The sequence below is a fragment of the Dipodomys spectabilis genome, unplaced genomic scaffold, assembly GCF_019054845.1.
Source record: "Dipodomys spectabilis isolate Male_0828 unplaced genomic scaffold, ASM1905484v1 ptg000318l, whole genome shotgun sequence".
Lineage (NCBI taxonomy): Eukaryota > Metazoa > Chordata > Mammalia > Rodentia > Heteromyidae > Dipodomys > Dipodomys spectabilis.
The window spans coordinates 1,544,504-1,672,582 of NW_024870995.1; the positions used below are offsets into that span (position 1 = coordinate 1,544,504).

Here is a 128,079-nt window from a genome sequence, read left to right on the forward strand (position 1 = left end):
CCCTGAGTTCAAGCCCCAAGACCAGCACAGATACATACATACATGCGTACATACACACATACAGAGATATTTTTTAAAGGCTCCGGGTGTAGGAGCTCACATCTGAAATCTTAGCTAATGAGAGGCTGAGAGCCGAGGGATCACAGTTCTAGGCTAGTCTGGGGGGGGGGGGGGAATTCACCAGACCCGCTCTCTGGGAGCTGATGCCTCACACCTGTAATCAGGAGGCTGCCAGCCTAGGAAGGAAAAGCTGTGAGACCCTCACCTCCAATGAACCACCAGAAAACTGGACTGTGGCTCAAAGTGGTAGAGTGCTAGGATTGAGCACAAAAGCTCAGGGACAGTGCCCAGGCCCTGAGTTCAAGACTCACAACTGACTCCCCCCAAAAAAGACCCCCCCCATTTCAACCAATAAAAACTGGGCATGGTGCTTCACACCCATCATTAAGGAAACATAAATAAAGGCATTAAGGAGACATAAATAAAATCATAGCCCAAGTTGGCCTGGGCAAAAAGGATTGAAAGTGTGGCTTAAAGCAGCAGAGTTCCAGCCTAGCAGAAGCAAAGCTCTGAGTTCCAGTACCACCAAAAAGCTAACAAATACATAAAATAATAACAATAACGGAGTTTTTTTTTCCAAACATGAGGTGTAATTCACGTAACACAAAACTAACCACTTTATGGGGGAAAGAAAACAAGGGAGCAGGTAACACTGCTCGAAAAGAAATGTACACTCATTACCTTACTTGTGTAACAGTAACCCCTCTGTACAATGAAAGTAAAATAAAAATATAAAAAATATATTGGGCTGGGAACATGGCTGAGTGGTAGAGTGCTTGCCTAGCATGCATGAAGCCCTGGGTTTGATTCCTCAGCACCACATACACAGAAAAAGCCGGAAGTGGTGCTGTGGCTCAAGTGGTAGAGTGCTAGCCTTGAGCTGAAGAGCTGAGGGACAGCGCCCAGGCCCTGAGCTCAAGCCCCAGGACTGGCAGTATATATATACATATGCACACACATATATTAACAATTGTAAAGTGGTATATTTGGTACATTCTCAAGATCAGGCACCCATGACCTCTATCTAGAACATTTTTATCATCCCTAAATCATTCCTATCTACGCTGTCCCCATCAGCAACCACTTGGTGAGTGGTGACACATGCTCACACTTGGCAACCCAACCCCCACCCAAGATAAAGAACATTAAAAGAAAAAGATTCCTACAGAACCACACACATCCTGGGGTGGTGGGCGTTGGGCAAGCTCAGACTGTCTTAAAGGGCGGCAGGTATGGACTGGGTCCAGCCTGAGAGCCGTGGGCTCCTCTCCCCTCCCTCTCTGCTCCCTCCTGCCTGGGAGGCTCCTGCCCAGAGCTGAAAGTCAGCGTCCTGCTCCGGCTGTGCACCTCGGGCAGCCGGGCAGCTGAGGTTTGCCATCCTCTGGGCTCAACGTGTCTCTGCTGCTGAGATGTCTGGGGTCAGTGGGCGGCTGGGCATCCGCTGGCCATGCCTAGACCAAAGACTGTCCAATGCCAGCAGGTCTGGACCCACAGAGCCCCTTTTTCCCCACTGAGCACTTAAAAATACTTTATGCTGACATTCAAAAATTGTGACATGTCACATTTAAAGAAGCAAATGTTGCTGGGTGCCGGTGGCTCACGCCTGTCATCCTAGCTACCCAGGAGGCTGGTTTGAAGTCCAATGAATGAGTCACCAAAAGCTGGGAGTGGAGCTGTGGCTCAAGTGGTAGCCTTGAGCAAAAAAGCTTAGCGATAACACTCAGGCCCTGAGTTCAACCCCTGCCCCCCCCCCCCAAAATAGACAAGCAAAACACCTGGTGTGGTGGTGCAGCACTGCAGCCCAGCCTGAGGAGGCAAGCCCAGAGGAGTGTGAGTTCCTGGTTAGAGATACTCTGCTGGCCTCAAACCAATACCACCACCACCAGCCACAAAAATCAAAGGCTAAGCCACGCGAGGCTGCACCACCGCAGCAACCTGGGGGTGAGCAGAGTGCCCAGCCGCGGCCAGGGAGGGCCTGGCTGTGTGCTGTCTCCTCCAACCCTCTCCAGCTCTCTGAACTCCCAGGATGTGTGAGATGCCCAGACTCACTCATTTGTCTCCAGGGTGAAATCCTACCTTGTGACTCATGTCTGAATCCCCTCCAGAAAGACGGGTAGTAGTTGGTAAAATGTCAGTAATTAAAATATTTTTTACCACACACACACACACACACACACACACACGATAATAAATGTGAATTAGAATGGGAAAAAGAAAAAAGAAAGCAACCTGAAGTAAAGGCCCTCCCCTCTCCTCTCCCCTCCCCTCCCCTCCCCTCCCCTCCCCTCCCTGCCCTCCTCTCTTCAGCCTCCTGGAGGAGACAGCATGGCAGGTAGTGTGTGTGGAAAGGCCAGAGGCTAGAACCATCTCTTTTCTTTCTTCTTGCTGGTGCTGGACCGGCAGGACTGGGATTGCAGATGGACAGACGTGCACTGTGACCCTCCCCTATTCGTGACAGGAATGACCAATCAATGACAGCACTCTTGTGGCTTGATTGATTGCTGTGATTGATTGTGATCGCACCTCTGGCCTCCACCCAGGATGTCTGCTGCAACGTCTCCCTAGGGAACTGTGATAACCGAAAATGTCTCCCCCTTCCGGTACCCCCATCCTGTCCCACCGCAAGCAGAGGGAGACTCTGGCTCCAAGCACCTCGAGGGTTAAGGGCGGAAGGATGGCACTGGGTGCGTCACCGAGGAGGAGCAGGGAGCAGCTTCACTCCCCCCCCCCCCCCCCGCCCCCTGCCCTGGCCCCCGGTGCGGCTCAGCGAGCTTTGTCCTGGCCAGGGAAGAACAGCATGTTCGGGCAGCACTCATCTCCAGGCGCACAGGCGCCAATCCAGGAGTAGACAGAGAGGTCCAGGGGCTCCTGCCACGATGGATGAGCAGCGTGGGGGCACAGAGCTGGGCCTGGGCTGTGGCAGCCCTGTCCTGAGCCCTCTCCACTCCTGATGCCCCTCGAGACACGGACACAAGTGTCCATCCTCAGCAGGCCTGAGAAAGGGTTTGCCTGGAGCTGTGGTGAGGCTGGACTCTGCTCCACCCAGGAAAGCCCAGGCAGCTGCCAGGCTGCGCACACACCACCAAGCTGAGGGGCAGCAGGATGTCACGTGCCACTCACAGGTGGAAAAACAAGACCACCTGAACCACTCCCCCACTCCCCGCCCACAGGTGCTAACAGTTTACCTCATTGTGATGGTATCTCAGCATCCTGAGCCTCACCAGAATCCGGGTGACCCTCCCTGCGGAAAGCTGCACCCCTTTGTGCTGCAGTGCAGCTCCCTCAGCATCTTAGTCCTTACTTTGGATTCTTTCTGAGACAGTGACAAGCTGGAAGTCCTGGGCAGGACTCTCTGTCTGGTCTCTCATTCTACCCCCCCACCCCAGCAGCAGTGGCCGCATAACACACAGCCCCCAGGACAGAACGGGGTGAGAAACCCAAGCAACCCCATTTTTATTTAACATTCCATCTCAGTTCTGCGACTTGACTCGTGGCCCACTTTAGCCCCAATCCTAGGACTTTATGACAGAAAGCCATGCACAATTCTTGGAGCCATAGATGGCGTTTGCTTAAGGCAGGTGTTAGCCCCCAAGTGGTGTTGCCCCCCAGCCACCTAGGACTAAGAGTTTTTGACCAACCGGTTCTTCAGAGCCCAGGGTGAGACATGCCATGCATTCTGTTGGTCCAGGTGTGACTCATAACCGTTTTTGGTCAAGCTATGGACCAAGGACATTTTTCTGTAAAGGTCAACCAATCATATTTGCCCAGCTTAGCTTGCTTTAAATGTTAACCAATCATGTAAGTTCTTATGTAGAAACTGTGCTGATTCTGTGCTCGGAGCCTCTTAGCATCACCGGTTGCCGAGTGCGCGGAGGACCAAGCTCGAGCTTGCAATAAATAAACGACACTTTGCTGTTTGCATTGACCGTGGTCTCTGGTGGTCTATGAGGGGGCATCCGAAAACGGGTACTTCAGGGGGAGCAGGCAATGGGGAGCTCCCATCCTGGGCCTGGCGACTGGGAAATCATCAAGGCCTGGACAAGGGGTGCTGAGAAAGAGTCCCTTGGGGCTGGTCACTGGCGTCGTCCCAACTACTCAGGAGGCTGAGATCTGAGGATCGCGGTTCAAAGCCAGCCTGGGCAGGAAAGTCCATGAGATTCTTCTCCAATGAACCACCAGAAAACTGGAAGTGGTACTGGGGTTCAACATGGTAGAGCGCTAGCCATGAGCTGAAGAGCTCAGGGACAGCGCCCAGGCCCAGAGTTCAAGCCCCACTGAAGGACTGACCCCTGCCTTATTCCTCCAGGTCAAGCAGAGCACCGGGCACCTGCTCATCTGCTGCCGCCCCCCCCCCCCACCTCAGCTGCAGGAAGTCCCAATCACCTCAGGCATGGCCTTCGGCATTCCACTGCGGGCCTGGCCAAGGACACGGCCCTGGGCTCCCAGGAGAATGACCCCGGCCCCCATCCAGCCCCACGGGAAGGCCTGCCACTTGCTGGCAGTAAGCAGTCTCAGCCTGCTGTCCGGTCTATTTTCTTTTCTGTTCTCTTCCTCCATTTTCCTAACACCCACAACCGACCAAAAAAAGAGAAGAGTCAGAGCAGGACCACACAGCCCAGGGCCAAGCACAGGGAGGTTTGGGGACATCTGTGGCTCTGTGGGGGAGGGGCTAGGAAAGTGAGTCAAAGGAAGCCCTATTCAAATAAAGAAAGAGCAGAATGCAAACTCGGACGGTCGAAGGGGGACAAGGTGACGGGGAGTCAGGAGACAGAGGCGAGGCACACTGGTGGCAAGGGTTCCAGGTGGGGTGGGGTGGGAGGCAGCTGCAGAGCAAACGGCCTTGTGGGATTGCTCACGGTGGTAATGGCCTGAACAGGTGGTTACAGCCGGACTGGAGGAACTCAGGCGTGGGCCGGATGGGGGCTGGAGGGGGGGGGAGTAGCTTTCACACTTAAGAGTAGTGCTCCAGGCTAGACCATTTTAGGAAGGCAGGGCGGGTGGTGGGCCAAGTCTGGAGAGCAACATGGAGTTAGAAGAGCTGCGCAGATTTCATCACTGGGGACAAGCGGCTAGGCCGGGCTCTCCGATGCCCCCCATCCTCCCTCCGGGGGTCTGGTCCCTGTGGGCAGGGGAGGGGCCTGGCGGGCTGGGGCGGGGCTGGAAGGGGGACAGCGGGCCCAGGACGCTGAGGGAAGCCCTGAGAGTGGTCAGTGCCCAAGATGGCACCATGAGCCACAGAGGCTGCCCACCCCCCTCCAGGGCCTGGAATGTTCTGTCAGACACCAACGGGGCTTCCTGGGCGCCTGGCCTGGCCCCGTCCAAGTCCAGCTCCCACACAGGCCGTGTCCTCCGGAGACCCCTTCTGCGGGTGCCCGTAACCACGTGTGCCCTACCAGGACCTGTTTCAGTCTCCACCAGACCACCGGTGATTGGCGGCTAACTCATCGGCCTGAAGCTTATTGGCTCAGGAAGGCCACTCGAAGGAGGGCGGGGCTGCGCGGGCTGGCTCCGGCTCTCGCACGCCTTCCCGTGAACATCGAGCTCTCCGTCATCATCCAGGTCTTCACCTGCCCAGGGCCAGCAGGGCTGGAATGGAGCACATTCCAGCCAAAGCTCAGCCAAGGCTGGCAGCCAGGGCTGCTGCTGGTCACCGGAGGTGAGGCGCCCCCCCCCCCCCTGCCCCCCAGCGTCCACACAAAGTCTCAGGTCCGTGAGATGCACTCAGGAAAAGCAGTTCACAAAAAGGGGTCTCACATTTTAGCCAAAATTTATTTATTTCAGTATCACAGGGTAAAAGTAGGAGAAATGCCGTGAAAGGGGAGCAGAAGCAGGAAATGGAAGTTAAAGACTGAAATGGCCCTTCTTACCTGTGGATTTCGCACGTGTGGCTGGGGCAGGTCCCCAGCGACTGCGAATCCTCAGGCGGCGGTGTGGGGGAGGGGAGCCTCCACACAGGTGAGCCTCAGGACTTCCTTTTGTCAGGCAATTCCTTCCTTTCTTTCTTCCTTTCTTTCTCTGCCAGTTCTAGGGCTTTTCCAGGTTTTTAACATTTGAAAGGAGATGGCATTTTAGACACCCCCTGCAGCGTCCAATCTGGTCCTTTAGCCTTAAAAATGAGGTAAACCCAGGGAGCATATCTGCTTTTTCACTTGACTTCCTGGTTTTAACTACTGAGCCGCGCCCTCCGGCCCTTTGTGGAGAGGGCCAGGGTTTTTATGATTTCCTGGCCTGGTGCTCTGTCTGTTCGGCTTCTGCGCTCAGAGTCCCTGCCGGGTTCCCAGAGTGGACCCTTTACTTTCCTACCCCAGGACCTCCTGGAGGGGTGCTGGAGGGTGCTGGGTGAACCCCAGAATGTGCTCCTCAGTTAGTGGACAGAGCCTAAGGTTAGGACTCTGTCCCGGATATGACAAAACACCTTGAAGAACAGGCTGAGAGCAAGGCGAGATTCCTCAGCTCGGTGGAATTGCACCTCCAGGGTGAGGAGGGCCGCTGGGGGCCAACCATCTGGACAGGTCTGGACACTGCAGAAGCAGGAGGCCTGGGATAAAGACCAACAAGGAAGTGAGGGCCACACTTCCTGGCCTTTCCCGAAGGGCTCGGCCTCCAGGCAGAGGGGTGCAGGTGTCTCAGCCTGCACCAGTGCGCTGGAGCCAGCTTTAGCCTGGGTATGGCCATTGCCATTGGAGACTCCGCACGGAGTCTCTTGGCTCCAGGGCCTGCCTGGTCGGGGCTTGGATTCCTGCCCTAACTGCGGGTCCTCCAACCCTACCTGAACGCCCCCAACGCCCCATTCCAAGGGTCATGGGGGAGGCCTGGGGTTTCCTCTAGGCCAGGGAGACTGTTGGGAACATGGAGGAGAATGGAAAATGACTAGGCCAGACTCGATCTTCCCCAGGCGAGGACTGTTGCTTGAACAGCTAGAGGTACAGACCTTCCCGCAGGTTTGGAGGTTGTGCGAGGGTCTTGATTTGGGGGTGGGCTTAACAAGGAAACAGATGATAAAAAAAAAAAATGAGCCATGGTCTGTTGGGATGAGGGGCGGGGTCCTCGGCCAGGCCCAGAGTGGAATGCCCCACCGGGGGTGGGGGCTGTGGCTCCTGGAGGCCCAGGTTGGCGTGCCTGCCTGCGGACCAGCACGGGAGCACAAGGCAGGACTCAGGCCTTCAGAGACCCCGCCGCTGGGCAGGAGATGGCCGCACGGTGGCCAGGACCCCGCCACAAGCAAGCAGCCTGGCAGAATGGCAAAGGGAGGCCAGGGAGTGTCCCCAGGGCCCGTGTGGCCGATGGGATGGGAGCCAGGCCTTTCGGGGGCACACGGGGGGAGGGGGACTGTTTGCTCAGCGACAGAAACCGTCCCACTGGGCAGCTCGGGTTGTGAGCAGAGTTCTCAGGATCCCTCCCCACACCGTGCCCTCCACAAAGCGAACTCCTGCAGGAGAGGCCGCCTGCGGCTCCTCTCCGTCAGTTTGTCATAACATTGGGACACCTGGAAAGCATCTGCTTTTTTTTGCCCCACGATTGCTGACCATCCTTTCTGATGATGGGTCCAGGCAGCTGCAGAGCCCCCCTCCTGCGCGGGGCCCAGGTGCATGGAGGGGGAAGCCGCCCGTGGCCCTGCGCCCCCCCACCGCCCCCGCCCCGCCCCAGCCCAGCCTCGGCCTCTGAATGCTGAGTGCCCCGCGTCCCAGCCCTGCAGCCAGCTGATGCAAGCCCCTCAGGGACAGCCCATCCCTGGGTGTCCTAGGAAGGGAAATAGTCAGCACTCCTGAAGACTGAGACCCACCGATTCAGTCTAAGGCCTGCCTTCCCTGCGGGCCTGCTCAGCCACAGCTTCCAGCCACCTGTGTCCCTGTCCTTGGTTACAAAGACCACATCTTCATGTCTAGAAACACACAGCCACGGGGCTGGGAAGGTGGCTCAGTGGTACAGCGCTTGCCTTGTGTGCATGAGGCCCTAGGCTCAATTCCTCAGCACCACATTGACAGAAAAAGCCAGAAGTGGCGCTGTGGCTCAAGTGATAGAGCGCTAGCCTTGAGCTGAAGAGCTGAGGGACAGCGCCCAGGCCCAGAGTTCAGGCCCCACGACCGACCAAACCAAACCAAACCGCACAGCTATGCCTCTCTCACAGTTCTCAGGTCAGACAGCTGTGGCGTGGGAGTCCCGGCCCCGCCTGCAGCTCTGGAGCCTGCTCCCTGCGCCCTCTCCTCTCCCACCTGGAGACGGCTTTGTGATCGTTCTGCGAAGATCTTTCACAGCACACAGCCCCTTCGGCCCCGTTAGTCAGGGTGTGCCGCCATGCATTGCTACCTTCCATCCAGAGTCCTTGCATGTGCACACGCATGCTCTTGTCTAGGAATTGGACCCAGGGCCTGAGTGCTGTCCCTTAGCTTTTTCTATTCAAGGCTGACACTATCACTTGAGCCGCAGCTCCACTTCTGGCTTTTTGCTAATTGGAGTCTCATGGACTTTCCCACCGGGTCTGGCTTTGAACCTGGATCCTCCTCAGCCTCCTGAGTAGCCAGGATGGCAGGCATGAGCCGCAACGCCCTGCTCCTGCTCACGTCTTTGCTCTCCGGTTTCCCACGCAGCAGTCTGGAGTCCAGGACAGCAGAGGCCGGGAGCGAGAGCAGGGTCAGCACGCGGAGGGCACACAGCAGGTTATGGGAGATGAGCGAGTGTCTGCAGAGCTGGCCGGCCCCGCCAGCCCCGTGCCTTTCTTGGCACGACTCTCCCGAGTCGTTGCTGAGCAGCTGCTCCAACACACAAAGCGCCCTTGGCCTGGCCGGGAGAGAGAGCGGCTGTGTGCGGCCCGGGCCTGGGCTCTCAGGAGGAGGACTGACACAGCGATGAACTTCCTCACCACCGGGATGCGTGCAGGGCTCGGGTGTGGCCGTCTCCGGCCTGGTTTGGAGCTTTGGTGGAGCTCACCTCTGCCAAATCTCAGCATGGCCTGGCCATGGGTACAGAGAAGGGCACCCCCTGGCCCTGTCCATGGACGACTGAGCTCCGTCGCCACGGTGGATGAGTGACACTATGTGCTGGGGGAGAGGGGCATCAGTGCGCCAGCTGGGAGGGTGGTCACACTCAGAGACAGACGCCAGAGACGCCAGAGACCAAGCCACGCCGGTCTGCAGCGAGCAGCACGGCTCAGGAGAGCCCGTAACTACAGCAAAGCACAGCTATCTAGGAAGAATTCACGCATGGTTTATTTTGCTCAAGGCTGAAAAGATACATCCACCGGCCAAGTAGGTGGAATGTCAGCGCAAATAAGTCTCAGGTCTAATAAGATAGAAAACACAATGTGATGGGCTGGGAAGGTGGCTCAGTGGTAGAGCGCTTGCCTTGCATGCATGAGGCCCTGGGTTCAATTCCTCGGTATCTCATAAGCAGAAAAAGCCAGAAGTGGCGCTGTGGCTCAAGTGGTAGAGCACTAGCCTTGAGCTGAAGAGCTGAGGGACAGCGCCCAGGCCCAGAGTTCAGGTCCCATGACCGACCAAAAAAAAAAGAAAGAAAAAAAGAAAAGAAAACGCGATGGGAGCTTATTTTAACTTGCTTCTCAGGGGAGAGGGGAGAAATTCACCAGAGACCACTGAGACTCCAAAGAGTGGACTGTCGCAGAGCAAGGACCGCGGGCTCCCACGCGATGAGTGTGGACCGACCGCAGGAGCCACACTGCTCAGGTGCAGGGGTACACTTGCAGCAAGCCCATGAACTGGGCACCCGAGAACCAGCTCACAACTTGCGTGCATGGAACAGCGCTGTAACTGGGCCTGGCCAGCTCCCGGCACACCTTGTCTCCCTTTTCGGCTCGGCTTGCTAAATCCTAGAGGATTTCAAGAGGTTTAACAATCTGCAGGGACCCAGGAGGGGCTGGGATTCCTTCCAGGGGATTAAAGACTCTAACCTGACGGGACAAGTCAGAGGAGCTGTCTCCCTCTCTTGGACTTACCTATTCTCTGTTTCAGAAGGTCACCGAAGATGGCAGGCAGGGGGCAAGGATCCTTACAGGAAGGCGGGCCTGCAGCCTCTCACCAGACCCCTTCCAGCAAGGCCTGACCACGGTAAAAGAGCCATTGATCATTTCTCTCCCTCCCTCCCTCTTCCTTCCCCCTGCCATCTCTGCCTGTCCCTAAGCCTCTTTTGCTCAAGGCTAGCACTCTACCACTTGAGCCACAGTGCCGCTTCCAAGTTTTTCTGTGTATGTGGTACTGAGGACTCGAGCCCAGGGCTTTATGGGTGCTAGGCCAGCTCTCTACCACTGAGTCACATTCCCAGCCCTGGATCATTTCTTTGAAGATGAAAAGATACCAGTTCTTTGACTTTGTCTTTGAACTTCCTGGTGATGGGCAGAGCCCTGCCAAAGGCCTGGGGGTGGGGACGGCCCTGGAGGAACCATCTCCCATGGGGAAGGGGAAAGGCAGGGCTACGGCGGGGTGGGGTGAAGGGGTGTGGGGGGTGGGGGACAAAGAGCGGCCGAGTGTGTGCAGGAGGTGACCAGATGTGTCAAGACTGCCCACAGCTAATTTCCAACGACCATGGGCCCTGAAATGGGAGGGAGGTTGCTGGACCACATCCTATTTACACTGGTATAAAATGTAGGAATGTAGTGATTTCTAGTGAACCATGTCTTTTGGGACTGAAGGAATGTTTGCGGGTCTCCCCGGAAGTCACATGTCCAACTTCTTGCCCACAGGTGACCTTGCACATATCTTCTCCTGCTCCTTTATTATTTTTTTTGGGGGGTGATGGTCCTGGGCTTGAACTTGTGACTTTGAGCTCTTGCTTAGCTTTTTCCCTCAAGGCTAGCACTCTACCACTTGAGCCACAGTATCACCCAGGATTAGAAAGACAGATTATAGCAAAACTGTGGATACTTTAAAGAAAAAGTGTCCAATCCAATGGCACCAGCATGCAGGGCACAGCATGAGAAGTTCTGCAGACTTCCTGGCTGTAACACTTCCCACTGCAGGAAACTGGAATGGCATGTTTAAGATGCCCAGGGAAAGAATATTGAGCCCCAGACTTCACACCAGCAGGACTGAGCCTCAGATATGACGACACAGAGAGAATCTCACCACTGTGCAAGAACTCATTGTTCCCACAGCTCCTTCTGAGGAGCCTACTGAAGCAGGCTTTCAACCACCAAGAGGAGGAAGGAAGCTTCCATCCCTACCGGACCACCAGTGAGCTTTCAGCGCAGAGTTTGAAACTCCCAGTAGAAACAAAGCTGGGTATAGTGGCATGTTCCTGTCAGCCCTACAAGATTGTAGTCCAAGCTGTCCAGGACATAAATACAAGACTCTTTCTCAAAAGTAACTTAAGTCTTGAATGAAAACAGAACTATGAGACCTGTGGAAATCATTTAAAGGGAAGAGGGGGATGATAGATCCAGATACATTGTTTCCATGTGTGGAAATGTCGAAAGAAACCTATCTTGTACAACTAATGTCTGGTAAGAAAATAAAAATGGCTCAAGTGGTAGAGCACCCCAGTTCAAACCTTAGTATTTTTTTTTTAAGGAGACAGCAAGGATGTAAAAACAACACATGTCCACGTTGAGCCTGAGAGCAGAGGCCATCAAAGCGGAGGGTGGTGAGCACCGGTGACCAGGGTTTGTATCTGGAGCTGAGGGGCTCCAGTGGCCTGTGAAGGCCGCATCTGAGCTGGGTGTTTGTGGACGTGGTGATGGGGTTGGTGGTTACCGGAGCGGTCACTGTAGAGTTATTCACTAAGCTGCACATTTGTTTGTGTGGTTTCCTCAATCTAAGTTTTACTTTTATGATAAAGAGGTCATGCAATAGAGTGGGTATGGTGGCTCATACTTGTAATCCCAGCTACTTAGGAGGGAAAGATTCAGGGGATGATGGTTCAAGTCCAGTTAACAGGACCCCATCTCAACAAGCAAAACGGCACCGTAAATGTGAGATTCCCAACCTGAAAAGTAACTAAAGCCAAAAAGACATAGGGATGCGTTTGAATGATGAGCACCTGTGGGAAAAGCACAGGGCTCTGAGTTCAAACCCAGAGCTGTCCAAAAGAGTTAGTGGTGGGCTACGCTCACACGTGGAGGTCGTACACCCCCACTCCTGCGAACTGGCTGTTTGAAGAAATCTGTGAAGAGACGACAAAGTTATGACCATCCGGCAGGCAGCATGCAAGCTGATTGGATGGCAGTGGATTCAGGAGGGAGGCCTGAGCGGGGCCGGCGTGGTCAGTGAGCCCTGGGAGGGGGCCGGAACTTGGCTCCTAAGGAACCGGGACCCCTCCAGCACCGCGGGGCTGGCGTGAGCCGAGCCAGCCACAGGGGCTTGTTTTATTTAGTATGTTTCTTTTTCAGTAGACTCTATTGTGGAGTGGTTTATGTTCACAGCAAGACTGGAGAGCACCGAGGATTCCCGCGTGCCCTGGCGCCCCCCTCCGCGTGGGGACCCACGACCGTGGGCCGCGCCGCTCTCCTGGGACGCGCTCATCCCCGCGTGGTTGGCGTGAACCGTGCGGCTGCGGGGTGGACGGACGTCCATACAAATTAGAGCGGGGTGGAGGCTTGGCTGTGGGAACAAGGACACGAGATGAGTCCCGTGGGGAGAGGCCGAGGGCTGGGGCTGGCATGGGCGCAGGGACGCTAAGCACAGGTGAGCACCTGTCCTGGGCTGCGCTGGACGGGCTCCTGCGGCCTGCGTGCAGGGAAACATCCTGAGACCCGACCCAGGGCTTAAGCACGTCGCGGCTCCGGGGAGGCTTGTGTCCTGGCAGCTCCACGGCCTGGCGCCTGCAGCCGGCGGCCCAGCCTCTTTGTGCTTCATTCCTGATTTTGCAAAGTGCCGCCAGGGTGTTCTGCAGCCCCAGCACGTCCAGGAGGAAGAATGCAGGGAGAGTGATGACTGGCTAGAGTCTGGCCAGTGGGGACATCGGAGGACAGAGCGTCCCCCGGCACTGCAGGGGCTCCTGGGAGGCCTCTCCTGGCGCAGCAGGTGGAGCCTTCCCACCAGGACGCTGAGGGGGCTGCGGAGCCCCGGCCAGCCAGCAGTGCAGCGGTGAGGTCTCCTGCCCAGGAGCCCCTGGTCCAGAACGAGGGGATCTGGGAGGCTGGATATACGCGGGGGCCCAGCTGGACTTCTTCCTCGTACCCGGTGTTAGTCAACTTTCCAAATGATCCACAGCTGTTCCCCAAGCCTAAATTATTCCAATGGACGAGGGAAGGAAGGAAGGAAGGAGGGAGACAGAGAGAGGGAGGGAGGGAGGGAGAGAGGGAGAAAGGAGACAGGGAAAGAGAGAGATAGACGGAGAGATGAGAACAAACAATGGAAATGAGCCATAAGCAATAGCTGCAGGAGCCGGGTGTGTGGGGAGGGGAGAGGCGCCGTGGGCAGGCGGCGGGGACAGTAAAGCCGGATTAGAAGCTCTGTGGAGGCCACAGGAAGTGCCGAGGTCAGCCTACCCCTGCTCTTTCATGCGCTTCCATGACGAAGATGATCGTGGGCAAGATTAGGGTGACGGGCTTGCCAGCAGCCAGACTGGGCCCTGAGCCCCCGGTGACGGCTGGGCTTGCCTGCTGACTTCACCCTCTGTTCTCAGGATGACAAGCACACAGCCTGTGTGGGTCTCCGGAGACTCTGAGGGGCCCAGCCTCGATCACTCCTCTCCTCCAGCCCTGACGTGTCCCTGGATGGCACAAGCCTGGCAGATGCCACGGGGGCTCTAGACATCCCACGAGCCTGCTGCTGGGCTGGGTCGGGTGGGAGGAGAGGGTCCCCGGTGGCCTGTGCCCAGTGTGTCCTGAGGGGCGCAGTGAGCACCCCCGTGAGCGAGTGCGAGGGACACTGCCCCCCCCTTTATAACCACGCTACATTTAGCCACACCAAAGTCCCTCTTTTAAAACACGGAACATGCCAAGTGCGGGGGCTCACACGCCTATAATCCCAGCTACTTGGAAGCTGAGGATTCGAGGGTGGCAGTTCAAGGTCAGCCTGGGTGTGAAGCTCACCAGACCCCTTTGGAACCCTGTGCTGAACACAGTGATGCATGCCTGTCCTCCTGAGCTGGGAGGGCTTGGGGCCGGGCCAGCCCTTCTCATGGAGGGAAGCTGGACGCCATGGCACCTGTGGTCTCGGCCATGGAGGGAAGCTCAGAGTGGGCACATGAGGCTCAGGTGAGTTCCTGGGCGGAAAGCCAGACCCTAGCTCAAAAACAACCAGCTAAGCCAGGCGCTGGAGCTCACACCTGTAATCCTAGCTACTCAGAAGGTTGAGATCTGAGAATCTCAGTTCAAAGCCAGCCCAGGGAAGGAAAGTCATGAGACTATTATCTCCAATAGACCACTCAGAAAAAGCTGGAAGTGGTGCTGTGGCTCGAGTGGTAGAGCGCTAGCCTTAGGCAGGACTCTGCCCCCCTCCCCCCAAATCTACTTTCTGGAGTTCTTTCCCACACTGACTTCTTGTCAAGCCTGCAGATAAGACCAACTAGGGCAGTTGGGCTGGTACTGAGACCAGCCTCTGTCATCTGAAATAAGACAGGATGCTAGGAGCCTTCACTGGCTTTGTCCCCGCTGCCCGCCCTCTGCTGTCCCTGCCCCTCCCCCCGCCCCCCAGGGCCGGGACCTGCATCCTTCCGGCATCCCCTCCTCGTGTGGCTGATGCAATGTTGGTACCGTGTGTCCTCAAAGATGCTGGGTGGCTTCTGTGTGGCCAGGCCGACCCCTGGTGTCTGACATGTGCATTGCACAGGTTGGGCCTTTCTAGCTGAGTTGCATCAGCCAAGGAGAACCTAAGGAAACGCGCCGCCAGGCTCACATGCCCCTGTTCTAATTTCTAGGTGGGGTTACATCAGCCAAGAGGTGCTTGAGGAAACGTGTCGCAGGCTCACCGCTGCCCTGGGGCCACGGGGTGTAGGGCGGGAGTGGTGAGAGGTCAGAAACCTATTGCCTGGTGTGTGGGGTCTGGGTCCTGCCTGACCCCGGGGTCTGGAGCTCAGACCAGGATGCACTGACTCCTCAGGCTCCAGCCTGTCTCAATCTGTCCCCCGCCCCGTCTCGCTCTCTGCCAGTCCTGGGACTTGAACTCAGGGCATGGGCGCTGTCCCTGAGCTTCTTTTTGCCCAATGCTAGCATTCTACCACTTGAGCCACCGGCTTTTTCTGTGTATGTGGTACTGAGGATTGAGCCCAGGGCTCCGTGCATGCGAGGCGAGCGCTCTACCACTGTTTCCAGCTCCATCGGTCTTCATTCTCAATCCAGGAAAAGGTTCTCTCTGTGCTGGGGCCCAAAAGGCCCAGCCAGCCAGCAGTGATGCCAAGAGAATACAAACTGCACCTTTGTCCCTGGAAAAATGTTGTCACCAAGAAAGGCATACAGAGCCCATCACCTGCTACGGGCGTTGCATTCCAGAAGACAGGCGAGGGTCCGCAGAGCAGCCTGAGACAGTCCTCCCTTGCCATGGCACGGTCGCTTATTGCTGCTTCGCAGATTTTCACCCATCTCGGGACCTCTGGAACGTCACTCCCGCGACAGGTGAGGGATCACTATTTATTATTTTTCAATGAAGCCGCAGTAAGTGAACCGCACTCTAGCGAGGGACGAAACTTTTCTGGAGTAGCTGGCAGGGCCACGCGCCCCAGGCCTGGCCTTCTGCTCATGACCAGGGCTGAGAGAATGGTTTGGTAAGATTCCTCCCAGGGGCCCCCTGGAAACTAAGAGCAGGAGAAGAGCCGGCCTGCATCCATCTCCCATCCATCCCCTTCGCTCTGCGCTCTTCCCGCCCATGCTCCCCTCGGACCCCAGAGACAACAGGACTATCGGGTAAACGTTTTCAGGATAAGGGACACCCCCTGTACGGTAAACATCTTCAGGATAAAGGACACCCCCCCATACACACACACAACAGCCACAACAATGTCTCCACAATCCCTGGTGGAAACAAAGCCGAGATACCCACACTCTCCACCCTCCTCTGCCTCCCTTTCTGTAAAGCCTGCAAGTCTCCTGAGCGCGAAGATGGACTGGGGGCCACATATGAATCACCCCGCCTTCGTGCAGGCACTAGGGCTTCCGCTCAGACCCTGCGCGCTTACTTTTCACTCAAAGCTGGCACTCTGCACCTGAGCCCACCTCCACGTCTGGCTTTTTTCTTTCTGAGATCTGAGGATCTTGATTTGAAACCGACCTGAGTGGACAAATCCAAGAGACTTTGCAATTAACCAGAAAAAAAATCTAAATGGAAGTGTGGCTCAAGTGGCAAAGCACCAGCTCTGGGTGAAAAGGCAAAGGAACAGCACCTAGGCCCTGACTTCCAGCCCCAATACTGGCCTGTGCACAATGCACCCCACCTGCCGGCCGCCCGCTTTGAAAATACATGGCCACAGAACCTCCTAATTCTCCAGCAGAGCTACCCTTCCAAGGCACCTGGAGGGGCCAGGTGTTGCCCTTTGTGTAACTGGGTTCTGAAACTTCCATGCCGGGCGGGAAGCTGACCACATCCTCCTATTTCTGGCAGGACAGGTGAAATCCAGCAGCCCATGGCCCCCCCCCCCCCCCCCGCAGGTGCATGCTGGGAGACCAGCCCGCTTCTATACCAGGAAGCAGAACTGGAGTGTGGTAGCCATGTGTGGCTTGTATCTCAAAGACCCTCCAGAGATGGATTCCTGTCTGACCTCAGGTGAAACCTCTGGGCTGGGAGGCGGCTCAGCAGTGGAGCGCTTGCCCGGCATGTCTGAAGCCTGGGCCGATTCCTCAGCACCACATACATAGAAAAAGCCGGGAGTGATGCTGTGGCCCGAGTAGTAGAGTGCTATCCTGGAGCAGGAGAAGCTCAGGGACAGCGCCCAGGCCGAGTTCAAGCCCCAGGACTGGCCACACAACAAAAACCCAAAACAAAACAGGTGCATCCACTAACAGCACTTCCTTCCTTCCATGACAGTGGGCTGAGGGGCATGTTGACAGGCCCCATGCTGGAGTCTCTTCACCCAGGACAAAATCTCACTGTATTTGTTAAATGTCTATAAACTATGAACGGACAGTGAATGCACTGCCTTTTTTTTTTTTGGTTGGTTGCGGGGCCTGAACTCTGGGCCTGGGCGCTGTCCCTCAGCTCTTCAGCTCAAGGCTAGTGCTTACCACTTGAGCCACAGTTCCACTTCTGGCTTTTTTCTTTTTGCTTATGTGGTGCTGAGGAATCGAACCCAGGGCCTCCTGCATGCGAGGCGAGCGCTCTACCACTGAGCCACCTCCCCAGCCCTGCACTGCCTTTCTAAAGCACTCATAGAGCAGCAGGCAGAGTCAGGCATGAGGAAGGTGTGTAAGGCAGCCAGATCTTGCATTCGGGAGTGTACACCAGGTGTGGACCATATACAGACGGGACTACGAGTCAGACACTCCTGACCTCACACCCCGGGTGAGAGCCAAGGCTGTCTTGGGCCCCTCGGAGGCACAGAGCTGGACTGCGGCTGGAGGGTGGAGGCTGGCTGCCTCATGAGTTAGCGGAAGCTGCGTCTTTGCCATGAAGGCGTTGCCTGCACGGGGCCTGGCAGTCCCTGCGAGCCTGCGGTTCCCATCTCCGACTTCCCCACTCAGAACGGGGTTTGCAGCTGCACCAGCACTGCCCTCTCCGCGGACCTCCGCGGAAGGAGCCGGTGGAGTGGATCCGTAGGTCTCTACTCACAGCTCCTACCAAACACTACCGCCCGATCCACCTGTGGTAACCCGTCCACGAAAACCACTGGCCAGCGTGCGCCCTCTACCAGGTGAGGACGCTTCACCCTAACAGGTGAGGTAAAGCTGAGAAGTTCCACAGAGCTCAGGACTTCAAAACAGATCTAAGCCAGGACCTAGCTGTGCTTCCAGGGCTCAGCTACTGGTGCCCCGGGGGAGGTGAGCAAGGCCTGTGCGCCAGGGTACGGAGCACGCCACACAGGAGGAGCTGGTGCTCGAGGTCCTCCATGACTGGGAAGTTCTGAGCACTAGACCTGCGCGCTGCCCCCCTTACCTCCCCCCCCCCCCCCGCCCCACAGGGCACCCGAGCATCTGACGGCGGAGGGAGGAGCAGGCAGAGTCAGGCTGGTCCACTATTTGTAGGAAAGTTTTCTTACGCATGGCGGGGGGGGGGGGGGGGATTCATGCAAGTCAAACTGTTTCCCTGGCTGGGCACTGGGGGCCCACATGTATTCCATGTGAAACATGTTAGCCAGCAACAAAACAAGCAAAGACCACACAGGAAACCACAGACCCATACTGATTCTGCTGGACAATACATACAAAATTCCTTCCTTCCCTCCCTCCTTCCTTCTTTGGCTGGGGGTATACCTCAAATGGTAGAATGCCTGCTGAGTAAGCACAAGGCCAGTAACGCCCAAAACAGAACAAAATATCTTTCCTTCCTTTCCCCTTCCTTTCCCTTCTGCTCCTTCCCTTTTCTTTTCTTCCCTTCCCTTTTTTTCCTTCCTTCTCCTTCTCTCTCAGGGTCTTGTCTGGTGTCCAGGCTGGCCTTGCCTGAGTCTTTTGCATAGCTGGGATCATCACAGAGGGAGACAACTTTAGCAAAGCAGATCTGACAGTGCACAAAGGGACAGTGGACCGTAACCAAGTAAGGTGAAGCCTGTTTCATACACACACACACACACACACACACACACACACACACACACACACACACGGAAAAAGAATCACTGCCTCATTAATAGATTTAAAAAGCATAGGATCACATGAACTGATACGGGAAAAGCACCTGACAGGGAACCCCACCCGCCCCCAGGGACGGAAGTGAGCTTTCCCACAGGTAACTGGTGGCGGGGACCGACCCCCAGAGACATCACGCTAAGGGCAAAAGCCCAGGTGAGCTTGGGCATGGTGGAGCCTCACAGATGCCACGGATCAAAGCGCCGCTCCCAGGTTAGCTCATGGTGGGCAGGCTGCCTGGGGTCACAGGGCCTCCTGGTCAGAAAGCCAGGACCAAAGCCCTGGGGGATGGCCACCGCCGATCCCCCCGAGCTCCCGTGGTGTGGGTTGGGGCAGCCCTGTGTGCTGTGGTGGTGGGGCGGAGGCTCTGACCCATGGCGGCCAGCAGCCAGGGGTGCTCTCCAGCCCTCGTGGCCAGCCATGGAGACTCAAGTCTCCGTCTCCTTGTACTTCAGGCTCGCACTCCAGCACTTGAGCTACAGCACCGCGTTCAGCCTTTTCTATGATTAATCGGCAATAAGAATCTCACCAACTCTCTTGTCCAGGCTGGTTTTGATCCGCTATCCTCAGATCTCAGCCTTCCGAGTAGCTAGGATTGCAGGTGTGAGCCACCGGTGCTCGGCGGCATCTCCCAAGTGTGTCTTTTGCTTTTGAGAGTTTTTGACTTTATTATTCCTTCACTTGATTGCCCCAAGATGTCTGCCGGGGTTGGCTTGCGTATTTTGAGTGTCCACATGACGCCTTGCCGGTACCCCTCCGGCAGGGCTCACTTCCTGTCATCCAAAGTCAGCACACTTTTCTCCATTTAGTCTGATGATTTTTTTCTTCTGAACTTCAACTTGAAGGCAGCAGAGGGCGTCTGACTACACCAAAGATAGCTTAAAATGTACAAAATGTCCAGAAATGCGACCTGCACTAAAATAAGAAGCCGTACTCCATCTTTTTACTATTTCAGGTCTTAGATGTTCTAGCCCAGGTCTCTCTTGATAACGAGCATTTCCACCTCACACACATCACTGCAACACGGATAATTCAAGGGCTTTCCAATTCAGCTTCAAGATCCTTCAGATACTAAAAATAAGAAACACTGCCCACTCCAGAGCTGTCTTGTTGAAGAACAAGGATGAGCCTCCACTTCTACAGCTCTCCAGAGGGAGCCTGCCTTGTGCTGCAGATCCATGGGCTGACTGAAGGCCATCTGGAGTCCAGTGCTCGGCCTCAGAGCAACCCAGTTTTCTCTGATAAGTAGAAAAGGATTAGGCATGTTCTTGAACAGCCCTGAGACCTTTGTACTTCCTCTTAGATGATATTGTCTGGGGACTTAGCCAGGTTTTTCTGGTGAACTTTACAGTTCCTTTCTGATCAACTTCTAACTTGTTCTCCTCCTCCTCTTCCTCCTCCTCCTCTTCCTCCTCCTCCTCTACTTCCTCCTCCTCCCCTACTTCCTCCTCCTCTTCCTCCTCCCCCCCCCCCCCCCCCCGTACTTCTTCTTCTTCCTCCTCCTCCTCCTCCTCTTCTCTCATACTCTACAAGCAGCACTGGAGAGAATAGAAACCTCCAGTTCTGTTTTTCTTTTCATTGTTTCTCCCTACTTAAAGTTTCTTCGCAAAGAACTAGGTTTATAAGCACAGCACCGGTGGCTCACGCCTGTCATCCCAGCTACTCAGGAGGCTGAGATCTGAGGATTGAGGTTCAAAGCCAGCCCGGGCAGGAACGTCTGTGAGACTCTGATATCCAATTAACCCAGGAAACCGGAAGTGGTGCTGCGGCTCAGAGCTGAGGGACAGCGCCCAGGCCCAGAGTTCAGGCCCCACGAGCGGCTCACATCGGTGGGCCCGCAGGCGGAGCGGCCCGGGCGTCTGGGTGGGACGCCGCCCCCCAGCGTGGGGGCTGCGGTCGCGGCGCAGCAGCCAGCAGTGGGGTCCGGGCTCTGGGGAGGGTGGGGAGCGCTGGGGGCGAGCACGGCCCGAGCTGGGCCCTCGGCAGCGCGTGCGCCTGCGCCTGCGCACCGGCCTCCTCCAAGGCTGCTTCCTGGCAGCGGCCCCGTCACCTCGATTACCGGAGAGGAGGCCAGACCCAGAGCACCGTCGCCCGCGGCCGGGAGCTGGGTGGCGACATCAGCGACGTCACCGGCCGGCCTGCCCTGGAGGAAGGTGACGTCACCGGCCGGCCTGCCGTGAAGGAGGGCGACGTCACCGGCCCGTTCTGCCGGCGGAGACACTCAGGTCCGCGGTGCGAGCGCTGTCCGGCCCCCCGCGTTGGGAAGCGGCGGGGTCCGCGCCGTGGCCGGAGGGGAGCGGCAGGGAGCGGCAGGGAACCAGGCCACCGCGCGCAGCCGCTCGGCGACCCGCTCAGGGGCGGGGCGGGGCCCTCGGGGGCGGGGCCCTCGGGGGCGGGGCCCTCGGGGGCGGGGCCCTCGGGGGCGGGGCCCTCGGGGGCGGGGCCCTCGGGGGCGGGGCCCTCGGGGGGGCGGGGCCCTCGGGGGGGCGGGGCCCTCGGGGGGGCGGGGCCCTCGGGGGGGCGGGGCCCTCGGGGGCGGGGGCCTCGGGGGCGGGGCCCTCGGGGGCGGGGCCCTCGGGGGCGGGGCCCTCGGGGGCGGGGCCCTCGGGGGCGGGGCCCTCGGGGGCGGGGCCCTCGGGGGCGGGGCCCTCGGGGGCGGGGCCCTCGGGGGCGGGGCCCTCGGGGGCGGGGCCCTCGGGGGCGGGGGCGGGCGCGTGTAGCCCGCGCCGGAAGTCGCGGGGGGAAGTGACGCATTCCGCTCGGCCGGGCGTCGAGCCGCGCTCCCTCTGTGGCCCCGCAGCCGTGCGCGCCCGGCGCCATGGGCAAAAAGGGCAAGAAGGAGAAGAAGGGCCGCGGCGCCGAGAAGACGGCCGCCAAGATGGAGAAGAAGGCGTCCAGGCGCTCGCGGAAGGAGGAGGTGAGGCGCCGGGCCGCGGCCCCCGTCGTGTTGTCACGTGCCGGCCCGGGGCTTGAACTCAGGACCTGGGCGCTGCCCCTGAGCCTCTCGGGCTCACCGCAGCGCCACGTCGGGCCTTTTCGGAGCAGTTTGTGTTCACGGACTGTCCTGCTGGGCTGGCTTCGAACCGCGATCCTCAGATCTCGGCCTCCTGAGTAGCTGGGATTACCGGCGCCCGGCTTACTACTACTACTACTACTATTACTACTGCTGCTGCTGCTATTTTGTTTTTGTTTTTTCGGCGGGGGGGGGGGTGGGTTGGTTGGTCGTGGGGCCTGAACTCTGGGCCTGGGCGCTGTCCCCAGGTCTATAGGTCAAGGCGAGCGCTCTACCCCTGAGCCACCTTCCCAGCCCTACTACTACTATTTTGCGTCAGCCCTGGAGCTTGAACCTAGGGCCAAGACGCTGTCCCTTTTTTTTTTTCTCCAGACTAACTGTACCATGTGACCCACAGCTCCACTTTTGGCTTTTTGCTTTTTAATTGGAGATGAGAGTCTCATGAACTTACCTGTCCTAACTGGCTTCCAATCTCAATCCTCAGATCTCAGCATCCTGAGTAGAGGATTACAGGTGTGAGCCACTAGCTCCTGGTTGAATACCTTTTTTAATGAGTCACACTCTATGTATTCAAACCTAGCCAGAGTGTTAGGATTCGTGAGCAGATTCCTGTGCAGTGAGACTTGCAGGGGAGGAAAGCTGGCCTGTTGCAGTTTTAGAATGAGTCTCACTTGCAGCTGCTTGTGTGCTCCTAGGAAGACCTGGAAGCTCTCATAGCCCATTTCCAGACGCTGGATGCCAAGAAGACCCAGGTCACTGAGACCCCCTGCCCCCCACCGTCTCCACGGTAAGCCAGCAGACCCCTTGTCTCTCCTAGTTTCTGTTCCATTTGTTTCTATAAGTTGCAAAGCTGTGTGACATCAGGGCTATGCCTCCTGAATGACCATTTTCCTCACCTGAGTGCAGGAAGAGGTCTGGAGGTGAGGTCTAGGTATAAGATTTCTTCATTCCTGGGGACATTTGCAGGCCCCAAGCTAAGTGTCTCATAAATGTGCTCTCCAAGAACCATTGGAGTCACAATAGATATGAAAATAAGGAATTGTCTCAGCAATGCAAAATTTACTTCTGCAAAAGGGTGTGACTCCATCAGCCAAGCAAGCACACAGAACAGGCAGGCTGTGTCCCTGTTTATCTCTAACACAGCTAGCCCTGCCCCTCTGAGCTCAGGTTTACAGTCTGCTCGAGATTGGCAGATTTGAATAGGGTAAAATGTATATCCAGAAAGTAACTTTGGAATAAGATTTAACAGTACAAGCTGGGCACTGGTGGCTCACGCCTGTAACCCTACCTACCCAGGAGGCTAAGATCTGAGGATTATGGTTGGTTGAAGGCCACCCTGAGCAGAAAAGTCCCCATGAGACTCATCTCCAATTAACTACTCAAAAGCTAGAAGTATGGCTGTGGCTCAAAGTGATAAAGTGCTAGCCTTGAGCAGAAGAGCTCAGTGACAGTGCCCAGGCCCTAAGTTCAAGCTCCACAACTGGAAAAAAAAAAAAAAGAAAAAAAAAAAGATTGACAGTACATAAGTAATTTAAAAATGTACTTGTATCCTCTATTTCTGATGTTTGTCTTCTGAGGTGTGTCTTAATTCCATCTTGGAAAAAATAGTTAAGACAAAACTTTACTTTTCAAAACTACTTGCTTATCCCAGAGTAGTTCCTCTTTTGCTTTCAGGCCAAAGAGAGAACTTTCTAGCAACCCATTATGATGGAAAAGACAGTTTTTCTCACACCTGGGATTATGAACTGCTGGAGGCTGCAGTGTGGTTCTTGGGCCTCTTTCACAGAGGTGTGGGAGGGCCTCATCTCCTGTGGAAGCTACACTGGTACAGGGAGTCTGGCATGTAACTGTGCACTTATCTGCTGCTTGTGTCTTTCAGGTTAAACGCCTCCCTCTCCGTCCATCCAGAGAAAGATGAATTAATCCTTTTCGGAGGTGAATATTTCAATGGCCAAAAAGTAAAGTATATATATTTTCTCTTTTTCTTTTTTTCTGGGCCTCATTCAAAGCAAGAGTTATTTTAAAGTTGTCATAGGACTGCACGCCGCTCCTTCTGCTCCCCCTATGTAGCCCACCTTTCAAGCATCAGGCTATGGGTGTTGATGATCCTTGCAGGACCCTCAGATACTGAGCGGCCCTGCAGCCACTGTTCAGCAAGGGCCTCATCTGAGTGCCGGAACTCAGCTCTCCTCCTTGGTCATTGCTGCTGATGGTTGACCTGTGGTCTGCCCACTGCCTTGGTTGCCGTGCCTTGATTCCTCATGGCATTCATGATTCACGTTTACAGTTATCTTGCTTTGTTCTGTGGTGCTGGAGATCCATCCCAGGGCCTTGCACACGCTAGGGGATGGGTGTTCTGCCACTGAGGGTGCACCCCAGTCCTCAAGGTAATGTTGAATAAAGAAAATACTGACAATTGTGAAGTCAATTTTTACTTTTGAGCAGGCCAAAAAGCTCTTGTTTTGAAATTGCATGTGGCAGTCAATTAAAAAGGGTTGATTTAGGGGCTGGGAAGGTGGCTCAGTGGTAGAGTGCTTGCCTTGCATGCACGAGGCCCTGAGTTCTATTCCTTAAGAACCACATAAGCAGAAAAAGCCAGAAGTGGTGCTGTGGCTCAAGTGGTAGAGTGCTTGCCTTGAGCTGAAGAGCTGAGTGACAGTGCCCAGGCCCAGAGTTCAGGCCCCACAATTGACAATTAAAAAAAAAAAAAAAAGGTTGGTCTAGCTGGGCACCGGTGGCTCACGCCTATAATCCTCAGAAGGCAGGAAAGTCTGTGAGACTCTGATCTCCAATTAAGATTACTGAAATATCCTGAAGTAGAGCTGTGGCTCCAGTGGTAGATTGCTAGCCTTGAGCAAAAGTAGCTCAGGAACAGCTTCCAGGTCCAGAGTTCAAACCTCAGGATCAACAACAACAATAAAAAGCAAAGAAAAAAGAAAAAAAGAGACTTAAAATCAAAAGAGCAGGGGCTGGGAAGGTGGCTCAATGGTAGAGCGCTTGCCTTGCATGCCTGAGGCCCTGGGTTCGATTCCTCAGCACTACATACGCAAAAAGAAAAAAGCCGGAAGTGGCGCTGTGGCTCAAGTGGTAGAGTGCTAGCCCTGAGTTGAGGAGCTGAGGGACAGCCCAGGCCCAGAGTTCAGGCCCCACGACCGGACTCAACAAAAAGAAAAAAAAATCAAAAGAGCAGTGAAATCACTGCTTATTCCTGACTTGTTGAGATGGAATCTTAACTTTTTGCTGAGGTGGGCCTCACACGTCATCCTTCTAATTTCCAACTAGCTGGGGTTACAGGTATGAGGCACTGTGCTTGGCCTTGACTTAAAGTGGTGTGATTCCTGGGGAATTCTGATAGCTGGGCACAGTCTCATCAATGTTGTTACTTGTCTGCATATCTTTCATGACATTGATGTTCCTCTTTCTTCTTGCAGACTTTTGTATACAACGATCTCTATGTCTACAATACCAGAAAAAACACTTGGACCAGTGTTGACATCCCTGGTCCACCTCCGCGGCGCTGTGCTCACCAGGTGATGGCAGTACGGCCCTCACCCGCTCCCTGAGTCACAGAGGCTGGCCTAGGGCTGGCGTTGGCTCTGCTTTGCTAAGTGTCTTTGGTTGTGTTTCTCATCTGCTGTCTGGGAGGAGGATACGACATACTCTGTGGAAGTACCTCTGGTCTCTAATGTGTCACAGCGTCTCAGCAGAATGCTGCTTTCCACTCCACTTGAGAGAGGGGACTCCCAGGGTGTGGCATGTTCAGGAAAGGGGCAAATGGTGGAAGGAAAGGAATTATTCTAGAAGAAAGTTAGCCGAGCTAGCTGGTTTCTGCTGACAGGAAGAGCGTCGTCAAGCTCTGTGCCTCTCAGGTGCTCCCTGAGCTCCATAAGATGAGGGCCTGTCCCCTCCTACCACCATAGTCCTGAGCCCAGAACAGCTGGTTCCTCATCCTGGGAGGAAAATCCTTGAGACTCTTATCTCCAGTTAGCCACCAAAAGCCAGAAAAGGAGGTGTGGTTCAAGTGGTAGAGCACCAGTCTTGACGAAGAACGTGTAGGCCTTGAGTTCAAGCCCCAGTACCTTTCCTTCCACTGGCTGTGGTGGGCCCTCAGGTCAGTGAGGATGGTGCTGGTCACCCAGGGCCCTGTGCTGCTATGTGGTTGACGTGTCCTTTCCTTCCACAGGCTGTGGTGGTGCCTCAGGGCGGTGGGCAGCTGTGGGTCTTTGGAGGGGAATTTGCATCTCCTGATGGGGAACAGTTCTACCACTACAGGGATCTCTGGGTCCTGCATTTGGCCACCAGGACTTGGGAGCAAGTCAGGTAAGATGCTTGTGCTCCTGTGCTGTGTTCTGAGTTGAGTCAGGAGCAGGGTGGGAAGGCCTGGCTGTACTCTTTGAGAGTTGCTTCGTGGGCCGCTGGAGGGCTTCACTGGGAAGCCTGGTCAGCAGGCACTGACCGTGTGATGTCGGGGGTACCTGGTCAGCGAGTGCTGGCCGCATGGAGTGGGGGGGTGGCAAGGAGGAGCTGGGCCACGGTGCTTTGCGCAGGATGACCTCGGGTGTCCCGGGGCAGCTCAAGCCTGCTGGGAATGGAGCTGCTCCCATGCTGTGCTCCTCGGTGTCGGTTGTTGGAGAGGTGGTGGGGCTGCTCAGAAGGAGGGAGCTTGTTAAAAACAACTTTTAAAATTAGCATGCATTGGTTGCACGGGGAGTTTCCTGTGACATTTCTATACGTTATATGGTGTTTTCCCCAAACTCATCCTGCCACTCTTTACCCCTTCTAAACACTTTCAGTAGACTTCATTGTTCTCCTTTCTTTTTTTTTTTCTTTTCTTTTTTTGTCGGTCATGGGGCCTGGGTGCTGTCCCACAGCTCTTCAGCTCAAGGCTAGCGCTCTACCACTTGAGCCACAGTACCACTTCTGGCCTTTTCTGTGTATGTGTTGCTGAGGAATCGAACCCAGGGCCTTATGCATGCGAGGCAAGCATTCTACCTCTGAGCCATCTTCCCAGCCCCATTGTTCTCTTTTCTTCCCTCTCCCCTCCGTCCCTCCCTCCCTTCCTTTCTTCCTTCCTCCTGGTCCTAGGGCTTGAACTCAGCCTGGGCACTGTCCCTGAGCTGCTTTTGCTCAAGGCAAGCATTCTACCACTTGAGCCATAACACCATATCCAGCTTTTTTGAGTATTTATTGGAGGTAAGAGTCTCGTGGAGTTTCTTGCCTGGGCTGGCTTTGAACCACGATCCTCAAATCTCAGCCTCCTGAGTAGCTGGGATGACAGGCGTGAGCCACTGGCCCCGCTCATTGTTCTGTATTCTGTGCAGTAAACTACTTCAACCATCTTCATCCTATCCTCCGCTCACGCTCACCCTCATCTCCCGCTCTACCAACAGGAGGCTTGCAGCTCCTGGTGCTGATGTGGCTGCTGCTGCTGCCTGCCTCAGTGTCCCCAAGTGAGCAAGCTGAAGCTGCATACCGGTCCTCTGCTGGGAGGCGGCTCGTAGATTCCTATGCAAGTGACTTGGGAGAGAAGCTGGCAGGTCCATGCACTGGAAGTAGTGCAGTGGCTGCCCTCCTGAGTGAACAGGAACAGGCCTGACTTCTTGATAGACCTGTGGCCGGGCAGCCTTTAGGATCCATGCGTTCATTTTGGTCTTACTGGTACTTAAAAACAGACGTTCAGGGCTGGGCGCTTGCCTTGCATGCCTGAGGCCCTGGGTTCGATTCCTCAGCACCACATAAGCAAAAAGAAAAAAGCTGGAAGTGGCGCTGTGGCTTAAGTGGTAGAGCGCTAGCCTTGAGCTGACGAGCTGAAGGACAGTGCCCAGGCCAAGAGTTCAGGCCCCACGACCGGACCCAAAAAACAAAACAAAAAAAAAAACCAGACATTCAGAACCATCCAGGGTTTGTCTAGAAGGGTGGGTGGCCCTGTGTGTTCCAGAGTGGTTCTCAGGCTTTCAGGGTAGCACCCAAGGCTGCTGCTTCTGGGCCCCTCTCTCCATGGATCTAAAGGAAAGACACATCAGCCTCTCTGAAGACCGTTTGATGTTTTGCCATCTTTAGACAGGATTGCTCTGCTGTGTGTGCGATCAGGTTGGTGAGAAGTTTATGGAGCACTGAGAGGCTCAAGTTCTTTGTAGAAGGGAATTTATTTATTTTGTTGTCGTGATGTGGCCCTGCTGTGTGCATTCACTTCTTAGTATCTGTCACTATGGGTGGGTTTGTGTCAAAGGCACTGAGGTTGATAAGGCAAGCGGCCCCCTTGTCCTCGGTACACTGCTGTTTTGTGGGGAGCCTGCTGCACTGCTGCTCATCCCCTGGTTGTTTGCAGCCCAGGTGGCGTGCACGCCCCATGCTGGTGCTCTGTGCTGGGGTTTCTCTACGTGGCCCATGCATGCTGGGCCGGGCTGCAGAAATGGCCTTCGTGAGGTGACTCGGGCAGAAAGATCCAGGCCTGCCACATGGCCTGTGAGCAGCACGCCTGAGAATAGACAGGTGGGAGTCTCGGCTGGTCGCTGAGAGTGATCTCCTGCACAGGCCAGGGTCCCCACTGGCAGAAGGGGCCACATTTAGCCATCAGCATTCAGCACCCCACTGTGCTTGGCAGGACCGAGACAAAGGGACCACGTCTGCGGGATTTGCCGCCTTGACGATCGTTGGACTCCACTCCTCAGATCTCAGTCTGAGCAGCCAGGGCTACAGGCATGGGCCCCAGTGCCCAGCCAAAAGTGCTTTTCTTAAAAGTGAGTTTTAATGAAGTACCAAGAAAAGCACCTGGTCCTGTGCAGCCCAGTAAGTTTTTCAGAGTGAGCACCCAGTGAGCAAGGCCCCCAGGGGCCCTGCCCACCCTCACACAGATTTAGTGCTTGGCTTTGAACATACTGAACGGATTCTTTTTTGGTCAGTTGTGGGTCCTGAACTCTGGGCCTGGGCGCTGTCCCTCAGCTCTTCAGCTCAAGGCTAGCACTCTACCACTTGAGCCACAGCGTCACTTCCAGCTTTTTCTGCTTATGTGGTGCTGAGGAATTGAACCCAGGGCCTCATGCATGTAAGGCAAGCACTCTACCACTGAGCCACCTTCCCATCCCCATCTTTTTCTTTCTTTTTTGCCCTTCCTTCCTTCCTTCCTTCATGTCAGCCCTGGGGCTTGAACTTTGGGCACTGCAGCTTAGTTTTTTTGCTCAGGTTTGACACTCTACCACTTGAATCATAGCTCCACTTTTTTTTGGTCAGTTGAAAGGGTTGAACTCGGCCTGGGCGCTGTCCCTCTGCTCTTCCGCTCAAGGTGAGCACTCTACCTCTTGAGCCACAGCCACTTTCAGTTTTCTGGTGGTTAATTGGAGATCAGAGTCTCACAGACTCTTCTGCCTGGCCTGGCTTTGAACTGCAATCCTTAGAGCTCAGCCTCCTGAGTAGCTAGGATGACAGACGTGAGCCACTGGTGCCCGGCACCACTTCACTTCTGATTGCTGCAGTTCTTTTTTTTTTTTTTTTTTTTTGGTCAGTCATGGGGCTTGAACTCTGGGCTTGGGTGCTGTCCCTGCACTCTTCAGCTCAAGGCGAACTCGCTACCGCTTGAGCCACAGCACCACTTCCAGTTTTCTGGTGGTTTATTGGGGAGAAGTGTCTCACGGACTTTCCTGCCCAGGCTGGCTTTGAACTGTGATCCTCAGATCTCAGACTCCTGAGTAGCTAGGATTACAGGCGTGAAACACCGGCGCCCAGCTAGAGCTGCAGTTCTTACACATGGTGCTGGTGTGCACGTGTCCATGTCTTGAACTTGGTGAGTCTGTCTCAGGCAGAGGGAGGCTGTAGTTCTGTGCCTTTGGGCTTTGGTGTGCTGGTGAGCATCTCCAGTGCCAATGCAGATGGACCTCTGGTGGAGAGAGCTCCATTGCTTGCACGGACTTGGAGAGGGGTTGGGACTGCACTGGTGCCCTCTGAAGGGAAACCTGTGTGTTCACCTACCTGACTGCGTTCGGGGAGGGGGCATTGTCATTCTGAGGACGAGCCCCTGGATGGCCTGCTTTGTCAGCCTTGACCCTCAGCCCTGCAGGGCATGCTCCTCTTCCCGGCCATGCCTCGGGCTGCCTGGCTCGGTAGGGCTACTACCGCATACAGTGTTGTGAGGTGTAAACGTTAAAGTGACTCAGGACGCACTGTGGCTGTGTACTCCGCTCTGCATCCTCAGCCTGTGGCGCTATTGGACACATAGATGTTTGCTGTGACTGTCAGGTGGTGGCCCAGTAGAGGGGGCCCAGTGACGTCAGGTGGCACTGTGCTTGTGGGAAGGCTATTCTGTACACAGCCCAAAGGAGCTGAAAACTTGGGTACCCACAGCATTATATGTGTATTTGTGTGTGTGTGTGCACGCGTGCGTGCACGTGCGTGTGCTCGCTGTATATAGACTTCTGACTGAGTGGACCATGCCAGTTTTTTTTAAGACTCCATGGGACTGATGACAATTGAAAAGCCTGTTGGGGATGCAGATCTAAACGCGCTTATTTCTTGTGGCTTTAATTTTCGTCAGGGGATGTACCTTTTTATAGAAGTGTTTCCCACTTTAGTTACAAAGCACCGCGGCCCTGGCTGTTGTCATGGCTCATTGTTTGAGCCCTGGTGCCTGACCCACCTGCAGATGATGCAGCGGGGTTCCGCGGAGGTGTGGGCCCGGGCGCCACAGCCCGCCAGCTGCTGTCATGACCCGCCCCGTGAAATGCCTGGGGTGCCCTGTGTCTGCTTGATAGTGGCTCTGCTGTGAAGTGCCCTGCTTTGCTTGTTGGAGGAGAGCCTCTTCCCCAGGCTGCTCTAAAGCAGGGCTGGGCCTGGGAAGTCGTGAGTATGTGACGGGACAGACATGGCCACCTCTTGCTGGCTCTTGTGGGCTGCCCGCCCGTGACGGCGTGCGCCAGACGGACACTGGTGCCTCGTGACAGGGACGTAGCACCCCAGGCGCAGAGGGGGTGGGCCTCTGGCCCAGGGTGACACTGCCCTCCTGTCCCAGTGCTTGTGTGTATTGTATGCGGCTTGTCACAGTGTGAGGCTGATCACCCACTCACCTGAGGCGTGAAGCCCGCTTGCCAGGAGGGCTCCCCCCCCCCCCCCCCCATGCAGCACGCATAGCCATGGCCCATGTGGCAGGCAGTTCCTGTTGAGCCTGCCGCCAGGACACAGCATGCAGTGCCAGGACCCTCTCTCCAGGCACTGTCAACGCCTGCTGCTCTGATCATGAGTATCGGCAGCAGGATGTTTGGGAACAGTGTGAACCTAGGGGTGAAAGCAAGGACATTTGTTAAATGCATAGCACGCAAAACCATCTTTGTGTACTAAACCTCATTTCCTTTATGGGAGGTGTGTGAACACAGGATGGAGGAGGAAGAACTCAAGACCAGCTGCTCTCGATGGTGGAATCAGAGGGCTGAGTAAAGTGCAGTATTGCAGCAAGCGTGTATGTGCATGGGTGTATATGTGCGTGTGTGTGCGTATGCTGGAACACATGGGTGTTGGAGCGGAACCTCTAGTATTGGCTGCTGGCTGGCTTTCTGCAACAGTGTGGAGGTTGTTTTGAATGAATTTGAAGGGAACAGTTGAGCATTTGAGACGAGTGGGCTGGTTCTTTTTTTGTTGTTGTTGGTCGTGGGCCTTGAACTCTGGGCCTGGGCGCTGTCCCTGCGCTCTTCAGCTCAAGGCGAGGCTCTACCATTTGAGCTACAGCGCCACTTCCGGTTTTCTGGTGGTTTATTGGAGATGAGTTTCATGGAGTTTCCTGCTCGGGCTGGCTTTGAAGCAAGATCATTAGATCTCGGCCTCCTGAGTAGCTAGGATGACAGGCGTGAGCCACCAGTGCCCGGCAAGTGGGCTGGTTCTGAGATGAGGGAAGGTGCTGGTGGGCACCCTGGTGGTGTGTGTGAGTGACTCGGTGGCTTGTTGGTAAGGGGTGGCTATAGGGACTGGCTGGCCCATTGTGCCTTGGACTTGAAAGTTCTTTTTTTTGTTTGTTTGTTTGTTTGTTTTTGGGTCCGGTCGTGGGGCCTGAACTCTGGGCCTGGGCGCTGTCCCTCAGCTCTTCAGCTCAAGGCTAGCGCTCTACCACTTGAGCCACAGCGCCATTTCCGGCTTTTTTCTTTTTGCTTATGTGGTGCTGAGGAATCGAACCCAGGGCCTCAGGCATGCAAGGCAAGCGCTCTACCACTGAGCCATCTTCCCAGCCCCATGGACTTGAAAGTTCTAAGTGTCGATGCGTTTGGGAGGGTACTTGCCATTTGTGGCACTTTGCATAAAACCCTGCACATGGCTGTGGGGGAAAGCTGCATGGCATGCACAGAGTCCATGAACTCTGCACTGTAAGTGGGTACCACATCACGTGAGATCCCATTTGGACCCACCCTTTGCCGCCTGAAGTGGGTGAGATTCTTGTGGAGCAGGTAAGGGCTCCATCCCTGCGGAAGCTGGCCATCCCCAAGGGGTGCTGGCTCAGCTGGGGTCAGCCTCTGGGGCCAGCAGCCTGCGTCCCTCAGGCCCTGGGTGCAGACCCCTAGCCCTGCCTCAGCCCAGCTCAGCTGTGCTGTCCCCACGCTGGGTGACGGCGCCTCTCTCGGGCCTGTCCTCCTCATCCTGCCCTGTCCTACCCGCTCCACTCATTCCCTCTCCCTGATGGTGTTCACCGGAGAAAACTTGGGAAACACGGAAGAGAGACGATAATAGAACCACTCAAAAGCCACGGGAATCTTATGTAATACTGTGTTTTGTAACCTGCCATTTTACTTACTATTTTCTGAGCGGTTTTTCCATGACATTAAGTATCTTAATTTAGTTGTTAAAAATCTTTGCTTTGCAATTCTTCGATGACTGGAAAGTTGGTTATATTTAGGTTCCTTTTTATTTTTCGGTCAGTCATGGGGCTTGAATTCGGGGGCTGAGTGCTGTCCTTGAGCTCTTCTGCTCAAGGCTCTACCACTTTAAGCCACAGCTCTACTTCTGGTTTGCTGGTGGTTAATTGAGGATAAGTCTCACAGGTTTTCCTGCCCAGGCTGTGGGAACCGCCTTCCTCAGATCTCAGCCTCCTGAGTGACTAGGATTATAGGCGTGCCACAAGTGCCTGGCTTAGGTCCCCCCACTTTTTTTTTTGTCGGTTGTGGGGCCTGGGCGCTGTCCCTCAGCTCTTCAGTTCAAGGCTAGTGCTCTACTACTTGAGCCACAGTGACACTTCTGGCTTTTTCTGCTTATATGGTACTGAGGAATTGAACCCAAGGCCTCATGCATGCAAGGCAAGCACTCTACCACTGAGCCACCTTCCCAGCCCTCCTATTATTTTTATGGTTTTAAATGTATCTTTTTTTTCCCCATGCTGTTTTTTTGGTTTTGTTTTGTTTTTTAAATTATCGTTTATTTTTAATCTCCCCATTGTTTGTGTCTGTGCGTGACCTTGGCACTGTCCCCCAGCATTTTGGCTCAAGGGTAGTGCTCTGCCAGTTGAACCACAGCTCCACTTCCAACTTTTTGGTAGTTCAGTGGAGATAAGAGTCTCACAGACTTTCCTGCCCGGGCTGGCTTTGAACTGTGATCCTCAGATCTCAGCCTTCTGAGTAGCTAGGATTACAGGCGTGAGCCACCAGCACCTGGCTCTTGACTGGTTTCATATCTACTTTGTTGGAATGAAGGAATATTGTAACTTTTTTCCTTCTTCTGCACTTTAGATCTACAGGAGGCCCTTCCGGTAGGAGTGGCCATCGGATGGTGGCCTGGAAGAGACAGCTAGTTCTTTTTGGTGGCTTCCATGAGAGTACAAGGTTGGTACCAGAGCAAAAATTGTTTTTTCTGACATATTTGGGGTGGACTTTCTATAGCTAAACTCTTCTGAATTCACCTGGAAATTCTGTGTTCAGGGCAGAGAGTAAGAGCAGCACAACCTTTCTCAGTGGCTGTGAACTTAGAGCTTTCGTAAAGTTTCACCGTGATTTTAACTATTATTTAGGAAGTATTTTGGACACAGAGAGGTAATAACACTGTGTTAAATCAGTTTGACTCTTTTTTGGGAAGAGGGGTCCTGTCCTGGGCTTGAACTCAGGGCCTGGGCACTGTTCCTGAGCCTCTTTGTGCTTAAGGCTAGTGCTCTACCATTTGAGCCACAGTGCTACTTCAGCTTTTTCTGAATAGTTATTGGAGATAAGAATCTTCATGGACTTTCTGCCAGGGCTGGCTTTGGACCGTAATCCTCAGATCTCAACCTCTTGAGTAGCAGTGTACAGGTGTGAGTCATCGTCGCCTGGCCAGTTTAACTTTTTTTTTTTTTTTTTGCCAGTCCTGGGGCTTCACCTCAAGGTTGGGCACTGTCCCTGAGCTTCTTTTGTTCAAGGCTAGCTTTACCACTAGAGTCACAGTGCCACTTCCAGCCTTTATTTGTTTATGTGATGCTGAGGAATCGAACCTAGGGCTTCATGTATGCTAGGCAAGCACTCTACCACTGAGCCACCTTCTCAGCCTTAGTTTGATTTTTTTTTTTTTTTTTTTTTTTGGTCATGGAGCTTGACCTCTGGTCCTGGGCACTGTCCCTCAGCTTTTCAGCTCAAAGCAAGTGTTCTACTGCTTGAGCCACAGCCCCACTCCTGGTTTTCTGGTGGTTAATTGGAGATAAGAGTCTCAGGTACTTTCTTGCCTGGGCTGGCTTTGAACCGCAAACCTCAGATCTCAGCCTCCTGAGTAGCTAGGATTATAGGGTTAAGCCACTGGCACCCGGCCAAATTTTTGAACTTCCTTGGGAGTAGCTGCTGTTTACCTTAATGAAAAATACACTCTCTTTGCTGGAAGTCTGCATTGTGGGGTCTAGGTGGCAGCCATTGGCTCATGTGTGTCCCTTCCTACACTCTCTCAGTGTAGGAAGGGCAGATGGCACTGTGCACAGCTGTTCCTGCTTCAAATCCTTACTGAGGAGGTAGGGTCTGCAGAGCAGAGGCTGCAGCTGCTCTGCAGGCTTGGAGAATGGTGGGCTCTTCAGTGTTGGTCTACAGCTGGGTCTTTTGTCTGCAGAGCTGGGCTTGTGCTTACCGTCTCCCGTTCCTTTTCTGCATCCCAGTCTGTGCTGAGTCCCCGGGCCCGTGCGTCCACAGGTGCTGAGCAGGGCGGGCCGGAGGGCCTGTGTGGCTTCGCTTGGTGCCTCCTGACCGCAAGGAGGTTTTGTGGGGTGCTCTGCCCCCTCGTTCACGCATGACAGTCAGTCACAGTGTTTCCACAGTCTGGCTCACTGTGATCGTAAAGTTACACACAGAGTAGCCCAATGTAATAATTAATTAATTGTGATTTTGCCAGTGAGTAAGTGGCTGTGCTTCTGTGTGCTAGGATTATTTTTAGTTTTCAAACCAGTGTTTGCAGTCTTTCATTTAAATTTAGCCTCTTAATTAAGATGAGAACCTCATAGTGCAGAACATGTTAACTCAGGTGCACTAGTTTAACACCCTGGCCTTTCCCCAACATCCTCTTGTGGCGTGTGTCCCTTTCCTGATGTCCTGTCGGCGGAGGTGTGTCCCTTTCCTGATGTCCTCTCAGGGAGGCACGTGTCCCTTTGCAGGGACTACATCTACTACAACGACGTGTACACCTTCAGCCTGGACTCGTTCACCTGGAGCAAGCTGTCCCCGTCAGGACCCGGGCCCACGCCCAGGTCAGGCTGCCTGATGACCATCACTCCCCAGGGCAGCATAGCCATCTACGGGGGCTACTCAAAGCAGGTGAGACCTCATGTGTAGGAACAGTTGAGACTTCTGTCCCGGCGGGGGAGTTGGCCGGGGATGCTGGCCTCCAGCGAGAGGACACGCGAGTGTAATGGAGTGACACGTGGGCAGAGGTAGTTTGGGCCTGTTGCTCCTGTGTTTGGCCCCTCTCCTCTTGAGCAGGGTGAGCTGTCTTGTGGTGGTGTCCATCATAGGATGTGCTGTTGCTTGCTACCTTTTCTCCTGCTCATGGGCTTTTTCCTTTCTGTAAGAAGGCTGCCGACCGAGGGGTGGGAGACAGAAGCTTGGGTGGCTGGACCCCCTCCCCTCCCCCCCCCCCCCCCCCCCCCGGCTGCCTGCAGTCCCCACAGCGGCTCTATGGAGAGCACGCTCCCGTTCCAGTGGGCCTGGCCAGGGCTGATGGGTTTTTTAATGGGCCTGTGGTCATTCGGGTGGGTCTGCAGCAGGTCAGAGCCGCTGGGACAGAGCTCGACACAGAGCTGAGCTTGTTTCAGAAGCAGCCCTGTTACAGAACAGAGGGCAGCCATAACGAGGGGCAGTCTTACGCACGCGTCTCCTTTCCCCGTTCCAGAGAGTCAAGAAGGACGTGGACAGAGGCACCCAGCACTCAGACATGTTTCTGCTAAAGTCTGAGGGAGGAGAAGGTAGGGTGCTGGCGTGGCTGGGCTGGGAGCCGTGGGTGGGAAAAGCCGAGGAAAAGCTGTGGGTGTCCTGGGAGTGGGAGCCAGTGGTGAGTGCCTGGGTCCTGCCCGGCAGCTGCTCCGCTCTACCCGAGCGGGCCCAGCCCAAGCAAGTGCCTGACCTGACTCGCCCCGCACCCAGCCAGAGCCAAGCCAGAGCCTGAGCCACTCCGCCGCTCCTGCGTGCCCCAGCGCACTGTGACGCGTTGCTCATCAGTGTGGTCTCCTCCCCCTGGACTGGGGACTGCGTGTCTGGGCAGAGGCATTGTGCGCATGTCTGTGGTCTCCCTCCCCCTGGACTGGGGACTGCTGCTTTGCCACCATTTGTTGACGAGGGTGTGAGTGGTACTGGGGTGTCGCGGGTGTGAATCCTGACCTGGGAAGCAAGGGAGGGTGGCGCAGGGCGCGGGGCAGAGCCCCGGGGAGCCAGGACATGTGGAAGGAGGCGGTGCACGGCAGCTCTGGCTCTGCTCTAGAGCCCTCCGAGCTCCCACCACGCACTGTTGGGCCGCGGCACTGCGCGCTGGCGGCTGTGAGGACATTGGCTGCTCTGGCAGAGATGGGCTCGTGTCCAGTCCCCCAGTTCACTCCCCAGGAAACCGGACCTGGGCTGGCCTGCGTTGTGCTCAGCTCCTCTGCCCGGGGCCGTCCTGTCAGGAGCCATGCCCTGGCGGTGCTCACACGCAGCCGAAGCCAGACTTGTTCTTTGTTCTGTGCCCTCGTGACCGGCGCGGGGCCCAGCCTGGCCCTCATGGGCACAGGGCCCTCCTCCCTACCCACTGGGATGTTTGCCATTCTTTTTAATTTTTTTTGGTCCTGTCTTGGGGCCTGAACTCTGGGCCTGGGCGCTTCCCTCAGCTCTTCCGCTCAAGGCGAGCACTCTGTGAGCCACAGCGCCACTTCTGGCTTTTTTTTGTTTGTTTGTTTGCCATTCTTTTCTAAGGTCTATTGAGGGGAGATGCTGCTGCCACTGCCTCCTCCTTCCCTACCGCCCCCTCCTCTTCCCCTCCCCCTCCTCCTCCTCCTCCTCTTCCTCCTCCTCTTGTAGTGAGAAGACACTCCCCACACCGGGCCACATAATGAGTGCTGTCACACGAATCACTAAGAAAGAATGGGAAATGGCCCTTGGAAGGAGAGGTGGGGTCTGCTGTGCAGCAGATCAGGGTGGCCTGCACAGGTGTCGTTCTGGCGTGGACTTCAGCTCCTGTGGAAGGCAGGCCCTGTTTTGGCCCCTGGGCTGCTGGTGGGAAGCAAGCCAGGCAGAGGGGAATGCAGCCCGTGTGAGGTTGTACCAGTGCCACCTAGTGTCCCTTGAGAGGTTGTGCCTACACCTGCTAGTGTGGGCACCACGATCCCCCTGGCTGGTCTCCTTGGCCTTGCTGTTGTGGCCTGCCTGGCCCCGGAAACAAGGGCGTCTGGGACCGTGAACAGTCCCAGTGCTGCAGCTAGGTGTAACCTAGGCAGAGGAGGAAGCGGGGCGTGGCGGGGCCTGGCCTGGTGGGCTCAGTGCAGCTTGATGTTGCGCTTTCTGTTGAGGGCAGAGCAGGCGCTTGGTGGTTTCTGTTTCTTACCACCATGCGTCCAGAGGGCCCCGGCACTCAGCGAGGCCTTGGCTGGCGTTCGCGTCGTCTCGAGTCTCACCCTTGCTCTCGTTCTCCACTGACAGGCAAATGGGTATGGACCCGGATTAACCCCTCAGGGGTCAAACCCACCCCAAGGTCTGGCTTCTCAGTGGCTGTAGCCCCAAATCAGCAGACGCTGCTCTTTGGGGGCGTCTGTGATGAGGAAGAAGAAGAAAGCCTGGACGGCATGTTCTTCAATGATCTGTACTTCTTTGATGCCACCAGGAACCGCTGGTTTGCGGGGCAGCTGAAGGTACCCGAGGGGCTGTGCCACAGACAGGGCTGGCAGGGTGGGGCTTTGGCAAGGCCGCTCACAGAGGTGCCTGCGCGCGCTGCTGCTTCCCTGGTGAGGTGCTGGGCCCATGCGGTGCCGGGCCAGTCCTGCCCCTGGGAGGACCTGGGCTGGTCCATAGCAGGTGCTGGGTGGCCCCAGAGTTGGATCCAGGAGTACACAGGCCACTCTGACAAGGCCGTGCCTCTGCTCCGCGGTAGGTTGGAGTCTTTGAGCTCATCTCTGGCTTTCTGTCATCCCCTTCGCTGTCCTCATCTTCCCGGCGGCCTGGCACAGGTGGAGGAGCAGGCTGGCCCGGGAGGGACGCCTCGGCCGCCTAGGGTTTACACAGGTGCACAATGTGAGCTAATGCGGTCTTCAGCACAAGGTGTCACCTCTGAGGGGTATTTGGGAGAAATCAGCCACATGTGGCTCCCGTGGCCGCACAGCTGCTGTGAAGGGCTGAGCTGCGCAGGGCCACACAGGCGTCTCTGCTGTGGCTTCTCGGCGTGTGGGGTGGGTGGTGCCACAGTTCTGTACTGCTCTGTAAGATGGGGCAGGTTCCATGAAGGGGTGTGCGCCATGATATGCGCGGAGGTCAGGAACAAGGCGGGCTTGGTGTCTGGAGCACGGAGTGGATGGAATATAACAAGGCAGCCACCATGCGGAGAGTATCCTGTAAGGAGGAGGCAGGCCAGGAAGGGGCGGCTGACTGTCCTGCAGGAGGCCCGGCAGATGGCGTGCAGCCCGTGTGGACAGGGTGGCCTGGCGGCCTGCCTGGCGTTCTTGAAGCCATTGGCTGCCAGCCCTGTCTCTCAGCGCTTGGGCGGATTTTTCAAGACAGGCCTCGGGCTCAAGGAGCTGTGGTGCTGCGGTGCTGTGTGCCAGCCCGGCCTTGTCCTGGCTAGCTGCCCGCAGCCCTGCCTGCGTGGATGCAGGGTGAGCTCCAGAGCAGCACTGAAGGAGGTCATGCGGGTGCGCGCGCATCTGTCCGGAGCCCATGGTCTGGCTCCTGTCCCCACAGCCCTGCGAGTTAGGGCAGCGCGGGCCTCCGCCCGCAGTGCAGCTTCCCCATGCTCGCCTCCTGTGAATAGGGCCCCAAGGCAGAGAAGAAGAAACGCAGGCGGGGTAAAGCAGAGGAGTGCGGAGCTGGCAGTGAGCAAGAGCCTGGGCCCGCTGGGGCCCCAGAGCCCGTAGAGGTGGTGAAAGAGGTGGTGGCCGAGGACGGGACCGTGGTGACCATCAAACAGGTGCTCACGTCCTCGGGCCTGGGTGCACGGCCTCCACCCGAGGCTGAGGCTGAGGACGGCGCCTCCGAGCCCGGCTGCCCCTCCGTGGAGCCGTGTCCACGCTCCAGTGCCATGCTGGCCGTCCGGCACGGGCTGCTCTACGTCTACGGCGGCATGTTTGAAGCCGGTGACCGCCAGGTGACCCTCAGCGACCTCCACTGCCTTGACCTCCACAAGATGGATGCATGGAAGACCTTGGTGGATATGGACCCAGGTGAGTGGTCCCCGGGGTGGTGCCCTCCCTGTCCCCAGCCATTGGGGCCGCAGGCAGGCAGCCAGGCAGGTCGGCAGGCAGGCAGGCTGGCTCTCACAGACCTGGGCTCAGGACCTGGGGTGGAGGGTGGCCGGCGCTGCATTCGCAACGCGGAGGCCGTCTGTGGCACCTGCGCCTTCCCATCGTTCCTGTGTCCTCCTTGCTGCTTGAGTCCCGTGCCTCCACTTTGCCTCTTTGACCACCTTTCTAAGGCCTTAGACTAACATGGGAACAGAAGCCGCCACCCCCAGGCACAGATCCGTTATCTCCAGGACCGGCGGCGGGGGAGTGGCCGGGGTGGCATCGCCAGGACTGCCTGCGCGGCAGAGCGGCTGTCCGCCTGGGGTTGGATCTGTCCGGGAGGCTCGGGGACACTGGGGGATGCTGGGCTGAGGCAGAGCTGAGAGCCCTGACACGCGGCTCCCCAGGCTGAAGCCCTGTTCATTTTGCACGGGCAGAAACGCAGGAGTGGCTGGAGGAGAGCGACTCGGAGGAGGACAGCAGCTCCAGCGAGGGCGCGGCCGCGGGGGACGAGGACAGCGGGGAGGACGAGGCAGGTGAGCTCCGCCCGTGTGACCCCGTCCCGCAGGTGTGCTCTTGAGGTGGTGTGGACAAGACGCAGGTGCAGCACTGCTGTGCCCGGAGGCGCTCAGCGCTGTCCTGGGCAGCTGCCCTGACTCAGCCTGCCCCTCTCTTGTTCCCCTTCTCCTGGACGAGAAGACTGACACTCGCTGCCTGCGCTTGGGGACAGTAGGTGGAGCGCGCCTGGCCTAGCGGGACTGGCTGGTTCTCGCCAGGGCCACGCAGGCCTGGTGCACACAGGAAGGCGCTGGAGTAGGCCCGAGACTGAAGGCCACCTGAACGGCAGGAAGTTGAGTTCCACGGGTCTCATGGGTGGCAGGTGTACCCCGGTCTCCCCTGTGGCGGGCATCTTCCCGCAGCCTGAGTGTGTCACGAGGCTGGTGAGCCAGGCCGTGTGGGTGGAGACAGGACGCTGGAGACCCTGGATGCACCCGTGGCTTCAATAAACAGCACCCCAACCCCCTGTGGGGGCTCTCCTTCTACAAGACTTGTGTTCTGATGACGGCATAATCAGATGGGGCGCTCTGTGCCTGACGGTACCAGAGGCAGCCACAGTTCGCACACATGCGGGGCTCTTGGGCATCTTTTAAAGAGCATCTATGCAGCCAGGTGCTGTATCCGTACCTCTCACCTTGGCTGCTCTGGAGGCTGACCCGAGGTCAAAAAAAGCCAGCTTGTGCTGAAAAGTTCAGGAGACGCCACCCAGTACTAACCTACAAAAAGCCAGGCTGGAGGCGTGGTCCCCGTCACCAGCCACAAGCAGGTGTAGGGCCCTGAGTTCAAGCTCTGGAGCACAGAGCCATCTTTCTGCTGGCGGGCTTTGCTGTGTAAAGTCCGGGTGCTCGAGTACCTGCCTGTTCTGTCACAGCTCAGGAGGCAGCATGCCCGTCCTCACTTGTAAAATGACAGGAAGGAAGCCAGGAGACCGGAGCCCCTCCCTCCATGTCACCTGCAATGGCCCTTGGCCCTTGACCAAGGGTCTCAGCTCCTGGTGTCCGAATACACCTGTCTACTCCAAGATGAACAGCAGACCGTCGGTTCTGCCTGTGGTGTCCGAATACACCTGTCTACTCCAAGATGAACAGCAGACCGTCGGTTCTGCCTGTGGTGTCTGAATACACCTGTCTACTCCAAGATGAACAGCAGACCGTCGGTTCTGCCTGTGGTGTCTGAATACACCTGTCTACTCCAAGATGAACAGCAGACCGTCGGTTCTGCCTGTTGCCAGCTGGTTGTCTTTTTGTCAGTATTGGGGCTTGAGCTCAGGGCTGCACAGTCTTGCTCTGCTTTTTCCCTCACGGGTGGTGCCACGTGTCCACTTCCAGATGCTTTTGTTTTCTTCCACCTCTCCTAGTTAATTGGAAATAGTCTCTCAGATGTGTCTGTCCCTGGCTTCAAACTGCAGATCTTAGCTCTCAGCCTCCTGACTGGCCAGAAGCATAGCGTTGGCCCATAGACTATTTTATTTGTATGGCCTGGGTGGAGGTAGAGCTTTGGAGTCACACTTTTGTTTTAAATACCGTAAACCACGAGAATATAGGATTTGTGGTTTTCTGCAGGGTAACGTCATCCCAGAGTTAACAAAAAGATGGGTGTCGCTGGCAGAGCGGGACTCAGGCCCAGAACTCCCGTGGCGAGGAGGCCGTGCCACACTGCACCGCACCGCACCGCACCGCACGGGCCTCGCTCCCCTAGCTGCCCCGTCTCAGTGCTGGGTCAGCCTAAGGAAACCCAGGTCCCCCATGCAGAAGTGCGGGGCCCGCCAGGCTACACCGCAGCCGCTGTCCACACAGCGGGAAGCTCTGTCCTCAGTATGGGGACCAGGCTGTTCACAGAACCCTCATGGACTTCAAAGCTGCCCAGGAACAAGACTCAGGCTGGGGTGCAGCTCAGCAGTGGAGAGCACACCTGGCCCACATGAGTCCCCCCCCCCCCCCCGCCCGCCATGACAGCAAACAACCTGCAGGTGCATCCTGGAGCTGCCTCCCTGTCCGTCCCAGTCAGAGCCACCATGTGCCTGCTATACTAGACCGGTGCTGGGGGAGGCCCTGGGCTGTGCCCACACAGGCTGGAGTAGGCCCTCAGCATGGCCAGTGGCAGCTGTGGTTGATCACCTCTGTGCGTGTGCACAGTATATGGAGACCAAAGGTTCCAGTTCAGGCCTAGCGGATTTTTGTGGTCTGCTGGGTGCAGGTCATTTGGGGCCTTTTTCCAACGTGCTGGACTGAGCTGGTTGGAGAATCCAGCTGGTTCTAGGCAGGAGACCCTCTTCCCTCTCCTCTTCCTTTCCCTCCTCCCCTCCTCCTCTCCTTGGCTCTGCACCGTTGCCCTCCGGATGCAGATCCCTGTCCCACGCAAGCCTGGAGGTAGCCCGTGAATGCCGCTGTCCATCGGGAAATGCACAGGCCTGTGGCTGTCCCACTGGGGACTGTGTGGTGCGCCGAGTGGCAGAGACAGATCCTGTCTTCATCCTGAACTTCTGAGGCAGAAGGCAAGAAACGCTGGAAGAACACCTGTGCAGAGTGAAGGGCGCGCTGCATCGGGCAGAGCAAGCTGCTCTCAGCCGCCGTCTCACAGAGCGTTTTGTTGTGTGGTGGAGTAGAGCACGCGAGCGTGCCTTGAAGAGTTGGAGCAGACACGCTGTCCTGGACGGACCTGTGGCTGCAGAGCAGCCCAGACACCCACACTGCTAGAGCCTGGGACCCGCGGGGCCAGACGGAGCAGTGCACCCAGAGGACCCATTCTGGGGTAACTTAGAGTGGTAGGAAGTTGCTGAACGTCAATCAAACCCGGACTCGAGAAGGGCGAGCCCCAGAACGCCCCCCCCCCCCCCCAGATGGCCACAGTGCTCCAGGCTTGGGACCTGAGCGCGGCAGGCTCCCAGCGCCCTTCAGGCTTCATGTGCCTCGAGCGGCAGGCGTGGATCAGTCCACACTGCACCGGTTTGCAGATGCACAGAAACACGTGGCGTTAGAGCTGAGGCGTCTAGGGCCTAGTGTGTGTGGGCAAGCCTACTCCACCACCCGTGTCCACGCCACGCCCTGCGCAGGGAACAAGCGGGCAAGTGTCCCGCGCCCGTCACTGGCTTCACCTCCAGATTCCTGTGTGCTATGGATGCCAAAACTTCAAACCCAGAAGCACAGGTAAGAATTGTCCAGGTGCCTTAAACGATCGAAGCATGTGCTGCACACTACCTAACCTTCAGAAGGCACAAGGGAGCCAGCAGCCCAGGCACCAGCTCCTGCCTGGGGGCGGGACACACAGGTTCCACAGACGGCAGGCACTGGGGAAGTCACTCGGTTCCTCTGCTCTGCATTTCCGGTCTAGAGAGCCCAGGACGTGGTTGGGATCAGAGTGGTGCTCATCAGGCTGCTCTGGGTGCCAGTTGAGGCGTGTCACAGCGCCCTGCATGCTGGAGGAGGGCTCGGCTCGGCAGGTAGGAAGGCGTGAGCCGGCCGCAGGGGTGGGCTGCCTCTTGTTTTGTGTTTTTTCCAGTCCTGGGGTTTGAACTCAGGGCCTGGGCACTGTCCCTGAGCTTCTTTTGCTCAAGGCTAGCACTCTACCACTTGAGCCAGGGTGCCACTTCTGGGTTTTTCTGTGTATGTGGTACTGAGGAATCAAACCAGGCATGCTAGGCGAGCACTCTACCACTAAGCCACATTCCTAGCCCAAGGGATGCCTCATTCCTAATGGTGCTTTGTGGAAGCCAGCTGAAGGGTGGCCTTGTAGTGTCGGGCCCCAATGCTCTGCACCTGGGGACCTGACTGTGGGGGGCAGCCCTGCCGTGACTTGGTTTCAGGGTCACCCATGAGAGCCACCTGGGCATGAAGCATACGGATCCTCAGCAGCACGTGCATTTGCACAGAGTTGCAAGTGATGTGCCACATAATTGTGCCATGCCATTCCCACACTGCCCAGCAAATCTGTCGCTGCAGAGTTGCAATTAGGAAATATACTGCAGCATGAATGATTCTCAGAGCTGCAAGGAGCAGGAATCTTTATTTGGTTCACTTCAGGTCTGCAGCAACGACTCGATAAAAAGAATGGAAGAGTAAGATGTACAAAAGACAGACGTCGTCCCCTCAGAAACAGCCCTCGGGAATGCAGTGCCACCTGCTGCGCTTCCCCCACCCCCGGCATGCCCCCAAACCAGCCCAGAGAACAGGCAGAGTATGGATAATGGAAAACAATAAACCGAGTGTAACTGGAACATGCTCTCATCTTCCGTTTATTTCTGGTTAAAAATATAGCAATCCAGTGCAGTGTAGTAAAGAAATCTGCTTGAAAGGTAGCAGAGAAACAGCTAAACAGAAGCAAAGCAAGGCAGAGTCTGTAAGACAGGCTGCACCCAAGAAGACTGACGGGAGGTCACACAAAGGCCCCCGGGCTGACCTCGGGCCAGGCCCCTGGTGGGGCGTCCCGCGAGGCCCTGGGCTGACCCTGGCCAGGCCCAGGCGCCGCAGCAGGGAGAGCTGACCCAGCAGTTCTGGCGTCCCTTGTTCTTTTGTTGGACGGGGAACAGCCCTGTAGAGAAGGCGGAGACATGAGGAACCTGTGTTTGTTGACGGACACAAGTTACGCTGCACATCCAGGAGAGGGGGATATGCAGCCACTTCCAGGGAACCAAGCCACTGGGTTCCGACGTGTGTCCGGGACCAGAGCGCTTGGGGGAAGCACTGAGGCGTCCGGAGGGCTGTGCATATCTGTCAGGGGAGGCTGAGGCAGGCACAGTGCAAAGATGTGAGACCCCATGGAGGCCAGTAACAGTGACAGGTGACGTCCATGGGGCGTCACTGCCAGGGACACGGAAGCCTGAATATACATCCTGCGTACTAAGTGCAAACGCCACATGCTCAGAGCCCAGGCGTGCTTCGCACTGTCCGTGGCCCACGGGCCCGGAGGGGGCACAGCCCCTGGGCCTCGGTGCTCAGGCGGGCTGGGTCGGCCCCTGGATCTGGCGGGAGGATGGCTGACAGGTAAACAATGAGTGGAGCAGAGGGCAGGACTGGAGGCCGCCTCCAGGGAGAGCTGGGACTGGGCGGGTGGGGGCCCGGGGGGAGGGTCGCCTCTGTGTGTGGGGAAGAGAAGTGCTCCTCTTCTCCCCCAAGCTGGCAGCACAGACCCGAAGCAGGAGAAGGCTCCCCGCTGGGCCAGGACACGCTCCTGGTGCCACAGCGGTCTCCACCGCCCGGGGGAAGCAGGGCGTGGGCTCCCTGCCCAGCTCCGGGGTGCCCCCGTGGACAGCTCCGGGCAGCTCCGCCACCACCGCCGCCCACACCCCGCCGGGCAGGCCAGGGCCAGGACCATTTCTTCTCTTCTGCTGCTTGTTTGCGGGGACCCCTTCTCTCCACATCCAGCTGAGGGTCGGTGTGCTGGCCGCCTTCGCCATGCCACACAGCACAGTGCTAGACAAGCAAAGGATTTTGGCTAAAATCCAAAAAACATTACCCAGAAAAAAAGGCAAACTGTGAGTAATACCCAATCGTGTTCTTCTGTGGAAAGACTTGGAAGTGGTGGGGCTTCTGAGCACGCTTCTTCCCCTTTTGTTGTTTTGCTTTCCAAGTCCCCATTTATACACTGTTACCATGGAGACACTCATCAGATGAAAAAGTTAATAAACAAAATGGCGACTCCGATGTTGAGCAGGATCACCATGACGACGAGAATGGGAGCTGAGCCCTGCAACAGACAGGAGAGGTGAGGCTGGTGCCCAAACCCCCGGCCTGTGCCTCCACAGACGCGAGCCGCCCAAACCCCCGGCCCATGCCCCCGCAGACGCCAGCCGCCCAAACCCCCGGCCCGTGCACCCCGCAGACGCCAGCCGCCCAAACCCCCGGCCCGTGCCCCCGCAGACGCCAGCCGCCCAAACCCCCGGCCCGTGCCCCGCAGACACGAGCCGCCCCGCGGGCACCAGGGCCTGGAGGAGGGCTGCTGTGGCTGGCACCCGCAAGCAGGGTGGGAGGGGCCTGCGGCCTCACCATCCGCCGCACTGGCGTCCCGGCACCCTGGGGAAGAGGCCGGGTCCCTAGACACCATAGCTCCTGGCAGAGTGCGGAGACTGGCATCTCAGACTTCCCACCTGGCGCCAGCGGAGGCGGGGCCAGCGTGCTCCCGTGTCCAGCACGGTCCTCCTGGCCCTCTAAACTCACACTGGCCCTGTGGCTTTCTGCTGGCTTCAACCACATTAGACCCTTCCCAGAGCCTTAAGCACCAGACCCCACGCCCGCGGGGATGGGCAGAGGAGAGGATGGCTGAGGCTCCATCCCATGATAGCGCAGCTGCTGGAGGCCGGTGTCGCTGAGCACGGCTCCTGTGCAGCCCCTGCCCCTGCCCTGCGGGTCCCCCCCACACACACACACAAGGCACTGACCAGGCCAGGTTCCTCTCCAGGCCTACCTCACTCACATCAGGAGAGGAGGGAGTTACACAGGCCTGTGCCCAGGCCAGCCACAGGGCTACACCCCGGGAAGAAGCTTCCGGGGTCCCTGACTGCTGTCGAGCTGCCAGGCCATGCTGACCGTGGAGTGGCTGCATGCCCGCCCTGCCTCAACCTGTCAGGGTCAGACTTGAGACATGACAGTCCGGGAAGTCCCACAAAGGGCCTCGGTCTGCTCCCCATCACAAGAGCCAAGTCCTCCCATCGCAAAAGGCTCGCTATGGCAGGCTGAGCAGAAGGACCATGGCCCGGAGGCCCTAGGCGCGGCCTTTAGGAAATGGGATGCGTGCACGCAGGAGCCTGCGCATGCATGCTCAGTGTGACGCTCACGGAGGGACGCATGGCGGCCCGAAAGAACACACCGGTCCAAAACGGACGCGTGAGGAGAAGCCCACAGCTACACACGGGCTACGATGCAGCGGATGCGTGAGGAGAAGCCCACGGCTACACACGGGCTACGATGCAGCGGATGCGTGAGGAGAAGCCCACGGCTACACACGGGCTACGATGCAGCGGGTGCGTGAGGAGAAGCCCACGGCTACACACGGGCTACGATGCAGCGGACGCGTGAGGAGAAGCCCACGGCTACACACGGGCTACGATGCAGCGGGTGCGTGAGGAGAAGCCCACGGCTACACACGGGCTACGATGCAGCGGATGCGTGAGGAGAAGCCCACGTCTACACACGGGCTACGATGCAGCGGTAAAAAGAATAAAGCTCTGGTTCATTCTACAACACATGAACCGGGAATCCTGATGCCACAGTGAGAGGTGCCCCGAGGCGGCAAGGCCTCCTGGAGGTGGAGGGGCATTCACCCGGCACGGCGCTTCCAGTGGTGGGGTGTGGAAGATCGCCCGAGAACTGGGCCGTGCACACGGGACAGGCGAGCTCCCCGGAAAGCCACGGTCTGAGCGTGGAGGCCCCGGCCTCCCCAGGCGGCTCCTGGGCGCTGTGTGCTCCCGCAGGGACAGGGCACCTGAGCTGCGCAGCCGCCGCTCAGCCACCTAAGGCTTGCTCTCACTTCCCTTCCACCAGACCCCTGCAGCATGGGGGCATTCCCGCTTGGGACCAGCAGGTGACATGGCAGCCCTCCATGGACCGCTAGCCTTGAGCACGAAGCGCCCAGGCCCTGCGTGCAAACTCCAGCAGTGGCCAAAAATGCACAGCTAGACTCCAGAGAGCAGAAGCAGGGCCTTACAAGCCAATCCAAACCAGTCAGCAAAACAAGGTCTCGCTGCGCAGCCCAGGCTGGCCTGGAACTTGAGCTCCTCCGGCTCAGCTTCCCAGGGGCTGGGATTACAGACACAGCACCACACCTGACCAGCAGAGGTGCTAACAGACATCCCCAGGGACTCCTCCACACCAGGTGACAAGTGCTACTGCCCCAGCTGTCTTCAGGGTGACATGGCCTGGGGGTGTCTGGCACTCAGGCCTGACTCCTGTGACATCTGGGCCAGGCCAGTCCTGTCGGAGGGCAAGGGAAGAGCACCCAGGGCGCTGGTCGCAGCCGGCACACCTCCTCGGTGGGGGAGAGGCCCTCCCGCAGCGCGGTCCTGAAGTCTCCCTCCTGGGCTCCCTCCCTCGGAGCCTGGAGAGTTCCTGGGTGTCCAGGGCAGGGACCAGGCAGCCAATCGCGGCTGAGAACCTCCGCACTGGGCTGCCACAAAGGCTTCCCTGCCGTTCCTTACACTGGTGCGAAAGAGCCCACACGGCTCACCGAGCTGACCGTAGAACCCTGCCCGCCTGCCATGCTGCCCGCCACAGCAGACCCTAAAATAGCGCCCAGCGCCTCGCGCACCCCTGCCCGCTGCCGGAGCGCGCGCACTGAGCACAGCAGGGCTGTCCCGGCGGGAGCCCCGCAGCTGCTCTGCGGGGCACGGAGGACCAGCCAGCAGCGAGGCTGAGCAGAGGCAGAAAGGGACCTCACAGGGCACAGGCCCTGCGTCCCAGCGGGGGACTCCGGGGGAGGGGAGGGGGGACCACAGCTGCCCGGGCCACCGGGGCGGACGCTGCGCTCTGCTCGGGCAATGGTGATAAACCCACAGAACCAGCGTCCCCACCGCTGTCCTGGCCGGTGCCCCGTGCCGCTGTGCTGTCCACTGACTGCCTCCGCAGACCCGGGCAGCGCCCCGAATGTCCACTGACTGCCTCCGCAGACCCGGGCAGCGCCCCGAATGTCCACTGACTGCCTCCGCAGACCCGGGCAGCGCCCCGAACGTCTCACCCCCAACGTGTGGGGTGCCTTGCTCGCCTCAAGGCTCCGTTCTCCCAGTCCTCCCTGCCCGCTGGCTCGGGGCGGGTGCAGGCTGGGGCCCAGGGAGGCCCCCAGGGTGCTGTCAGGCCAGCCGGGCCCAGGAGCACGCTTCCACCTCCTCCAAAATCCCACCCTGGGGGGAGCAAGGCCAGGCAGAGGATGTCTCCGTGGGCAGCGTCCCGGAGACCGTGCCCCGATGGGCCTGCCAGGACTCTGCCCTGCCGCCGCCGCCCCCCCCCCCCCCCCCCGGGCACAGGCCATGCATTTGTCTCCCTCTGCAGCGCCTCAGCCCCAGGGTCTGCTACAAATAGAAGCACCGCCCGCCCGGTGCTCCTGGGCCAGCACCGCTGGCTCTAATCCGGCTCCAGCCGCCCGGCCCCGGCACCACCTACTACCACCTACCGTGCTGGACTTGAGCTCATCCCCGTTCTCCTCGTCAGACTCGAGCGCGACAGGCAGGGATTTCTGGGGCGGGGAGAAGGTCAGGTCCCAGCGCAGGAGCCGGGGCTCGGGCCGCTCCCCCAGCCGCAGGCTCTCCAGCTTCTGCACCGTGGGCTCCGTGGAGGCCGGCCGCAAGTTCTCCTTATTCTGGGACTTGGGCCTCAGTCTCTGCAGCCCGAAGGCCCGGTCCTCCGGCCGCCGGTCGCCCCCAGCCCCCCGGCTGTGACGCCGCCTCTGGGGGTGCGCCTCCTGTGGACAGGCGTCCATCCGCAGCAGGGGCTTCATCTCCAGCTTGTAGTTGCTCAGCTGCTCCTCGTCGGGCTCGGGCCGCTTGGCGCCCCCCGGGCAGGGGGAAGTCCACGAGAGCGTGGGGGGCGGCTCGGGCCGCCGCTCCCGGGGCCGGGGGTTGCCAGGCTGCTTGTGGCCCACGCCGCGGGCGCGGAAGTCCTCTGCGGGCGGGCCGCCGCGCAGGGCGCCGCCGCGCGCGCCCCGGGAGTCGCCCCAGCTGTTGCGGGCGGGCTCCCCGGCCCGGCCCTCCAGCAGCATCTGGATGTCGCCGCCCCGCTCCTCGTCCACCGAGACCTGCCGGGAGAAGTGAGCCTTGTTCCTGGCGGCGGGCGCGGGCGGAGGGGTGGCGGCGGGGCTGGCGGGGGGGCTGTGCAGGGGGCTGTCGTCGGGGGTGAGGTCGGAGGGGGTGGTGCCCTTGCGGTACAGCTCGGGGCTCTCCTGCGGCAGGGGTGTCCCCGTGGACAGTCCCTCGAGGTCCTCGCAGGAGACCTGGTGCTTCCGCCTCTGGTACTCCAGCCCTTGGAGGAGAGCACACGGGGGTCACTGGCGGGCCCCAAGCCCTCTGCGGGGCTCCCGTCCCCGACCCCGGGGCTCTGAGGCCAACCGGGCAGGGCCCTGACCGAGGGGCGGGCAGCTCCCAGCCGGGCCCCTGGGCTCGCGTTAGCCACCTACAGCGTCCTGAGGCCTGGGGAGCCATCTTGGCAAGACCACAGCCCTCCCTCCTCCCTCCCGCCCTTGGTGGGGGACGGAACCCGGGCAGCTCTATCCCAGGGCTATCCCAGATGGCTCAGCCCCAGGACCCTAGGCCCCGGGCCTCCCTCCCCGGGGCGGGGGGGGGGGGGGTGAGCAGCAGCTGTGAAGACTCCATGGGAAGCCCGCCCCCCCCATGGTGCTTCCTGGACGCCGGGGCCCGTGCCCAGCACTCATCTCCACGCAGTTCACCAGGCCAGCTGCCACACGGGACACACAAAGTCCCTGCACAGGGTCCGGTGCCCGGCCGTGTGCCCAGCGTGCAGGCCTCTGGGAACAGGGAGGGGCACTCTGCCGGACACCCGCAGCCTGGGCCCTGGGCCGAGCCGTCGGCCTCACCCACGGCAGGTCTAGACGCTCACGTGGCCGCCGCGAGTGCGAGGGGCAGGCGTGCGGGCAGCGGCTGACCCCGTCCAGCGGGGCAGACAGCACCAAAGCCTCGTGACCTGGCCTCCCTACACACACCGCACACCACAACACCGCACACCGCCACCGCAACACCGCACACCGCCACCGCACGCCACACACCGCACGCCGCACACCGCATGCCACACAGAGCCACCGCACACCACATACCGCACACCACCACCGCACACTGCCACAGCACACCACACACCACACACCGCACACGACTACCACACACCACATACCACACACCGCACACCACACACCACACTGCCACAGCACATACCACACACCACCACTGCACACTGCACACTGCACACCACACACCACACACCGCAAACCACACACCGCACACTGCCACAGCACACACCACACACCACATACCGCACACGACTACCGCACACCACATACCACACACTGCACACCACACACCACACACTGCCACAGCACACACCACACACCACCACCGCACACTGCACACTGCACACCACACACCACACACCACAAACCACACACCACCACCGCACACCGCACATCACACACCGCACACCACACACCGCCACCGCACACCACACACCACACACCACACACAGCCACTGCACACCACACACAGCCACTGCACACCACCACCACACACCGCACACCACACACAGCCACTGCACACCACACACAGCCACCGCACACCACACACCGCACACTGCACACCACACACCACACACCACACACAGCCACTGCACACCACACACCACACACCGCACACTGCACACCACACACCACACAGCCACTGCACACCGCCACCACACACCGCACACTGCACACTACACACCACACACCGCACACCAAACACAGCCACTGCACACCACACACCACACACCGCACACTGCACACCACACACCACACACCGCACACTGCACACCACACACCACACACCGCACACTGCACACCACACACCACACACAGCCACTGCACACCGCCACCACACACCGCACACCACACACAGCCACCGCACACCACACACCGCACACCGCCACCACACACCGCACACTGCACACCACACACCACACACCGCCACCGCACACCGCCACCACACACCGCACACTGCACACCACACACCGCCACCGCACACCACCACCACACACCGCACACTACACACCACACACCGCACACCGCCACCACACACCGCACACTGCACACCACACACCGCCACCGCACACCGCCACCACACACCGTACACCGCCACCACACACCACACACTGCACACCACACACCACACACAGCCACTGCACACCACACACCACACACCACACACTGCACACTACACACCACACACAGCCACTGCACACCACACACCACACACCGCACACTGCACACCACACACCGCACACTGCACACCACACACCACACACCGCCACTGCACACCGCCACCACACACCGCACACTGCACACCACACACCACACACTGCACACCACACACCACACACTGCCACTGCACACCACACACCACACACCGCCACCACACACCGCACACTGCACACCACACACAGCACACCGCCACTGCACACCACACACCACACACCGCCACCACACACCGCACACTGCACACCACACACAGCACACCGCCACCGCACACCGCACACCACACACTGCACACCACACACAGCCACTGCACACCACACACCGCACACCACACACCGCCACCACACACCGCCACCGCACACCACACACTGCACACCACACACAGCCACTGCACACCGCACACCACACACTGCACACCACACACCGCCACCGCACACCGCCACCGCCACCACACACCGCACACTGCACACCACACACCGCACACTACACACCACACACAGCCACTGCACACCACACACCGCACACCACACACCGCACACCACACACCGCACACCACACACCGCACACCGCACACCACACACCACACACCGCCACCGCACACCACACACCACACACTGCACACCACACACAGCCACTGCACACCACACACCGCCACCGCACACCGCCACCACACACCACACACTGCATACCACACACCGCACACTACACACCACACACTACACACCACACACCACACACCACACACCACACACCACACACCGCCACCACACACCGCACACTGCACACCACACACCACACACAGCCACCGCACACTGCACACCACACACTGCACACCACACACAGCCACTGCACACCACACACAGCCACTGCACACCACACACCGCACACCACACACCGCCACCACACACCGCACACTGCACACCACACACCACACACCGCCACTGCACACCACACACCACACACTGCACACCACACACAGCCACTGCACACCGCACACCACACACTGCACACCACGCACCGCCACCGCACACCGCCACCACACACCGCACACTGCACACCACACACCACACACCGCCACCGCACACCACACACCACACACTGCACACCACACACAGCCACTGCACACCACACACCGCACACCACACACCGCACACCGCACACCACACACCACACACCGCCACCGCACACCACACACTGCACACCACACACAGCCACTGCACACCGCACACCACACACTGCACACCACACACCGCCACCGCACACCGCCACCACACACCGCACACTGCACACCACACACCACACACTGCCACCGCACACCGCACACCACACACTGCACACCACACACAGCCACTGCACACTGCACACCACACACCGCACACCACACACCACACACCGCACACCACACACCGCCACCACACACCGCACACTGCACACCACACACCACACACTGCCACCGCACACTGCACACCACACACCGCCACCACACACTGCACACTGCACACCACACACCACACACCGCCACCGCACACCACACACCACACACTGCACACCACACACAGCCACTGCACACCACACACCACACACCGCACACTGCACACCACACACCGCCACCACACACTGCACACTGCACACCACACACCACACACCGCCACCGCACACCACACACCACACACTGCACATCACACACCGCCACCGCACACTGCACACCACACACTGCACACCACACACAGCCACCGCACACCGCACACCACACACCGCCACCGCACACCGCACACTGCACACTGCACACCACACACCACCACTGCACATCACACACCACCACTGCACACCACACACCGCCACTGCCCGAGGAGCCACTGCTCAGCCCGATTCCAGCAGCACCTTTACCAGAGCATCTGTCTCCCAGGGCTGCAAGAGCCCATCCCAATGTCCTGAGGCCACCTAAGGCCCACAGACCGGGGGCTTAAACAGAATCACTGCTGTCGGTGCCTGGCAGCCAGCGGTCCAAGGTGCAGCTGTGGGCAGGGCTGGTCAGAGGGGACCTGCAGCAGCCCTCCTACCCCGCAGCTTCCGGAAGCCCCGGGCAGCGGCCACACCATACAGCTCTGCCTCAGTCTTCCCACGGAAAGCTGGGCCCCGCCCGCTCCATCTCCAGTCCTCCCCAGCACCGGCCTCTGCCCACGCCACACTCACAGATTCTGGGCTGAGGGACGGAGCTCTGGACCATCACTGACCAGCAGACGGAGCGCTGGACCGCCACTGACCAGCAGACGGAGCGCTGGACCGTCACTGATCAGCAGAACACTGGACCATCACTGACCAGAAGATGGAGCGCTGGACTGCCATTGACCAGCAGACAGAGTGCTGGACCGTCACTGACTAGCAGAGCGCTGGACCGCCACTGGCCAGCAGACAGACCACTGGACCGCCACTGACCAGCAGCACACGCTGGGTCCCTCTCCTTGCACAACTGGGGAAACCGAGGCCCCAAGAGGCGAGGGAGCGGAGCCCTGGTGCTGGAGCGGGCGGGACTCACCATTCTCTCTGTGCTGGAAGGATGGCGAGAACTCCTTGGCAGTGACCCTGGCAATCCGGGCTTCCTCCTGCGCCTTCCGGGCCGCTGCAAGAGCCGCCTCTGCCTTGGCCCTCGAGTGGGAGGTCCTGCGGGGGGAAGAGGGCGGTGAGGGCGGGGGGGGAGGGGGGGGCCGAGGCCGCCAGGTGCTGAGAGGAGGGCGGTGAGGGCGGGGGCGGGGGGGAGCCCCCGAGGCCAGCCAGGTGCTGAGGCCCCTCTTGGGTCGCTCAGGGGCCTGGGCTCAGGGGGGCCGGAGCACCTCTGGCTCCTAGAGCCCTGGAACCTGGTCTGTCCCTCTCTCCCTCCTTTCTTCTCCCCCCTCCTCTCCCTCCCTTCCCTTCCTTCCCGTCCTCCCTTCCCTTCCTCCTTCCTTCCCTTCCTCCTTTCCTCCTTCTCTTCCTCCTTCCCTTCTTCCTCCCTTCCTCCCTCCCTCCTTCCCTTCCCTCCTTTCTTCCTCCTTCCTTCCTTTCCTTCATCCTTCCCTCTCTTCTTCTTTCCTTCCCTCCTTCCCTTCCTCTTTCCTTCCTGCCTCCCTCCCTTTCCTCCTTCCTTCCTCCCTCCTTCCATTCTTTCTTTCCTTTCCTTTTTCCCTCCCTCCCTCCCTCCTTCCATCCTTCCTTCCTCCCTCTTTCCTTTCTGTCTCCCTCCTCCCTCCCTCCCTCCCTCCCTCCCTCCCTTCCTTCCTTGCTTCTCTCCCTCCCTTCCTCCCTCCCTTCCTGTGTCCCTCCCTCCCTGCCTCCCCTCCCTCCTCCTTCTGCAACCCACCAGCCAGCACATCCTCCATGGTGGAGAACCTGTCCTCCCCTGTGCTGCCCATGCTGGGTGGTGTCCCGCCAGGGCCGCCATGCACCCCTGCGTGTGAGCAATGCCACAGACGCGTCCTGACTGCCCAGCGTCCTGCCCGGGCTGGCGCCACAGCCAGCGCCGGTGAGGGCACGGAGCCGCGCCTCTGCAGCCCCGAGCTCCACCCCTGGCTCTGTGCGGCCGCTCCGTCCCCACCCAGCCCCGCGGTGCCCCCCATCCCTGCCAAGCCTGCGGTGCCCCCACCCCAGTCCCTGCCTAGCCTGCGGTGCCCCCCTGCCCCCTGTCCCCCGTCCCCTCTGAGCCCTGCAGTCCCCACCCAGCCCTGTGGTGCCCTCTCCCCCTCCCTGCTAAGCCCTGCAGGGGTGTCCCCCCCCCTCCGTAAACTGAGAGGCAGCGGGGCCTTGACACCGCGGCCCCTGAGGGTTATGAGGCCGTGTTCCCAGCATGGGGCACAGCGTGGCCCAGTCCCGGGGCGGAGGCCTCTCTCCACAGGTCCCCGGTTTGTGGCTCCCAGCACTAGGGCGGTGACCGTGCCCCGCAGGGCCCAGGCCTCCTACCCTGGCAATGCAGGCCAGGCCCGGGAGCACCCGCGGCCTGGGTCTGGGTCGCTGCGGAGGGCAGCAGCCCCAGAGCCCCGGGCTCAGCCCCAGCGAGTGAGAGAGGGCTGGCCTGCGAGCGTTTGGGGACGTGTGGGCCGTCCCCCCCCCAGCAGCCCGGCCCCGCAGAGACTCGCATGTCTCTTTCCAAACCCCAGTGTGGAGACAGCAAGGCGCATGCTGGAGGGACAGGTCTCTGCGCCCTCCCGTGACCGCCCCAACACGTTCTCCCATGACCGCCCTAACGCCCTCCCGTGACCGGCCCAACACACTCTCCCGTGACCGCCCCAACACGCCCTCCCGTGACCGCCCCGACACGCCCTCCCGTGACCGCCCCCACGCCCTCCCGTGACCGCCCCGACACGCCCTCCCGTGACCGCCCCGACACGCCCTCCCGTGACCGCCCCGACACGCCCTCCCGTGACCGCCCCGACGCCCTCCCGTGACCGCCCCAACACACTCTCCCGTGATCGCCCCGACGTCCTCCCGTGACCGCCCCGACGCCCTCCCGTGACCGCCCCGACGCCCTCCCGTGACCATCCCAACACACTCTCCCGTGATCGCCCCGACGTCCTCCCGTGACCGCCCCGACACGCCCTCCCGTGACCGCCCCGACACGCCCTCCCGTGACCGCCCCGACACCCTCCCGTGACCACCCCAACACGCCCTCCCGTGACCGCCCCGACGCCCTCCCGTGACTGCCCCAACGCCCTCCCGTGACCGCCCCGACATGCTCTCCCGTGACCGCCCCGACGCCCTCCCGTGACCGCCCCGACACGCCCTCCCGTGACCGCCCAGACGCCCTCCCGTGACCGCCCCGACACGCCCTCCCGTGACCGCCCCGACGCCCTCCCGTGACCGCCCCGACACGCCCTCCCGTGACCGCCCCCGACGCCCTCCCCGTGACCGCCCCGACACGCCCTCCCCGTGACCGCCCCGACGCCCTCCCGTGACCGCCCCGACACGCCCTCCCCGTGACCGCCCCGACGCCCTCCCGTGACCGCCCCGACACGCCCTCCCGTGACCGCCCCGACGCCCTCCCGTGACCGCCCCGACACGCCCTCCCGTGACCGCCCCGACGCCCTCCCGTGACCGCCCCGACACGCTCTCCCCGTGACCGCCCCGACACGCCCTCCCGTGACCGCCCCGACGCCCTCCCGTGACCGCCCCGACACGCTCTCCCGTGACCGCCCCGACGGTGACCGCCCCGACACGCCCTCCCGTGACCGCCCCGACACGCCCTCCCGTGACCGCCCCGACGCTCTCCCGTGGCCGCCCCGACACGCTCTCCCGTGACCGCCCCGATGCCCTCCCGTGACCGCCCCGACGCCCTCCCGTGACCGCCCCGACGCCCTCCTGTGACTGCCCCGATGCACGTCCACAACACGGAGTGCGCTGTGGAGACGCCTGGCCCACAGGTCCTGTTTTCTCCCAGCCCCGCTTGGGGGAACCCCCACCCCACCAGCCACCCTGAGAGCTGGGCCCACGGATGTAAGTCACACGCTACAATGTAGCACCGAGAGAACACAGAAATGGGGTGAGACAGCCACCTCTCCACACCAGCAGGATCCTGTGGCCCACGGTGCGGTGCATGAGAACCACACCTTCTAGAAGATTCCTAGGGACCCCAGTGGTTGCTATGACAACAAAACAGCGGTGAGGAGGCTGGGGAGAGGAGACCCACTCGGCTTGTTAGCAACCATCACTTGGGAGCCCCACCTGCAGCACTGTGTCCCGGGCTGGGAGCAGGCTGGGAGGTGGGAGGTCGGCCCTCCTCCAGCCCCAGCTCTTGTCCAGCCGGAGCGGCTCCGCACCGCCTCTGCCGGCCCAGGGACATCAGTGGTGCTGCTGCTCAGCACCAGCCTCTGCAGGGGCCTGGGGGCTGTGCAGCCCATAACGGCTCGAGATGCTCCACAAGGCGGCCTTCCCCCACCCCACAAGCCATGTCCCCCCCAGACCACGCGCGCGGGCCCTGCCGAAGGCTGCTTGGCTCTGAGCCCGGGCACCCCGGCCCTCGTCACAGGGTCTGGAAGCTGAGACCCAGCCTGGCCGCTCCAGCCTGAGCACACCACACAGGACCATTACCGCAGCGGGGCGGTCCTCCCCTGGAGGAGGCTTGCCCGGGCGCCTGGCCCACTGCGGCGGGGCCTGCTCCCCCCAGCGCCCCCAGTGCACTGACTGGAGGGTGGGCAGGGAACGCCCCGGCCCACCATGCTCCCCACGTCTCTGCTTAGCAAGAACGCCAGCATTAGTTCACCAACATCATGCGTGTATTTACGTCTGTGTGTTCACACGTATATAAGCAGCCTGTGCCGTGCCAACCCTAAAAAATATAAATCAAGGCAAGTGCGTTAATAGCAAAGAAAACACCCTACCTACGGGCGCCGCGGCTCACGCCTGGCGTCCTAACTCCTCAGAGGGCTGAGATCGGAGGACTGCGGCTCAGAACCAGCCCTGGCAGGAAGGTCTGTGAGCCTTATCTCCAACGAGCCAGCAAAAAGCCAGAAGTGGAGCTGTGGACCAAGTGGTAGAGTGCCAGTCTTGAGCATAAAAAGCTTAGGAACAGAGCCCAGGTCCTGAGTTCAAGCCCCAGGACCTGAAACACACACACAAAACCCCAAACCGAAACACCCCAATGCCTCACGAAGCTGCATTCTACATGAGATTGTCAGGACTTGCCAGGGGCCAAAGGATCTTCCGCTGCCTGGTGGCGCGCCGGTCGCTCTCCACAGCCTTCCGCACACAGGACACCCCTGCTCGCAGGCCTGCCTGACGGCCCCAGCTCAGCCCCCAGCAGAGGTGAGGACCCCGTGAGGCCGCAGCCAGAGCCCCTGGGGAGTGGCCAGCGCCGGGCACCAGGCTCCCGGGCAGCAGCAGGGAGGGCGGGAACCAAAACGCCTTGCGCTTGGCCATCAGAAGCTGGGATGGGCGGGCGGGCGGGCGGGCGGGCAGGCAGGCGGGCAGCGGGCAGGGGGCGGCGGGCAGGAATTCACTGTCCCACGGTGGAGAGGCCCAGGCAGCCTCCTGCAGGGAGCTTGAGGACAGGGAGCCCTCGGGGAGAGCGCCACGGGCGCCTTCATTGATGTGAGGACAGCAAATGGAGACCAGGGATTCTGCTGTAGCACCAGGAGGCTGAGGTGGGAGGATCTCCAGTGTGAGGCTGGACAAGGAGGCTGAGCCGTGTGGAGGCCAGGAACGTGTGTGGGGGACAGGAAGGCTCTGGCGGGCACCGGGCACCCGGGAGCAGGGCTTGGCTGACCTTCTCTCTGGGTGCCAGGGGGGCCTCCCTCAGGACTCAGGAACACCCCTATTTTACAGAGGGCAAGTCCTCGAGCCAGAGAGTTTGCTTGGGACCCCACCAGTTTCTCAGAGTTGACCCAAACCCCATATCTGGCTTGGCGACCTTCCTTCTCCAGTGGTCCCAAGCTGGGGTACACTGGATTCCCTCATGGCCCCTCCTCAGCAGAGGCGGGGTGCTCCACAGATGCCAGCAGCCCAGCCGGGAGGCGCTCGCCACAGGGACTGACCGGGGCCAGACTGTGGGAAAGCCCACAGCCCCCACGTGGCCCCCACACTGGAGAACCAAGGCCCAGGAGAGAAGGGCTCAGGGAGGGGGTGTCAGGGTTAATGGAGGGGAAGCGGGTTTAACAGAAGAGGTGACGGTGAGCAGAAGGGCCCGGGCTGCCTCCTCTCCCAGGGAGGGGAGCCGAGCAGCCACGCCAGGAGGCAGGGCCGCTCTGCTCGTCTTCACATGGGCTGTGGTGGCCACACCTGGAGTCCCAGCCCTCAGCACAGAGGCACAAGGATGCCAAGCTCCAGGCTGGCTTGGCCTGGGCCACACAGGGAGACAGACCCCGTCTCAGGGACACCAAACGGGTTTCCTCTGTGCTCCTCGGAAGACTCCCCGCCCCCCGCGTTAGGAAGGGGAGGTGGGCGTGTGACGGGCTGAATCCCGCTCACCGGGCCGGAGCGGGGCTGGCCTTGCTCTGAGCTTGGATGCACGTGTAGAGGGAAGATGCCGCAGGGCCAGGGCAGGCCGGCGTGGGGAGGGGAGGGCCTGGCCCGGGCCTCCTCCACACCGAGCAGTGGCTCAGGGATGCTGACACCAAGCCCACAGCCAGAGCCAGGAAGACAGTCTGCCCCCCCGCCCCCATCCGAGAGGCCCGGCCTCCCACGCTACCATGCAGCCTAGAAACAGCCCAGCCCAGAGGGACCTCTCCCCCAGGCTGCTGTTGCCCAACAACCCCTCCTTCCCCAGGGAGGCAACCCAGGAGGGTTGGGGTCCGTGGGGTGGCCCCGCACACACGCAGACAGCCAGAGGCCGCAGGACCCCCAGGCCCTCCACAGAGCCAGACCAGGACCTGCCTCCACCTCTCAGCCTTCACCCCACCAGCCGGGGCCTCTGAGGACCCCTGGGCCAGGCCGTGCCATGCCCAGCAGAGACCAGGACAACGAGCACTCCTGCCCGTCCAGCCTGCGTGCTCGCAGCCCAGGCCCCCGCTGGGCCCCTCTGGACGCGGGACCACGCCTGGGCTGCTTCCAACCCGAAGTGACACACTCCACCGGGCAAGCGTGTCCCCGCACACCCAGCCCACGACCCACGCTCCACCTGGGATTCACTAAGGGACGCTCTCCTGTGCCAGTCTGTGCCTGGCTTCGGAAGTACCAGGGTCTGAACTTAGGGCCTCCGGCTCGCCAGGCAGGCGCTCTACTGCTCTACCACGCCCTCAGCCTGTCCTGTTAGTTCAGGTGTGTCTTTCTAGAGACGTGAAAAGCCAGCGTGCAGGATGGAGGCGGAGTCAGCCATGTCTACACTGGATGGGACGTGCACACGGGCCCGGGCACATGTCCACGCGGGGGGCTCCTACAAGTGCCAGGGCCCAAGAGCCAGGGCGGCCCTGCTGTGCAAAGGGGAGGGCTGGGGGGAGGGCTGAGGGGGAGGGCTAGGGGGAGGGCTAGGGGGAGGGCTGGGGGGAGGGCTGGGGGGAGGGCTAGGGGAAGGACTGGGGGAGGGCTGGGGGGAGGGCTGGAGGGGAGGGCTAGGGGGAGGGCTGGGGGGAGGGCTGGGGGGAGGGCTGGAGGGGAGGCCTGGGGGGAGGGCTGGAGAGGAGGGCTGAGGGGAGGGCTGGGGGAGGGCTGGAGGGGAGGGCTGGGGGGGACTGGGGGAGGGCTAGAGGGGAGGGCTGGAGGGGAGGGCTAGAGAGGAGGGATGAGGGGAGGGCTGGGGGGAGGGCTAGAGAGGAGGGATGAGGGGAGGGCTGGGGGAAGGCTGGAGGGGAGGGCTGGAGGGGAGGGCTAGAGAGGAGGGATGAGGGGAGGGCTGGGGGGAGGGCTAGAGAGGAGGGCTGAGGAGAGGGCTGGGGGAAGGCTGGAGGGGAGGGCTGGGGGGGACTGGGGGCGGGCTAGAGGGGAGGGCTGGAGGGGAGGGCTAGAGAGGAGGGATGAGGGGAGGGCTGGGGGAGGGCTGGAGGGGAGGGCTGGGGGGAGGGCTGGGGGAAGGGCTGGGGGGAGGGCTGGGGGGAGGGCTGGAGGGGAGGGCTGGGGGGGCTAGAGGGGAGGGCTGGGGGGAGGGCTAGAGGGGAGGGCTGGGGTGGCTGGGGGGAGGGCTAGAGAAGAGGGCTGAGGGGAGGGCTGGGGGAGGGCTGGGGGAGGGCTAGAGGAGAGGGCTGGAGGGGAGGGCTGGGGGAGGCCTGGGGGGAGGGCTGGGGGAAGGGCTGGGGGGAGGGCTGGAGGGGAGGGCTGGGGGGAGGGCTGGGGGGGAGGGCTGGAGGGGAGGGCTGGTAGAGCACTAGGCCTGAGCAAAAAAAGAGCTCAGGGATAGCTCCTAGGCCCTGAGTTCAAGCCCCATGACTACCAAAATAAAATTAAATTAAAAATAAATAATAAACAAATGAAGTAACCAGGCATGGCACGCACACCTATAATCCTAGCTACTTGGGCGGAAGTAGGAGGATAATGGATTCTAGGCCAGTGCAGGCAAAGGGAAATGGGACTACTTCAAAAACAAAATAAAAGTAAAAGGTCTGGGAGCATGGCTCAAGTGGTAGAGCCATTGCCTACCAGGTACAAGGCTGTGGGTTCAATCCCTAGTCACGCACAGAGACACCCAGAGGTGCGTGCGTGTGCATGCACACACACACACACACACACACACACACAGAGCGTTCTTTTTAAAATAAGAGGGAAGTTAAACCCTTCCTCCAATCTTTTCCCCAGCCACTCTGCTTCTGCCAGGTAACCACTCTTGACTCTGGTAGATTCTCCTTCACCGATTTCTATTTCTAGGCATGCACACCTGATTTGTGACATAAACAGGCCTCTCCTGCGTATCTGCTGTGTGACGTGTCCCGTCCCTGTGACCCTGCCGACACCCTTGCGTTGAGCTCCCAGCCCGTGTCCCACAGGTTCAGCACACCCAGCCTAACAACATCTAAATCTGAAATAAAAATGGCTCCCAAACTTGTGAACTTTGACAGCCCAGGACACCACAGCTGGGAGATTCCACGGAGAATTCCCCTCAGTGTGTCCCAGCCGAGAGCAGCAGGGCCAGCGGCTCACGTGTGTAACCCCTAACTAGTGAGGAGGCTGGGATGGGAAGATGGAGCTTCAAAGCCAGCACAGGTGGATAAACCCGAGAGACGTTTATCAGCCGTAAAAAGCCGGAACTGGAGGTGTAGATCAAGTGGTAGAACGCCAGCTGGGAGGGAAAAGCCAAGCAAGAGCACGAGGCTCCGAGTGAACTCCGCACCGGCGAACGCGCGCGCACGCACACACACACACACACACACACACACACACACACACACACAGAAAACTTAAAACTGCAATGCATAGGCATGAACTCCACGTCCAAAAAAATCTCCTTATTCATGAGAAATTATTCCAAAAGCCAATGAAATTCAAACGTGGAACCCGTCTGGTCCCGAGACCGGCAGGTAAGCAGCGCCAGCGTGGCACCATAGCGCCTCTCTCCCCGCTGTGGGGGGGCCTGCCCCCCCACGAGCCCACCCCACACTCTCTTCTTGTCCGACACTGCGCATTCTGTTGGCTCTGTATGGGCAAACACAGAGCTTTCTCGCTCTTGTTCAGGGAAGGTGCCAAAATTCAGAGTCTGCTTGCAGGGGTGGATGCGGGTCGGCTGCTATTCCTGACATCCAAGTCAGGGCCAGGGGGACCTTGTGCAGCTGGGTTTTCCCACAAAAAGCCTGTCTTCAGGATAGATTTCTAGAAGCACAAGGAGCCTCGCACACTGCCGGAGGGGAAACGCTCTCCTGGAGGCCTCTAGCTCCAGGGTCCCCCTCCCAGGGGCTGACGGGTGGAGCTGTCTCCCGGTGGTTTTAAGGGGCATTTCAGGGCCAGGGAATAAGGGTGATCTTGTCCTGCTTGGGCACCAAAGCTGCGAGCACCAGGAACCCACTGTGGCTGCTGCCCGGTTAAACCTTGTGCCCTCCGGGGAGGGGTTTTGGTGGGGTCTGACTTCTCTCAGATTCAATACCCAGTTGTTGGTGAGCAGCACCCGACCAAGAGGTAGGGTGGCACTCGGAGGACAGGCTACCAGACAGAGCCAAAGGAAGCCAGCGGAGAGGACGGAGCTTGTGGCTGGCAAGCGCAGACACGGTCCAGCCGGCTGCCTTGCGGGGCTCTGAGCCGATTTCCATCTGACCCCGGCTGCACAGCCTGTGTGTCACAGTGTCACAGGAGAGGAAGCTGACACCCCGCAGACAGCCCTGCCTGGGCCAGAGAGCCCAAGGCCTCGTCGGGGCGAGGGCCGGTTCACGCGGCACCCAGGAAGGAGGGTGAGGGCCGCGTCCTGGTTGTCATGACAACCTGCAGGGCAGCGCGGCGGCGCAGGCCGGCTTCCAGACGTTCTGCCACCCTCCTTCCCGCACCCCCCCAGGCCGCGCATCTATGTTTAGACCAGCGCCCCCTCTTTCCATCACCCCCAGCCGGCCCCCGCGTGCCAGGAATAGCAAGCGAACCTCTTCACGCACTGCCTAGAGACCCACGGGGCAGGGCGCCGCATCCCACCAAGTCCACGCCTCCTGGGCCTGCGCCGCCGGTTGGGCAGGGTAGGAAAGGCGGTCCTGGCTCCAGGACAAGCGGGGTCCGCGGTGGTCTCCGGCATAAGAGTTAAAGCCTCCCGTCCGCCTGCGCTCCACGCTCACGTCCTGAGCCAGCCTTTCCAGGGTCTGCGGCTGGCGTCCGATGGAAGGGGGCAGGGTGTGGAGAGGGCCAGCACGCAGGGTGGGTGTGCCACGGGGCAGCCAGCCTGGGGGAGGAGCCTCTGAGGCCACGGCTGCCCCGGCCCTGTCCCAGGGCTGCGTCCGGCCATGGTGGACAGGCCAGCGGATGCCAGCCTCCACCCCAGGACGGCCGGATGGAGCTGCTGAGAGGACCCAGAACTTCCCCACCCACCTGCTACAACGTGGCCAGTGTGGGGTTTCACGTCCAGTCTGACCACCAGGTGCTGGGGGCAGAGGCCTCCATGGACGTGATGTGGGATTCCAGGGAGGCTGGGAGGGGCCGCTGCAGTGGGCGCGCCACGTGCCAAGGCCTTGGGTGCCCGTCACTGTCCTCACAAAACAGCGGGGAGACTCAGGCCCCAGTGCGGCCCGGGCCCCAGCGACCTCCACCCACAGCACTGGTGAGCCCGACACCGGGCACGTGGGACGAAGGCTCCTGGTCCTTAACCATGCTCCGCCAGCCTCACGTGGTGGTGGGCCACACTGCCTCCCGACCGCCCAGACCCGACCCCCTTCACCTGCCAGAGCCCCTGTGGCCCTGGCCCACACCATGTCCTCACTCCTGCGGGAGAGCAGCGGTGCACCCACTGGCCCGGGGACCCCCCACGCATGCGGGGGGAGCTCACAGATTTCTACCATCACGCCCCCTCCAGGGTCCTGAGAGGGCCGGGTGCACGGGGCCCGTCCGCAGTGGCCTGCGTGCAGTGGGTGCTTCGGAGGGCAAGTCTGCTGAGCAGCAAGCAGATGAAGTGCTCAGGAGGAGAGGGAGCAGCAGGAGGCTGGGCGGGGACAGACTGGTGAGGACTGCGCTCCAGAACCACTGCCGCCAGCTCCGCTGGGATGCTGGCTCCACCACGAGCCGAGGCCAGGCTGGGGGATGCTGGTGCCACCAGGAGCCGAGGCCAGGCTGGGGGATGCTGGCTCCACCACGAGCCGAGGCCAGGCTGGGGGATGCTGGCTCCACCACGAGCCGAGGCCAGCTGGGCCCCGGGGGCCTGACAGCAGCAGGGGCCACGGCTGGGGCTGTGCTCTGTGGCCGGGTTTCGCGGGGAGCCCATCAGCTGACCCACGGCCGCTGCACAGCAAGTCGTTTCGGTCTCGTCACAACGAAGTCTAGTCGCAGGGGCGCCTCAACATCCCAGGGTGCTCTGGACGTGCCGGCGGCCCCAGTGGCTTCCCTGAGGACCGCTGTCCCCACGCTGGGACTTCAGCACACCTCACCCCTGCTCCTGGGGCCTGGGTACGGGAGTCCATGGCAGTGGGTTCTGTGCACAGCTCCCTCCCGCCCCCCACTTCCGCCCCTCCACTGTCAGAAATGGAAGGAGAGCCGCAGCCCACGCAGCCTCGGGGCACGGCAGCCCGGGGCTGGGGTCGGTAGTCGCGCTGCACCAGAGGGCTCCGGACAGGCTGGCATCACCCACCGCACACACACACCTGCTGCGAGCACTGTGTGCAGAGCAGAGCCTCCTGCGTGCTGCCCCCCCCCCCCCCGCCCCTGCCACGGACACCCCATGCTGCGGCCTCGGCGCACGGTGCTCCCTCACCCTGAAGCCTCAAGCTGACCGGTAGCTCCTGTGCAGAAAGGACTCACTGGCCCAACCACACACAAGTGGACAGACAGAGATAGTCAGACACACAGCCTAGAATCTTCCATGCTGTGATGTGAGCACACATCCCCAGCACATAGTGACTCCCCAAACAGCCAAGAGCCCTCCTACCCACTCCTGCGCGCGGGGCGGGGGCACCAGACGCCTCTGCGTCTCCCGGCCGGCCTTCAGCCTGCTCTGCCACCGCACCCCGGAGTTGGGCACCGACCTCCCCGCCTGCAGACGCTTCCCGCAGGGGTGAAGGGGACCCCGGGAAGCTAGCTGCTTCCAGGCCCTGGGCGGCGGTGCACAGAGCCTCCGCTGGCCCTGGCGGGAGCAGCCAGAGCAGTTTCTCACTGCTAACTGCGTCCTCCGAAGCCGCACCCCCCTCCCCTCCCCCCCCAGGTTAACGAGGTGTTTGTAACTCGTCCACAGATCCCAGAGACCAATTCCCACTGCGCACAGCAGCCAGCTTGGGGCCCAGTGGGGCCCAGGAGGCCTCCTCTCCCCATCCAAAAATGGAGGCCGGAGGAGGTGCTGCTGGTCTGTAATGCCCTGGGGCTCAGCGTGGTATGGAGGACCTGAAAACTACATCCAACAGAGTCTGGAGCCAACTCCATCAGCAGAGAGCAGATCCCTCACCTACAGGGTGCCGCATGGGCCCCAGACATTGGACAGGGGGTCACCCCGAAAGACACACACACACACACACACACCTGTCCCTGGGGCCTGTGAGGTGGCACTCACATGAGGGTTTTCCAGACGCGGCCGGGGACATCTGGGTTACCCAGATGGAAGTCAGTGTCCTGAAAGGCGGGGCTGGAGGCGGCACCCGCCAAGAAGAGGGAGAGGTGCCGGCCGAACTCAGGGCCTTCCTCATGTTAAGCAGGCAAACCACCACTTGAGCCATACCCGAGCTCTTTGAGCTCTAGCTGTCTTTTCCCCTTGAGTGTTTGCTGAACAGGGTGGCACTTGATCCTACCACCTCTGCCTCCGATGTCGGTGTGATCGCTTGCAGTGGCACACCACCATGCCCAGCTTTGTGGGTTGAGATGGGGTCTCACTAACTTTTTGCTGACCTGGAACTCTGACCTTTGTGATCTCCCTCCATCTTCTGGTAGCTGGGATTATAAGTGTGAGCCACTGTGACCCACTTTACATATGCATTTAATTGGTAATTTTAATGGCTATCTCATTATGAGATAGTATTGTTCTATAACCAATGGCCCAAGTGGACAGATGCTGGTTATCATCAGTAGCTAGCTGTTAAATAATGCAAGTGGGGCTGGGAAGGTGGCTCAGTGGTCGAGTGCTCATCTAGCACGCATGAAGCCCTGGGTTCCATTCCTCAGTACCACACACACAGAAAAAGCCAGAAGCGGGGCTGTGGCTCAAGTGGTACAGTGCTAGCCTTGAGCAAAAGCAGCCCAGGGACAGTGCCCAGGCCCTGAGTTCAAGCCCCAGAACTGGCAAAATAAATGAGTAAAGCAAGTGTCTTGGTAGGGTTTTTTAAAGATACTTTCTAAAGTTTCTTCTGTGGGTGTCAGTCCTAGGGTCTGGGTGCTGTCCCTGAGCATTTCACTTTTGCTCAAGTCTAGTGTTCTCCCCCTGAAGCCAGAGCTCTACCTCCAGTGTTTGGTGGTTAATTAGAGAGAAGAGTCTCACAAGCTTCCCTCTCCTGTTTGGCTGTACTTCAAACTGCAAACCTCGAATCTCAGCCTCCAGAGTTGCTGGATGGTAGGCGGGAAGGAGCCTTCAGCATCCGGCTTTTTTTTTTAAGGTCGTCTCACCGTGTAGCGGTGCTGGGCCAGAGTTCCAGGTCCTCCTGCCTCTCTGCCTCCTGCGTGCAAGGATTTCAGGCGCGTCCACCACCCCAGGCTCACAGGAAGCCGAGGGTTTCCAAGCATCCAATTATTTGTAGAGACGGTTGTACGTTCGGTCTTGATTGGCACATTATGTAACAGAAGTGCCAGGCAGCGCTGACCCGACGGGAAAGGACCGGGAGGGAGGCTCCTGCCAGGAGCTCGGCTTACGGAAGTCTTGCTTACGCTCCCAGGGAAGCCTGCCAGCCGTCCTCCCTGGCCCAAACCAGGCCTGCTCCGGACTCTGAGGTGCTGTGGCTGCCCTGACTAGGAGCCCAGCGGGCACCGTGGCCTTCCTACGCAGGGGCGGGCTGCACGGCAAGCAGGAAGCATTGTTTAATGCTGTCAGTCCTGCACAATCAGCTTTAAAATGATTAAGATGATATTCTCATGCAGAAGTTACCAGGTTTTTCTGTGGCAGTGAGGACTGAACACAAAGCTCTCCCAGGCCCAGCAGGTGCTCTACAACTTGAGTCATGCCCTAACCCTTTTGCTTTTGTTTACCAGAGCTAGCCTCTAGCTGTGATCCTCCAATCTCTGCCTCCCAAGTAGCTGGGATTATCAGTATGCATCAACATACCTGACCCCTAATTTTTTAAACTTGAAAAAAATCTCTGGGCACCTGGAGCCAGAGGAGGTGAGAGCCCACTCTGCAGAGCTTCAGATCAGCACAGAGGGTGGGCACGGGAGGCTGTGCACAAGGGACTGCTGACACAGCCCAGGCGTGCACAATGCACAGCCGCTCTTGGAACACGGCTTTAGATACCCATGACAGACATTACTAATCAATCAAGGTCCACAGCCCCAGCAGGATTTGGCCTCAGAATCCTTCTCGACTCAATGCTCTGGGCAGCCACTACCAATCAATCAGAGATGGCAGAAAACCGATCCCATGCCCCCACCCCGCCGCTCCAGGGGCTGGTCTAGAAGGCGGCAGGAGGCAGACAGCAGGGCGGGGTGTCTGGGCCTGCAATGGGCACCCCAGCTGGGCACAGATGAGCCGTGGCTGAGGCCACAGCCAGCGTGGCACCCCGCCGGTAACCGCTCAGCCACTTCAAGTAATTGCTCCGCCAGGCCGCCCTGCTGGGAAAATCACTAAGGGATAGGGCTCAGACAGGGAGCAGAGGCTGCGGTGGGCACTGGGCCACCCTGGCAGCCCAGACTCGATCGCAGGAGGGAACACAGCTGCACCCCTCCCCCCCTCGCAGCGTGTCCTGCCAGGCCGGCGCGCTCAGAGCGCCACACGCGGTGCCAGCTGGGGGCCAGTGGAACCTTCTGAACTTGCCACGGCCAGCCCTGGGGGAAATGCCAGAAACTGCAGGGGGCAAAGAGACAGAAGCAGGGAGAGAGCAAGGAGAGAGGGGAAGGGAGAGAGAGAGGGGTGGAGAGGGGGAGAGGGGTGGAGAGGGGGAGAGGGGTGGAGAGGGGGAGAGGGGTGGGGAGGGGGAGGAAGCAGGAGAGGCCCAGGCAGCAACCACCGCCGCTCACGCCCTGACCCGCCGCTGGGACCAGCCCAGGCCCGGCCCAGGGAGCCTCAAGGCTTCTAGGAAAGCCGGCAGCACACCAATGTGTGGGGCAGACAGCGAGCACCCCGGCACCCCGGTGACCCGGCACAGGGAGTGGAGACCTGGGCTGGCCCTGCCCCGAGACCACCGCCTGCCCCACTGTGAGCGCAGGCCAGTCTCCCCCTCGGTGGGAGAGAAGGGCGGCCCGGCCCTGGGAATCCAGGTCCTGTCCATGCCGCGACCACTGCTACAGAAGCTGCTGAGACGGGCCCGGCCCACTCCCGACACAGCCGCCGTCTGCCGCTTCACTCGGCCCTGCCGGGCGGGCGGGAGCTGGCAGGACCAGGCCCCGTGTCTGCGCCACCTCCCAGCCGTGGGGCCACCGCAGCTGCCCGGCCAGGCACTCGGCAGCCGCCACACAACACAGCTGCTGGGCGGCTCCGACCTGAAGCCGGAGGCCCTGCGGTTCACTGCCAGCGGCTCCTCACCATGACCGCGGGCAGCTCCTCCTCCCTCGCCCCGGGAGCACCGCGGCCACCCCACCAGCGCTGAAGCCACTCACGAGGGGCAGAGGCTGGCCAGCCCGGACACGCACCGCAAGCCCACCTCTGCGTGAGGGAGGAGGAGTCCTGCCAGCGGCTCCTCCCCACAGAGGCTCCCTCAGCTCCCCTGTGACCGCGGACACGGGGCCCACTGTGACCCGTCCACGCCAAGCTCCAGTCAAGGAAGCCAGACCTGATGGGCGCAGGCGGTCAGCAAGGTGGGAGGCGCCTGGGGGTCTGTGGAGCTCCTGCCCCTCCACGCTCTCTCCGCCTGTGCACACACCCATCTGTGGACACAGACGTGCGCCCAGAGGGGCCGGCTCCACCCTGGGGTGGCCCCCAGTCAGGGCCCGAAGGGCTGATCCTGCGGGGAGGCCACCTAGCCAGACTTCCCCGCTCCTGTCCTTCTGTGCTTCTGGCCCGGCCCCAGGCTCTGTCCCAGGTCACCAGTGCCAACCCCGGTCCAGCCCTGTGCTGCTCCAACCTCAGGGCCACAGGACAGGGCCAGATCCTCCACGTGAGCTTGGCAGGTGCCATCTCCCGCTCATTATCACCGATGAGGAAACCAGGGTTCAGAGAGACCAGCCTGCCCCAGGGAGCGGCTCACGGCACTGAGCACGCCAGCCCCACACCAGCCTGACTGAGAAACCTCCAGACCTCCCTCAGAGGCAGGAATTCTACTCCTCCTTACAGCTGTCTCATTGTTTTTGTGGCCAGTCCTGGGGTTTGAACTCAGGGCCTGGGCACTGTCCCTGAGCCTTTCTGTGCTCAAGGCCAGTGCGCTACCCCTTGAGCCACGGCACCGCTTCTAGATTTTTCTGTTTCTGTGGTGCTGAGGAATCGAACCCAAACCTTCATGCATGCTAGGCAAGCACTCTATCACTGAGCCACATTCCCGGCCTGAGCTGTCTCATTTCTCTCTAAACGTCAGCTATTACAAGGGACAGGTGTCCATTGCTGAACCATAGCCACCGCCTGCATTGTCATGTCACCAACCACAGGGCCTCACCCTCGGCTGGCGACCAGGCTGGAGGGCTGAGCACCACTGAGCTGGGCTTTCCTGGGGGCTCAGCCCCGCTGCCCGCAAACCCAACACCTTCCACACAGACACAGGAACACTGTCCCAGGCCCCACGGCTCCCTGCCGGGGACAGCAGAGGCTCCGAGCGCCCCTGAGGTCTGGACAAGCCCCCCAGTAGCTAGATTGTGGCAGAGCCCAGGTCTACTCACTTGCGGCGCCCTGGCGGCCTCCGGCGCTGCTTCCTTCCCCCCCGGGGGAAGGTGGCTGGGTGGCTCGGCTCCCCAGTTCCCAGTCTCCCGGAGCCTCTGCAGCTTCTCAGGAGCCAGACTAGGCACCTCTCAGCCCTGAGGCTCCCAAGACAAGGGAAGCCCACAGACACCCACAGCCTCCTCTGGACACGTTCCTTAGGACGGAGAGGCCCGCTAAGCCTCGGGCTCGACGTCCCACAGCCCTGCTGCCGAGGCTGCTCCACACCACCCACCAGCCCGGGGCGGCCCCTGCGCCAGCCCTCCACAGCCTCCGTGAAGCACGTCGGCTGTCGCGGAACAGAAGAAAAGAGGTGCTGTCATGTTTGAGGAGGAAACAGCAGTCCCCAGACCTCAGATCGGCCATTTCCACGTCCTGCATCTTCCACGGCCACCTTGGGAGACCTCCGAGGAGCCCCAAGTTTCCATGGGGCTCAGTTTGGGTAATACTCCCACTGACCAGAGTGTGGTCTCTGACCCCCTTCCCCCGCGCAGCGCACCACGCCGCCCTACCTGGAAGCGGCGATCTCGGCCTTCTGCCTGGCAATGGTGGCAGCCCGGCCGGCGGCCTCCACGGCCCGGTCCACCTTCTCCCGGATCTTGCTGGCCCGCAGCGGGATGAGGTTCTTGCGCTTGCCGCTCACCAGCACGTTCTGCTTGTACTTGCCCTCCTCCTTGGTGCCGTCGGGGAAGGTCATGCAGCCGTAGCCGTGCCGCCGGTTGCTGGCCCACTCGCCCTCGTACTTGAGCCCGTCGGAGCGCTGGCTCACGCCGAAGCCCGCCCGCTTGTCGTTCTTCCACTCGCCCACGTAGGTCTCGGTGGTGGTGGCATCGATGTCATCCTCGATGACGGCCAGCTCCGCCTCCGCCTCGCCCAGGCTGATGGTGGAGTGGATGTCGCTGGCGGTGGAGCTGACGGTGCTCATGCCGGCCTCGCTGCGGAAGGAGCTCTGCTTGCTGCGCTGGCTGGCCAGGCTGCTCTTGGACTCCGACTTGCGCAGCTTCAGCCCGCTCAGCAGTGAGCGCCGGAACAGCCCCTTCTTCTTGCTCTTCAGGATCTCCGAGTCGCTGTGCGCCACCAGCACGAAGCCGCCCCGCGACACGGCGGGGCTGCCGGCCACGGCGGGGGAGGCGTCGGGGTGCAGCGCCGCGCCGTTGGTGTGCTCACTGCGCAGGGAGTTGATGGACGTCCTCAGGGGCGAGCGGATGACCGCCGCCATGCCATAGGGGACGCTCTGACGCACCCCATAGCCCTGCCGCATGCCACCGGCCCACTGGCCCTGGTATGTCCCTGGGGAGGCAAAGGGGAGAGAAGTGAGCTCCCAGGGTGGCTGGGGGGGGTGCAGGGGCGCGAGGCGGGGGGGGAGGGGGCTCCCAGGGCAGGAACACAGGGTGCAGGGTGGACAGCCCTCCGGCCTGGGCTCCCTTTTAGGTGACGCGGCTGTGGGCACAGTGCGTCAGTCATCGTCACTGGTGGCCATTTCCAAAGACAGGGTGCGGTGACCTGCCTCCTTCCTGCTGCTTCTTTCCAACTTAGGAGATCAGGAGAGGGTGGGGGGAGGAAGCCGGATGCAGGGCATCCGAGTCCAGGGAGAGCTCCCCCCAAACCTGAGCATGAGGAGGTGCTGGGGGACACAGGGAGGGCTCCCCAACCTGAGCATGACGGAGGTGCCAGGACACAGGGAGAGCTCCCCCCAACCTGAGCATGAGGAGGTGCTGGGGACACAGGGAGGGCTCCCCAACCTGAGCATGAGGAGGAGCTGGGACACAGGGAGGGCTCCCCAACCTGAGCATGAGCAAGTGCCAGGGACACAGGGAGAGCTCCCCCAACCTGAGCATGAGGAGGTGCTGGGACACAGGGAGAGCTCCCCAACCTGAGCATGAGCAAGTGCCAGGCACACAGGGAGAGCTCCCCAACCTGAGCATGAGGAGGTGCTGGGGACACAGGGAGGGCTCCCCAACCTGAGCATGAGGAGGTGCTGGGACACAGGGAGAGCTCCCCAACCTGAGCATGAGGAGGTGCTGGGGACACAGGGAGGGCTCCCCAACCTGAGCATGAGGAGGTGCCGGGCACACAGGGAGAGCTCCCCAACCTGAGCATGAGCAAGTGCCAGGGACACAGGGAGAGCTCCCCCAACCTGAGCATGAGGAGGTGCCAGGACACAGGGAGAGCTCCCCAACCTGAGCATGAGCAAGTGCCGGGGACACAGGGAGAGCTCCCCCAACCTGAGCATGAGGAGGAGCTGCGGACACAGGGAGGGCTCCCCAACCTGAGCATGAGGAGGTGCTGGGACACAGGGAGAGCTCCCCAACCTGAGCATGAGGAGGAGCTGGGGACACAGGGAGGGCTCCCCAACCTGAGCATGAGGAGGTGCTGGGACACAGGGAGAGCTCCCCAACCTGAGCATGAGGAGGAGCTGGGACACAGGGAGAGCTCCCCAACCTGAGCATGAGGAGGTGCTGGGACACAGGGAGAGCTCCCCCAACCTGAGCATGAGCAAGTGCCGGGGACACAGGGAGAGCTCCCCAACCTGAGCATGAGGAGGAGCTGGGACACAGGGAGGGCTCCCCCAACCTGAGCATGAGCAAGTGCCAGGGACACAGGGAGAGCTCCCCCCAACCTGAGCATGAGGAGGTGCTGGGGGACACAGGGAGGGCTCCCCAACCTGAGCATGAGGAGGAGCTGGGACACAGGGAGAGCTCCCCCCAACCTGAGCATGAGGAGGTGCCGGGCACACAGGGAGAGCTCCCCAACCTGAGCATGAGCAAGTGCCAGGGACACAGGGAGAGCTCCCCCAACCTGAGCATGAGGAGGTGCCAGGACACAGGGAGAGCTCCCCAACCTGAGCATGAGGAGGTGCCGGGGACACAGGGAGAGCTCCCCCAACCTGAGCATGAGGAGGAGCTGGGGACACAGGGAGGGCTCCCCAACCTGAGCATGAGGAGGTGCTGGGGGACACAGGGAGGGCTCCCCAACCTGAGCATGAGGAGGTGCTGGGACACAGGGAGAGCTCCCCCAACCTGAGCATGAGGAGGAGCTGGGGACACAGGGAGGGCTCCCCAACCTGAGCATGAGGAGGTGCTGGGGGACACAGGGAGGGCTCCCCAACCTGAGCATGAGGAGGAGCTGGGACACAGGGAGAGCTCCCCAACCTGAGCATGAGGAGGAGCTGGGGACACAGGGAGGGCTCCCCAACCTGAGCATGAGGAGGAGCTGGGACACAGGGAGAGCTCCCCAACCTGAGCATGAGGAGGAGCTGGGGACACAGGGAGGGCTCCCCAACCTGAGCATGAGGAGGTGCTGGGACACAGGGAGAGCTCCCCAACCTGAGCATGAGCAAGTGCCGGGGACACAGGGAGAGCTCCCCCAACCTGAGCATGAGGAGGAGCTGGGGACACAGGGAGGGCTCCCCAACCTGAGCATGAGGAGGTGCTGGGACACAGGGAGAGCTCCCAACCTGAGCATGAGGAGGAGCTGGGGACACAGGGAGGGCTCCCCAACCTGAGCATGAGGAGGTGCTGGGACACAGGGAGAGCTCCCCAACCTGAGCATGAGGAGGAGCTGGGACACAGGGAGAGCTCCCCAACCTGAGCATGAGGAGGTGCTGGGACACAGGGAGAGCTCCCCCAACCTGAGCATGAGCAAGTGCCGGGGACACAGGGAAAGCTCCCCAACCTGAGCATGAGCAAGTGCCAGGGACACAGGGAGGGCTCCCCAACCTGAGCATGAGGAGGTGCTGGGACACAGGGAGAGCTCCCCAACCTGAGCATGAGCAAGTGCCAGGGACACAGGGAGAGCTCCCCAACCTGAGCATGAGGAGGTGCTGGGGGACACAGGGAGGGCTCCCCAACCTGAGCATGAGGAGGAGCTGGGACACAGGGAGGGCTCCCCAACCTGAGCATGAACAAGTGCCAGGGACACAGGGAGAGCTCCCCAACCTGAGCATGAGGAGGAGCTGGGACACAGGGAGGGCTCCCCAACCTGAGCATGAGGAGGTGCTGGGGGACACAGGGAGAGCTCCCCAACCTGAGCATGAGCAAGTGCCAGGGACACAGGGAGAGCTCCCCAACCTGAGCATGAGGAGGTGCTGGGACACAGGGAGAGCTCCCCCAACCTGAGCATGAGCAAGTGCCAGGGACACAGGGAGAGCTCCCCAACCTGAGCATGAGGAGGTGCTGGGACACAGGGAGAGCTCCCCCAACCTGAGCATGAGGAGGTGCCAGGGACACAGGGAGAGCTCCCCAACCTGAGCATGAGGAGGAGCTGGGACACAGGGAGAGCTCCCCCCAACCTGAGCATGAGGAGGTGCCGGGCACACAGGGAGGGCTCCCCAACCTGAGCATGAGGAGGTGCCGGGGGACACAGGGAGGGCTCCCCCCAACCTGAGCATGAGCAAGTGCCAGGGACACAGGGAGAGCTCCCCAACCTGAGCATGAGGAGGTGCTGGGGACACAGGGAGAGCTCCCCCAACCTGAGCATGAGGAGGTGCCGGGGGGCAACTAGATGAGGGGGCTTAGCTGTTTCAGGGGCATCCTGAAGAGCGCATCCAAGAAGAGTCTATAACCCACCGAGCCGGGACCCGTGGAAGAGGCAAGCGAGCAGCGAAGAGCGAGGCACCAAAGCCGAGCGCCAGAGCAGCAGCAGGAGGGGCGGGGGCTCCGGCGGCACCCCACCCCCACTCAGCACATGTCCCCAAGAGCCAGGGCGGAAATAAGCCTCGTCCACCAACAGACAAAGGCGCCCACTAAACATGGCCGCGCCAGCGTGTGACGCCAGCCAGGCCAGGGGAGGAGGCGTCACGGCGTGCGCCCGGCAGCCTTGCCAGCACGCTGGGGACAGGAGGCCGGACGAATCCCAGCGACCCCCTTGACGGCCCGGAGGGCCAGGTCCACGCACCAGGAAGGAGCCAGGCGCCACGGGGCGGGGCCACACACAAGACTGCTTCTTGGGGACCAAGTGCCCATCTAGGGCAATGGAACTATCTGGAAACAGTGGTAAGATGGCAGAGGCACACGTAAGACGCGGCTGCAGAGCCTGCTGTGGCAGCACGCACCGCGGTCTGAGCACTGCAGGGGCCGAGGCCAGAGTCCAGGCCATCCTGGAACACATGACAAGTCCCATCTCCTTACTCAAACTACCCCATCTGGTCCTGCCAGGCCAAGCAGCCGCACCCCTCACAACATCGGGACCTTCCCCAACCACAGCCCAACAGCTCAGGGCCCACGCCACCCTACCACACACCCACTCAGGCAGGCACCAGGCTGCAGGCATCTCAGACACGTCTTCCCTACTGAACAGATGCACGCCCCCTGGGGACGGCAGATGGCCCTGCCCCCTGTTCCATGTGGCTGGGGCAGGGGGCGGGGGGACCTAGGGGCCGGGGGACAGATGGGAGGGAAGTTCACAGAGTGCACAGGACAATGACCGAGTCATCCTTCCGAGAGACCTCAGCCGCGGCTCAGCAAGTGGCTGCAGTGGTACGGCTCAGCAGGGAGCGCCGGCCTAGCCGGGCACGAGGCCCGGCACATACAGGCGACGCTGTGTCTGAGATGGACGGTTCCAGACGCGGAGCCTGCACGGGGAGGCGGGGGCAGGACCTACTGCGCAGGAGGAACGGGTGGGGTGAGGGGCCTGGCAGCAGCCCGGTCCCACAGGAAGCACCGGGGATCTGTCCCGCCCAGCCACGGGGTCAACACTGGCTGTCCACTTTGGTCACGTTGTACCCCAAAGCTGGATTAGGGGTGGCTAGCCTGCTAGGCCAAGAAGCCGCTGCCGGCCACTGTCCAAACACTGGAAGCAACTTTGGACTTGAGGATGGGGCTGGGTCCAGGAGGCCAGGATCCCCGAGGGAGGGGCATGGTGGGGGCTGACCCTGGGGGCCTGTGGTTGGCCTTCCCACCTGATCTGGGGCCAGAGGACCAGCACCTGCTTGCTGGAGGACCCTCTAGCTACAGGGGCCACTGACCAGAAGGAAATGGCACTGAGCATGCAGAGCAGGTCCAAGGGCTTCAGCCAAGAGCTGATCTCCCCAACAACTCCCAGGACAAATGACATCCAGAGACAGAGTGGCAGAGCACGATCATGGCTGGGACCACATGGGCAGGACGCTGACCAATGACAAGCCTGAAGAGGAAAGACACTGCCTGTGCTGTGTGTACATGCGTGTGCACTTATGTGCATGTGTGTGCATGCATGCCCAAATGTGTATGTGTGCAGGTGTGTGCGGGTGTGCGTGCCTGTGTGCATGTGCAGGGGTGTGGTGCTGGAACTGAACCAGGCCTGCATGCATGCTCAGCACATACAGCACAGACTTCAAACCTGCCGCCCCATCTCACTCCTCACTGACGGCTAGTATTTACACATAATGTTCAACTGTACCCTGAGGGCAAATTCCTAGAGCCAGATTTCTTGGTCACACAGATTGCTTTCTTGTTTTGGTAAGCTGTCCTCAGAAAAGACTTGAGTGACCATGTGCCGGGTGCTGGTGGCTCATGCCTGTAATCCTAGCTTCTCAGAAGGCTGAGATCTGAGGACCACAGTTTCAGAGACAACCCAAGGAAGAAAGTCCACGAGACTCTTATCTCCAATCAACTACCAGAAAACTGGAAATGGTGCTGTGGCCCAAAGTGGTAGAGCACTAGCCTTGAGCAAAAGAGCTCAGGAACAGTGCCCAGGCCCTGAGTTCAAGCCCCATGACCAACGAGAGAGGAGGAGTGACCGTGTCTCCAAACTGTCACCACCATGTTTAAAACAAAAGTCGCTCTCCAGGCTGGGTTGCAGCACTCTCTGGCATGTGAGGAGTTAGCTGTATGTACACACTGCAAGAAACAAAGTCCCAAATCCAGGCTGGGCACCAGTAGCTCCTGCCTGTAATTCTAGCTACTCAGGAGGCTGAGATTTGAGAAATGAGGTTCACAACCAGCCCGAGCAGGAAAGTCTGTGAGACTGTTACCTCCAGTTAAGTACCAAAAAGAGCCAGAAGTGGTGCTGTGGTTCAAGTAGAAGAGTGGTAAAGTGCTAGCCTTGAGCACAAAAGCTCAGGGACAGTGCCCAGGCCATGAGGTCAAGCCCCAGGACTTGTGCCCATGCGTGTGCACGCGTGCACATGTGCACGCGTGCACACACACACACACACACACACACACACACACACACCCTTAATGAAAATGACTTCCAGGCGACGTTCTATAGCAACTTAACAATCCAGTAATTGGGCCACAGAGACTTCTCCCACGTGTCCTTCTTGGGTTGCTGCTACAACACATATTCCACCAAAATAAGGGAGAACATCAAGGAAGAGCCAAACGTGGAGAGATCACCCAACACGGGAAGGGCAAAGGGGAGGTCCGAGAAGAATGGGGGATGGGAGGGCAGGCCATCGGTACACTTGAATCTGTGTGTTTTGGAGACGATCTGGGAGAGCATGTTGATGGCGCGCTTGGAGGAGGGGGGAAGTGAACCAGTGATTTGAAGACATCCACACAGTTGAGAAACTGAGGCCATTATGGATTGGAGCCGCACGTGGAGGGCTCAGCGCGCCTTGCTCAGCTCAGCAGCAGCGGCTCTTGCAGTCACAGCCGCGGAGCGCGCCGGGAGTGCATCTGACTTTTTACATTGTGACTTAACAACACGGGGACCTCCAGGAAGAGACGGAAGATCTCTACCTACCAGCAGGACGGGGATGGACAAACCGCCTGAGCGGGGAGGCAGCGGGCGTGCGCCACGCACGTGGGGAAGGTGGCGGGCGACACAAGGTCCAGCGCACAGGAGCTGGAGGGTGGTCCCAGCCCCCCGCCAGCGGTACGAAGCTCTGTGCACGCCTTCCGCCCTCTCCCAGCTCCTGTGGGTGGCTGTGGCTGCCTGTAGTGACCACTACCGCATCAGGGATGGCACGTTATCACAGTTCGCAGAGGGCTTTGTCCTGGTCTGTGGGTTCAGACAAATGCAGGAGCTGGAGTAGAATGTGTATAACCCGAGCTAGCGTCACGGCCCGGTAAGCCACGCTCCACGGCTTCTGCCTTCCCAGAAGCCACGCCCCGGTCACGTGGCAGATGCAGGGTACCCCCGGGCAGATCTGAGATGTGGGGCCCATCAGATGTTCCCAGGGAGGGGGAGGTGCGGCGGCTCTACGGGGTTCCTTCCAACTCTCTGAGGAGACAAAGGCTCATTACCCACCAACCAGGCAACAGCCCCAGGGGAAGCCCTTGCGTCTGCGCTCATTTGCTGGATGCAAACACTTGAGTTTTTGCTACAGTTCAGTCACCTGCCCAGAGCTCCAGGTGGAGCTGGGACTGCACAGCTAGCGTCTCTGGTCCCAAGCTTGCACAGCACTGAGTGCCCGTCGGTGGCAGGAAGTTCTACCCAGAGGGGGCTCTGGGAAGAGCAGGCCTGGCTGTCCCCTCAGGGGAAGGCCGGCCGCAGGCCAGCGTCCCCAGTTCCCCGAGGCATCCACTCCCAGCTGGCCATCGCCGCCCCTGCGAATACAGGAGACAGCTGAAATTTCCAGAAACTTCTTCCTAGCCATCATCCATGAGTCCTGGAGGGCTCAGGGACACACAGGAAGTGCCTAAGACCCGGAAAACACCTCTGGGAAGTGGAGTCTGCCCGCATGCACACCCGAGGCCATCCCGTCCACTCCCTGCGAGGGGTCTCCAAGCCCGGAGCTCCACGCCCGCTGTTCTCCTGAGGTGATGAATCATGTCCAGCCGCCACGGAGGAGGCAACCACCAGAACTGCGTCGCTCCCCATGCAGGGCAGGGCAGGGCAGCCCCACGGCCCCACCAATGCCTGCGGGGCCTCCGCGGTCCCTCGGGAGGCGGGGCAGTGCAGGCCCCGGAGCCCACGTCCTTCCCATCCTTGCTAACATGCTCTTCAGGACAGGCGCTGTGGCCAAAGGGCCTGGGCAGGGCCCCAGGGGTTACAATGGGGGTCCTGGTGTCGGGGAGGGGGCAGGACCGGGCAGCACCCGTCCTAAGGGTGGACAGGACAGGCTTCCAGAAGGCAGGCCAGGCCAGCTGGCCTCTGCCTCTCAGAGGCCCAGAACCTGCCCAGCCCCCGAGAGCCTGACCTGAGCTCCTCCCTGGGCCTCCGCCCAGCAGGACCCAGAGTTCAAGCCCCACCCACTCTGGCTGCCAAGATGGATGGGTCATTCCCCACTTCCAGAGCTTTCCAAAGAGCCCTTCCTGGAACTGGGCATCTGAGAGGGGGAGAGCCTGGCCACCTAGCAGCACTGACTCAGGTCCCGCTTCTGAGCTGACCTTGGACCCCTCCACCCCAAGTTCTGCTGTGCCTCTGGGCCTCAGTTTCTGCCTCCCAACGGGACTCACTTCTTCACAGAGGCTGCATGGATTGAAAGGAAAGATGCAAAACTGCTCCAGTGGAAATGCTCGAGGCTTGAAAGCATGAGCAGGGAGTGGGGAATAAGAAGGGTCCCGACAGCAGGGAAGACTCCGTCCCAGGTCCCTGCACCTCCTTCCTCTGCCTTCCCCTCCGGCCCCTCCTCCCCCCCCTCCCTCCCCTCCCAGCCCCTCCCCCTCCCCCTCCCCCCCCTCCCGGCCCCTCCCCCTCCCCCTCCCTCCCCTCCTCCTCTCCCCTCCCTCCTCGCCTCCTCTTCCCTGCTTCCTAGGCTCAGGCTGGCACTACCTTCTCCACCCGCAGGACAGGACGCTGCCCCTCACCGGGGCCCCTCCCTCAGGACACGGGGGAACCCTCCAGGGCCTGGGCATGGCTGCAGGCCGGGCGGGAGCTGCTGGTGCCCAGGGTGCTCTTAGCCAGGTAGGTTGCGCAGACTGCAGGTGAAGCAGGAGGCCCCCAATGCGCCCCGCGAACTCTCGGCCTGTGCCCGGGGCGCATAAATGCTCCTCTTACACTCTTTCCTGGGTGTCGGCCCACACCGCTGCCCCAGACAGCTTGCTCCAGGCCCTAGACATCACCACATCTCCGGTCTGCCACCCACCCCTGCTCCTCCCCCTCTGCCCTCCCCTCCTCCACACCCCCAGGGCCGGTGCTGCGGCTAGCTCTCAGCTCCTCACCCAGTACAGGCTGCAGCTCACAATGCACACACACACACACACACACACACACACACACACGCCTTGAACCCCGGGCACAGCATCCCAGAGAACTAGCAAGCGGAGCTGAACAGCAGCACTCTGACCTCAGATACCCTCTGGGCTGAGCACAGCAACACCAGCGCTGTCCCTGAAGCATTTACTGGGCACCTACTGTGTGCCTGGCATCATTCCCGGTGTTCGGGCGGGGGGGGGCTGGTCTCAGATGGACCGCCGCTGGCCAGCATTCCCATGCGGGACCCCTGCTCTACAGAAAGCCTTAGCATGCAACAAAAAGCGCATTAACCCGCCAGTTCCCAGGGCCAGGATCGGCACAGACGCAGGGCTCCGAAGCAGACAGGGGCACCGCCAGAGAGCACAGGGAAAGACACTCATTAGCCCCTGGGAAATGCAGACCCAAGCCATGCAACCCCACCACTGCACGCCCACCAGCTGGCTGTCATCAGAAAGACAGGTAGTAACAGGTGCCGGCAAAGATGGGGGGTCGTCAGCGTCCTAGCCCTGCTGGCTGGGCTGGAAACGGCCCGGCCCCTGGAAACCGGCCGGCAGCTCCTCCCAAGGCGGAAGAGCCACCACCGCACTCCCCTGGCCTGTCCCCAAGGGCACCACAAGCACCCACGGGAAACTACGTCCACACAGTCCACAGCAACGCCACTCGCAGAGCCCGGGGCAGAGCCGACCCATGGGGCCCGCGGGAAGGGGTGGAGGCACAGAACACGGCCTATCCGGCCACCCGAGGGATGGTTTGGTGTGCACGGCCCTGCAGGGCGTCCAGCCCACGAGCCGCTGGTGCAGTGCTGGGAGGGGGGCACTGTGATTTGAGGGGTGTGCGTGGACCCTACCCCCCCTTCCACCCGCACAGCTGGGAAGCACACGGGGAAGAGGAGGGGCTGGGGCTCCCTAACCTCTCCAGGTACTCTCCCCTAATGACCCGAACACCTGCCCCCCACCAGCCCAGCCCCGAGAGAGCCCTCTGAGGGTCACCCTCGGCCCGGTCTACAGCAAGCAGAATGGCTCATCTCAACACAGAGTTAAGGAACAAAACACAGCATCGACGATGACGACAACAAAATGTCTGACACACATGGAACAGAACAGATGCCCAACAAGCTGGGCACTCTGCTGTCAGAGGGCTTTCCCTGGCTCTGTGTCCCCCCAAATTCTCACCCTGGACCTGGGAATGTGGCCTTCCTTGAGGGGAAAAAAGAGTCCCTGCAGATACAACCTAGTGAGGGTTAACCCTCCCCTCCAGGGCGCGACCAGCGCTGCCCTCACAGGCTGCACAGGGAATGTCTCTTCTAGACACAGGGTAAACGACTTCGAGAGAAGAGGAGTCCCCCCCCCCACCCCGGGGCACTCCAGGGCTCAGGAGACAGTGCTGGGCCTGAGCTGCAGAGCTGGTAACGAAGCCCATCCCGCAGGTCAACTGTCCACCTCCATAACCACCGCCACGTGCGCCTGGACACCAGCCCTCTTCACAGCACCCCAGACAGACGCGTGCATGGCCGAGGCAGAAGCCAGTGTGTCCAGCGGCGCTGCTGCATTGAAATGCCAGCGGACCCGTGGACACACAGGTCCTGCCCCCGCAGGTCCACGGAGGGGCCGGAGACTCCACACTCGTCACGGCTTCCGAGGCCACGTGTGGCGCGCATTCACAGGCACGAGCCGAGAGCTACGCTTCTCCACGTGGGGTCCTTGGACACCGGGTGGCAGCATCGGAAACTTACAGAAACCCTGGGTGACAGCCCGGACGTTCCAGCTCCACAGCCGGCCGCCAGGAGGTTGTGAAACACGCCCAGGCGTGGGAGGCACTGGCCTGGGCCGGCGGCGGCAGCCCACAGCCTCCCCGCCGCAGAGACCGGGTCTCGGGCTCCGGAAGGAGCGGGCACAGGAGCTGACCTGACATCTTCGCCAGCCTTGGGGAGGGAGATGCACGGGGTGCGGGGAAAGCACGGGGCTCCACCCTGGAGAGGAAGAGGCTCCCATGACACCAACAACTTCTGCCACCACATGCACCTTCCCGAACAGCCCAGCACCTGCCCCAGGTCTCCGTCGACCCTGGGGACACACTTCTCGCAGGTCCCCGAAGTCTGACAAGAAAAATCCTTGTGTCACATATTTTAGTTTTGCATCTCTGTCCAGATTGCTTATTCTCTTAGAAATGTCTTTAAAAACAAACAAACAAGGTCTTGCCCCATAGCTTAGGCTGGCCTTGACACCAAAACCTCCTGTTCGCAGCCCCCCCTCCCCCTGCTGAGATTACAGGCATGGACACCACACCCAACTCATTCTACTTCTCTTTGCTCATTTCTTCAAGTCTTCTATGCTACCCAAACCTGCACCATACACAGCCAGTGCTCAGTGCGTGCTCTCTGGCTGGCTCGGAGGCTGGGCCCCAGGGTCCCCAGTCCCATGCCGTGCCCACGGGACACATACTTGTGAGTGCTTTTCAGATGACCCCCTGTGTCTGGCCAGGAAAAACAGCAGCACAAGGTGGTGGGAACCAAAGTCTTCCAGCACTCTGCAAGGAGCCCGCTTCCCACCCGACTGCTCTATCACCTGCTGCTCCTTTTGTCCAAATTCTCATATAAAATGCTGGCAGTCTGTCACACGCAGCCACAAAGCCAATAACAAAACCGATCTGGGATCACCAGCCTGGTAACAGAGCGCTTTAGGAGACATTCCCCTCAGCCACCCATGGCCAGTCTGGGCTCCCAGACGGCACCTCTCAGGTTTGAGGATGGCGGACAGAGCCATCATGGCTGTGTTCATCCGCCCGGTTCCGTCACTGCACAGGGTTTGCTGAGTGACAAGTGTGTGCACCACTGCTTCAGCCACTTGTCACCGGGCAGTGAGCACGCAGACCCTCACCCCTGCCCTCACGAGCCATCTTCTGCAAAGATGAGCGTCCATCTCTGCATGGCCCAATAGGATGGGCGCCAGCCCAGCGGCCACTGAGCTCAGCAGTGTGCCTGGTGCAACGGGAGAACCGAATTCTCACATCTTAATTTCACTTTCATTCATTCAGTTTCAAAGAGCCACAGGTGGCCAGTGGCCTTGTGGCTGGGCAGGCCTGAGCCACCTTGTCAATCAGCGGAGGCTGATTTCAAGAGAAGGTAGCTGAGCATGGTGGCACACACCTGACATTACAGCTATCTGGGAGGCACAGGTAAGAGCCTGGCCAGAGCAAAAGTGTGAGACACGACCGGAAAAACACACAGCCAAAAGGGCTCAGGGCAGGGGTCAAGTGGTGGAGCGTCTGCCTAGCGAGTACAGGCCCCGAGTTCAAATCCCCGTATACAGCCAAAAAATAAAGGGAAGGGCAAGTTCCCTTCCGTCAGCTGCCACAGCCAAGAGCAGGCCTGTGTCAGCACGATGCCCCTCAGTCCTCCACAGGCCAACCCCGCCTGAGCCCGCCTCCCCTCCACCTCCCGGCAGGGCGTGGCCTCCAGGGCGGCCAGGAGGTGGCGCCACACCCGGCCGGCGCTGGGCTTGGAGAAAAGGCTGAGAGCCGGGGGAGCGTTGCGTGGAGCTGAGCCTGCGACAGAGGAGGCCAGGCTCAGTCCGGGGCCAAGGGTGCAGGAGTCCAGGGCCAGGCGGTCACTGGGCCGCCCACCTGGGCTGGCTTGGGGAAGGCGGGAGCCAGGGCCCAGACGGGCCTGGCTGTCTGGCAGGCGCTCTCCAAGGTGCTGAAGCAACCAGGGCCTCCTCAGAACCAAGGCCAGGTCCACAGCTCGGCCTGGGCCCCTCCCCGCTGCGGATACAAACTGGGGGGGGCCTGTGGGCAATGTACACAGACACGCTGTGCTCACAGACCCAAACACCTGTCCTTGAAACACATGCAGAATTACCAGCTCATGGCCAACAGCCAGTTACATTTAGAGTTGCAGAGAATACGACACTGAGGAAGGGGAAAAGTCTGGAAGGAAACGGGTTCCTGTCCCAACACCATCTCTTCCCCAGAGCCTTCCTCTCAGAGCCCGGAAGAAGCCCTCTGCTGGGCCTTGGGTCACCTGTGCTAATGGTCACGCTCACAGGGCTCGGAGGGGCCCAGCCCGCTCACACACAGCTCGCTCACTGTGCAGCTATCTACCAAGTGACAGTGCCAGCCACGGGCCACCAGCGGTGACAACCCAGCTCCTCCCCTTGCCCACGAGGGCAGCGGCCCTCACCCCTCCCAGCCCTCACCAGCCCCAGTGCTAGCACGCCGGGAGGAGGGATGCCTTTCACCAACGCTTGCTCTTATACTGGTGTTTGTTCCTACAACTGGTGGTGGCAGCCGTGCAAGGAATGAGGCATTTGCTCCCCCTCCCTCCCTCCCTCCCTCCACCTTAGGAAGCCTTTCAAACCCCACGCCCCTTAAGGGGCCCGGGGGAAAATAATCTCAGAAGAGCTAAGTGCTTGTTTCTTTCTGGTCCTGAAATGGTTTCTCCTGGGGTAAAATCCATATGGATGACTCCCTTCCTCCCAACTCCTTAAAAAGAGAACTTTTCACACAGTCACAGCCGAGCACCAAAAACATGCCCGAGGGTAGGTAATGTTGTTTGCATGAGGGACATTAGTAGCGGAACTATGTTTAAAATAGAAACCGGGGCCCCTCTGCCTGCCATCAGAGCGCCACGTGGGGGGGGGGGGGGCTCGGAGAGCAGCAAAGCCAGGATGCGCCTGGCTGTTCAGGGGGAAGGATGGAAAATGTCTCTGGGCAGCAGGTGTAGTGTGTGTGTGTGTGTGTGTGTGTGTGTGTGTGTAGTGTGTGCGCGCATGCATGTGCCTGGAAGGGGAGGGGGCTCTGAATCCTGGCTGTGGGTGTGTGTGTGATTTGTGGGGGTTGAGGAATCTGGACTGGTGAACGGGACCTATGTTTGAGGGGGAGAGGCCTGGGTGGCAGATGAGTCATCTCTCCCAGGGTGTGGGAGCGCTTATCTGAGGGGTAACTTTTGGTCCCTGGCACCCGGGGAGGACGTCTACCTGTGCAACCAACCACAAGGACCCAGCAGGTGTCAGCAGAACCACAGGTGCGGGCTGGCCAGGGAGGCCTCCTCCCTCTCCATCCCCCCCCCCCCGCCCGCACACATGTGCGTGTACATCAGCCTGCAGCCCTGCGAGGAGTGGATGTGGGAGAAGAGGGAGGAGCAGAAGGCATCTCTGCACAGGAAATTTACAGGGGTGAGCCCCACAGACTCCGGAACCAACCGTGAATCCCACCCCACCCAAAGCTCATCTGCCTGGAAGCCTCTGCTTCCCAACATGGAGAATGGGAATGAGAAGGCAGGCCGCCAGCACTGTAAGAATGAAGCAGGGAATTCTCCCAAACCTCGCACACAGCAAGAATCTCCTGGTACTGCTACTGACCCTTGCACGGCCACCCTTAGCAAGCCTGGCTACGCATGAACTATAATAATAAAAATGGTGACGACCCCTACCAGCAACCCACACCTACAATCCTAACTACTCAGGACACTAAGATCTGAGGATCCTGGTTCGATGCCAGCCTAGGCAGGAAAGTCTATGAGACTCTTATCTCCAATTAACCACCAAAAAACTAGAAGTGGAGCTGTGGCTCAAGTGGCAGAGCATCAACCTTGAGCACAAAAGCAAAGGGACCAGTGGCCAGGCCCTAAGATCAGTTCTAGGACCCACACCAAAAAAAAAAAAAGTGAAGCATGCATATTGTATTGCACTTGCTGTTGATACTCCCACGCAGCAGCAGCAGCAACAGCAGCCCCTTGCGAAGGTGAAGAAAAAGAAGCTCAGAGAGGTCAAGTAACTTGCCCAAGGTCACAATACAAAGAGCTCTAAGGGCCAGGATTCCCAGCAAGCCTGTGCACCTGCTGCCCCGTGGCCCAGGCCTCACCAGGCAGAGGCCCGCACCGGGGGAGGGTGAGCCGGAGGAGGACTTGGCACAAGTGTCCCGAGTCGGAATGGATTCCATACCAACTCCAGCTAAATGCAGAATACATTTGCTGCTCCTGTATTATTCATGACAACCACTGTTTCCCCCAGTCAGCACTGGGAACGGCACTAAAGTTGGGGAGCTCTGCAGAGGCCAACCTCAAGTTCTCTGTACAAGGTTGGACTGGCACTGGGACCACGCACTCAGGAGGGCGCAGCCCCCTGCTGCCTGCCACAGGTGGGCAGGACGCTGAGGCTCTGTCCTGCTCCAGCAGACGCTACCCCATCTGGTCTGCAGCAGGGCTGCCCAGGGGCCCAGGCTCCCAAGAGCTCCCAGGCTAACAAGATGCTATGGCTGTGCTCAGAGGCCTGTTCCTGGATGCTGGTCCTGACCCCCACCCCAGTCCAGAAAGGCCAGTTCAAGTCTCCCAAATGCTGTGTCCCCAGCCAAGCGGGCAGCCAGCCTGGTGAGGACCTGGGCAAACGGGGCTGCCTTCCAGCAGGTGTGGTGGGAGCCAGGGGGTGTGGCAGACAGAGGGAGGGCCCTGCCACCAGGCCACACGAGCCCTGGCCCCTTGGCCTCACTTGTACAGTGGACCGGAGGAGCCAGAGAGGAGGGGCAAGGATGGAAGGCTAAAGGAGCCGCCTGCTGGGGTCTGGGTGGGGAGCTCAGAGCCGTTATCCAGAAAATGTCCTCCTACGAACAGCCCAGCTCCTGGATGCCGGACCAGCCCCAGCCCCAGCTCCATTCGCCGGAGCAGTCACCAGCCCTTCGCCGAGAGTGGAGGCTGCGCCAGGACCTCCATCACAACACCTGCAGCAGCTTGTCACAGTTCCTGCTCAAACATTTGTTGACTGGAGGGAAGGATTGCTCAGGCGGGGCCTGGGACACAGGAGCCATCTGGGGGAGGGGCGCAGGACTGGGTGCGGCCCCACCCTCCTCACAGCCCATGGGGACCGGCCTACACCACACCATGAAGAACCTTCCAGCCCAGGCCCCGCCGGGAGCCCCTTTGGAAGGTAGCTCTGCAGACGGTAGCCCCTCCCCCCCCGCCCGCGAGAACGGCTCCAAGCACCCCAAGAGCCCAGCTGGGAGCCAGGCTGCTCGCCCACCCACTGCGGCCACCACAACTGCTGCCGGGGCCTGGCCAGGCCTGCGTGTGCACACACACACGGGCCCACGCCTGGAACCGAGGGAGGGCCGTCTGCTCCTGCGGGCCCCTGGCACCCCAGGGTCAGCAAAGCACTCCAGCCCGCTCCATGAAAACAACCAGACAGAAAAGGCCACCTGGGCCCCGGGCTGGGCACAGCAGACAGGCAGGAGCATTATATAATTAACTGCCCAGGCTCCGCCTCCTCTTTGGGTAATAACGAACCCTGCCTCTCCGTTGCATAAGCCAAAATAATAATTACTCCCCAGCCCTCCTCACTCCTGGATGAGGCCCGGAAGCCCCCCCTCCATGCCCGGGCAGGGAGACACGGGGACACTCTGGGCCCCCTCCTCCCCGGGGAGCACAAGTCACTGCAGCGCATCTAACTCCCTTCCCGGGCATCTATGCTTGAACAACAAGCAGTCTGCCCAGTGGGAGGCACCTCCAGAGACAGCTGGGGGGAGGGGGAGGCCTCTGGGCCACAGTCTGTTGGAGCCTGGCTTCCAGGAGGGTCCAGGCCAGGGGCAGCCGCCACGCCGGCCACGGCTTCCCGGATAGAAACCGTCACACAGGCAGCTCACCGGCCTTGGCCGCCGGCTCCGGCCCCAGTGTGGTGGCATCTTGGGTGGATGGCACCCCAGCAATTCCCCGGGAAGGCGACATTCCTGGGCTCTCTGGAAACAGATGGGCCTTCCTCCCCCCTCTCCCTCCCTCCAGCAGCCTGCTTCGACGGCGCTGGCCGGGTCCAACCGCCCATAAGTTCATTGCCTGGCTGTTTCGGGTCAGGTAGGCGGCCCGGCCTCTAGCTCCCAGTTGCTCCCTCTTGGTTGGCCTGGGTGGATTCGCAGCTGAGGGAGGCCGGGGCCTGACCCTCAGCTCTACCGGAGGAGGGGGGCTCCGCAGCCCCCACCCCAACCTCGGTGGGTCCCGGAGGTGGCCGCAGGCCCAGCCGGGCCTTGCCCGCAGGCCCCCGGCCTGCTCTGACGCCGGTCCCCGGGCTCGGGGCCCGGCTGGGCCCGGCCCGGCCGCCCGACACCCCTCACCCCCAGCCGGCAGGGCAGGGGGACACCTCCCCTCCCCCCCCCCCCCCCCGCAAGGGGCAACCTGTGGCCAGGCCTCTGAAACCCCCAGCCCCGCAGGAGGGCGAGGCGCGCCGGGGACACACAGTGGGGGGAGCGAGGGGAGCGGGCGGGGGAGGGGGCCGGCCGCCCCGCGCCCCCCGCGCGCCCCCGCCGCCCCGCGCGCCTACCTCCATCCGAGTAGGTCTCGGTGCCGTAGCCGTCCTGCAGGCCGTTGCTCCAGGTGCCCTCGTACTTGGCCCCGCTGCCCGCGCACTCCCGCACCCCGTAGCGCCCCTTGAACCCGTGCGTCCACTCGCCCTTGTACAGCCACTTCCCCTTGCTCTCCAGGCCGACGCCGTGGCGCTTGCCCTGCGCCCAGGTGCCCTGGTACGTGTTGCCGCTGGGCCAGGTGTAGACGCCCAGCGCCTCGAAGCCGCGGCTCCACGAGCCGGTGTACTCGCCCTGGCCGCTGGGGCCGGTGCAGACGCCGTGGCCGTGCGCCTTGCCGTCCTCCCAGCCTCCGCAGTAGGAGCCTCCATCGTCAAAGTTAAACCTTCCCCCACTGGACATGCACGTAACGCGCTCCGCGAGTCCCGCAGGCGGCGAAACAGGCGGCGGCGGCGGCGGGGCGCGGGCGGCGGCGCGGGCGGCGGGGCGCGGGCGGCGGGGAGCGGGCGCCGGCCCGAGCCGCGGTGCCGGGCTTTGTGCGCGCGCCGCTTCCGCGGGAGCAATGGAGACGGCGGAGGGCGCCGGCGCGGGCCTCAGGCGGCCGGGGGCGGCGGCGGCGGCGGCGCGGGGCCGGGCTGCGCCGCGGGGCCTGACCAGCGTCTCGCGCTCCCGCTGGAGCCGGGGCCGGGGAGGCGGCGGGAGGGGCGCGGGCGGGGGAGGGGGCGGCGCGGCGCGGCGGGCGCCCGCGGCTCCACCGCGGCGGCGAGGGGCCCCGCCGCGCGCCCCGGGAGGAGGGCGGAGGGCGGGCGGAGGGCGGGCGCGGGCCGGCGCGGGCCGCCGGCGCTCAGGCCCGGCCCGCGGCCCCCCACCTGCGGCTGCCGCGCTGCGGGCGCCCGAGGGCGGCGGCCGGGCCCGCGGGCGGCGGCGGCAGGGGCGGCGGCGCGGGCGGCTGCACCATAGCGGGGCCGGGCGCGGGGCGGCGGCGGCGGCGGCGGCGGCGGCAATGCGGCGGCGGCGGGCTCGGGAGGCGGCGGCGGCGGCGGCGACGGCGACGTGAGCTCGAGGCCCCGGCTCGCGCGCTGGGCCGGCGAGGCGCGCGCCCGCCCTGCCGCCCGCGCCCCCGCGCGCGCCCCGCCCGGACCCCCGCTCCCGCGCGTGCCCGCCGCGCCCCCGCGCGCGCCCGCCGGGGGCTGGCGCTGCCCTCCGGCCCCGGGCGCGCGCGCAGAGGCCGGGGAGCCCGGCCCGCCGCCCCCAGCCCCGGCGGACCCCTGCCCGCCCGCCTGGGAACCGGGGTGCGGCCGGGGCACCCCAACCCCCTTCCCGGCCCTTGGATTTAAAGGGACAGGAACCGAGTGCCGGGCAGGCGCCCCGGCACCCCGAGCGCGCCGGGCCACCTCCGCGAGCCCGGGGCGAAGCGGGAGGCGCAGCCGCCGCCCCCGGCCCCGGCCCCGGCCCCGGCCCCTCAGCTCTGCTCCAGAGGCGCCTCGCAAACCACAGGTGTTTTCTGTTCTGTACCCCCACACCTTAGTACAAATACCTCCCTCCCCTCCCTCCTCTCCCTCCCTCCCCTCCGTCCCCTCCCCTCCAGGCGCTGGGGTCCAAGTAAGCGGGGCGCGCCCCCAGAACGCGCGCACCCGCGACTGCCCACCCCACAGGCCGGGCGTGGCCCGCCGCCCTCTCCAGATGTGCGCGCGGCCGGCCAACAGGTCCCCCGGCCCGGAGCGGGCGCCTCTAGGGGCGCACGGGGGCCCCGCCCGCCTCCCCGCCGCGACGCCAGGCTGTGGGAGCGGAGCATCTGCGATTCAAGATGCATTTCAGATGCATTTCCCGGGGCCTCCGTGCGCGGGCAGAGCCCGCACCCCGCCCCGGGCCGCGCTGCGGGGGCCGCGGGGGACTGGGGTCCAGGGAATGGGGCGCAGCGCTGCGGGGGTGGGGCTCGGGTCCGGGGAATGGGGCGCAGCGCTGCGGGGGGTGGGGGGGTCGGGTCCAGGGAATGGGGCGCAGCGCTGCAAGTGGGGGGGAGAGGCTCGGGTCCTGGGAATGGGGCGCAGCGCTGCGGGGGGGGGGAGCCTCAGGTTGGAATGGGGTGCAGAGCTGCGGGGTGGGGGCCGGGTCCGGGGAATGGGGCGCATCGTGCCCCCTCCCCCCCCCCCCCGCGGCCTGTAGCGCCGGCCTCCCTTCTCCTGGCCAACACTTCCCTTTTGGTTTGTTTATTTATTTTTTGGGGGGAGGGTCCGTTCATGGGGCCTGAACTCTGGGCCTGGGCGCTGTCCCTCAGCTCTTCAGCTCAAGGCTAGCACTCTACCACTTGAGCAACAGCGCCACTTCTGGCTTTTTTCTTTTTGCTTATGTGGTGCTGAGGAATCGAACCCAGGGCCTCATGCATGCAAGGCAAGCGCTCTACCACTGAGCCACCTTCCCAGGCCCTAGTTTATTTTGTCCAGCTAACTGAGCAGGAAGTAAGGTCTGTTGGTGAACAAGAAAGCCACATTCCGTGAATGTGTAAGGCACGAAGGGCACACACATCCTCACAAGATGTAGGTTCAAGACCTGGCTCCACCGCCACTTGCCGTGTGGCTTTGGGCAGTCATTTCATGGCTCTGTAAGGCGGAGACACAACAGTTCCGGCCAGAGATCAAGGGTCAGGCTGCCTGGGGCCCAGTGTGCACTTGGGAAGCGCGGTGCAGCACCATGCAGCCACAAGCCCTGCCCTCACTGAGTGGTCTACATTTTCTCGCTTCCATTTTATTTCTGCTCTTTTTGCTGAGTTGGCAACCCGAAGCCGCGGATTGCAACTGAGCAGCTCCTGACAACAGTGACAGGTCCCACGTTCCAGGGAGCGCCTTCCATCCCCTGGCCCTGCTGAGGTCCCGGCTCCATACCTCTCCCCCGGGCCCTCTCCTCGGGGCTCGCCGTGGCCATTTTGCTCTCTAGAATGCTGGCGGTAGAGGCCCCTGTGCCACCTGGAGGCCGTTCCCCATGCAGGTGGTGGTGGTGGTGATGATGGTGGTGGTGGTGATGGTGGTGGTGGTGGTGGTGATGGTAGTGGTGCTGGTGGTGGTGGTGATGGTGATGGTGGTGATGATGGTGATGGTGGTGATGGTGGTGGTGATGATGGTGGTGATGGTGGTGGTGGTGATGGTGGTGGTGATTGATGGTGGTGATGGTGGTGATGGTGGTGGTGGTGATGGAGGTGGTGGTGGTGGTGGTGGCGGTGGTGATGGTGGTGATGGTGGTGGTGGTGGTGATGGTGGTGGTGATGATGGTGGTGATGATGGTGGTGGTGGTGATGGTGATGGTGGTGGTGATGGTGATGGTGGTGGTGGTGGTGATGGTGATGGTGATGGTGGTGGTGGTGATGGTGGTGGTGATGATGGTGGTGGTGGTGATGGTGGTGGTGATGATGGTGGTGGTGGTGATGGTGGTGGTGATGATGGTGGTGGTGATGATGGTGGTGATGGTGGTGATGGTGGTGGTGATGATGGTGGTGGTGGTGATGGTGGTGGTGGTGATGGTGGTGATGGTGGTGGTGGTGATGCTGGTGATGGTGGTGATGGTGGTGATGGTGGTGGTGATGGTGGTGATGCTGGTGATGGTGGTGATGGTGGTGGTGATGCTGGTGATGGTGATGGTGATGATGGTAATGGTGGTGATGGTGGTGGTGATGGTGGCGATAGAATAATGGTAGCAGTGACATGATAATTAGTGGCGGCCATGGTGATGGATGACAGATGACCATTAACGGTCATGACAAGCACGAGGATGTTGCTAATGTGACGGTGATAATGAGGAAAGTTCACGAGAGTCCATTTCAACCAAAGGCCAGGCGTGGTGGCACACACCTGTCACCCTGCTGCCGGGAAAGCCCGGTGCTGGGCACAGTGGCCTCACCTGTCACCCCGCGTGGTCTGGGGACGTGTAGGTAGGAAGACGGCAGGCCAAGGTGGCCTGGCAAGAAGCAAGGCCTTACCTGGAGAATAACCAACAGGTAAGGACTCAAGGGACAGAATGCCTGCGCGTAAGTGCCAGGCCTGGCGCAGCCTGCCCTGCATCCGCCCCAGAAGAGTGAGGGTCCGCTGACTCAGAGCTGGCGTGTCCCTCTTCTCACTGCGGGGGCGGGGCGCAGAGGGGCTCACGTCGCCAGAGATGGAGTCTGGAAGAGACTGCATCCCACCACCCACTGTGGGAGCACAACTCCAGGGACCCCAGGACTGCCACGGCACCCAGTTCCCGGGGACCAAGCGACCTTCTCTCACACGGGACCCTTGGAAGACACCAAGGGCAGGGCAGCTGATAAGTCCCCCCCGGCCTCCCCCCCCGAGGGCGCGCGGTGGCCTCCACGCCTGGGACTCGCTCGGGCCCCTTTCGGGCCCCGGGCCACCATGGCGCCCTCCTCTGGCTCAGCCACCCTGAGCCCTCACCCTCTGCACGGGTCACGCTAGCCGGCTTTTGTGATCCTCTAGCCTACCCCGGGAGCCGGGGTATGCCCAGAGGCCTCTTCTCCCCGAGCCCTGGCTCCATATCTCTGTTATTCTGACTAGGATAAGGGCACCCACGCAGCCTTCCGGGAGCACTGTGGAATGGACGCTTGCTGTGTGAAGGGTGTGGCCCCAGGGCCTTGGCACTCACCTGCCGCTCCTGGTGGTCTGTGTCTTCACCTTGCTTGACACCAGCTGGCGTTGCCAACGCAGCCCTGGGGAGGGACCCAGGGCCGAGGGGAGCGAGCCTGGCAGATGGCATCAGGCACACGAAGACAGAAGAACAGCTTCTCCGATCGCTATCTGCTGCCAGGCTAACCGGTGTGATTAGACTCCTTAGACCCTGCAGCCAGGGGCTCCGCGTGCCTCCCGCCAGCTGGGCCTCTAGCCCCCCAGCTCCCACCCCCCCCCCAGCTCCCACCCCCCCAGGGAAGATTGCCGAGCAGGTGGGGCGGCAGGAGGAGGCTGGGGAGGCTGCTGGTCTGGGCCAGGGCTTTGGGGTGACTGGCGTGTGGAGCTGAGGTACAGAGCCCATGTGAAAAGCCCTGAGGTTGGGGAGGCCCATGCAGAGGTCAGGGTGGCGGCCTGGGGCCGGGGCGGCTGGCACGAACCGGCTCCGTGTGGCCCGGCGGCACCCACCTGCCCAGCTGCAGCGTCCAGGTGTCCTCAGCGCTGGACTGGGGCTTGAGGCTGTCTTGACCCAGTGCCTGCTGGTTCAACCCCCCACCGTCCCAACCCAGTGCCCCCCCCGCCGACCCCCCACCATCCCAACCCAGTGCCCCCCCCAGCCGACCCCCCACCGTCCCAACCCAGTGCCCCCCCCGGCCGACCCCCCACCGTCACAACCCAGGGCCCCTCCCAGCCGACCCCCCACCGTCCCAACCCAGTGCCCCCCTCGTCGACCCCCCACCGTCCCAACCCAGTGCCACCCCCGGCCGACCCTCCACCATCCCAACCCAGTGCCCCCCCCCATCGACCCCCCACCGTCCCAACCCAGTGCCCCCCCCGGCCGACCCCCCACCGCCTCAACCCAGTGCCCCCCTCGTCGACCCCCCACCGTCCCAACCCAGTGCCACCCCCGTCGACCCCCCACCATCCCAACCCAGTGACCCCCCCCGTCGACCTCCCACCGTCCCAACCCAGTGCCACCCCCGGCCGACCCTCCACCATCCCAACCCAGTGACCCCCCCCGTCGACCTCCCACCGTCCCAACCCAGTGCCCCCCCAGCTGACCCCCTACCGCCCCAACCCAGTGTGCCCCCAGCTGACCCCCCACCGCCCACCCACAGGTCCAGGCACTCTGCATTCTGGTCTGCCTTTGCAGGTTCTGGCCGCCGCCTTCCTTCAGAAAGCCTGTCCACCTCCTACCTGGTCCGGGGCCGACAAGGCACCCTGCCCCTCCCGCCTGGCCCCCCAGCCCGAGCCTCGGGGCAGGGTACGCGGTACCCCGGGCGTCAGCCTGGGGCGGCCATGCTGTGTGGCGTTCTGCCCTGTTCCGTGCTGGGTTAGCGGCTGATGGGGCAGATGAGGTGGTGAAGTTCTGTCTTGGGGTCACAGAGCCGCGGAGAGGCTGCAAGGGACCTCCAGACCCCTCCGGCCTTGCCTGGTAGAGGAGAGCCAGGCGGCCTCCTGTCCCCCCCAGGGCCGGCGCTGCCCGTGGGCAGAGGGCTGCCCGCCTCTGTGCCCTCCCAGGCCGCTCAGCTCGCTCCTGGCCCACAGCTGGCTCTCATCTCAGGCCCTGCGCCATCGGCCTCCACAGCCAGGTCTCCCTCTGAGCTGACCCTCCACCACGTACACGACAGGGGGCCCGGTGCCTCCGCCGGAGCCCTGTGGACGGCTCTGGCGTTTGAAACGGATCTTTTGTATAACCTGTGGCTCGCCGTCTCGCATCCGCAGTTCCCTCTCAAGGTCGCTCCCCCCCACCTGTCTTTGTCCGTGTTTGCATTCCACAGGTGTGCACATCCACAGGCCACTTACTCTGTGGCCTTCCGTGTGGCCTACTTGTGAGTTTCACCCACACCGCAGCCCGAGTCAGGGCTCCGCTCCTTTTTGTGGCTGAGTAGTATTCCGCTGTGTGGCCAGACAGCGTCTGTCTGCTGCGCCTCCGCAGAGGGCGCGCGGGTGGCTCCGTCTCGGGCCTCAGCAGCCGCCGTGGATCCGACAGCAAGGAGCCGGGATGGCAGTGCCCCAAGCACAGAGACACAGAGAGGTGAGGCTCCACCCCGAGGCCACACAGCTGCTCAGAGGCAGAGCTGGGATCAAATCCACCCTGCCTCGGAGACGCCCGTGCTCTGGGCGGAGCGGGCCAGGGAGGTGGGCAGCACGCCTCTTCTTGGAGACGGAGGCGGCGGGAGGCCCTGGGCCCCGGCGTCCACACAACTCAGCCCCCCGCACACGTCCGTCACCCGGACGGTGACTCAGATGCAGGTCTGGCTGAGGCCCAGGCCTCCCTCAGGTGGGGTCTCTGGTCTGCCCCTCCGGGGAAGCGGGGCTCGGGGTGCACGGCCCGGCTTCTCCACTCGGTCCTGCGAGAGGCCTGGCGCCGGCGGCGGCGGCCTGGGGCACTGTTCCGTGGCCAGGCCAGACATGTGCTGCCCGCTCTCAGGCCCTGCGAGAGGCCTGGCGCCGGCGGCGGCCTGAGGCACTGTTCCGTGGCCAGGCCAGACATGTGCTGCCCGCTCTCAGGCCCTGCCCGTGCCAGCGCCGCGTCTGCTCTCTCCGTGGGACCTGAACGTCTGCCATGAGCACCGGGCCAGCCGGGCGGCTCCTGCCCAGTGAGGGAGGAGGCCGGCAGAGGGCCGGCGGCGGGCCTGGGTGGGGCTGCTCCCCTCTGCTCCCCCACCCCGCACCCCGACCGCATACGGAGGGAGACCCCATCTGGGGGCCATGAAGGACCGCCTGCTGCCAATCCACTCAAGGCTGCCAACTTGGGACAGGCGAGTGAGTGTGTGTGTGCGCGCACACGCGTGCATGCACGTGCACATGCTTTCCACCCAGGTAAAGCTTGGGGACGGTGTAAAATATTGCGTTTGTTGTTTCCCGTGTAACCCCTGTGAAATCGCCACCGCTGTCTGTTCGTCTCAGCAGACCTTTGGGGGCTTTGCCGCTACCCCCATTCCCAGGACGCTGTGCTGGCGCGTTTGTGCAAAGACACACACACTTATGTCCTCTAGCGCAAGGGCTCGGGGCCCATTGGTCCTCCGAGGGAGGTCCGGCACATCGCACGTGCTCTGGACGTGGTTGGTTTGGTTGGTTGGGTTTTTGGTGGTCCTGGGGTTTGAACTCAGGGCCTGGCACTTGGTAGGCAGGTGCTTTGCCATTAGAGCCACACCCCTAGCCTTTTTGACTTTTTAGTTATTTTTGAGGTTAGGTTTTGGGGTTTTGTTCAGGACTTGTCTCAGACACAGGTCTCCCTGCCTCTGCCTGCCATGTACCCAGGATTACAGGTTCAAACAACCATACCTGGTTCCTTTGTTGAGATGAGGGTCTTGCTAACTTTGAGCCTGAGCTGACCTCAAACTCTGATCTTCCTGATTGTTGCCTCCTGGGCAGCTGGGATCCCAAGAGTGAGCTACCACCAAAATGCTCCAGGTGTGTGTGCGTGAGTGTGTGTATGAGTGTGTGTGTGCTGGTACCAGGACTTGAACTCAGGGCATCCGGTGTAGGCGGGACATCCTGTGTGGGAGGGTCTCCTGTGCGGGAGGTCACTTGCTGGGCTCAGAGCTCCTGCCTCAGGAGGGCAGCAGTGCCGGTGGAGGAAGGGGCTGAGGAGCGGAGGTTCAGGGCTGCTGGCAGCCTCCCTGGGGGAAGAGCCAGACCCACCACGTAGGCCCGCAGCCCAGCTTCAGAGCCACAAGGCACACGTGTCCCCAGAGAGCACCATCACCTGGGGACCGGGAGGCGGGTGAGCCCCGCCCGCCCCGTTGTCAGAATACACTGGCCACGCCACAGTGAGCTCAGCGCATGCCAGACTCCGCACAGCGCCGCCCGGAGCCAACAGCTGTTCCTTTTCTCCACATTCGCTCACAGTGAGTTGTTTGTTTTTTGTTTTTTTTGTTTTGCCAGACCTGGGAATTGAACTCAGGGCCTGGACGCTGTCCCTGAGCTTCTTTGTTTTCAAAGTTAGGGCTCTACCACTTGAGCCACAGCGCCACTTCCGGCCTTTTCTGTGTATGTAGTACTGCGGAATCAAACCCAGGGCTTCATGCATGCCAGGCAAGCACTCTACCACCAAGCCACATGCCCCGGCCCCTCGCAGTGGTTTTTAAGAAGAGTGAAGTTGGAGAGAGTTGGAGCTCGATCCAAATCCTTTCCTTCCCCAAAGAAACTTCTCCTGGAATCACACGCACGTCCCGAGACCTCAGACCCCCAGAGCTGCGGTGTCGGCTGCCCACACCCCGGCCCTCTGCCCTCCGGGCGGCCAGCACCGGCTCCTCACATCTGTGTGCCTCCCTTTGGCTGACTCGATGCATTTGGGAGAAGAGCACTTGGCGCCCCACCCTGGAGGGCAGGTGGGACCTGGTTCCTAATCTATCCCTGCTCTGTGCCCACACCTGCACACCCCTCGCAGGACGCCCGCACCCCTGTGCCCACCGGTGTCCTGAGCGGTGCCAGCCTCAGCCCAAGCCAACATGGTGCTGCTTTTATAGATACAGTTATAAAGCCGGACACCAGCGGCTCACATCTGTAATCCCAGCTACTCAGGAGGCTGAGATGTGAAGCTCATGATCAAAGTCCATCAGGGTAGCAACGGCTGTGAGACTCGTCTCCAATTAACCACCAAAAAGCCAGAGGTGGAGCTGTGGCTTAAGTAGTAGAATACCAGCCTTGAGCAAAAAAGCTCAGGGACAGCACCCAGACCCTTAGTTCAAGTCCCACAACTGACCAAAAAAAAAAAACAGTGCAAAAGGTATCTGGAAGCCTGACTCAAGTGGTAGAGCATCTACTAGGGAATTCAACCCCCAATACTTCCTAAAAGCCAAAGCCAGCTTCCCCAAGAAGTCACCCTACTAATATGTGGGGCACGTGCTCCACCCTGGTGCCAGACTTCTGGAGCAGCACAGCACCTTTGCACTTTTCCCCTTCGAGTGGTCCTAGGAGCTTGAACTCAGGGCCTAGAGTTTCTATGCAGGCAGGTACTCTACCACTTGAGCCACGCCTCCAGGCTTTTGCTTTTAGTTTGTCTTGCATATAGAGCATCACACTAACTTTCTCCAGGCCAGGCCCAAGTTCAGTCTTCTCGAGTAGCCAGGATCACAGGCAGACTTCACACTCAGCCTCCTCTTCGCACCTCTGGGGTTGTGAGGTTTTTGTCCACTTGGGACGCTGCTGGGCAGCTCTTTTCTTCTCCCCTGTAGATATCCAGTTACGTGGTTCATGCCAGGAGGGCTTGTCGAGCAGGATGTCCAGCCAGGAATTCAGCCGCCTGCCATCCTGGTCAGACCCCCGAGAGCCAGGTCAGAACCACTGGCTGACAGCGCCCTTCGCTCACTTTCCAAGTTCTCTGCAGGAGCACGGGCTGCTCAGATGAGGCCCCCTTCCTGTCTATGGCCGCATTGGCCCTGGCCTTTAGATGACCAGCGTCTGCAAGCAGCATGCAGCATCGGCCTGAACAGGCCTGGCTGTGTTCCAGCAAAACCTGATTTGCAGAAACAGGCTGCCAGCAGACAGAGGCCCGCACAGAACCTTTCTGTGACACCTGATGCAAAATCCGGGCCCAGAGACTCACCTGCTCTCTTTGCTCAGCAGCCTCGGCCCTCCACAGAAAAGAGCCTGAAGCCAGGCATGCCAGCACACACCTGCAATCCCAGCCACTCCGAAGGCAGAGATTGAGAGGACAGCAGTTTGAGGCCAGCCCAGACAAAGTAGTCAGTAAGACGCATCGTCTCCTGGGCACGTCTGCAACCCCAGCTGCTGGAGACCCCAGGTGGAAGGATCATGGTCTCAGCAAAGATACCAGGCCCTAGCCAAAATGTAGCAACCACAACAGGGCTAGGGCCTGGATTGGAAGAGGGCCTGAGTAGTAAGCAGGAGGCCCCCGTCAGAAGCTCCCCCCCCCCCCAAAAAAAAAGGTTAGTCCCGTGGGCTGGAGTCTGCCTGGAGTTCAGATCGCGAGGAAACCCTGCCTTCTGGAGCAGGTGGAGCCCGGCCAGCCCGGACGCTGGGTGGGCCTCCGTAGGACGAGGACTGCTGTCGTTCTGGGAGGGTTCCCCTTCTGGCGTGGACTCTGGGGAGCCTGGAGGGAGCGAGGTAATTAACCAGCCACGGCCCGCTGGGGCAGAAGGGAGGAAATGAGGGCAGGGAGCAGGAGGCAGCCAGGGCCGGAGAAGCTAGCCTGCCCCTCTCCGAGCAGCAGCAGGCTCCCTGCCACCTCCCTCCCCCAGCGCCCTGTGCCCAGCGTGTGACTGGCCTGGCACACAGTAGGTGCTCCATAAAGTTTCTGTGTGAGAGAGAGTTACTGAGGCTTGAACTTGGGGCCTGGCACGCCCGAGGTGGGTACTGTACCCTGTGGGCCACTCTCAGCCGGGTTTTCGATTGGGTACTTTTGAACTAAGTTCTCCCTTTCTGCCCTGGCTGGCATGGACTTGGATCCTCCTGTTTGTGCTTCTCCATGTTGCTAGCTAGGATTACAGGCATGAGCCACAGTGCCCCACTGGACTCTGCTTTAAGAAGTTAGATATACACATCACTGGACACCTGGGGAAATTCACACATGCCTTGTGTGTTGGATGTTAAGGGTTAGTACGGGTACTTTTAAATGTCCTTGTGGTCAGAAAGCACACTCTCATGCAGTCCAAGGTAATTGAAGATCAATGGAATGACTCTGGATACCAGTGGCTCTCACCTATAATCCCAGCTCCTCGGAAAGATCCGGAGGATGGCAGTTGGAGGCTAGCCGGGGTGCTGTGGTGGCCATGGTGGGAAATGTGAAAACAGGCAGATCTCGGTCCGGGCATGTGCCCAGGCAGCAAGTGAGACCCTACCTCCAAAATAACCCAAGCAGTCTTCTTTACCTTACATACAGCGTATTCAAGAGACCGTCTTTGGACGGCGGGGGCCGGGAGGTACAGCGCTGGGGGGGAAGGGTGAATGAGTGGGGCGTGGAGCTCACTGGACACGGATCGCTTGAACTGTACGACTCGCGGGTGGAGACGGAGGCAGGGACTGCGAGAGAGAACAGGACGCAGCACGAGAGGACGTGTACTCATGCCTGACCCAGGCCATTGCGACCCCTCCGCACATCGCGTCTAGAATAACAGTGCGGTAAATCAAACAGAATAGAAAATAACCAGAGCAAAACCAGGCTGGAGGTGTGGCTCAGCAGGAAAGTACCTGCCAGGCATGTGTGAGTCCCTGAGTCGCTTGGCCGGGCTGTGTGGGCCTGGCAGCCAGAGGGGAACACGATCCCACAGAACCAGTCTTCCTTCCTTCTCCCATGACCCGGGGAGCCTGGTCCTGGACGCACCGACTGGAAGCCATCAATGGCAGTGGATGCCAGCCGGAGGTCCGGGCCTGACCCTGCCTGTACCTTCCAATCTCAGAGCTCCCACCCAAGCCAGTGACGCTGCACCTCCCCACCTACCTGCGGCCTGGGGACACCACCCGCTCCCAAGCTGGGGGGTGGGCTCAAGCGTCTAACTCAACAGCAAGGGTCCCACCCTTTCTGAGTGACAGCCACAGCTGGGAAGCAGGAAGGGCAGGGACCCCAGGATACCCCAGGACTCTACCCCAGGACTCCACAGGGCACCCCAGGGCCCCACAGGGACTCCAGGACTGCACAGGGACCCCAGGACTGCACAGGGCACCCCAGGGCCCCACAGGGACCCCAGGACTGCACAGGGGCCCCGTGGGCACTTCAAAACTGCAGGTGGTACCACTTCTTAGGGGCTTCATGGGAACTGGGAGGGCAGGCAGACCCCAGCCCAGAGAAGCAGATCATACCACACCACCGGGTGAGCCTGTAATCCACACAGGGGTGGAGCTCTGGTCCAAGCCTCTGTGGCAACGCCTGTGTGTCATCTGCAAACCTGGCCTGGGCTTCTTCCCCGGGGAAGTGGAACTGCGGAGAGTCTGACCTCTCAGGTCCTGGAGAGCTTGCAGGTGCCCAAGGGTGGGTCAGGCCAGCAGAGAGGCCATCCCTAAGCTGACAGGAGAGAGGTCACAGATATGTGTACACACGTGCATGTGTGTGTGTGTGTGTGTGTGTGTGTGTGACACACACCCCTGTGAGTCAGGGAGGAAACCTTGGAGAGCACAACTTTGGGGTCAAGCTGCACACATCTTGAACAATTTGTATGGGGCAAGAAATCACCTGCCATTCCCACCCGCAGGAAGTGGGGAAGGGACCCGACCGCCACTCGCCAGGTGTCCCGGGGCCCCGGCCTCATCCATCTTCCTTCTGCCTGCCATGGTGGGCTGATTTAAATGACCTGCCTCTCTGCGCCCAGGCTGGCCAGGCTTCTCCAGTGGCCTCCCGTCCCTTCGCAGACGGCAGAGCAGCTTCCAGCCGGGGGATAAATGACCTCAGAGGCCCGAGGGTGTCACTCAAGAGAAGAAATAAAGCCAGATGTGACTGGCACAAAGGACCCTGGCCCTCTCCCGTCGCACTGCCTCTTCCCTCCAATGGAGGGCGCTGTGGAGACCAAGAGGGCCTCAGACACCCCTGGCTGGGTGCACTTCAGGGAACTACCTCTGTGCCATCTCTGGGTCTGATTACAAAATTCTACTATCTTTCATTGAGTAAGTGAGTGAGTGAAGGAATAATTCCCTCAACCAGCCAGTATGTATTAAACGCCTGGCAAGGGCTGGGTTTGGTAGCACCTATCTACCATCTCTGCTGTTTGGGAGACAGACACGGGAGGTCCACCAGCCGAAGCCAGAGCAGGTCGAAAACAAGTGTGAGATCCTGTCTCAAAGAACAAGCCAGGCCTGGTGCTGCATGCCTCTAATCCCAGCCACTCAGGTTGGCCCCGGGGGAAAGGCAGCCTCCCTTGAGGCTGAGTAACCCCTGGGCTGCTCCACATGAAGCAGGTGGGGTCTCCAGCACCGCTGTCCCTTCCCCTCCTTGCCACTGGAGGCCCAAGGGCTTGGAGGCCGTCTGGTGGAGGCCGTCTGGTGGAGGCCGTCTGGTGGAGGCCGTCTGGTGGAGGCCATCTGGCCGACCGCAGGGTGATTCTGCCCTGTGGAGGCTGGTGAGGTCCCCCTCCAGGGCACCCAGGAGGAGGGCAGCACCCCGCCCCCAGGCTCACCCGTGCCCCCGTCCGGTGGGAGCCAGGAACGCGGGGTGGGGAGGGGCAGTGGCTGCTCACCGGGACCTCCTCGTGGGCCAGCGGCGGCCGGGACTCTGGCGTGCAGCACACCTCCACCGCAGCCCCAGGAACGGGCCCCCTGTCTCCCCCATCGCACAGTGGAGGGGACTGAGGCTCTGAGAGGCCAAAGCCTAGGTGGCCAGCTCTCGGCCACCTGCGGGGGTGAGCCGGGCGGAGCACCACAGCCGCGGGGCACAGGAGCTCCGGGTTCTTGCCAGGTGGCGTGTTACATAACGGGGCCGGTCAGCCAAGCGCAGGCTGGGCAGCCCAGGTCACTGCCAAGCAGCGAATGCACAGCGATCCCGGGAGCGGGGGTGGGGCGGGGGCGGCTCGGAGGTGGGGCAGGGACACCAGGCTGGCAGCTGCCCGAGGAGCCACCACCATCCTGGCCGGAACTGGAGGCGTACCCTGCAGGTCTGGGCATGTCTGTTGGCGGGAGACGGCGGGCAGTTAGCCCGGGCCTGGACTGGAGAAGTGGGAGGCTGAAGCAGGCCCCACGGAAGGTGCTGGTCTTGCCTGCCTGAGTTCTCCAGCTCTGCCCTGTCATTAAGGAGTCTGCTCTCTCAGAACGGGACCGTTCACTTAGTCACTCAACCAATATTTGGCGGGCACTGGGATGCTGACTTTCACGGGTTAACTCGGCTGGGCCAAGGCCTTTGTCCATTATTCTGCATGTTTGCGGTGAGATTCATAACCACGCTGTGAGTGGAGCCGTGGACCGTGGTGTGGTGCGTGGGCCCCTCCGACCAGTGAAGGCCTAAGTAAAGAAAAGACTCACCTCCCTGAAGCGCGGACAGCCTGACCCCGCACCCTGCACCAGCAGACGCGCTACCTCTGGCCCTGGTCGCCTGCTGTGAAATTGGGACACAGTGGTGTCATCGCAGGGTGGCGGTCATCCAGGAGCCAGACAGAACCGGTCAGGAGTTCAGGTCTCCGAGGGTGCGCGGCCCAGACCAGCCGCTCCGGACTGCGCCTGGCTCCACGTTTACAGAGGTGTCCCATGTGAGAGGGCCTGGCCGCTGGCGGGCAGACCCAGGCTGATGAGCCCCCAACACCCTCCTGCACCCCGCCCAGGCCCCGTGTGAAGCGGGTCTGGAGGCTGGGGGGGGGGAGACCAGGGCCCCGCGAGCAGACAGGGCCGGGCGGCCTCCCCCAGCGGAAGCAGTCTCTGCCCCCACTCCCCAGGTCTCGGCCACAACCCAGCACCATCGCCCCACTACCAGACACCTCCTTCCTTCTCAGACCCCCCCGTCCCCCTCCCCCGCCCCACCTCAGCGCCATCTGCCGTGTCACCTGGTACCTTCACGAACCCCATGCTCCGGCCCGGCCGCCTCCCCCCCTCCAAAGTGGTGTGCCCCAGTGCTGCCCTGCAGGGCCCCAAGCGGTTGACACCCTGTGGCCCCCCTCCACGGCCCCCCCTCTCTGTGCCCCCCCTGTGGCCCCCCCTCCACGGCCCCTCCTCCGTGGCCGCCCCAGCCGGGAGTCAGGTCCCAATATGGAGCTGCCCCGGGCACTGGGCCCTGAGCCCACGCCTGCTGCCTGCTGCCATCGGCCTCCAAAGGCTCAAGAAATAAGCGAAGGCTCTCCTCCTCTGCCCCAGCCTCCCCCAATGTGAGCCACGTGACCAGACTCTTGGATCTTTCCAGAAATACTGGCCCCGTGGGGACGGGAGGGAAAAACTGAGGGAGAGCAAAGGAGAGCATTGTCTAAAAAGAAATGCACGCATCACCTGACTTAGGAAGCAGCAACCCCTCTGAACATCACCCTGATAACAGCAATTAAAGAAGTCCCGGCGCCAGGCAGCGCCAAGCCAGCCGGGGCGGGCGGCAGCGTTGTCTTCTCTACCCAAAGACCGCGCAGGCCCAGGACGCCGCCCTGCCCTTCGCCTGCTGGCCGCGCGGGCGGCCCGGGGAGCGGCGTCTGCCCTCCCTCCATGGCTGTGCCAGCTTGCTGTTAGCCCGGCTCGTTCCGGGCCTGGCTGGCAGACCTGTTGGGGGTGATTTGGATCCGATGGAAAGATGGGCGGCCTGGTGAGAACTGTCTGGAAGACTCAGGCCCAACACCCGCTCCTTCTCTGCCATCCTCAAGTTCCCAGGACCTGGAAACCTGAGCTCGGCCACATCCCCGCTCCCCTTCCCCCCCTCCCCCATCTCAGTGCCCGGGAGGCCCGCACCTCACCGGTGCGCCCTGCCCTGCCGTCAGAAGGCCTGCCCGCCCTAGGGAGGCCGGGGAGCCCAGGCATGGCCCTCCAGGAGGAAACCTGGCCATGCCCCCACACCAGGCCCACCCCCTGTCCAGTCTCTCCTCCAGGCGTTCCTGCAGGGCCAGCCCCAGCCTCAGGATCCTAGACTGCCTGACTGCTGGCCTCCCCGCCTCCTCCTGTGCGCCCTAAATGTCAATTGCTCTGCTTAACACCCCTCCCCTCAGAATGTTGTCCCCAGGGGCAAGACCAGCGCAGAGGCTTTGGGCCTGGGCCTCTACTGTGGCAGGTTCTCCTCCCCAGCCACTCTCTGCCAGTGGTCAGCCCCGGTGTCCAGCTGCAGCCCGCCTGCCCCTCACAGCAGCCAGAGCTCGCTGCCCCTCCCCCACGGGACCATGGTGAGTTTCATAAGAGCTGGTGACTGTGTTCTGTGCTTTCTGACACCTTCCCGGGCTCTGAAGGCTTGAGCACCAGCGAAGTCGAGCCCGGTTGCAGACGGCTGTGCGGAAGGCTGTGCGTGTGTCTAGCGCTCTCCGGGGCTCAGGCACGCATGGTTGCTGGCTAAGAGAATGAACGCATAAATGAGGCAGGCAAAGAAGAATGGAGAGGCAGAGCACATCTCCCGTTTCCATAGCAACTGTGAGGATGTAGTCCTGGGAAGAGAGGAGCTAAGAACAGAAAGGGCCGAGGATGGAGGCCCGAGCAGTGCGGTCCATCACAGAACTCACAGATAGGAAGGAGTCTAAATCCCCTCCAGCTCCAGTCCTCAGATGGGGTGAGTTCCCAAGGGACATTGGTGATGACCAGAGATACTTGGGGTGTCACTTGGGGCGAGGGGGCTCTGAGGAAGTGGATAGAGCGGGAACTTCACTAAACATCCTGCAGTGCACAGATCAGACCCGCAGCAGAGAGCCACCTGGCTCAGAGTACTGACAGGCCAAGCTGCGGAGTGCACATCCTCAGGTGCTGCTGGTTTGAGGGGACAAATCCCACGCTGGGGGTGGACTGGGCAGGACATCCAGGAGGGGGGGAGGGGCGATGCCTGGCTTGCCGGAGAGGACCCTGGGGACTCCTGCTTCCCTCGGGAGCCAGGGGTCTGGGAAGAGCCAGAGCATCCTGTGGCTCCTGGCTTAGCTGCATGGTGTAGGCAAAGACTTGGCCATCTCTGTCTCTGGAAGTAAATGTGTGCGTCTGAAGCATTAAAGTCCTTAATGGTGGGGCTGGGAAGGTGGCTCAGTGGTAGAGCGCTTGCCTTGCATGCCTGAGGCCCTGGGTTCGATTCCTCAGCACCACATAAGCAAAAAGAAAAAAGCCAGAAGTGGCGTTGTGGCTCAAGTGGTAGAGTGCTAGCCTTGAGCTGAAGAGCTGAAGGACAGCGCCCAGGCCCAGAGTTCAGGCCCCATGACTGGACCCCCCCCCCAAAAAAAAAAGTCCTTAATGGTATCATGAACTATTTCAGGAGTAGCATTCACATCCTGAGATACATTAGAAAGATGCATGGGTGAATGATGGATGGTGGGTGTATGGATGGATAAATGATGGATGAATGGATGATGGATGGATAGGAGAATGATGGGTGGATGGATGATGGATGGATGGGTGAATGATGGATGGATGGATGGGTGGATGATGGATGGATGGGTGAATGATGGGTGGATGGATGATGGATGGATGGGTGAATGATGGATGGATGGATGGATGGATGATGGATGGATGGATGGGTGAATGATGGATGGATGGATGATGGATGGATGGATGATGGATGGATGGGTGGATGATGGATGGATGGGTGAATGATGGGTGGATGGATGGATGGATGGATGGATGGATGGATGGATGGATGGATGGATGATGGATGGATGGATGGGTGAATGATGGATGGATGGATGATGGATGGATGGATGATGGATGGATGGGTGGGTGAATGATGGATGGATGGGTGGATGATGGATGATGGATGGGTGAATGATGGATGGATGGATGATGGATGGATGGGTGGGTGAATGATGGATGGATGGGTGAATGATGGATGGATGGATGGGTGGGTGAATGATGGATGGATGGGTGAATGATGGATGGATGGACGAATGATGGATGGATGGGTGAATGATGGATGGATGGATGATGGATGGATGGTTAAATGATGGATAGTTAGATGGATGGATGATGGACAGGTGGGTGGATAGATGAATGGGTAGATAAAGGTGGATGGATGGATGTGGGTAGATGAATAGATTAAAGATGGGGGATGGTGGGTTGAATGGGTGGGTGGATGATGTGTGGATGGATGGATGGTGGGAGGATAGATGGATGGATGGATGGGTAAGGGACAGATGGATGCTAGATGGGTGAATGGCATGTAGGTGGGTAAGGGTGATGCATGGATGGGTGGATGATGGATGGACAGTGATAGGTAGATGGGGGTGGGTGAATGATGCATGGATGGTGGATAAGGGGTGGATGGCGGTACCTCTCGCCCTAGCTGCACCCTCCTCCGGGCAGTGGGACCCTGAGCTCTGGGCCCACATGGCTTCCGGTGGGCAAGGGGCCTTCAGGACCGGCGGGTTCATGCTTTGTTCTTCGTCCCACCGAGAAGGGAGATTGGGCTGTTCTGAGCAGGGCCAGGGGGCCCTCGGACCGTGGTCAGTACCGGGCTGGGCCTCAGCAGTGGGAGAGAGCTGAGGTGGCCATGTCCCTGGGGTCCTGCTGGCCAGCACCGCCACCACGGCCAGGTGCTGCAGTCACCAGATGTCCGTCTGTGTTCCTGGAAGTGCAGGCAGGCCAGGAAACGCTGACTGGCCGGGAGATGGAGACATCTCCCAGCTATGAGTAATCACGGCTGTGGCCAGGCGCCTCCTGCCCAGGCCCTGGCACCCTGCCCAGCCTCACTGGCCTCCTGCAAAGGGGCAGAGAGGACACTCCAGGCCAGGGCACATCCTGGGCAAAGACAAAGCTACCATGCTCAGCAAGTGGGCCAGGCAGTGGGAAGCACTCAACCAGAGAGGACTGGCCTAACCAGGTGGCCAACCGAGCTAGGCCTGGGATCAAAGCCCCACTGTGGGTTATGTGGGAGGTAGAGATCTGGAGGATCATGATTCAAGGCTAGCTGTGCCCTTCTCCCTCCCTTCATAATAGAGATCAAACCCAGGGCCTCCCTCACGCTCGGCAGGCACTCTACCACTTGAGCCACATTTCCAGGTCTTTTCGTGTTGTTTTTTTTCCCCGCATAAAGTCTCACTCACTTTGCCTAGGCCGGCTTTGAACTCTCGACCTTCCTTCCTCCACCTCCTGATTAGCTGGGATTAGAGCTGTTCGTAGCCACACCTGGCACCCTCTGACCACCCTTCCAAGCACCCCTCCCTCGGCCAGGCCCGTGCCTGCCTGTCCCCTCCCTCTTCTGCGGCCTCGTGCCCCGCGTGGCCAGCCCTGTCCCCACGTCTCTGCTCTCTGCATTCTGGTGACTGGGAGCAGGCACACCCCCTCCCCAGGGCCTTGACCCCCGGCCCCGGATGGGGGTGGCCTCCCAGCATGAGTCCTGGGAAGCCTCGGATCTCCAGCAAGCTCCTTTAACCTGCAGATGCCTGCATGGTTACGGCGCCCCCTTCCCCCCCCAGCTGCAATCCAGAAGTTGCCCATCTGTTTCCACTACAGCCACTGGGGACGGCTGGGCAGTGTGGCCCGGCCAAGCTCCCCGGGAACAGAGAGGTGGTTTCCAGAATCTCGCACTTAACCGGCTCCCGTGCTCTTGCTTCATCCTGGCTTCTGCTCAAGTCCAGGGATTAATTCCAGGCAGTGAAGTTCCAGTTACCCCTTTGGATGCCCCCGTAACTTCACGAAACAGCCTTGTGTGTTTTTACTACTGCTGAACCCACACGTGGCTTCCAGAATTTTCTTTTTTTGGGGGGAGAAGGGGGTCCAGTCATGGGGCCTGAACTCTGGGCCTGGGCACTGTCTCTCAGCTCTTCAGCTCAAGGCTAGCACTCTACCACTTGAGCCACAGCGCCACTTCCAGCTTTTTTCTTTTTGCTTATGTGGTGCTGAGGAATCGAACCCAGGGCCTCATGCATGCAAGGCAAGCGCTCTACCACTGAGCCACCTTCCCAGCCCCGCTTCCAGAATTTTCTATGGCGAATTACACAGAGATGGCCATCGCTCTGCACCCAGTTTCTTCCTGGATGGCTGGTTGCATTCTATCAGCTACAGAGAAGATGCCCAAGGATCTGTGTGTGTGTGTGTGTGTGTGTGTGTGTATGCCAGTCCTGGGCTTGAGCTCAGGGCCTGGGTACTGTCCCCTTTTTTCTCCCTCACAGCGAGTGCTCTACTGCTTGAGACATAACTCCGCTTCCAGCTTTTTGGTGGTTCATTGGCGATCAATGTCTCCTGGACTTTCCTGCTCAGGCTAGCTTCAAACCAGGATCCTCAGATCTCAGCCTCCTGAGAAGCTGGGCTCCTCTAATAAGAATGGTGATCCCATGCATGAGGGCTCTGGTCCTGCCACCTCCTCCCCAGGCCCACGCCCATCCTCTCTGAGTGAGGATTTACACTCGAGCTCCAAGGCCAGGGCCCCATCAGTTAGAACAGCATGGAGCGTCCCACAGAAATATTTAGGCTAAAAAAAGCAACAAGAAAGTCTTACCTCATCTCCCTGCAGATCGCGCCCAGAGCCCATTCCTCCCCAAATCAAAGCTAAACCTTTTTTTCCCCCGTTCTTGTCTCTTTTGGAACTGGGGATCAAACCCAGGGTGCTGCATTTCCCTGGGCAAGCAGTTTGCCACTGAGCTACATCCCAGCCCCAAAGCTAAACGTTCTCTGCATAGAAAGTGTTCCGCCTGGACAGACACCGGCGGGACAGGCTCAGGCCTCAGCCAGGGCCCAGGCTCCGGGCTGTGCTTCCGCTGACCAGACTGGAAGAAGCGGCATCCACACGGGTCCTTCCCCCGGCACGGAGGGCCGCAGGGTAGCACTGACGTGTCAGCCTCTGGGGCTGGGCAGGGCTTCTCACCTGAAGGCCTCATGACCCCACACACCCCCCACTGCACCCCCACTCCAGAAACCTCCCTGTCCTAGACACCAGGTCCCTGGAAGCGTCAGAGTGGCTGCTCAGCTGTTCCAGCAACTGCGCAGCGCAGCTGAACCTCTGCTTTCTCCCAGATCCCCAAGTTTTGACCTGATCGCTAGACACACACACACACACACACACACACACACACACACACACACACACACACGCCCACAAGCCAAGGAGGCAACCATTCTGCTCACCACAGCTCCCAGCCTTCAGCAGAGCACAGGCCTCCCATATGTAAGGGGAAGGAGACCTCCAGCCTCAGTTTCCCCATTTGCACCAAGGGGGTCTGGCTGGTATCACCAACATCCTGCTGCAAAGTGCCTAGACAGCACCACCTGCTGGACATCTGGAGTAGTGCACCATGTGCAAGCATTCCCCTAGTGTCCAAGGACAGCTCAGGAGAACCCCCCCACACCCCAACCCCCCGCAGTGAGTAGATGTGGTCTTCTCTCAGAGCCATGACCTGGGCAAGAGAGGCTGGGAGCCACCCAGGCCTGGCCCCCACAGCTGGATGACGGGGTGCCCCGAGACAAGGAGCCGTCCAAAGAGGAGCCCCAGGTCATCCACACCCGGGCCCTAAACCTGAGTTCACACATCTTCACACACACAGGCGGACACAGCCCCTCACACGCTGTTGCTGAGCTTTGTCACGCAAGGCTGGCGCTCTACCACTTGAGCCACAGCTCCGCTTCTGGATTTTGGGTGGAGATAAGAGCCTCATGGACTTTCCAGGGATCTGAGATCCTCAGACCTCAGCCTCCTGAGTTGCTAGGATTACAGGCGTGAGCCACCGATGCCCAGCTTCTGAGCCACTGTTGTGCATCCACTGTGACAGCTCCGGAACACCCTTGCCCAGGTCCACACAATCCATGCACACCCGGCTGCTGCATCCTCGGATGTTGCTACAATGTTGCTGCCTTGCCTTTCTTTTTTTTTTTTTTTTTTGGGTCCGGTCCTGGGGCCTGAACTCTGGGCCTGGGCGCTGTCCCTCAGCTCTTCAGCTCAAGGCGAGCACTCTACCACTTGAGCCACAGCGCCCGCCCCTTCCATCTCAGGCCCACCCCTTCCATCCTGGGCCCGCCCCTTCCATCCCGGGCCCGCCCCTTCCATCCTGGGCCCGCCCTTTCCATCCCGGGCCCGCCCCTTCCATCCTGGGCCCGCCCTTTCCATCCCGGACCCGCCCCTTCCATCCCAGACCCGCCCCGACCCTGGCATTGATAAGCAGCGGTTACAAAGTGTATCTGCTGGCACCTCTGGAAAGGCAGTTGGAAGAAAATACCAGAAGCTGACTGAAGCCAGATGCCTGAGGTGCCAAGAGCAAGCGAATCCCAGCCAGATGTGGTGGTGCAGGCCTGTAATCCCAGCACTGGGGAGGCTGAGTCAGGAGGATGCCAGTACAAAGCCAGTGTGGGCACCCTGCCTCAGAAGAGGAGGAGGAGAGTCCCAGCGCCCGAGGCGGGATTTCCGAGCCCCTCCAAGAACCGAAACTCAGCTGCTAGGGCCCAAGGAGCCCAAGGTGAAGGGGGTCTGGGCGCTGTGTGGGGATTTGTTTCTGTCAGGGGTTCTTCCAGCAGTGGCTGCACAGCCAGGCCCGGGAACTGGTTCCAGATGGTTCCATGGCTATCAGAGGGGACCTTCATGCCAGGACAGGAGCCAGCTACCTCCCAGCATGGTCAGGAGGACACAAGCCGCCCGTACGGTGCCATCGGAGGGGACCTTCCTTCCCGGCCTCGGAGTCCAGACCTCCGGAGTGGAAACGCTCCTCCAGTCCGAGGCCTTGCCTGTCCTGGAAGCCGGCCTCGTGCACCACCCCCGCTGCCGTGGCAGCAGCAGACACAATGGCATCCGTGGAGTTCAGATCTATAAATAAGTTCTAGATCAGTCCAGGCCATGTGAGTGGGATGGGCTCTGAGGGGAGGTTTGTGGTGGCCACCGCCAGGCCCCGGAAGGTGGGTCAGAGGTCAGCCTCCTGGAGCTGGCCGGCTGGGCAGCTGAACGTGGTTTCTGCACGGAGGACATGTGCCTGGGACACTGGCTTGGGAAGGAGGGTAGAGGGGTTCAGGGCCTCTCAGGTGATTTGGGGACTGTGAGACTTGGAGGCCTAGCACTGCTGTGGTCTCTGAGTCCATGGGAGAGACGTCCACGGGACTCAGGAAACCTATTAGGAAGACAGAAGGCTGTGGAAATACAGCCTCCTAGTCCCTGGCCTGGCTTCCCAGGCCTGGCACATTTCTGCCCAGCTCCACCTGCTCTGCTTACTACAGAGTAGATTCAGGGCAGCCTGCCACCTCTGGTCAGGAGGGGTCAGCACCTGGGGCCCCTCACAGAGCCCCGGAGACATCGGGCAAGCCAGAGCAGGCCCAGACTTCCCAGGAGGAGTAGGAGTGGCCTGGCTTTGGGGTGTAGTGTATTTTTGTGAGAAGAGTGGTGAGCATCTCTGTGCCCACAGGCCCGTGTGTAAGGGTACACGCATGTACGAGGGACTGTGTCTTCACGTGCCCGTGGAAAGGGGCAAAGCTTGGGTGGAAGGAGGCTTGCTTTGCGTGACTTCGTTTTTTGTTGTACTTGTTTTGCTCTTTTGCCTTTGTTTTCCAGGCTGGCCTGGAACTCATGACTCTCCTGTCTTTGCCCCTTGGATTACAGGTGTGTAACACCACCCCTAGTACTGCATAGAACCCTCTGCTGGCCTCTTTGATCATTGTATTTTGTTTTACCATTTGCACAGATCAATTTTCAAATTAAAAATAGACAAATAGAGCTGGGTGCTGAAATAATCCTAGCTATTCAGGAGGCTGAGATCTGAGGCTCGTGGTTCAAAGCCAGCTCAGGCAGGAAAGTCCATGAGACTTTGTTTTTTTTGGAGGGTCAGTCATGGGACCTGAACTCTGGGCCTGGGCACTGTCCCTCAGCTCTTCAGCTCAAGCTAGCGCTCTACCACTTGAGCCACGGTGCCACTTCCAGCTTTTTCTGCTTATGTGGTACTGAGGAATCGAACCCAGGGCCTCATGCATGCAAGGCAAGTGCTCTACCACTGAGCCACTTTCCCAGCCCTCTGTGAGACTCTTATCTCCAACTAATCACCAGAAAACTGGAAGTAGTGCTTGTGGTAGAGCACTTGCCTGGAGCAAATGCTCAGGAACAGTGCCTAGGCCCTGAGTTCAAGCTCCATGACAGACCAAAAACAATGACAACAACAACAACAACAACAAAAAAAACAGATTAATGGCTTGATGCCTGTGGCTTACATGTGTAATCCTAGCTACTCTGGAGGCTGAGATCTGAGGATAGCAGTTTAGAGCCAGCCCAGGCAGGAAAGTCTGTGAGACTCTTATCTCCAACTAAGCAGCAAAATAAGTTGGAAGTGGAGCTGTAACTTAAGTGGTAGAGCGCCAGCATGGAGCCAAAAAGCTCAGGAACAGCAACCAGGCCCTGAGTTTAAGCCCCAGTATCCACACACACACACACACACACACACACACACACACACACACACTCACTCTCTCTCTCTCTCTCTCTCTCTCTCTCTCTCTCTCTCTCTCTCAATGGGGGGGGAAGGGTGGAGGCATGGCTCAGTTGGTAGAGCACTAGCCAGTGAGGGAAAGCAGCAGGTACCAAGTTCCAGTCCTAGTCTCAGACCTAAAAAAGAAAAGAAAAATAGATGGATGGAACCACGGAGGATAAGGAAAGAAGAGAGAAGGAAGGCAGAAGAGGAGGCAAACAAGGAAGGGGAAGAAACATCCACTCCTGCAGGTAGCAGGTCCTGGGCAGCCAAATCCAGCTGTGGGGCCATGGGAAAGTCTGGGCCCAGGGCCATTTTCCTGTCTGCTCAATGGGCCCAGAACGAAGGGCTGTCCGTGAGGGGCTGGGGAGCAGCCAGCAAGCTTCCGCAATCCGCACCAGGCTGCCTCTGAACGGCCTCTGGCTTGTGCTCACAACTGGAGCTAAAACCTGTGCCAAGCAAGCAGCATGGATGGTGATTTTCAGTTATTTTAGTCCTAGGGCTGCTGGAGCTGGCTTTTGGGGTGCTTGGCCGGCTGCAGATCACAAGCCGTCCCAGGCACGAGCACAAAGCCCACAAAGCACACAGCGGAAGCTGCGCAGGCTTCCTGGGGTGATTCCCTTAGGTTCTGGGGAGCCGGAGCCGGGAGGAGGGGGGCTGCTGGGCCCTGGGAGCAAAGGGCAGCTCCGCGGCGGGAGCAGAGCCGCCTGCATCCTGACACAGAGCCGCGGCCCGCCTCACTGGCAAATAGGAAAGAGGGAGGAAAATGGACCTGAGGAAGCCAGAGCTGCATTTCCTCGTGCATGAAGTCCAGGCAGACCGCCTGCCTTGGCGGAGCAGGTCTGTCTGCCGGCAGAGGGGAGCGTGGCCGCAGCGCGGGCTGGGCGGTCAGAGGAGGGAGACGGAGGCGGAGTCCCCTCCTTCCACAGCAGAGCGCTTGGGGGTGCTCCACTCCCGCTCTCCTTCTGAACGATTCCAGAAAACAGAGCCAGGACCCTCGGCTGGGCGGCCAGGCGGCCAGGGGCTCCAGGGGCCCGGACATGGACCTTGTTCGCCAGAGGGCTTGGTGTTGGTCATGATGTTAGATTCAGAAGCAGCTGCGGTTCCTGGACACCAGGAAATCTCAGGGTTTTCCCACAGTCAGTGAGGACAATTTCCCACACACCAGGGACGTTTTTTACCCACTCCACCACAGAGGCCAGCACCGCCAGCCAGGGCGGGTGATACACAGGAAGCTGAGCTTTGGCTGATGGCTGGAGCGGCTCCAAGGGGCCCAGTGGGGCCTGTGGACTCGGAGGGATGATGGGTGGAACCGTGGGAAGAAACTCATCACTAACTTCAACAGATCTCAGGGGTTTGGGGTTTTGATTTTTTTTTTTTTTTTTTGGTGGGTCATGGGTCCTGAACTCTGGGCCTGGGCACTGTCCCTCAGCTCTTCAGCGTAAGGCTAGCATTCTACCACTTGAGCCACAGTGCCATATCCAGCTTTTTCTGCTTATGTGATGCTGAGGAATCAAACCCAGGGCCTCATGCATGCAAGGCAAGCACTCTACCACTGAGCCACCTTCCTGGCCTTTTTTATTTAAAAAAAAAAATTATTATGCCTACTACTGGGGACTTGAGCTCAGGGCGTGAGTACTGGCCGTTAACGTTTCACTCAAAGCTGACGCTCCACGACTTGAGTCACAGCTCTATCCCAGCTTCTTCCTGATTAATTTGGAGATAAGAGTCTTACGGACTTTCCTGTCCAGGCTAGCTTTGAACCACGATCCTCAGATCTCAGCCTCCTGAGTAGCTAGGGATACAGGTGTGAGCCACCAGTGGGATGGCTCAAAAATTTAAAAAATGACCCAGTGCTGGTGGCTCATGCCTCTCATCCCAGCTAGTCAGGAGGCTGAGGTCTGAGGATCACAGTTCAAAGCCAGCCCTGCAGTAAAGGCCTTGAGACTCTTATCTCCAATAAACCACCCAGAAAACCAGCAGTGGCGCTGTGGCTCAAGTCGTAGAGCGCTAGCCTTGAGCTGAAAAGCTGAGGGATAGTGCCCAGGCCCACAGTTCAAGCCCCACGACCAACAAAAAAAGAAAAAAAAAAAAAGAAAACAGAGAGTTTACTGGGAACAAGTGGAAGTGGCTACTGATGGATGTGGACTTTCTTTTCAGGATATTAGACATGTTCTAGTGCAAGGCCCTCAGTTCAAAGGAAAGAAAGAAAGAAAGAAACAAACAAAGAAAGAAGGAAAGAAAGAAAGAAAGAAAGAAAGAAAGAAAGAAAGAAAGAAAGAAAGAAAGGAAGAAAGGAAGAAAGGAAGAAAGGTCAGGAGGGAGGGAGGGAAGGAGGAAGGAAGGGAAGGAGGAAGGGAAGAAGGGAAAAGAAAAGAGAGTTCTGGAACTAGCTGGATGGAAGCCATGTTTGCACAACTGTGTAAATGCGCTAAAGCCCACTGAATTGTGAAACAAACCCAGCCAGACTCTGGAGCGTTGGGAGAGGCTTTTCAGGATTCAGCGTGGGGTGTGGAGGTGAAGATGCCCCCCCCCCCCCCCCCCGCCCGTCCTGAGCACCTTCCTGGCACCCAGCTGTGCAGACCCCACCACGCCCCTGACCCACGTGGCTGCTCAGCGGAGACCAGGGGTCCCCTGCCAGACAGACACAGTGCTGTCGGGGCACCCCGAGACCTACAGGGATACACTGAGCAGACAGCCCCCCAAACCAAGGATTCCATGTCGCCACCAGCCTCTCCTGAGAGTGAACAGCCCTCGGGTAAATTACAGGTCTGGAGCCTAGCTCCATTTTTCGTTTGTGTTCTGCAAACTTGTCCTGTACTTTGGATATTCTCGGAATGCAGCCACCATGTGACCACGAGGAGGCTGTTTCTTCTTCTGCCTGGAACTTCACTTAGATCTGTTCAGCATTTTGGAAAACCACGTGATCCACCCCGTGATACACCGCAGGCCCGGCTGGCACCTCTACTAGACCTCACCAAACCCTGCAGTTTCACTAGGACTGGTTCCTGCTTACTTTAGTTTTATGTTAAGGCAATGCCTTGTACGTGTGTGGGGGGGGGGGGTGTGGGTGTAGGTGAGTTATGTTTTCTTTTTCTTTTCTTTTTTTTGGCCGGTCCTTCTACTGCTTGAGCTACAGCACTACTTCCAGCTTTTCCGCTTATGTGGTACTGAGGAATCGAACCCAGGGCTTTATGCATGCTAGGCAAGCACTCTACACTAAGCCACCTTCCTTGCCTAGGTTATGTTTTCTATGAATTTTGTTTCAGAATAATAAAAGTAGCATCACAAAATATTTGGGAAAAGATGCTAGGGCTGCTGTGGTTCTCCAAACAGTTATGTGACTCCAATTTCCACAACAGTAAACTGAATTCAGAAAGCTTTTTCCTTTCTTCTAATAAAACCAAGGCCAATGCACATCTAAGATGCTGCTTCCAGGAGCTGGTTAAAGTCACTTCCAGTGGACTCACTTTGCTGTCCTAGTTGTTTGAGATAGGGTCTCGATATGTAGCCCAACCTGGCCTGGACCTCATAATCCTCCACCCCTCCTGGCCTTTAGACTCTCTTTGCTCTAGTTAATTTTAAAACAGTGTCTTGCTTTCTGCCTCCTGGGCCTCGACTTTGAGCCTCCTGTCTCAGCTTTCTCAGGAACTGGGATGGCAGGCAGATGCCCTGCTATGTTGAGATGGGTCTCACAAACTTTTTGCCCAGGCTGAACTTCTATCCTCCAGATCTCTGCCGCCCATAGAGCTAGGATTACAGGTGTGAGCCACCAGCACTGGGCTCTGAAAATGCTTAGGAGGCTTTGTGCCTCTGTTTTCTTGTAGGTCCATTTCATCCAGGACACTCAGCCACAACCCTTAGGCCTTGCTAATTTTTCCTTCAAGGAAAGTAAAAGCAGACATCGCAGACTGAAACCCTCTTAGGCAATCTTTGTGTTTTGACAAATTAAGTGCTTAACTGGAATGTTACTGTTGTGTTTGTGTGTGTGCATGTGTATGTGTGTGTGTGCGTATGTGTGTGTGTATGGTTAGCAGAGAGAAAAAATAAGAATAAACAAAGCAGTAAGAAAGTTTCTGGTAACCCATTTTGACGTGCTGGAGTGAGTTCTCCGCACGTGACTTCTTCTGTTAATTATTTCCCCTGGGGCTTGTCTTCCCTCATCTCCTCTTGACAGCAGTCCAGAACGTTCTGGTTGGGCAGCACCCTTTCCCTCTCACAGAACAGACTGTTCATGATGGCTGGTGGTGGAGACGCCTCCCGGAGCCCACAGACGGGCCGGGAGAGCAGAAGCAGCTGCGGGCGGTGAGGAGCAATCACACAGAGGCCGGGCCCGGGGCTGGACGGGCTGCTCCGGGAGTCTCGGCATGCCCGGGACCCCGCGTGGATGCAGTCCCCACTGGTGAAATCAATGAAGGCAAGGTGTGGAAGAGGGGCCTGAGACACCATGGAAGTGTCTTTATAGGGAGAGGAGGCAGGGACAAAGCGGGGCATAGGCTAAGCCGAGGCCGCAGGACCTAGAGAGGCAGGAGCCTTCAGTCCAGGGCCGACACCCCCACGCCACAGGGTGGGACTCAGCTCCGAGAGAGAACATATTCTCCTCGTTAGGTCTGTAGTTGGTGTTCACCTGTCCCGGTGGTGCAGGGTCCCCCACCCCTCCCCAAAGCATAGATCAGAAAACCAGAAGGGAAGGCTGGGAAGTGGCTCAGAGGTAGAGTGCTCGCCTAGCATGCATGTTGCCCTGGGTTCGATTCCTCAGTACCATATACACAGAAAAAGCCAGAAGTGGTGCTGTGGCTCAACTGGTACAGTGCTAGCCTTGAGCAAAAGAAGCTCAAGGACAGCGCCCAGGCCCTGAGTCCAAGCCCCAGGACTGGCTAAAAGAAGGAAAGAAGCACAGAAAGAAGGAAGGAAGAAAGGAAGGAAGGAAGGGAGGAAGGGAGGAAGGAAGGGAGGAAGGGAGGAAGGGAGAAGGAAGGAAGGGAGGAAGGAAGGAGAAAGGGAGGGAAAATCAGAAGGGAAGTGAGCTTCCCCACCCTCCCCACCTCCCCCTGCGCCTCATGGTACAGCAGTGGCAGAGTCAGTTTTAAGCCCTTGGGCAGCATGAGCAGGGGAAGGGCCAGCCTGCCTCTTTGCCTGGCCAACAGGCAGGACTCGACAGACATACGAGGCCAGGGCATTTTTTTTTTTTTTTTGTCGGTCATGGGGCTTGAACTCTGGGCCTGGGCGCTGTCCCTCAGCTCTTCAGCTCAAGGTGAGCGCTCTACCACTTGAGCTACAGTGCCACTTCAGGTTTTCTGGTGGTTTACTGGAGATAAGAGTTTCACGGACTTTCCTGCCCAGGCTGGCTTTGAACCATGATCCTCAGATTCAGCTTCCTGAGTAGCTAGGATGACAGGCGTGAGCCATCGGTGCCTGGCTTCCAGGGCATTCTTTTACTGCCAGCTATGTGGTATCCCTGCTGCCATGCGTGGGAGGCCCTTGCTGATTGTAGCTGTGGGTGACGTTTGTGAAGCTCTGCCTACCATCCTGGAACCATCCATGCTCATAGACATGAATATAAACATCCCATATTCTATGGCCTTCATGCTTTTTATCAACAAATAGAATATGCATGTTCTGGGCTGGGAAGGTGGCTCCGTGGTAGAGCACTTGCTTTGCATGCAGGAGGTCCTGGGTTTGATTCCTAAGCACCACATAAGCAGAAAAAGCCAGAAATGGTGCTGAGGCTCAGGTGGTAGAGCGCTCGCCTTAAGGTGAAGAGCTGAGGGACAGCACGTAAGCCCAGAGTTCAAGCCCCACGACTGGGAAAAAAAAAAAAAAAAAATATATATATATATATATATATATACATGTGTGTGTGTGTGTGTGTGTGTGTGTGTGTATAATACATGTTCTCTCAATGAAGTCATCTTCAAAGCACTATTGTATTTCAGTGAATATAGATGTCACTTAGTTGAAAAGTACACCATGAAGTTGTATGCTACTTAAGAATAAGACCAGGAGAGGTGGCTCCTCTCTGTAATTCCAGCTACTTGGGAGGCAGAGGTCAAGAGCATCCTAATTCAAGGCCAGCCTAGGCAAAAATGTAAGACCTTATCCAAAAAGTAACACAAAAAGGGATAGAGGTGCGGCTCAAACAGTAGAGCACCTTCCTGACAAGCACAAGGCCCTGAGTTCAAACCCCCTACTGCCAAAAATGAAAAAACTGTCCATTGAAGATGTCATTACACTTGTAAGCCCATCCCAGTTTTCACAATGTTAAAATGCCAGTGTTGGGACCAGCAAAGTCTGTGTTACCAGTGTCCCAGCTATTCACTGGTGCAGCTGAAGGGATACATCCCAGGTGTGAATCCAGGGCCTGAGCCTTTTGGCACTGTAGCACAACTGCCCTCTCATTAAGGTGTTTGTTCCCTCCAGCTCTGACTGCCACAGGTCCTACCTGCTAGCAACTCAGTATCTAGTCTCCACTCTGTGGCTTGCTTCCATTAGAACGCTGGACCTGCTGTGTGGCACATAATCAGCGTAAAACTACATTTCCCAGTCTCCCTTGCAGCTAAATGTGGCCATGTGATAAGGTCCCAGCCAATCATATGTGAGTGAAACTTCTTAGCCTTGTCCAGAAGAGGAGGTACCATTCACTTCCTCTTTCCTCCTCCTGGCTGGAATTGGGTGTGCTGGCCAGAGCTGGAGCAGCCAGCTTAGATCTGACCACAGAAAGCACATATTGTAGATGGAGAGCAACAAGAAGCCAAAAGAATTCCCAGAATTGCCTCTTTACCAGGATTGCTTCATTTTTGGCTTTTTTTTTTTTTTTTTTTTGTCCGTCGTGGGGTTTGAACTCTGGGCCTGGGCGCTGTCCCTCAGCTCTTCAGCTCAAGGCGAGTGCTCTGCCACTTGATCCAGCGTTACTTCTGGTTTTCTGGTGGTTTACTGGAGATAAGAGTTTCATGGACTTTCCTGCCCGGGCTGGCTTTGTACCATAATCCTCAGATCTCAACCTCCTGAGTGACTAAGATGACAGGCATGAGACACCGGTGCCTGGCATTTTTGGTTATTTCTTAACAAAGAAGTGATCTGCTGTCTCGTCGAAGCCACTGTTAGTTTGGCCTTTATTCTAGCAGCAAATGTAATCCTAATGAATTCCTGCCATTATGTGCCCAAGGCTGCCCACAGGCATCCCTGCCCTCCAAGAGACACAGGCTGGCTAAATGAGGTTTTGCAATGGCGCGTGTGGAGCCAGCCCTGGCGAACCCCAGCTCCTGGAATAAACGCACACCACTCCATCAGTAGTTGCGGGGCCAGCTTGTCATTCTCCTGCTTTCTCCAAATCCTACCAAGTCCAGTAGGAACGGCACCTTGGCTCTTCTTATTTGGGCTGTTCTTGCAAGCCTCCCATTACCTGTGTCCTACCTCAGAGGTTTTCTGGGTAGCTCCAGACCTGCCTCTGTGCACTGATGCAGGATTCTGTCTTCCAGATGCCTCCTGGCCCTGGCCACGTTCGGCCCGGGTGTGACAAGGTAGGCTGTAAGGGGTCAGGAGCCATGAGAAACAGGAGCCAGGAATTCAGAGATAAACACTAGATTAATAAAGAGCTTGATTAAAAGCACACAGCACTACAGAATGTTAATGGTTCACACCTGTAATCCCAGCTACTCAAAAGGCTGAGATCTGAGGATTGCAGTCTGAAGCCAGCCTTAGTCCCTCAGATCCCATCTCCAATTAACCAGAAAAAAAAAGTCAGACTGGAGATGTGGCTTAAGTGATAGAGTGCCAGCTGAGCCAGCAAGTTGAGCAATAATGAGGTTTTGACTTCAAACTGCAATACTGGGGGGGAGGGGGAGAGGCGGCGAGATGCTTCTCCTAGGAAGAAAATACTCTGCAAAATGATCCGTGATTAGTATTTACATAGGGAAATGACTTGTCTCTCTTTAAGAAGGACACTTTGCTTAAGAGACTGCCTGGAGGCTGGGAAGGTGGCTTAGTGGTTGCACGAAGCCCTGGGTTCGATTCCTCAGTACCACATACACAGAAAAACCTGGAAGTGGCGCTGTGGCTCAAGTGGTAGAGCGCTAGCCTTGAGCTGAAGAGGCTCAGGGACAGCGCCCAGGCCCTGAGTTCAAGCCCCAGGACTGGCAAAAAAAAAAAAAAAGTGCTTGGTGAAACCAGCCTTGCTCACAGCGTACATGGAGGAGACCCACTCCACGATGCAGGGCACCTTTAGTCAGCTGAGCACAGTCAGGGGCTTCAAGCCCCGCTGGTGATGTGGAAGCGGGGTAGACAGGAGAGTGACTGGTGGGGGCACTGTGGCTGTGGAAATGCCGCGGCCAACCCATCCTTTATAGACGTGTGCACACGCATACACACTAATGAAAAATCTTTTAAATACAAGTAAATTCACCTAGCGTCAGAGCAAAGGAAACATGTCGCCCTAAGGAAAATGGAAGCCAAGCACTGATCCCTTTTTCTCAGCACCACCATGCCTTCGCCAAGTAAGAGCTTCCGCCCCTCTTCCCGGCCGCCTGCCCCAGGTCCTGTTTGCCGCAAGGTCAGGCCAGTGTCCTCTGACCTGCGGTTTCTTGACTGGCTGACAAGCACGCCCCTGGCCGATTGAGGTGGGGACAGCACTAACATTGTACCTGGCCTGCCGTCAAACCCTAATCCTCCTGATTTCCTTCCGTTTCCTGCATGGCTTGGATTATTGGCATCAGCCACCGCCCCTGGTGGCTAGTGGCTGGATCTTAAGTATTTAAATTCTGCCCTCCCCACCATGAGGGCAGCACGGCATCCTTCCTGCACGGTGGGACCCGATCTGGGGACGGCAGCACTCCTGGGTCAGTGCCCAGGCCGAACACTCCTCCAGGCTGTGTCCCGACCCTGGCCCCGTGAGGAGCGGAGCCAGGGGCTCTGGCATCCACGTCCAGCCAGGGCTGTCTGACAGCCCTGAAGAAAGGCCTCGTCTCCCTGTTAGGAAACACCGAGGGAAGTGAGCAGAGGAGAGATGTAAGTCGCCTGAAGTTTCTAGCCGGGAAGCAGTGTGGCCAGCCCTGTGGTTTTCTGAGGGCAGAGCCTGAATTCTTTCAGACCAATCCCAAGGAGCCTGGAGGAACCCAGGGCAGAGGGCTGGTGGGGAGGGGGGGAGGAGAAGGAGAAGGGAGAGACAAATGTTTGGGGGAGGCCTGGCAGAGAGGGGTAGGCCTGGCCAGCGAGCCGGGGTTTCAGCGGCAGGGCCCTGCCTCCCTGCCAGCCTCTTGGCCGGACAGACTTGTGTGAGTCACACTCTCCGCTCCTGCCCGAGTCCCCTCCCTCGGCCTATGGCACGGTCTGCCCAGAGCTTTATGCGCTCCAAGTAAGCCATGCGTGGCCCAAGGGGGCAGACTCAGGGAGGCCCGCGTGAGGACCCGGCCCTTGGCAGGGAGGCTCCTGGGGCCTGGGCCTGGTCAGGGCTTAGCACTCACCAGGGGCTCCAGTGCTTTATGAGATGGTGCAGAGTGGGCCAGGCAGAATTCCCCCAGCCCCGCCCTCCCCAGCCTCTCCACGCACTGCCTGGAAGCCCCCAGGATCTGAGATCCCTGCTTCTGTTGCTGGCACCCCTAGGGCCCTGGCTGGAAGAGTGGTGGAACCTAGCTCTGGTGGCCCCCATGCCACCCCCGAGGGTGGGGGTGGGGTGGGGCCTCTCCGAGAGCAGGTAGGAGGAATCCACTCCAGGGTGTGGGGGGCACCTCCCCCGCGTGGGAGGTGGGGCCCAGAATCTCCCTGCAGCCCAAGGAGAGTCTCTCCATGTCTCAGAGCTGCCGCCAGGCAGGATGTGATTAATGTCGCTGTGGGTGACAGCCAGCCCGCCTGCCAGCCCGCAGCCCGATTGTTCAGGGGCTCCCCGGGCCCCTTTCCTCTGCCCCCACCCTGTGGCTCAGCAGCCCGCTCCTCCTTCATCGGGACTCAGCCACGGTGCCAGCCACCTAAATATAGCATGTCCCCCGAACTGCAGACCTGGGACGGAGCTTCAGAGAAGGAAGCTACATCCCTCTCGGACCTCAGCCAGAAATCTGCCCCTGGGACTGAGGAGGGTGGGCTGGGTACCCACTGCTCCCCCAGGCCACTTCCTCCCACCCAGCTGGAGGCCCCTGGGCCTGGCCCACGGGGCCCCACCGTTCAGTCCGCTGGGAGCTGGGAGGAGGGAGCCTGGCCGCGGTCTTGGGCCTGGTCTGGGTTCCCTGGGACTCTCCAGCCAGTCAGTGGCCCACAGGGTCATGTGACCCTCATGGCCAAAACCCCACTGAGCTTTTCGAGTAGGGCAAGACTAGAGGCAGAGGAGTTGACACTCAGGAACCCGTGGCCTGTGGGAACACCCAGGAGGATGCCATGTTCTTTTGTGTCTAAGCTGGTCATGGGTTGCCTGTCTATACAACCTAGTTCACAAACCCATTTTAGGGAGAAAAGGGGAATTGCTGGCACTTTTTTTCCTTAGTGCCAGTCCTGGGGCTTGTACTCAAGACTTAGGTGCTGTCCCTGAACTTTTTTACTCAAGGCTGATACTCTGCCACTTGAGTCACACCTCTAGCCTGGCTTGTCTGGTTAACTATAAATAGAATCTCACAGGCTTTCTTGCCCCAACTGGCTTGGAACAATGATCCTCAGATCTCAGTTTCCTGAGTAGCTAAGATGACAGGCGTGAGCCACCAGCACCTGACTGGTACATATTCTTTTTTTTTTTTTTTTGCCAGTGATGGGGCCTGAACTCTGGGCCTGGGCACTGTCCCTCAGCTCTTCAGCTCAAGGCTAGCGTTCTACCAGGTGAGCCACAGTGTCAAATCTGGCTTTTTCTGCTTATGTGGTTCTGAGGATCGAACCGAGGGCCTCATGCATGCAAGGCAAGCGCTCTACCACTGAGCCACCTTCCCAGCTCATATTCTTAACTGGTTTTTTTTTTTTTTTTTTTTTTTTGTCTTCTTTTTTGGTACTGGGGATCGAACCCAGGACGTTGCGCTTGCTAGGCAAGCGCTTTGCCACTGAGCTACATCCCAGCCCCCAGCTCATATTCTTTTGACATCTATTCTAAAACATATCTTTTAGCCTGGAATGGTGGCGTATACCGTATACCTGTAATCCCAGCACTTGGTAGGAAGAGGGAGAGTTTAAGTCTCAAAGAAGAAAGGAAAGTGAAAGTTTAGGAAGCATCCTGGCTGACCTCCCCTAACCTCGACCAGATCCCAGGAAATTTGCAAACACTGCAGGAGACAGGAAGGAAATATGACAAAAGACTTCACAGGGCCTCCAGGGCATGTAACCGACACCAGTTTGCTTCTTTGTATAGTAGTTTTGGATGCTAAAGTCAGAAACACTAAAGTAACAAAAGGCTACCCTTTATCTCCTGTGTGCTTGGGGCTCTGTAAGGATTGTCCCTTTGGAGTCTCCTCCCTGCTAGAGCAGGGTGTTGGTAATTGCTATTACTAAGGATTAGGAAATTGACAAAGCAGGGTGACTCACACCCATAACCCCTAGCTATTAGAGATAGGGAGGCTCAAGGTTTGTAGCCTGCCTTGGCATAGACTAGAGACCACTTCTCAGAAACGGGTGAGTGTGCTAGTACATGCCTGTCATCCCAGCCACAGTGGGAAACAGGAAATAGGAGGACTGCGGTCCAGGTGCACACCTAGACAAGGAGTCACATTATCTCAAAAATAGCCATGCAGGGGCTGGGAAGGTGGCTCAGTGGTAGAGCGCTTGCCTTGCATGAGGCCCTGGGTTAGATTCCTCAGCACCACATAAGCAGAAAAAGCTGGAAGTGGCGCTGTGGCTCAAGTGGTAGAGCACTAGCCTGGAGCTGAAGAGCTGAGGGACAGCGCCCAGGCCCAGAGTTCAGGCCACATGACTAACAACAACAACAAAAAAAAGCTGAAAATGAAATGAGCAGAAAAAGCTAAGGAAGAGCATGAGACCCTGAGTTCAAGTCCCCCCCCATGCACTCTCTCTCTCTCTCTCTCTCTCTCTCACACACACACACACACACACACACACACACACACACACACACACACGCTTGCGCACAAAGCTATCAAAAGCAAATACCTAGGTGGCTGCAAATGTGGCTTAGTGGCACTGTGGCTCAAGTGGTTAGAATGCTAGTTTTGAGCAAAAAGCAGCTCAGGGACAGTGCCCAGGCCCCGAGTTCAAGCCCCAGGACCAGAAAAAAAAATCAAATACCTCGTAGAAGTAAACTTCCCATGGCTCACCCTATTTATAGTTTAAAGCCTGTGCTCAGTCCTTTATAGCCTGGATTTATCAAATCATAGCTCAGAATCCAGATGCCATAAAAGGATACACCAATGCAGTTAATGACATAAAAAAGACATGACTCTTTTTCATGGTGCAGACATCATCAACAAGGTTGCAAAGGATGAGTGACACATGAGAACATTTTCCACCTGAATCACAAAGAACCAGTATCCTTAGTCTGTAACGAAGTTTCAAAAAGCAAGAGAGCACAGAACCCAACAGAAAACTGAGCAAAGCTGCCCAGCAAACTGCCTCACGGCTATAACCTGGCTACTTGAAAGTCACAGACCAGGGGATTGCATTGTCAGCCTGGGCAGAAAGACCACAGGACGCCACCTCAACCAATAACAAGTTGGGCGTGGCGGTTTAGACCTATTGTGCCAGCTATCTGGCATAAATAGGAGCTGTGGTCCAGGAGTGTAGAGGCATCATCAGGAAGCCTTATCTGAAAAACTTCTAACACAAAAGAGCTGGGAGCTCAAGTGGTAAAGCACCCACCTAGAAAGCAAAGGCTCTGAATTTAATCTCAATCTCTCTCTCTCTCTCTCTCTCTCACACACACACACACACACACAGAAATATGAAATGGCAACTTGTAGAAACACAAAATGACATTCCCGTCTCAATCCATGACTCTGAGATATTGCGTGACACATTAACAAACCTTTTCTGCTCAAGCGAGGTATGGTAGATTCTGTTGCTTGCAATTTGTGTGTCCAGAGGCCAGTCTACCTAGAAGTATGAAGACTCCCCAAACTTGTAATATAGCCACTCTTGGGGCTGGGAAGGTGGCTCAGTGGTAGAGCTCTTGCCTTGCATGCCTGAGGCCCTGGGTTCGTTCCCTCAGCACCACATAAGCAAAAAGGAAAAAGAAGCTGGAAGTGGTGCTGTGGCTCAAGTGGTAGAGCTGAAGAGCTGAGGGACAGCGCCTAGGCCCAGAGTTCAGGCCCCATGACCGGACCCCCCCCGGAAAATGTATATATATAGCCACTCTCACACCGGATTCCTGACGGTTTGAAGAGGGGCCCAAGATGCAGTTCCAAGAATCATAGCTCTTTGTTTTGTTTTGTTTGGTGCTGACACTGGAGCTTGAACTCAGGGATTTGTGCTCTCAGTTGACTTTTTGCTCAAGGCTGGCATTCTGTCACGTGAGCTGTGCCTATAGTCCGAGCAATCAGTATTGCTCCCATAAGAGCATTGTCTTCTGAAGCTAGGCACCAGAGGCTCATGCTTATTGAGGAGGCTGAGATCTGAGGATCATGGTTTGAAGCCAGCCCAGGTTAGAAAGTCCCTATGAGACTCTTATCTCCAATTAACCACCAAAAAAAAAAAAAAAAAAAAACAACCAGAAGTGGAGCTGTGGCTCAAAGTGGTAGAGTACTAGCCTTGAGCAAAAGAGCTCAGGCTCTGAGTTTAAGCCCACAACTGCCAAAAAAGCTAGGCTAGGGGGTGTGTGGTTCAAGTCAGAAAGCATCCTGACTTCAAGCCCTGGAACTGACAAGGTTGTGTGTGTGGGGGTGAAGAATAGGAAGATGGTAAGGAAGGAGGGAGGGGGGAAATGGGAAGGAAGGAAGAAGGAAGGAAGGAAGGGAAGGGAAAGGAAGGAGGGAGAGAGGAAGGGAGGGAGGGAGGGAGATCCTTCTAGGATGACCTCTTTGAAGCAGGAGGAGGTGACAGGTTGGCTGGATTCTGATGATTTGCTCAAGCAGCATTTTAGAGCTACACCCTGTCCTTCAGACAGTGTGCTGTCTGCTTTTGGATGTGTTGCTCTGAGTGTGTGGGTCTGGGTGCGGCTCATGTCTTTGCAGGCTTGATCAGTACCCAGGCAAGCGTTCCCTGTGAG

At 59.6% G+C, this 128,079-nt stretch overlaps 2 protein-coding genes across 3 annotated transcripts; one reads left to right on the top strand and one right to left on the bottom strand.

The window, feature by feature from the left end:
- The first annotated feature begins 20,661 nt into the window (after positions 1–20,661).
- On the top strand, positions 20,662–40,640 carry Klhdc4 (kelch domain containing 4). Of its 2 annotated transcripts, XM_042702271.1 has the most exons (13): positions 20,662–20,949; positions 21,525–21,641; positions 22,433–22,524; positions 23,617–23,695; positions 25,169–25,267; positions 25,921–26,057; positions 33,431–33,523; positions 35,299–35,458; positions 36,033–36,105; positions 37,808–38,016; positions 39,129–39,537; positions 40,037–40,133; positions 40,297–40,640. In XM_042702271.1, the coding sequence occupies exons 2-13, from the start codon at positions 21,543–21,545 to the stop codon at positions 40,328–40,330; spliced, it is 1,581 nt and encodes a 526-aa protein (XP_042558205.1). In that variant the 5' UTR covers positions 20,662–20,949; positions 21,525–21,542; the 3' UTR covers positions 40,331–40,640. The 2 variants fall into 2 exon arrangements, with proteins under 2 accessions (XP_042558205.1, XP_042558206.1); XM_042702272.1 differs by lacking the exon at positions 20,662–20,949 and having other exon boundaries at positions 21,500–21,641; positions 40,035–40,133.
- A 4,922-nt stretch (positions 40,641–45,562) lies between these two features.
- Jph3 (junctophilin 3) lies at positions 45,563–89,822 on the bottom strand. The gene is made up of 5 exons (XM_042702270.1): positions 89,428–89,822; positions 71,578–72,355; positions 54,626–54,750; positions 49,252–50,096; positions 45,563–45,837 (listed from the first exon to the last, which is right to left on the bottom strand). Exons 1-5 carry the CDS (start codon positions 89,807–89,809, stop codon positions 45,757–45,759), a joined length of 2,211 nt encoding a protein of 736 aa, XP_042558204.1. The 5' UTR covers positions 89,810–89,822; the 3' UTR covers positions 45,563–45,756.
- Positions 89,823–128,079: the final 38,257 nt, after the last annotated feature.

Coding starts and splice junctions, on each gene's coding strand:
- Klhdc4 (XM_042702271.1), top strand. CDS start 21,543: ATGGGCAAAAAGGGCAAGAAGGAGAAGAAGGGCCGCGGCGCCGAGAAG. Junction 33,524..35,298: donor GGCTTCCATGAGAGTACAAG/GTTGGTACCAGA, acceptor GTCCCTTTGCAG/GGACTACATCTACTACAACG. Junction 36,106..37,807: donor AAAGTCTGAGGGAGGAGAAG/GTAGGGTGCTGG, acceptor CTCCACTGACAG/GCAAATGGGTATGGACCCGG.
- Jph3 (XM_042702270.1), bottom strand. CDS start 89,809: ATGTCCAGTGGGGGAAGGTTTAACTTTGACGATGGAGGCTCCTACTGC. Junction 72,356..89,427: donor CGAGACCTACTCGGATGGAG/GTAGGCGCGCGG, acceptor TTGCCTCCCCAG/GGACATACCAGGGCCAGTGG. Junction 50,097..54,625: donor CTTCCAGCACAGAGAGAATG/GTGAGTCCCGCC, acceptor CTCTCCTCCAAG/GGCTGGAGTACCAGAGGCGG.